The sequence below is a fragment of the Aquarana catesbeiana genome, linkage group LG02 (assembly GCF_042186555.1).
Source record: "Aquarana catesbeiana isolate 2022-GZ linkage group LG02, ASM4218655v1, whole genome shotgun sequence".
In the NCBI taxonomy this organism is placed as follows: domain Eukaryota; kingdom Metazoa; phylum Chordata; class Amphibia; order Anura; family Ranidae; genus Aquarana; species Aquarana catesbeiana.
In genome coordinates this window covers 24,635,650-24,779,828 of record NC_133325.1, presented here as the reverse complement: position 1 = coordinate 24,779,828, position 144,179 = coordinate 24,635,650, and the positions used below count along the sequence as shown (strand labels likewise).

The window sequence follows — 144,179 nt, the reverse complement described above, 5'->3', positions numbered from 1 at the left end:
TAGAACATCCAGAGAATAACTCAGCCACAAGTGAACGCCAAATTAGCATAACAACCCTTGTATACGTTGGCCAGAGAAAAAGAGATAAACATTTGTATCCCCCATTGGTACTTCTTCTATGGCAAAAGTCTATCAATCCCCAGAGGTCATAGGTCATTTATTCCCAGATAACTATTCCCTTATTACTTTCCAATTAGGAAAGTAAAAAAAAAAAAAAAAAAATGCTTTTAAAATCATCACCCACAGGACTAAAACTAACAGCTGCCCTGCTATACATAGGGGTGGATATACATTTCAGCGGCAATGTGAAAAGGACGTCAGCTGGAGGAAACCCCACATTATGTAAAAATAGGTAAGTGATTTTTTAAATTTTTTTTATTGGTTGTATTATGAAATGTTACACAATTTTAATTTTAACGGTTCAACCTGCTTTACATATAAATAAAAACATTTACCTAACAGAATATAAAAATCTCTTAATTTATTACATTAAGTGAAATTTTATTTTCTTGTTTTGGATAGAATAAGGAGGGTTAGCTCCTCTGCCAAATCGCTGTCTGATTCATAGCCTGACTGACCGTTTTTCACATTCACATTTAAATTTATACAGTGCTTTTGCGAATGTCTCCACAGCAGCCCTTGCGGCTCTACTCTGATTATCTTTTCTCTTCTCTTCCCCTCTTTCCTCCTCCTTCCTCCTCCTTCCTCTCCCCCCTTTTTTCTTCCAATTCTCACTTTCCTTTGGGTCGCTTCCCCCCCCTTTTTTTCTCTTAATTTTCTAATTTACTTTTTTTATTTTTTATCCTATTTTCTAAAAATTTTTTGTACACAACTTTTATTATGGACAACGGGGCTCTTCCAGGCGGACATACTCTTTGTCCCAAGTGACACACTGTAGGACGATAGGAGTTAAGCTGTGGGCGATAGCCATTGGGCTGACTCAACATACTTGTTGGCTTGTGATTGTCACTAGATTGTAACTTTAGACATTGTTCCTTGCATTGTTTGTTAAATTGCTAATAAATATATTTTCAACCCTAAATTTATACAGTGCCTTCCAAAAGTATTCACCCCCCTTGGCTTTTTACCTATTTTGTTTAGTTCAATGTTTTTTTTAATCTGAATTATATGTGATGGATCAGAACACAATAGTCTAAGTTGGTGAAGTAAAATTAGAAAAATATATACATAAAACTATTTTTCAGAAATAAAAAACTGATAATTGGCATGTGCGTATGTATTCACCCCCTTTGTTATGAAGCCCATAAAAAGCTCTGGTGCAACCAATTACCTTCAGAAGTCACATAATTAGTGAAATGATGTCCACCTGTGTGCAATCTAAGTGTCACATGATCTGTCATTACATAGACACACCTTTTTGAAAGGCCCCAGAGGCTGCAACACCTAAGCAAGAGGCACCACTAACCAAACACTGCCATGAAGACCAAGGAACTCTCCAAACAAGTAAGGTACAATGTTGTTGAGAAGTACAAGTCAGGGTTAGGTTATAAAAAAATATCCAAATCTTTGATGATCCCTAGGAGCACCATCAAATCTATCATAACCAAATGGAAAGAACATGGCACAACAGCAAACCTGCCAAGAGACGGCCGCACACCAAAACTCACGGACCGGGCAAGGAGGGCATTAATCAGAGAGGAGCACAGAGACCTAAGGTAACCCTGGAGGATCTGCAGAGTTCCACAGCAGAGACTGGAGTATCTGTACATAGGACCACAATAAGCCGTACGCTCCATAGAGTTGGGCTTTATAGCAGACTGGACAGAAGAAAGTCATTACTTTCAGCAAAAAACAAAATGGCACGTTTTGAGTTTGGGAAAAGGCATGTGGGAGACTCCCAAAATGTATGGAGGAAGGTTCTCTGGTCTGATGAGACTAAAAGTGAACTTTTTGGCCATCAAAGAAAACGCTATGTCTGGCGCAAATCCAACACATCACATCACCCAAAGAACACCATCCCCACTGTGAAACATGGTGGTGGCAGCATCATGCTGTGGGGATGTTTTTCAGCAGTCGGGACTGGGAAACTGGTCAGAGTTGAGGAAAAGATGGATGGTGCTAAATACAGGGATATTCTTGAGGAAAACCTGTAGCACTCTGTGTGTGATTTGAGGCTAGGACGGAGGTTCACCTTCCAGCAGGACAATGACCCCAAACACACTGCTAAAGCAACACTTGAGTGGTTTAAGGGGAAACATGTAAATATGTTGGAATGGCCTAGTCAAAGCCCAGACCTCAATCCAATAGAAAATCTGTGGTCAGACTTAAAGATTGCTGTTCATAAGCGCAAACCATCCAACTTGAAGGAGCTGGAGCAGTTTTGCAAGGAGGAATGGGCAAAAATCCCAGTGGTAAGATGTGGCAAGTCATAGAGACTTATCCAAAGCGACTTGGAGCTGTGATAGCTGCAAAAGGTGGCTCTACAAAGTATTGACTTTAGGGGGGTGAATAGTTATGCACATTGACTTTTTCTGTTATTTTGTCCTATTTGTTGTTTGCTTCACAATAAAAAAAAAAAATCTTCAAAGTTGTGGGCATGTTCTGTAAATTAAATGATTCAAATCCTCAAACAATCCATGTTAATTCCGGGTTGTGAGGCAACAAAACACGAAAAATGCCAAGGGGGGTGAATACTTTTGCAAGGCACTGTATATACCTCCTAATCCCCTGATGAAACAGATCTTTTGAATAGGGAAAATTGTTGAGTTATCTTCTCACCAATAAAAGGATCGGCACATTTAATTGGAAATAAATTTTGCTATAATGTAACAATCTCTAAAGTCAACACAATTTTGTGTTGGTCTATCAATAAGGTTAATAGTGGTTTGGCTGAGGCTCTATATGGAGATTTAATCATTTCACATCAGGGGCGATTTTTACATTTTTGGAAAAATCAGCATTTTTTTTTTTTTGCTAGAAAATGATTAGAATCCCCAATCAATTATATATACTTTTTCAAAAGCAGCGGACCTGTAGAATAAAACGGTGGCAATTTTTTTTATTTCACATGATGTTTGTGCAACTGTTTATAAAATTTCTAGGGAAAAATACAGTATGCTAACATGAATTTTACATAGTAGTTAAGGTTAAATAAAGACAACAGTCCATACAGTTCAACCTGTGTAGGTGTGTGTGTGTGTCAGTGTCCATAATCATTTCCCATATCTCTGTATGTTGTGTTCTTTAAGATGCATGTCCAAGAGTCTTTTAAAAAATATCAATACTCCGCGCTGACACCACCATTTGTGGAAGAGAGTTCCACATTCTTACTGCCCTGACAGTGAAAACCCCCCTGCACTGCTTAACCATTTCAGCCCCGGAAGATTTTCCCCCTTAATGACCAGGCCGTTGTTTGCGATTCGGCACTGCGTTGCTTGAACTGACAATTGCGCCGTCGTGCGGCGTTGTACCCAAATAAAATTGACGTCCTTTTTTTCCCACTAATAGAGCTTTCTTTTGGTGGTATTTTATCACTTCTGTGGTTTTTATTTTTTGTGCTATAAACAAAGAGCACCAATTTTGAAAAAAAAAAAAAACAATATTTTTTACTTTTTGCTATAATAAATATTCCCCAACTTTAAAAAAAAAAAACTAATTTCTTCCTCCGTTTAAGGCTTCTTCTACATATTTTTGGTAAAAAAATTGCAATAAGCGTATATTGATAGGTGTGCGCAAAAGTTATAGCGTCTACAAAATAGGGCATAGATTTATGGCATTTTTATTATTTTAATTTCTTTTACTAGTAATGGCGGCGATCTGCGACATTGTGGCGGACAGATCGGACACTTTTAACACTGTTTTGGGGCCACTGACATTTATACTGCGATCAGAGCTAAAAATAGCCACTGATTACTGTATAAATGTCACTGGCAGGGAAGAAGTTAACACTAGGGGGCGATCAAGGGGTTAAATGTCTTTCCTCGTGTGTGTTTTTCTAACTGTGGGGGGGAGGGGACTGACTGGAGGAGATAGATCGCTGTTCCTAATTACTAGGAACAGCACATCTCTCTCCTCTCCTGTCAGAACGGGGATTTGTGTGTTTACACACACAAATCCCCGTTCTGGCTCCCGTGCCTGCGATCGCGGGTGGCCCGGCGGACATTGCGGCCATCTGGGCAACGCGCATCGGGTTCCCCCGCCGTGCAGGGGGCGCGCATGCCTGCTATGGCTCTTGAAGGAGCCGACACACCAGTACAGAAATTTGTTTTGTTGCCCTTCTTTGGACTCTCTCCGGCTCCAGCACATCCCTTCTGAGGACTGGAGACCAGAACTGGACGGAATACTCCAGATGGGACCGGACCAGAGATTTATTAAGTGGCGAGATTATCGTTTTATCTCTGGAGTATATCCCCTTTTTTATGCATGCCGATATTCTGCCAGCTTAGGTAGCTGCAGCTTGGCATTGCATGCTATTGCTCAGTCTACCTTCCACTAGGACCCCCAGATCTTTCTCCATCCTTGATTCCCCCAGTGGCTCTCCCCTCCCCCAGTGAGTAGTTTGCGTTTATGTTCTTAGCCCCTAAGTGCATTATTTTACATTTCTCCACATTAAACCTCATCTGCCATGTAGTTGCCCACTCCATCATTTTGTTCAGGTCTTTCTGTAAAATTTCTATATCCTGATGTGACGTCATTGCCCTGCTTAATTTTGTGTCATCTGCAAAAACTGAGATTGAGCTATTTATCCCGTCCTCTATATCATTTATGAATAAATTAAACAGAATTGGTCCCAAGACAGAACATTGGGGTACCCCACTTACCACTCTAGACCAGTCTGAGTACACATTATTTATCACTACCCTTTGGACGTGCCCCAGTAACCAGTTTTCTATCCAAGATCAGACCTTATAGTCCATGCCTGCAGACCTCAGCTTCTAGATTAAGCGTTTATGGGGAACTGTATCAAATGCTTTTGTAAAATCCAGATACACCACGTCTACGGGCCTTCCTTTATCTAGATGACAACTCACCTCCTCATAGAATGTTAACAGATTGGTCTGGCAAGAACGACCCTTCGTAAACCCGGCTGATTACTACTAATGATACTGTTTTCATCAGCAAATTCTTACCAGGCCCTTTAGGTCTGGTATGGAAATTAAGGGGAACCCTGCGCCAAATTAAAAAAAAAAATGGCATAGGGGTCCCCCCCAAAATCTATACCAGATCCGTCAGGTCTGGTATGGATTTTAAGGGGAACCCTGCGGCAAAATTTTTAAAAAAAATGGCGTGGGGTCCCCCCAAAATCCATACCAGATCCTTGTCTGAGCATGCAACCTGGCAGGCCGCAGGAAAAGAGGGGGGGACGAGAGAGCGCCCCCCCCCCCGATCAGTACCAGGCCACATGCCCTCAACATTGGGAGGGTGCTTTGGAGTAGCCACCCAAAACACCTTGTCCCCATGTTGATGGGGAGAAGGGCCCCATCCCCACAACCCTTGCCCCGGTGGTTGTGGGGGTCTGCGGGCGGGGGGCTTATCGGAATCTGGAAGCCCCCTTTAACAAGGGGACCCCCAGATCCCGGCCTCCCCCTATGTGAATTGGTAATGGGTACATTGTACCCCTACCATTTCACAAAAAAAGTGTCAAAAAATAGTAAAAAAGACAGGACACTTTGGGATCGCTATTTGCCTACAAGCTCTGCACTATGCACGTGTTCGCATTTACATGTATGGGCAAGTGGGATGTTTGTGCTTTTATTTTTCTTTAAAAAATTTTTATTACAATTTAATTATTTACAGTTTCTTGATTTATTTGCAATTTTATTTTTTACAGTTTTTTTTTTTTTTCATTTAACTTTATTACTATCACAAAGGGGGCTTTTCTCACTACTAACTTTTACTGAGCAGCCTATCACCAGCTGAAAGAAAAGAGATACCAAGCTCATGGCTGCAGTTTGTTTTAACCACTTGAAGTCCAGGATGTAAAAAGATGGCCTAAGGATGAAAAGTGGTTGATGTTGATATTATACTATGATCAATATACTAGAATTCTCTTTTTATATGTGATATGATATATGGTTTTAAGAGTCTATAATAAATAAAAAAATATTTTAGGAAATTATTTTGGCACCTTTTGTGCATATGTGTAAAAGCCTAATGTTTGGGATGTGGTATGTTGATGACTTACCAAAACTGCTTTGTTGAGCAATCTATCTAAAAATGTTATGCTATGCACATATTTTACATATTCTTTAGACTGCTATATTGCCGACAGTATAAACTGAGATGTTTAGAATAATTTTTCTTCTCTCCTCTCATCCCAGCCCTCGGCTGTATCACTTTACCTTCCATGGTCACTTCTCTTTGATTGTAAGATCTGATGATTGTATCCATCGATCCTCGTGGATAACAATCAAAGTGATTGTAAAAGGTAAGTTTTTTTTTTTAAATAACAAACATATCATACTTACCTCCTCTGTGTAAGGGTTTTGCACAGAGTGACCCCGATCCTCCTCTTCTGGGGTCCTCCACAGCGGTGCTCCTGGCTCCTCCCCACATCGAGTGCCCCCCCGGAGACCCGCATTCCAAGGGGGCACCCGTGCGGGCGTGCTCCCAAGTCTTGCTGCTGCGTCCATTTGCACAGACAGCAGGACTTGGCCCCGCCCCCTGTCTCCCGTGTCATTGGATTTGATTGACAGAAGCGGGAGCCAATGGCTGCTGCTGCTATCAATCTATCCAATGAGGACCCGAGACAGCGGCTGAAGCTGGAACGATCGGGTTCAGCTAAGTAAAAGGGGGGCTCTGGGGGGCAGCTGCACCACAGAAGGTTTTTCACCTTAATGCATACAATGCAAACCTCAAGGGTTTAAACCCCCTTTAATGATGTGCTATAATAATTTATATAATATTTCCCCTTATCTCCATTTTCTGAAAATGTTCTGGTTCTAATGATCCTGACTAATACCCAGTGGTTTGGGGTCTTTAGAGCTGTGTGGACAGTGGGATACATGCACATCAGGTATACACTATATCATCCGTCATCAAATGGCGGCCCGCGGTCTGAACACTAACCGAGCGATGCTTTTGTTCGGACCGTCGGGCCGCCAGTTTAAAGTGCCTCCCTCCGCTACCATTGGTTGCAGGGACTGCGGGAGCACCTCTGCAGCCAATGACATTGCACGTGCGTCCCGCCCACTGCTGCTGCCTATCTCGCAGCTCCCGGCCGGGCCCCCGAAGTAAGGTGTGACGTCACATGCGTGCCCGCCCCCTGCTGCTCATTTTCTTGCGGCTCCTGGCTCTCACTCCTTGCCAGCCACGGGGTATGATGCACGCCCTGCTCTCTCCAGCAAGTTTCTCGGCGCTTGCTCTCTCCCTCTGCAACTTGCTACCTCTGCTGGCTTCCGCTCCCTTCCTGCCCTCAAAGTATGTGGGGTGTATTGTATACCGGGGCACAATCATGGGCACATTTTCTCATAAGGGGCACTCTGATGGGCACATTTTATGTTGAGGTTCACTCTGATGGGCATAACAAAATGTGCCCATCAGAGTGCCCCTTTACATAAAATGTGTCCATCAGTGTACCCCTTAACATAAAATAAGGGGCATTCTGATGGGCATATTTTATGTTAAGGTTCACACTGTTTGGCACATTTTGTTGTGCGCATCAGAGTGCCCCTTAACATAGACTGTGCCCATCAGAGTGCCCCTTAACATAGACTGTGCCCATCAGAGTGCCCCTTAACATAGACTGTGCCCATCAGAGTGCCCCTTAACATAGACTGTGCCCATCAGAGTGCCCCTTAACATAGACTGTGCCCATCAGAGTGGCCCCTTAACATAGACTGTGCCCATCAGAGTGACCCTTAACATAGACTGTGCCCATCAGAGTGACCCTTAACATAGACTGTGCCCATCAGAGTGGCCCCTTAACATAGACTGTGCCCATCAGAGTGACCCTTAACATAAAATAAGGGGCATGCTAATGGGCACATATTATGCTAGTGAGGGCACCCTGATGGGCACATATTATGTTAAGGGGGCACTCTGATGGGGATACCTGATGTGATGGGGACACCTGATGTAAGGGAGCACTCTGACAAGAATGCCTGATGTAAAGGAGGGCTGTGATGGGGACACCTGATGTAAAGAGGCACTCTGATAGGGATACCTGATGTGATGGGGACACCTGATTTAAGAGAGCACTTTGACAGGAATGTCTGGTGTAAGGTGGCACAATGATGGGGACACCTGATGTAAAGAGGCACTCTCATAGGGATACCTGATGTGATGGGGACACCTGATTTAAGAGAGCACTTTGACAGGAATGCCTGGTGTAAGGTGGCACAATGATGGGGACACCTGATGTAAAGGGGCACACCTGATGTGATGGGGACACCTGATGTAAGGGGGCACCCTGACAAGAATGCCTGATGTAAGGTGGCACAATGATGGGGACACCTGATGTAAAAGGGCACTCTGATGGGCACACCTGATGTAAGGAAGCACTCTGATGGGCACACCTGATTTAAATGAGCACTCTTATGACGGCACCTAATATAAGGGAGCACCCTGATGGTGACAACTGATTTATGGGGGTAGTCTGATGGGGACACCCAATGTAAGTAATAACTCTGGTGGGGGCACATGAGGGAACAGTAAGAAAAGCACAATAGCGTGCGGCTTGCGCCAAAAAAGGAAAGAAGTCACAAACAATCTTACATGGCAAAGACTTGTGGTTCGGACCTCGGCCGGAAATTTTTTTTAATGACCGGAACTCCTTGAAATTTATTTCACTACCCCTGCACTTTATGGTCAAGTGTAGACAATTGATCATCATATGAGCAGTTAGATCTGGCCATTTAAGTTCCTCCACACCAAACCTTTATAGAGCTGGACTTGTACACAGGGGCACAGTCATGCAGGGACAGGAAAGGGCCTTCACCAAACTGTCACCACACACATTACATGTAACAAATGTTAGCATTATACAAGGGAATATATAGGAATTCAGGTAGAGACAGAAAAAATATTTTATAGGCTCTTCTATGCAGCATTATTCAGAAATTTACAACAGCTTTGCTGACACTATAGCTGCTCTGTGTCCCCCCCCCCCCCCCCACTTGTATAGTGAGAGGGGTGGCTTAACACCAAAAGCCCCTATATTGGCCCTCTTATGCCTGCTGCCCAGACCATGCAGCACATTATGGCTTTAAAACATTCTCCTAAGTGAATCTGTGCATAAATTCACCAGGACCATGAATCTGAAACCTGCAGGGCTTGCCTCAAACCCCAGTAGTGCAAACCCAGACAGCTTGCATCCATTTAAATCCCATTACCACCATCCACCTAAATCTAAAGAAAAACTGAGGGCGCCCTTGTGAAAGGGGGTCTCAGTGGTTAGCACTTCTGCCTTGCAGCATTGGGATTCTCCATCCAAATTTTGACCAGGACGCTATCTGTATGGAGTTTGCATGTTCCCCCTATGCTTGTGTGGGCTTTCTCTGGGAACTCTGGTTTCCTCCTACTCTCCAAAGACATTCTGGTAGGTTGATTGGCTCCTGCCTAAAGCCTGGTACACCCAGCGGGCTGAACGAAGAAAAAAAATACTGAAGAGCTCGGGAGGAGCTGCTGTACTAACTATCTGATGTCAGTACAGCATTCTCCCCTGCTGAGCTATTCTGTTCTGACAGGGGATCGGATGCCCATTGGCAGACCTTTCTCGGTCATGGCCCTTCGGCAGAAGCTGGACGTTCGGCCGGCTTCCTTTTTACCAGTTGCCGTACACATGGGCCGAATGTTGGCTGGTTTTAATTGAACCGGCAGATGATGCCTGATATTTGGCTTGTGTGTGTACAGGGCATAAATTGGCTCTAGAATGTGAGAGAGGGCCCAAAGATTGTAATCTTCTTACTGGCAGGGACCGATATGAATGTACAGGATGTAAAGCACTATGTAAATTGTTGACACTAGATAAATATCTGTAATAAATATGTGGAACCCCAAAGCATATTTTATGTTGCATACATTCATATTTATCCTCACTGAACCACATTTATCATTTATCTATGGAATCAACCAGTTAATCCAGGTTAGCTTGATGGATAGACAAAGTCTATTAGGTTTGGAAGTGAAGATACTGTATATGATAAAATTGTTTATTAACTACGCTGTATGGGCAAAAGGATGTGGACCTCCCTTCAAATGACCCCTTTTCTGTTCCAGCATGACTGTGCCCCCCTGTGTACAACGCCAGCTCCAAAAAGACATGGTGTGACCATTTTGGTGTGGAGGAACCGAGAGTGTCCTACAAAGAGCCCTGACCTTAATCCCTACTGACCACCTTTAGCATGAATTGGAACTCTGATCAAGAGCCAGGTCTACATCGCCGATACCGATTACCGATACTTTTTTTTATGTCATGTGACAGTGGCACTAATATGCAGTACTGATGGGAACTGATGAGGTGGGGACTGTGTTAGTAGTTCTTTTTTTTAATTTTTTAAAAATTTTTTACAATTTCATTTTCTACAATTTTTTTTAAAATTACTTTTTACATTTTTTTTTTTGTTATTTTATTTTTACAACTCTCTTTTTTTTGGGGGGGGGGGTGGACGGTGTCAGTGTTTTCTTTATTTTATTAAAAAAAAAATTAACATTTTACTTTTAAATATTTATTTATTACAATGTTTCCTTTTTTAATAACATTTTTTAACCAACCCTGTTGAAGGGGGGGGGGGGCTTTGGTAAGATATCAGGGGTCTAAACAGACCTCTGACATCCCCCCTTTGAGACATGGAAAGGGACTGAGGACACAGATTACCCAGTCCCTTTCTCAGCAGCCTCAGCTGCACTCATGATGAATGGAGAGGAGACAGAGTCTCCTCTCCATTCTTAAAACTGAAGCATTGTAAACATAGTTTACAGTGTTCAGTTATGAATGGACAGAGTCAGTGACTCTGTTCATTCAGAAAAGGAAGGAGCTGGTAAAGACATATTTACCAGCTTTTTCCTCCGCTCTCCATCCTGAAAGATCTGGGAGGACATGGGGGGAATCAGAGGAGCACATGGAGAAGCACAGGGAGGAGCACACAGAGGAGGACACAGAGGGGGATCAGAGGGGAACCAGAGGAGGACACAGAGTACACAGAGGGGGACCAGAGGAGGACAGGGAAGACACAGAGGGGGACCAGAGGAGGACACGGAGGACACAGAGGGGGACCAGAGGAGGACACGGAGTACACAGAGGGGGACCAGAGGAGGACACAGAGGGGAACCAGAGGAGGACACGGAAGACACAGAGGGGGACCAGAGGAGGACACAGAAGACACAGAGGGGGACCAGAGGAGGACATGGAGTACACAGAGGGGGACCAGAGGAGGACACGGAGTACACAGAGGGGAACCAGAAGAGGACACAGAAGACACAGAGGGGGATCAGAGGAGGACACAGAGGGGGACCAGAGGAGGACACGGAGTACACAGAGGGGGACCAGAGGAGGACACGGAAGACACAGAGGGGGACCAGAGGAGGACATGGAGTACACAGAGGGGGACCAGAGGAGGACACGGAGTACACAGAGGGGGACCAGAGGAGGACACGGAGTACACAGAGGGGGACCAGAGGAGGACACGGAGTACACAGAGGGGGACCAGAGGAGGACACGGAGTACACAGAGGGGAACCAGAGTAGGACACGGAGTACACAGAGGAGGACACGGAGTACACAGAGGAGGACACGGAGTACACAGAGGGGGACCAGAGGAGGACAGGGAAGACACAGAGGGGGACCAGAGGAGGACACGGAGGACACAGAGGGGGACCAGAGGAGGACACGGAGTACACAGAGGGGGACCAGAGGAGGACACAGAGGGGAACCAGAGGAGGACACGGAAGACACAGAGGGGGACCAGAGGAGGACACAGAAGACACAGAGGGGGACCAGAGGAGGACATGGAGTACACAGAGGGGGACCAGAGGAGGACACGGAGTACACAGAGGGGAACCAGAAGAGGACACAGAAGACACAGAGGGGGATCAGAGGAGGACACAGAGGGGGACCAGAGGAGGACACGGAGTACACAGAGGGGGACCAGAGGAGGACACGGAAGACACAGAGGGGGACCAGAGGAGGACATGGAGTACACAGAGGGGGACCAGAGGAGGACACGGAGTACACAGAGGGGGACCAGAGGAGGACACGGAGTACACAGAGGGGGACCAGAGGAGGACACGGAGTACACAGAGGGGGACCAGAGGAGGACACGGAGTACACAGAGGGGAACCAGAGTAGGACACGGAGTACACAGAGGAGGACACGGAGTACACAGAGGAGGACACGGAGTACACAGAGGGGGACCAGAGGAGGACACAGAAGACACAGAGGGGGACCAGAGGAGGACATGGAGTACACAGAGGGGACCAGAGGAGGACATGGAGTACACAGAGGGGAACCAGAGTAGGACATGGAGTACACAGAGGGGGACCAGAGGAGGACATGGAGTACACAGAGGGGAACCAGAGGAGGACATGGAGTACACAGAGGGGGACCAGAGGAGGACATGGAGTACACAGAGGGGGACCGGAGGAGGACACGGAAGACACAGAGGGGGACCAGAGGAGGACACGGAGTACACAGAGGGGAACCGGAGGAGGACACAGAGTACACAAAGGGAGACCAGAGGAGGACACGGAGGACACAGAGGGGGACCAGAGGAGGACACGGAGTACACAAAGGGGAACCAGGAGGAGGACACGGAGGACACAGAGGGGAACCAGAGGAGGACACGGAAGACACAGAGGGGGACCAGAGGAGGACACAGAAGACACAGAGGGGGACCAGAGGAGGACATGGAGTACACAGAGGGGGACCAGAGGAGGACATGGAGTACACAGAGGGGGACCAGAGGAGGACATGGAGTACACAGAGGGGGACCAGAGGAGGACACGGAGTACACAGAGGGGAACCAGAAGAGGACACAGAAGACACAGAGGGGGATCAGAGGAGGACACAGAGGGGGACCAGAGGAGGACACGGAGTACACAGAGGGGGACCAGAGGAGGACACGGAAGACACAGAGGGGGACCAGAGGAGGACATGGAGTACACAGAGGGGGACCAGAGGAGGACACGGAGTACACAGAGGGGGACCAGAGGAGGACACGGAGTACACAGAGGGGGACCAGAGGAGGACACGGAGTACACAGAGGGGGACCAGAGGAGGACACGGAGTACACAGAGGGGGACCAGAGGAGGACACGGAGTACACAGAGGGGGACCAGAGGAGGACACGGAGTACACAGAGGGGAACCAGAGTAGGACACGGAGTACACAGAGGAGGACACGGAGTACACAGAGGGGGACCAGAGGAGGACATGGAGTACACAGAGGGGGACCAGAGGAGGACACGGAGTACACAGAGGGGAACCAGAAGAGGACACAGAAGACACAGAGGGGGATCAGAGGAGGACACAGAGGGGGACCAGAGGAGGACACGGAGTACACAGAGGGGGACCAGAGGAGGACACGGAAGACACAGAGGGGGACCAGAGGAGGACATGGAGTACACAGAGGGGGACCAGAGGAGGACACGGAGTACACAGAGGGGGACACGGAGTACACAGAGGGGGACCAGAGGAGGACACGGAGTACACAGAGGGGGACCAGAGGAGGACACGGAGTACACAGAGGGGAACCAGAGTAGGACACGGAGTACACAGAGGAGGACACGGAGTACACAGAGGGGGACCAGAGGAGGACACAGAAGACACAGAGGGGGACCAGAGGAGGACACAGAAGACACAGAGGGGGACCAGAGGAGGACACAGAAGACACAGAGGGGGACCAGAGGAGGACACGGAGTACACAGAGGGGACCAGAGGAGGACATGGAGTACACAGAGGGGAACCAGAGTAGGACACGGAGTACACAGAGGAGGACACGGAGTACACAGAGGGGAACCAGAGGAGGACATGGAGTACACAGAGGGGGACCAGAGGAGGACATGGAGTACACAGAGGGGGACCGGAGGAGGACACGGAAGACACAGAGGGGGACCAGAGGAGGACACGGAGTACACAGAGGGGAACCGGAGGAGGACACAGAGTACACAAAGGGAGACCAGAGGAGGACACGGAGGACACAGAGGGGGACCAGAGGAGGACACGGAGTACACAGAGGGGAACCAGAGGAGGACACGGAGGACACAGAGGGGAACCAGAGGAGGACACGGAAGACACAGAGGGGGACCAGAGGAGGACACGGAGTACACAGAGGGGAACCAGAGGAGGACACGGAGTACACAGAGGGGAACCAGAGGAGGACATGGAGTACACAGAGGGGGACCAGAGGAGGACACAGAGGGGAACCAGAGGAGGACCAGAGGAGGACACGGAGTACACAGAGGGGAACCAGAGGAGGACATGGAGTACACAGAGGGGGACCAGAGGAGGACATGGAGTACACAGAGGGGGACCGGAGGAGGACATGGAGTACACAGAGGGGGACCGGAGGAGGACACGGAAGACACAGAGGGGGACCAGAGGAGGACACGGAGTACACAGAGGGGAACCGGAGGAGGACACAGAGTACACAAAGGGAGACCAGAGGAGGACACGGAGGACACAGAGGGGGACCAGAGGAGGACACGGAGTACACAGAGGGGAACCAGAGGAGGACACGGAGGACACAGAGGGGAACCAGAGGAGGACACGGAAGACACAGAGGGGGACCAGAGGAGGACACGGAGTACACAGAGGGGAACCAGAGGAGGACACGGAGTACACAGAGGGGAACCAGAGGAGGACACGGAGGACACAGAGGTGGACCAGAGGAGGACACGGAGTACACAGAGGGGAACCGGAGGAGGACACAGAGTACACAGAGGGGGACCAGAGGAGGACACGGAGGACACAGAGGGGGACCATAGGAGGATACGGAGTACACAGAGGGGAACCAGAGGAGGACATGGAGGACACAGAGGGGAACCAGAGGAGGACACGGAAGACACAGAGGGGGACCAGAGGAGGACACGGAGTACACAGAGGGGAACCAGAGGAGGACATGGAGTACACAGAGGGGGACCAGAGGAGGACACAGAGTACACAGAGGGGGACCGGAGGAGGACACGGAAGACACAGAGGGGGACCAGAGGAGGACACGGAGTACACAGAGGGGAACCGGAGGAGGACACAGAGTACACAGAGGGGGACCAGAGGAGGACACGGAGGACACAGAGGGGGACCAAAGGAGGACACAGAGTACACAGAGGGGGACCGGAGGAGGACACGGAAGACACAGAGGGGGACCAGAGGAGGACACAGAGTACACAGAGGGGAACCGGAGGAGGACACAGAGTACACAGAGGGGGACCGGAGGAGGACACGGAAGACACAGAGGGGGACCAGAGGAGGACACGGAGTACACAGAGGGGGACCAGAGGAGGACACGGAGTACACAGAGGGGAACCGGAGGAGGACACGGAGTACACAGAGGGGAACCGGAGGAGGACACAGAGTACACAGAGGGGGACCAGAGGAGAACACAGAGTACACAGAGGGGGACCGGAGGAGGACACGAAGTACACAGAGGGGAACCAGAGGAGGACACGAAGTACACAGAGGGGAACCAGAGGAGGACACGGAGTACACAGAGGGGGACCAGAGGAGGACACGGAGTACACAGAGGGGAACCAGAGGAGGACATGGAGGACACAGAGGGGAACCAGAGGAGGACACGGAAGACACAGAGGGGGACCAGAGGAGGACACGGAGTACACAGAGGGGAACCAGAGGAGGACATGGAGTACACAGAGGGGGACCAGAGGAGGACACGGAAGACACAGAGGGGGACCAGAGGAGGACACGGAGTACACAGAGGGGAACCGGAGGAGGACACAGAGTACACAGAGGGGGACCAGAGGAGGACACGGAGGACACAGAGGGGGACCAAAGGAGGACACAGAGTACACAGAGGGGGACCGGAGGAGGACACGGAAGACACAGAGGGGGACCGGAGGAGGACACAGAGTACACAGAGGGGAACCGGAGGAGGACACAGAGTACACAGAGGGGGACCGGAGGAGGACACGGAAGACACAGAGGGGGACCAGAGGAGGACACGGAGTACACAGAGGGGGACCAGAGGAGGACACGGAGTACACAGAGGGGGACCAGAGGAGGACATGGAGTACACAGAGGGGAACCAGAGTAGGACACGGAGTACACAGAGGAGGACACGGAGTACACAGAGGGGAACCAGAGGAGGACATGGAGTACACAGAGGGGGACCAGAGGAGGACATGGAGTACACAGAGGGGGACCGGAGGAGGACACGGAAGACACAGAGGGGGACCAGAGGAGGACACGGAGTACACAGAGGGGGACCAGAGGAGGACACGGAAGACACAGAAGGGGACCAGAGGAGGACACAGAAGACACAGAGGGGGACCAGAGGAGGACACGGAGTACACAGAGGGGGACCAGAGGAGGACACGGAGTACACAGAGGGGGACCAGAGGAGGACACGGAGTACACAGAGGGGGACCAGAGGAGGACACGGAGTACACAGAGGGGAACCAGAGTAGGACACGGAGTACACAGAGGAGGACACGGAGTACACAGAGGGGGACCAGAGCAGGACACGGAAGACACAGAGGGGGACCAGAGGAGGACACAGAAGACACAGAGGGGGACCAGAGGAGGACACGGAGTACACAGAGGGGGACCAGAGGAGGACACGGAGTACACAGAGGGGGACCAGAGGAGGACATGGAGTACACAGAGGGGAACCAGAGTAGGACACGGAGTACACAGAGGAGGACACGGAGTACACAGAGGGGAACCAGAGGAGGACATGGAGTACACAGAGGGGGACCGGAGGAGGACACGGAAGACACAGAGGGGGACCAGAGGAGGACACGGAGTACACAGAGGGGAACCAGAGGAGGACACAGAGTACACAGAGGGGAACCAGAGGAGGACACGGAAGACACAGAGGGGGACCAGAGGAGGACACGGAGTACACAGAGGGGAACCAGAGGAGGACACGGAGTACACAGAGGGGAACCAGTGGAGGACATGGAGTACACAGAGGGGGACCAGAGGAGGACACAAAGTACACAGAGGGGGACCGGAGGAGGACACAGAAGACACAGAGGGGGACCAGAGGAGGACATGGAGGACACAGAGGGGGACCAGAGGAGGACACGGAGTACACAGAGGGGAACCAGAGGAGGACACGGAGTACACAGAGGGGAACCAGAGGAGGACACGGAGTACACAGAGGGGGACCGGAGGAGGACACGGAAGACACAGAGGGGGACCAGAGGAGGACACGGAGGACACAGAGGGGGACCAGAGGAGGACACGGAGTACACAGAGGGGAACCGGAGGAGGACACAGAGTACACAGAGGGGGACCAGAGGAGGACACGGAGGACACAGAGGGGGACCATAGGAGGACACGGAGTACACAGAGGGGAACCAGAGGAGGACATGGAGGACACAGAGGGGAACCAGAGGAGGACACGGAAGACACAGAGGGGGACCAGAGGAGGACACGGAGTACACAGAGGGGAACCAGAGGAGGACACGGAGTACACAGAGGGGAACCAGAGGAGGACACGGAGTACACAGAGGGGAACCAGAGGAGGACATGGAGTACACAGAGGGGGACCAGAGGAGGACACGGAGGACACAGAGGGGGACCAGAGGAGGACACGGAGGACACAGAGGGGAACCAGAGGAGGACACAGAGTACACAGAGGGGAACCAGAGGAGGACATGGAGTACACAGAGGGGGACCAGAGGAGGACATGGAGTACACAGAGGGGGACCGGAGGAGGACATGGAGTACACAGAGGGGGACCAGAGGAGGACACGGAGTACACAGAGGGGGACCGGAGGGGGACACGAAGTACACAGAGGGGAACCAGAGGAGGACACGGAGTACACAGAGGGGGACCAGAGGAGGACACGGAGTACACAGAGGGGAACCAGAGGAGGACACGGAGTACACAGAGGGGGACCAGAGGAGGACACAGAGTACACAGAAGGGGACCGGAGGAGGACACGGAGTACACAGAGGGGGACCGGAGGAGGACACGGAAGACACAGAGGGGGACCAGAGGAGGACACGGAGTACACAGAGGGGGACCAGAGGAGGACACGGAGTACACAGAGGGGGACAAGAGGAGTACACAGAGTACACAGAGGGGGACCGGAGGAGGACATGGAAGACACAGAGGGGGACCAGAGGAGGACACGGAGTACACAGAGGGGGACCAGAGGAGTACACAGAGTACACAGAGGGGGACCAGAGGAGGACACGGAGGACACAGAGGGGGACCAGAGGAGGACACGGAGTACACAGAGGGGAACCAGAGGAGGACACGGAGTTCACAGAGGGGAACCAGAGGAGGACACGGAGTACACAGAGGGGGATGAGAGGAGGACACGGAGTACACAGAGGGGGACCAGAGGAGGACATGGAGTACACAGAGGGGGACCAGAGGAGGACACGGAGGACACAGAGGGGGACCAGAGGAGGACACGGAGGACACAGAGGGGAACCAGAGGAGGACACAGAGTACACAGAGGGGAACCAGAGGAGGACATGGAGTACACAGAGGGGGACCAGAGGAGGACACGGAGTACACAGAGGGGAACCAGAGGAGGACACGGAGTTCACAGAGGGGAACCAGAGGAGGACACGGAGTACACAGAGGGGGATGAGAGGAGGACACGGAGTACACAGAGGGGAACCAGAGGAGGACATGGAGTACACAGAGGGGGACCAGAGGAGGACACGGAGGACACAGAGGGGGACCAGAGGAGGACACGGAGGACACAGAGGGGAACCAGAGGAGGACACAGAGTACACAGAGGGGAACCAGAGGAGGACATGGAGTACACAGAGGGGGACCAGAGGAGGACATGGAGTACACAGAGGGGGACCGGAGGAGGACATGGAGTACACAGAGGGGGACCAGAGGAGGACACGGAGTACACAGAGGGGGACCGGAGGGGGACACGAAGTACACAGAGGGGAACCAGAGGAGGACACGGAGTACACAGAGGGGAACCAGAGGAGGACACGGAGTACACAGAGGGGAACCAGAGGAGGACACGGAGTACACAGAGGGGGACCAGAGGAGGACACAGAGTACACAGAAGGGGACCGGAGGAGGACACGGAGTACACAGAGGGGGACCGGAGGAGGACACGGAAGACACAGAGGGGGACCAGAGGAGGACACGGAGTACACAGAGGGGGACCAGAGGAGGACACGGAGTACACAGAGGGGGACAAGAGGAGTACACAGAGTACACAGAGGGGGACCGGAGGAGGACATGGAAGACACAGAGGGGGACCAGAGGAGGACACGGAGTACACAGAGGGGGACCAGAGGAGTACACAGAGTACACAGAGGGGGACCAGAGGAGGACACGGAGGACACAGAGGGGGACCAGAGGAGGACACGGAGTACACAGAGGGGAACCAGAGGAGGACACGGAGTTCACAGAGGGGAACCAGAGGAGGACACGGAGTACACAGAGGGGGATGAGAGGAGGACACGGAGTACACAGAGGGGGACCAGAGGAGGACACGGAGTACACAGAGGGGGACCAGAGGAGGACACGGAGGACACAGAGGGGGACTAGAGGAGGACACAGAGTACACAGAGGGGGACCAGAGGAGGACACAGAGGGGGACCAGAGGAGGACACGGAGGACACAGAGGGGGACCAGAGGAGGACATGGAGGACACGGAGAACACATACTGAAGCAGAGCATGATCCCCTCCCTTTGGAGACTGGGCCGCAGGGCAGTATTCCAACATGATAACGACCCCAAACACACCTCCAAGACCACCACTGCCTTGCTAATGAAGCTGAGGGTAAAGGTGATGGACTAGCCAAGCATGTCTCCAGACCTAAACCCTATTGAGCATATGTGGGGCATCCTCAAACAAGAGGTAGCGTAGTGCAAGGTCTCCAACATCCACCAGATGTCGTCATGGAGGAGTGGAAGAGGACTCCAGTGACAACCTGTGAAGGTCTGGTGACCTCCATGCCCAAGAGGGTTAAGGCAGTGCTGGAAAATAATGGTGGACACACAAAATATTGACACTTTATGCCCAATTTGGACCTTTTCACTTAGGGGTGTACTCACATATGTTGCCAGCGGTTTAGACATTAATAGCTGTGTGTTGAGTTATTTTGAGGGGACAGCAAATTTACACTGTTATACAAGCTGTACACTCACTACTTTACATTGTAGCAAAGTGTCATTTCTTCAGTGTTGTCACATGAAAAGATAGAAGAAAAGATTTTTTAAAAATGTGAGGGGTGTACTTACTTTTGTGAGATACTGTATATATAAAGCTGTGTATTTTAACTACTTTCACTTTTCACCTGTCAGCTGTGACAATGAACTCATCGGATGTGTATGGCCTAATGCCTTCTGAATTTGTTCTCGTCGGTCTGTCATGGATAGATGGCCAGCAGCAGTTGGCTGCTTTCATTTTCATGTTGATGTATCTAACTACACTACTAGCCAACTGCTCCATAGTTACGCTAGTGAAGATGGACAGAAAGCTGCATGAACCCATGCATATATTCGTATCTTTTCTGGCAGTTATAGACCTCGGCGTGTGCTCCACCGTCATCCCGAAAGCGATGGCAATTTTGTGGTTCAGTTCCAATACTATCAACAGCAACTCTTGCCTGGTTCAGATGTATGTCTTGTATACAATGTTGGGGATTCAGTCTTCACTCTTTGCCCTAATGTCCTTTGATAGGTACGTGGCCATATGTCACCCTCTCCATCACTCCATAATAATGAAAAGCTCTTTTATTGTTAAATCTGTGGTGTTCATCATCTCACGTGCTACTCTCCTGCTGATTCCCATTCCGGCCTTGGCAGCACAAATAACTTATTGCAAGGCCAACGTAATTCCACACTCATACTGCGAATACATTGAGGTTATAAAGCTTTGGTGTGGAGACCTGACCTCCGTAGTTGTATACATGATCATCCTCCTTTGCCTCTTCCCTGGTGGGGACAACATGCTGGTCATTTTCTCCTACGTCAACATCCTGAAGGTCATCCACATGCTTCGATCTCCCCAAGCTCGGTGGAAGTCGTTCAGTACTTGCAGCTCCCACGCCATCTTGCTCTCCTTGTTTTATATCTGTTCGGCCTTCCCACTCTTTCTGTTCCTCTGTTATCCGGATTCTCCATTGTATCTTAAAACCATAACAGAGATTTTGAGTTTTCTTCTCCTGCCAATGATAAACCCAATTGTGTATGGTGTGAAGACCAAGGAAATTCAAGATGGATTCAAAAGACTTTACTGGAGAATATTCAGGGTCAAAGCTCGATAGAGAAAGAAATGTAAAAGGGTCAACCTACTCAAAAGTGACAGAAGAGATCTTGGGCTAGAATTTTTGCTCTTGCTCTAACGCACGCGGCGATACCTCACATGTGTTGGCGCGACTTAAGTATGCGTTTGCTTCTGTGCGCGAGCACGCAGGGATGGGAGCGCTTTAAATATTATTTTTTATTCTTTAATTTACTTTTTTTTTTTTTTTTTTTTTTTTTACACTTTCATTAAAAAAAAAATTGATCACTTTTATTCCTATTACAAGGAATTTAAACATCCCTTGTAATAGGAATAGTGCGTGACAGGTCCTCTTTATGAAGAGATGTGGGGTCAATAAGACCCCACATCTCTCCTCCAGGCTGGAAAGGCTGAGACCAAAAAAAAAACGTCGGCCTTTCCAGCCAAGTCCTTGGCTTTGTTTACTTACGCAGGCCCGGAGGTCACAACGCTGCCTTTGAGGGACATAGAGATGACTGAGAACCATCTGGTCACCAGAAATCCCTATGGTAAACTTCTGGCGGCAATCGATTAGTTCTCCGGCTCACCGATTGCATGGGTGAGCCGGGAGAAGCACTGGAGGGCGACAGGAGGGGGGATTGTCCCCTCCCGCTGCCTGTAAGAATGATCAAGCAGCTGAACTGCCGCTATGATTATTCTGCCGCTATGATCGCCGGCAGAAAAAATTATATCTGGATGATGCCTGTAGCTGCAGATATTATCCAGATATCCCCACTCAAAGTCCATGACGTACCTTGGGCAGGAAGTGGTTAATGATAATTGTAAGATAAGGGTCATAGGTATGTAGCACCCTCTAGTGGTACTAGAATGTATACAGTTAGATTTTTTTTTTGTAGTGTAGGAAAATTTAAGCAGGCTTGGCAGGCAGCCAAGCCTGTGTGTTTGATTCTGGGTTGGCACGAAGCCTGGAAGAGCTGCGTGAATCACAGGCAGTATCATGGAGACCTCCCTTCTCCTTCCAGAACATGCTAGAATTTTCTAGAAGAGAATGAGGAGAGGAGAGGTGGAGCTGTCTGGAGTATTCTGAGGGCCCTGTCCAATCCCCAACTAGGGTTGCCAGGGGGCAGGCCCCCTCAAATACTCAGGGTCAGCCCTGCTGGGGGAGGAGTGGTGATCGGGTGGAAGATGGAGATGGTGTGCTAGGTTTCCGGGCCTTTGAGGGATCTCCCTAGTCATGGGGGGTGACCTTAGGCCTGGGGCTCAGGTGCGGACGGGGCCCTCTTACAACCCACAGAGGTGTCCTGACCAGGAGGCACCGGAGGAGCAAGAGAGGACAGCAGGAGAACACAAGTCTCCAGGAGTTCCACATAGACAACCAGGTGGGCTGGTGAGTGTTTGCACAGTCTAGAGGACTGGGAGGCACACCTGGGAGGACTGGGAGAGTGCAGTCTGGGATGGGTGCAGAGCCAGTTGAGAGGACTGTGGTGGCACGGGCAGTAGAGAGAGGCAGCTACAGCCAGGAGGTCTGGCAAGGCCTGAAGATGTGGTGCTGGGATCAGTAGCCACGTGGACAGCTAGGACTACCAAAAAAATGTTCTACACCAAAGGGGCCCTTTGTTTCCTGCCTGCGAAGGGCATTTGCTAAGGCCTGGCGGAGTCAGTGTCAGGCCTAAACCACAGTGCTAGCTGGTCCGGAATAAGTGAGGAATTAAGTGATGTGGAGGAGCTGGAAGTGAGATGTAAATAGAGTCCCAATTCTTTATCTTTTTCTTCAATCAAGTGGGCATCCCATACTTACCCTTACCCCATCCAAGTTTAATTCCCCTCAATAAAACCTAATAAACAAAGTACAAGGACTGCTTCTTGACTACTGTGTGTCTGAAGATTGTGTGCCTGGCTGTGCAGGGTGAGTGACGGACCACAACAACCAGCAGCCCCTATGATGGTACCGCTACAGGTAAACAGAGTTCTAAATGTAAATTTCTAATTCAATTGGAAGAGCAGCGAAATTGGGTATCATGAAGAAAATATAGAGTAAGAGGAAAGGCATAGAGGTATATAGTGGAGGAAATGAGAAAAGGATAGATCCATGCGGGTATATGTCAGATGTGATATACAATATTTTGATGCCATATTAGAGGGAGAGAAGGGAATGGTCAATGTTTAAATGACCAATATAATTTAGCCATGGACCCCAAGACTTAACATTTATGTCATGGGTATCATTCAAAATGGATGTTAATTTTTCATGTGCCTAGAAGGCGTTGTTTAACTTCTATGTAAGGTGTTATTGGTTGCTTCCAGGCTTTGGCTAGAGTTTGTCTTGCTACTAGAAAGACATGTCCGACGGGTTTTTGTTGAAGTTTATTTAAATGTGAGTTGGATTTGTGTAAAAGGGCTACCCAAGGATCCAATGTGATGTTTGTGTGTAGAATCGAGTGTAGTAAGTTATATATTTTGGTCCAGAAACAAGAGGCTATAGGACAAGACCACCATATGGGTAAGAAGTCACCATTGACAGTACAGCCTCAGAAGCAATGTGATGATATAGAAGGGGTCATTTTAGATGGTCGGTCTGGGGTTATGTACCATCGGGCCATCAGTTTATAAGCATTTTCTTGAGCTAAGGTGTTTATTGATCATTTGGAAATATTGGACCAAATGGATTTCCAAGTATGTCAGGTGAGGAGCCCAAGTCCCTTTCCCATTTCTCCATATAAGTGAGTTTGGTAGAGCTAGAGGTGTTAAGTAGGGAGGAATAAAGATCAGATTTTATACCTTTTGATAAAGGGTTAATTTTACAGTAGGTTTCAAAATAAGTTAATTTTCTTGGAGTAGAGGGGCAAAGATTGAGTAAATTAGAGAGGTGAACCGAATTTGTGAATAATTGGACGTTTCTCAGGGAGTTTCCAGTTTTTGCGTAAATATGTAAGATATATATTCCATCAAATGAAAAAAAACCAAAACATATATATATATATATATATATATATATATATATATATATATATATATATATATATATATATATATATATCATAATACCCGCCACCAATGAAAGGTGAGAGGGTTATCATAAGCTTCAGCTAGTGGGGGAAGTGCCGAGAATACCTGACAATGGGAGGTGTGGAGAAATTAGGTTACATGAAGGTTTTATTGAACACAATTGTTTAGGGAGATAACGTAAAGACGGATCAGAAATTTTGGGTCAGAGGAATGGAAGAGTCCAAAGTGAATTATACAATATCTCAAAAAAGTCAGTACACCCCTCACATTTTAGTAAATATTTTCTTCTATCTTTTCATGTGACAACACTGAAGAAATGACACTTGTCTACAATGTAAAGTAGTGAGTGTACAGCTTGTATAACAGTGTAAATTTGCTGTCCCCTCAAAATAACTCAACACACAGCCATTAATGTCTAAACCGCTGGAAACAAAAGTCAGTACACCCCTAAGTGAAAATGTCCAAATTGGGCCCAAAGTGTCAATATTTTGTGTGGCCACCATTATTTTCCAGCACTGCCTTAACCCTCTTGGGCATGGAGGTCACCAGAGCTTCACAGGTTGTCACTGGAGTCCTCTTCCCCTCCTCCATGACGACATCACAGAGCTGGTGGATGTTAGAGACCTTGCGCTCCTCCACCTTCCGTTTGAGGATGTCCCACAGATGATCAATAGGGTTTAGGTCTGGAGACATGCTTGGCCAGTCCATCACCTTTACCCTCAGCTTCTTTAGCAAGGCAGTGGTCGTCTTGGAGGTGTGTTTGGGGTGGTTATCATGTTGGAATACTGCCCTGCGGCCCAGTCTCTGAAGGGAGGGGATCATGCTCTGCTTCAGTATGTCACAGTACATGTTGGCATTCATGGTTCCCTCAATGATCTGTAGCTCCCCAGTGCCGGCAGCACTCATGCAGCCCCAGACCATGACACTCCCACCACCATGCTTGACTGTAGACAAGACACACTTGTCTTTGTACTCCTCACCTGGTTGCCCCCACACACGCTTGTCACCATCTGAACCAAATAAGTTTATCTTGGTCTCATCAGACCACAGGACATGGTTCCAGTAATCCATGTCCTTAGTCTGCTTGTCTTCAGCAAACTGTTTGTGGACTTTCTTGTGGATCATCTTTAGAAGAGGCTTCCTTCTGGGATGACAGCCATGCAGACCAATTTGATGCAGTGTGCGGCGTATGGTCTGAGCCCTGACAGGCCGACCCCACCCCTACAACCTCTGCAGCAATGCTGGCAGCACTCATATGTCTATTTCCCAAAGACAACCTCTGGATATGATGCTGAGTATGTGACCTCAACTTCTTTGGTGGACCATGGTGAGGCCTGTTCTGAGGGGAACCTGTCCTGTTATACCGCTGTATGGTCTTGGCCACCGTGCTTCAGCTCAGTTTCAGGGTCTTGGCAATCTTCTTATAGCCTAGGCCAACTTTATGTAGAGCAACAATTCTTTTTTTCAGATCTTCAGAGAGTTCTTTGCCATGAGGTGCCATGTTGAACTTCCAGTGACCAGTATGAGAGAGTGAGAGCGATAACACCAAATTTAACACACCGGCTCCCCATTCACACCTGAGACCTTGTAACACTAACGAGTCACATGACACCGGGGAGGGAAAATGGCTAATTGGGCCCAATTTGGAGATTTTCACTTAGGGGTGTACTGACTTTTGTTGCCAGCGGTTTAGACATTAATGGCTGTGTGTTGAGTTATTTTGAGGGGACAGCAAATTTACACTGTTATACAAGCTGTACACTCACTACTTTACATTGTAGCAAAGTGTCATTTCTTCAGTGTTGTCACATGAAAAGATAGAAGAAAAGATTTACAAAAAGATTTACAAAAAGGCCAGATATAGTATAGATTATCCCAAAATTGGCACTTGAAGACATATAATTCGGGTACTCTATAATATAAAAAAAACAACAAACAGGGCTGAGCTGAAAATCCCTGCTTGCCAACATCCGTTGGCAGAGAGTACATACTCAAATAGCAGAGCCAGGTTCCGGTCCAATATCGCTCAGAGGGCTGGAAACGAAAGGTACACCGGCGGTGTTGGAACTCCTTCAGCAACCATGCTGAAGGGAAGAATGGCGCCAAATACCTTCCTCGGCATCCTTTTCTGTGTTGTTAGAGCGTCATCCTGACACGCCTCATCATGCGCACCCCATAATCCATGATGCTGGAAAATAATGGTGGCCACACAAAATATTGACACTTTGGGGTCCAATTTGGACATTTTCACTTAGGGGTGTACTCACTTTTGTTGCCAGCGGTTTAGACAGTAATGGCTGTGTGTTTGAGTTATTTTGAGGGGACACCAAATTTACACTTTTAAATAAGCTGTACACTTAATTTACATCTGAGGCGTCCTGCTCATTCACAAACTGAAGCATAGTAAACACCGTTTACTATGCTTCAGTGACGAATGGACACAGGAGTGACTGGTATCGATCCCATGTTGTGTTCGTTCATTCTCCTCTTCTTCCTCCCTCCGGCTGCACTGCAGGGGGACTGGTTCTAGCACATACGTCGCTTCCATCTGCTGTCCGGTCCCCCCTGTGTGCCCCTTCCCCCAGTCTCCATCCTGAAACATCCCCCTGTGTGCCCGCAGCACCTTCCGGCAGGAGAGGAGGGAAGCCGGCAGTGCTTCGAGGGGGGGGGGGGGAGGGGCACACAGGGGGGCCCGGACAGCAGACGGAAGGGATATATGTACTAGAACCAATCCCCCTGCAGTGCAGCTGGAGGGAGAAAGAAGAGGAGAAGCTGGCAGCACTGCAGGGGGAGGCAGAAGAGGATTGGTGTCTGCAATAAGACAGTACAGCTGGATGCCCAACCCGGGCCCCCACTTTTGAACTGATGGGGTCCGGGCCCGGTACAGGAGGGCTGGTTGTACTGCCTTATCAGCAGCCCTGCTGGTATGTAATATCTATATGTTTTTGCCCCCCATTATACGTGATCATGCCAACTTACCGCCATAAATAGACATGTGCACTTCGTTTCCTTCCAAATTCATTTTTTAACCACTTTAACCCCCGTAAGATTTGGCTGCTCAATGACCAGGCCATTTTTTTGCTATACGGCACTGCGTCGCTTTAACTAACAATTGCGCGGTCGTGCGACCTTGCACCCAAACAAAATTGACATCCTTTTTTTTCCCCCACAAATAGAGCTTTCTTTTGGTGGTATTTGATCACCTCTGCGGTTTTTATGTTTTGCGCTATAAACGAGCGACCATTTGGAAAAAAACACAAGTACTTTTTGCTATAATAAATATCCCCAATTTTTTTTTAAAAAAAGCTAATTATTTTTCTGAGTTTAGGCCGATACGTATTCTTCTACATATTTTTGGTAATAAAAATCGCAATAAGCGTATATTGATTGGTTTGCGCAAAAGTTATAATGTCTATAAAATAGGCGGAAAGATTTATGGCATTTTTATTATTATTATTCTTTTTACTAGTAATGGCGGCGATCTGCGATTTTTATCGGGACTGAGACATTATTATGGACACATCGGACACTTTTGACACATTTTTGGGATGACTGACATTTATACAGCGATCAGTGCTATAAAAATGCACTGATTACTGTATAAATGTCACTGGCAATGAAGGGGTTAACACTAGGGGGCGGTCAAAGGGTTTAAATGTGTTCCCTGACTGTGTGTTCTAACTGTGGGGGGGAGGGGACTGACTAGAGGAGAAGACAGATCCTGGTTCCTAGCTATTAGGAACTCACGATCTGTCTCTCCTCTCCTCACAGAACAGGGATTTGTGTATTTACACACATGTCCCTGTTCTGCCTCTCGTGCCTGCGATCGCTCGTGGCCGCCGGTTGCGAGCATCGGCACCCCCGCAGTGCAGCGCACAAGTGCGCCTGCTATCCCGCTTAACAGCTTGGACGTTTCGCGGGATCGTGTCGACCTGCTGCTGTATAATGACGGCGGCTGGTCGGCAAGTGGTTAACGAGTTTCGACAAATCTGTTAATTCGGAAATATCGGAATTAACGAAAAACCTGTTTAATGAATTTTTCAGAAACTCAAATATTTTGGAAATTCGTAAATCCGGAAATCTAAAATAATAACAAACTAATAATAACTAACTATTAAATTATAGGTATTGGGATTTCCTTTCAAATTTGGCTGTTAGTGAACGGAACGAATACGAATTTATCCGAAGTTACGAATTATCCGAAATAACAAACGAATGGAACATAATGAATTAATAATAAAAGACAATAATAATAATAAAAAACTTTTTATTATTATTATTATTATTTATTAATAATTAGTTCTGTTCCATTTGTTTAGATGCGGCATTCGTTATTTCGGATAATTCGTAACTTCGGATAAATTCGTATTCGTTCCGTTCACTAACAGCCAAATTTGAAAGGAAATTCCAATACCTATAATTTAATAGTTAAGTTATTATTAGTTAGTTAGTTATTCTTTAGAATTTTTCAGATTTGCTTTCTTATTTTTGAATTTACGAATTGCGATGATAACGAATGACCCGAAAAACGGAAAAAAAAACAAAAAACGAATCTAACAACTAACAAATTTTTCGCCAGTGCACATGTCTAGATATGAACTATTTTTACCCTGTAAGGCTTATAATGCTGTTTTTTGAATTCTGAATAAACTTTTTATCTTTGGATCATTTGGATACGTGTTTTGATTTGTGAGATCCTGTTACAAAGTACTGAAACATTGCAGCGCCATCTTGTGGTCACTTTCCATATAGCGCTCTGGTTAGGGTGTTCTACACCTTATTGTATCATAAAATTAATAAAATTAAAAAATTAAAATACTAGATTAATAAATTCAACTACAGACAACTACTACTTAGAAATCCTTCAGACTATCCTTCAGTATGAAGGGGACATGTCACCAGAGCGATCCCATCACCGGTGAGAACTCATCAGCATCATGATAGCCAAAAAACAAAAATTGCAAAGAAAATACTCGACTGCTTCCATAGGTCACTCCCTGACTTATAACCCCAAAATTTTATATATATATTTCTTTTAGCAGAGACCCTAGAGAATAAAATGGCCACCGTTGTAATATTTTATGTCACACTGTATTTGTGCAACAGCCTTTCAAACTCAATTTTTTTCAGAAATAATACACTATAATGATAAAAAACGAAACAAAAAAAAAAACCACAATATTTATCCCAATTTTTTGTATAATGTGAAAGATGATGCTACAATAAGTAAATAGATACCTAACATATAATGCTTTAACCACTTAAGGACCAGGCCTATTTTTCAAACCTGATGTTTACAAGTCAAAACCTGTTTTTTTTTTTGCTAGAAAATTACTTAGAACCCCCAAACATTATATATATATATATATATCCCTAGAGAAAAATATGGCTTTATGTCACACTGTATTTGCACAGTAATCTTACAAACAATTTTTTTTTTTTAAAAATACACCTTTTTAAATAAAAAAAAAAAAAATAAGAAAACAGTAAAGTTAGCCCAATTTTTTTTTTTTTTTTTTGAAAAATAATCTTACGCCGAGTAAATTGATACCCAACATGTCACGCTTCTAAATTGCGCCCGCTCGTGGAATAGCGACAAACTTTGACCCTAAAAAATCTCCATGGGCGACGTTTAAAAATTTCTACAGGTTACGAATTTTGAGTTACAGAGAAGGTATTTTGCTTGAATTATCACTCTAATGATCGCGGCAATACCTCACATGTGTGGTTTGAACACCGTTTTCAGATGTGGGGGGGGGCGACTTAGCACGGTGCGCTTTAAATTTTAATTTTTTTTTCTTATTTATTTCGCGTTTTATTTTTATCTTTTACACGGGCTTCTGTGCGCGAGCATGCGGGGACGGGAGCGCTTTCAATTATTATTATTTTTTATTATAATTTTTTTTTTTATTCTTTAATTTACTTTTACACTTGCTTTAAAAAAAATAAAAAAATTTGATCACTTTTATTCCTATTACAAGGAAAGTAAACATCCCTTGTAATAGAAATAAGGATGACAGGTCCTCTTTATTGAGAGATCCGGGGGGGTGTCAAAAAGACCTCAGATCTCTTATTTACATTTAAAAGCAAAAAAAAATGTTTTACTACGACCCGGGAACCGGAAGTGATGTCCGCTCCGGTCCTCCAAGGGCATAGAGACGAGGCCATCTTAGCCTCACTTGTCTCCATGCCCAGCTAAAGTCCACATCGGATCCTTCTCGTACTTTACAAGTGGGTCAGGTAAGCCCGGGAATGATCGGCAAGCGGCGGGAGTAGGGGGAGGGGAGGGGGGGCACCTCATAGTAAAAAAAATAAAATAAAAATACCGGGGTTATGGCAGCTAGCTACTACCATAAACCTGGTATTTAATGTCAAAGTAATTTTTTATTTTTTTACTATGTGACGGTCGGCAAGTAACTGTGGTGACCTTGTATATCAAAAAATAGTTAAAATCACAAATCTCTTTCTTATACAAATATGATAAAACCGTACAAACACGGACATTGCAATATACAACATACTGTACAATACAATATAGCAATGTTGCGCCATTTTAAAGCGTGACATGTTTGGTATCTATTTACTTGGTGTAGCATCATCTTTCACATTTTATCAAAAAAACGGGTGTTATATCGTGTTTGTAGTCATTAAAATTAATCAAAGTGTATTTTTTCCCCTAAAAATGTGCATTTGGAAAACCGCTGCGTAAATACTGTGTGACATAAAAAAATTTAATCAACCATCATTTTATTCTCCGGGGCCTCTGCATAGACCTGCATTTGATGCGTATAGCGCAGGCAACAAAAGCGACAAGCTCTTTAATTTTTAAGGTACAGCAGCATTATGGGTGTGGTATGTGTACAGCCATGTCACGGTTCAGGTGGGCAGTTGGGTGAAGGCAGAAAAACTGCGGCTCAACCGCCTAGTTTTACTGCCCCCCCTCTAGTCGCAGGTGTGAACGAGCCCTAAATGTCTTTTTTCATTAGGTGCAAAAACTATTTGCACTTAGATATGTTATTTCAAATGATTTTCACTGATAATCAATAAAGAATTCTTCATGCAGTGTCTCGGAGAAAATCAACAATTCTTTGAAACGAATACAACAGGGAAGAAATAATTACTAGAAATGAAGGTAATAATAATAATAATAATACATTTATTAACAAAACTAATAATAAAAATGATCTATAATATAGAAATATTAATATATTTATATATTTCTCTATTAATAATAACATTTATTTTATTATTTATTTCAGGTACTTATATAGCGGCATCAATTTACGCAGCGCTTTACATATACATTGTACATTCAGTCCCTACCCTCCGGGAACTTATAGTCTAAGGACCCTAACTCACATTCATACATACACATACTGGGGTCAATTTAGACAGGATCTAATTAACGTACCAACATGTCTTTATTAGTTACGTTATATATTATTAATACAAAATATATCATAATAATAATAATAATAATACCTATAATAATAAAAATATATTATAGTAATATTAATAAAAACTGAAAATCAATAACATATTTTATTAATAATAACAATAATAATATTATAATGAATATCATTATCATTAATATCATTATCATTATTATATATTGTTGTTATATTATTATTAAAGATAACAACATATATTAGGAATAACATTATGATAATATATATAATAATAAAAAAAAATAATACTAATAATAATAAAAACTGAAAATCAATAACATTTTATTAATAATAACAATAATAATATAATTATTATTATACATGTTATATTATTATTATATTATTATAATTGATGATAACGTATATTAGGAATAAAATTATGAAACAATAATAACTATAATATTAAAAATATAATAAAAACTGAAAATCAATAATGTATTTTAACCACTTGCCGCCCGCCATATAGCAGAATGACGTCAGCAAAGTGGTTTCAATACCCTGACTGGACGTCATATGACGTCCTCAGGATATTGAGCCACTGCGCGCCCCCGGGGGGCGCGCATCGCGGCGATCGTTGTTGCGGGGTGTCAGTCTGACACCCCGCAACACCGATCTAGGTAAAGAGTCTCTGACGGAGACTCTTTACCACGTGATTAGCCGTGTCCAATCACGGCTGATCACAATGTAAATAGGAAGAGCCGGTGATCGGTAGAGGAGTAGAGGAGAGCCGATCGGCTGCTCTCCTGACAGGGGGGGTCTGTGCTGATTGTTTATCAGCACAGCCCCCCCTCGGATCCTACCCAGGACCACCAGGGAAGCCGCCCAGGACCACCAGGGAAACCAGCCACACTGGACCACCAGGTATGCCCCCTAGACCCCCAGGGAAATACTGATCTGTGCAAAGGCAGCTGCCAATCAGTGCCCACTCCCATGCCTACCACTGCCAGTGCCACCAGGGATGCCCATCAGTGCCGCGTATCAGTGCCCATCAGTGCCACCCATAAGAACCCATCTGTGCAGCCTTTCAGTGCCCATAAGTGTTGCCTAACAGTGCCCACCAGTGCCACCCATAGGTGCCCATCAGTGCCGCCTATCAATGCCCATCAGTGCTGCATATCAATGCCACCCATCAGTGCCGCCTACCAGTGCCCATCAGTGCCGCATATCAGTGCCCATCATCAGTGCCCGCTCATTGGTGCCACCTCATCGCTGCCGCCTTATCAGTGCCCGTCAGTGCCGCCTTATCAGTGCCCATCAGTGAAGGAGAAAACTTACTTATTTACAAAATTTTTAAACAAAAACAAAAGCAAAACTTTTATTTTTTTTCAGAATTTTTCGGTCTTTTTTTATTTGTTTCGCAAAAAATAAAAAACCGCAGAGGTGATCAAATACCACCAAAAGAAAGCTCTATTTGTGGGAACAAAATGATAAAGATTTAGTTTGTGTACAGTGTTGTATGACCGCGCAATTGTCATTCAAACTGCGACAGCGCTGAAAGCTGAAAATTGGTCTGGGCAGGAAGGTGTCTAAGTGCCTGGTATTGAAGTGGTTAATAACAATAATAATATAATTATTATCAATATATGATTTTGTTATATTATTATTATTGATGATAACAACATATATTAGGCATAAAAATATGATGATAATAATAAATAAAATAATGTTACATAATAAAGTTATTTTATTGTTTATAAATATATAAGAATAATAAATTAATTGATTAAAATATATATTGTAATATTAAATATTTTTTATTGTTATTTATATTATTATTATTAACATATATTATAAATAAAAAAAATTATAATAACAGAATTTCACCAAATAGGATTTTTTTCGCCATACTCACCTGTAAAATCCTTTTCTTTGAGTACATCATGGGACACAGAGTTAGGCTAATATTCTTATACGGCAGCTTGCAGTACACTCAGGGATCCCAAAGAGAACCAGGGGGCTCAGTAACCTCTGCAAGAGGCAACTTAACCACTTCCGGACCGCCGCACGCCGATGTACGTCCAACGTTTGGTGGCGCATACTGTATACTGGTATCCCCGTTTTCGTGCGGCGGCCGGCTTTCTGATAAAAGTGGTCCCTGCGGCAGATTCGCCGCGAGATCACTTTTATCGGTGGCGCGAGAGGGCCCCCCCCTCCCACCCTGATCCGGAGCCCTCCGCCGCTTACCGGAGCCGTCGGTAGCGGCGGAGGCGATCGCATCCGTCTCCGTCCTGTGCCTGGAGATGAGTGAGGCTAAGATGGCGCCCACTCGTCTCCATGACACTGCTGGGCGGAAGCGACGTCAAAACTTCACTTCCTCCCACACCTCTTAAAGACATTATTTTTTAAATGTCATTTTTTTTAAATGACTTTTTTTTTTTATTGCATTTTAGTGTAAATATGAGTTGCGAGGTGTTTTTGACCCCAGATCTCATATTTAGGAGGTCCTGTCATGCTTTTTTCTATTACAAGGGATGTTTACATTCCTTGTAATAGGAATAAAAGTGACACAATTTTTTTTTTTAAACAGTGTAAAAAAAATAAATAAATAATGTAAAATAAATAATAAAAAAAAAAAAAAAAAAAAAATTTTTTTAAACCCCCCGTCCCGACGAGCTTGCACGCAGAAGCGAACGCATATGCGAGTAGCGCCCACATATGAAAACGGTGGTCAAACCAAACATGTGAGGTATCGCAGCGACCGGTAGAGCGAGAGCAATAATTCTAGCCCTAGAACTCCTCTGTCTCCGCAAAGCATGCAACCTGAAGAATTTTTTAAACGTTGCCTATGGAGATTTTTGAGGGTAAAAGTTTGACGCCATTCCACGAGCGGGCGAAATTTTGAAGCGTGACATGTTGGGTATCAATTTACTTGGCGTAACATTATATTTTACAATATAAAAAAAAATTGGGCTAACTTTACTGTTGTCTTATTTTTTTTATTCAAAAAAGTGAATTTTAAAAAAAAAAAAAGTGCGCTTATAAGACTGCTGCGCAAATACGGTGCAAAAAAAAAAAAATATTGCAACGACCTCCATTTTATTCTCTAGGGTGTTAGAAAAAAAAAACATATATAATGTTTGGGGATTCTAAGTAATTTTCTAGCAAAAAACCTGTTTTAAACATGTAAACACCTAAAATCATAAATGAGGCTGGTCCTTAAGTGGTTAAAGGCAGAACGAACCAATTTGGTAAGAGTCAGAATTAGACATGTGCACAGCCAAAAGATTCGTTCATTTTCGTTTTCGTTTCATTCGTTTATTTTTTTTTTCGTTTTTCGGGTCATTCGTTATGATCGCAATTCGTAAATTCGTTCATTCATAAATTCGAACATTTTTACATTTGTTCATTTGTAAATTCGTACATTCGTAAAATCGTACATTTGTAAATTAGAAAATTCGAAAATTTGTAAATTTGAAATTTGAAAATCCAAAAACCCGAAAATTCAAAAATCTGAAATAGTAACTAACTATTAAATTACAGGTATTGTAATTTCCTTTCAAATTTGACTGTCAGTGAACGTAACAAATACGAATTTATCCGAAGTTACGAATTATCCAAAATGAATGCTGCATCTAAACAAATGGAACGGAACAAATTAATAATAAATAATAATAATAATAATAAAACGTTGTTATTATTATTATTGTTATTTATTATTATTAATTCATTACGTTCCATTCCATTTTTTCGGATTATTCATAACTTCGGATAAATTTGTATGTGTTACGTTCACTAACAGCCAAATTTTAAAGGAAATTACAATACCTATAATTTAAAAGTTACTAGTAATTACTAATAGTTAAGTTATTATTAGTTAACTATTATTTCAGATTTCGGAATTTTCGAATTTACAAATTTACGAATTCACTAATTTACTAATGTACGAATTTACGAATGTCCAATTTTATCGAATTTACGAATATTCGGAAAAAATTCGTTAAACAAGTTTTCGTTAATTCGGATATTCCCGAATTAACGAATTTGTCGAAATTCGTTAAAAAACTAATTCGGAACGAAACGAATTGCACATGCCTAGTCAGAATCAAAATCCTCTGTGATTGAGAGGCAGACACCAACTGGATATCTTCCTGTTCAGATTGCTCAGAAGCAGACTCATCCACCAGGCCAGCCACAGAATCCTGAGCTTTAAGCTCTTCCCCATCCTCAACCCATTCCTGCTCCAGACTAGGAGGCTCCGGGAAGGGGGATGCGTCACTCTTCTTACCACCCTGCGGGATGGAGGCAGTCATGCCAGCAATCTTGTGCTCTAACCCAGCTAGGGCTGAGGACAGTTCATCCTTAGTGATAAAGGGTGAAGCAGCAGTGTTGACTGTAGGCACAACCCCAGATAGGCGCAGCGGCTCAGATTGCCCGGAAGCCTCTGGTCTTTCAGGGGATACAACACTAGGGATACGACTAGGTTTATCAGAAACTACTGATGACATAGGTGTGCCCATCCCTGTAGTGTTAGTCCTGCTCCTCTTTTTTAAAGACATTTACCAGCCACAAAAAGAGAGTATCTGGGTGTAGTATTAAAGCGGGAGTCCGGCGACCAATCTTTTTTTCTTTTTTTTTTTAGGTCATTAAGACACTTTGCTAATCCCAAAATAATACTCACAGTTTGGGTGTAATATTTCCGCCCCGTCTGTTTTTGTACTGAATAATAACTTTAAAAATGTGATGCTGGCTGTTTCCATCTTGGTTGTGGGCATGTGAAGCCCACAAACATTGATTTCCTGGATGCGGTGAATGCTGTTCATTCACAGCTTGTTCACAAGCATGATCATTGTTCCCGCATTGAATCTTGGGAATCCTGACACTAAGCTCCCAGGAGACAGTGCGGCGCCGGGGAAAGGCAATAAACAGGCCTACTCCCATGGGAGGAAAGACAGGAAGTGCCACAATAAAGTACAATATAAAGGTAATTACAGCAATAAAAAAAATTTTCGTGCAGCATTTGAACATATATGCAATTAACTGAAGGGGGTAAGATTAAGTTAAAAATTTGAGTGGAACCCTGCTTTAACACACCTAAGAAGGGAGACCCTTTAATAGGGCTCACCAAGCCCCTATGCAACAATCCTGCTAATCACCTTTAGCCTGCCAAGCAACACCCGGTGCCTCACGTGACCCGGGTAAGGAGAAATGAACCGCTGCAAATGCCTGGTTCAGAGCCTGCTCTGTGTACCACAGCTGCCTTCTGGAAGCACGGCATGCTTGGCATACACAGCTTAAATAAGCTGGCTGTGCGTCGGAACATTCTGTGCGTGGTTCTGGCGAACGGGCGTGGCTGTATTTGCATCTGACGTAAATCTTCGTGCGCCCAGATAAAGGCTACGGTGCCTGTGCGGCCATGGTGCCTGTGCGGCTTCGCCGCATGCGCCATAGCCGCCAAACTGATGAGCCCAGCGTCGCTCTTGCGAACGCACGTGCACCATGACGAACCAAGGTGAAATGGCGCACCGTCGTGCGCCATCATACAGGTAAAAAATAGCCAGACACAAGCAAAAAAGGTACACTTTGCAAACACCCATAGCTAGCCCAAAACTCCCCCGTATGGTCACCACACACAGGTGTCCAGCCTCTAGCTAGCTTGACTGATTGTTACAATCACTGGGACACCCCGCAATAATAATAAAGGGGTTTCACTTACCCGTCCAGGCGCAGGGCAGCTTAGAAACTAGGAGCCTAATCTTCACCCTTCATGGCAGGTTCCTGTCACTTGAGGACCTTCAAGGACTGGGTACCCTTTTTATGTTTAGGGTCCACTCCCTTGGACCTGTACAGCACCCTGTAGGAATGCCTTAGCTCTGTGGTATCCAGGATTCCACTTCGCAGGGTCCAGCACCTGGAGGCCGCATTACAGGCAAAAACCTGGCAGGATCTTGAGTCTTTTTTGCGAGGCTCGGGTACCATTTATCTAAGCATATAAAGCCTGTGTCAAATGGATCCGATCGGTCAATCCCTTGATTCATTTAAGAACCATTTGTGGGACTCGAGACCTGGAACTAAGAGAGCTCAAACCTGCCATCCACCTTGCAGACACTGGTAAAAAAACTGAAGTACTTCCTGTATGGGAGGGGCTATATAGGGGATCACTTCCTGTCTAAAGACCTTTGGTCTACCAGTGTCCATTCACCTGGACATGAAGTATAACCCAGCAGGTAATAAATATTTGCCTAACTCTGTGTCCCATGATGTATGAAAAAGAAAAAAAGTTTTTTCTTTTTTTTTTTTAGAATGATTTATGATTTTTTCTAGGACAACTGCTAAAATTCTACCGATAAAAAAACGCACAGAAAAGAGATCATGAATTACAATTTTATTCCTTTTATTCAAAGCCAGCCATTAATATTGATGATAATAAAGTGTTTTCTGGATAAATGTGGAGGAATAATCACCTCTCCCGGGGAGTGGCGCAGGCACCAGAGGACAGCAGATGGTCAGAGGAATCCTAATTATCTCATGGTATAGAAAATATAAGAAGTCCTCCCTAGGAGGGTCTCCGATGACACCTCTGCTTTGTTTTCGGGCCGGTTCCCAGTGGGCAGAGGTCAATTATTTACAGATAAATATTCCCTTTAAACGTTTGAGTTAGAACAATCGTTCATAATTACTGTAAAATCTTTTCTTCTATACATAAAGATAAATCGTCCCCAAGGCTGTATGATATAATCAAGGAAATTGCTGCCCATCACACACACTGGATGGTCTTCTTCCTATTCAGTGTTACATCCTCAGTGAGCGTGCTCCAACTCCCTCCCCGCTCTCCTCCTCATGGCAATCACAGCAGATGATATGCAATCAGGGCACATATACGGGCAGAGCGCACGTAAATGGTAAAGATCAGGGGTGTCCAAACTTTTCACCTTCCTGGGCCACATTGGAAGAAGAGGACACTTCTTGGTTCATACATAAAATACACTGGTAAGGAGAGCTGATGAGCAAAAAGAGTCAGGCAGATCCCAAGGTAATGATCTCCGATATACAGTGCCTTGAAAAAGTATTCATACCCCTCAAAATTTTCCACATTTTGTCATGTGTCCTCCAAAAACGTAAATGTATTTTATTTGAATTTTATGTGATAGACCAACACAAAGTGGCACATAATTGTGAAGTGAAAGGTATAATGATAAATGGTTTTCAACATTTTTTACAAATAAAATATGTGAAAAGTGTGGGGGGCATTTGTACTCAGCCCCCCCGGAGTCAATACTTTGTAGAACCTCCTTTCCCTGCAATTACAGCTGCAAGTCTTTTTGGGTCTATCTCTACCAGCTTTGCACATCTAGAGAGGACCTTTAAGCCAACCCGGCGATACTGTAAACACATTTTAGATTCTAGGGCAAGATCCAGCTTCAGTGTCAGAACATTTAACCCGACCCAGCAATGCTGCAAGCACGTTTTAGATGTAGGTGCATCCTACAAACGAGTCACCAGGGCCCTCCTGAGAGACCAGCCTTCACCCTGGCTCTCTCCAGCAGGAGTCCTCCCCTGGATCTTCTCAATTTGGCTTGGGTTCTTCCACACCAGGCAAGACAGCCTAAGGACCACCTCAGGATTAGTAGGCCCCAGACAGGCTTCTGGGCCTACTTGCAGAGCTCACTCCAGGAGCACATACCCAGACCAGGAGGGCCTGAGGCAAGAGAGCGAGCACATGGCCCCACCCAAATATTTATCCTCTCCCAGAATGCACCAGTAGCCAAGAACCTTCTACTGGGCTGACTGGAAGAAAAATAAATATTCATAACTCAACCTAGTTGTAGATGTCATACTGGCCTGTGGTCACAGTGACAGCTACTGGCGACAGTGAGAAATGCACAACCTAATCGAGATTAGGGAAAGACCAGAAATATACTGTTCAATCAGTCTGATCTATCTATATCCCAGCCAAAAACTAAATTTACATAATAGCCCCAGTTTAGGACCAGGGGGCTCTACCGGTTTACACTGTGATTGGACACAGCTGATCACATGGAAAAGGGCTGCTGTGATTGGCCCTCCACCCCAATCTGTGATCAGCTGAGTCCGAAGGACACAGCGATCACAGAACGATCCTGATGCATGCTGCGGGGAAGTGCTAAGGGGCAGGGTTCTGGGAGGATGTTAATAGATGCCCTCTCAGAACTAGCTGAGCACGCTGTAACCGTCATTTGGTTATAGCATGGTCAGCAAGTGGTTAAAGTTAAAGTCCAGCTTTTCCTGATAAGGAGGGGAGGAAGGGATCAGGGAAGGAAAAGATTCAACTTCAGCAATAAAGAAGAACTCCAGGCAAAATGTTTATTTTCCCATGAAGTGGGGCTGTGCCCTTAATTGCACGGGTTAACTTCATCTTTGTCTAGGGGTTTTGCAGAGCAGATTATATACTTCCCTAATCCACCAATTCTCCAAGCACTAGAGTGGTCCCCGTCGCTCCTGCCCCCACCCCCCCTGCACACAAGCAATCTAGTGTATGGAATGTTCCTGACGTTATCACACCCAAAGACCGGCTCTGAATGTGAGGACGGCAGGAACAGCCCACCGCTGGACGTAGGGGAGCACAGTTTTCCAGAGGATCAGGCAAGTATAGCCTTTTGGTGTGCCCCTAGACAAAACAAGCAGTTACTCCACAGCCCCACTGCATGGGAGAAAAAAAATGAATGGAGGTCTTCTTTAAGGATTACCATTGCTCCTTACAGTGACCATGTGTAGTGGTGATCATTGATTCCAAAGCTATCCAATGTGCCCACATAGGCTTGTCACCTACCTTCTTGGGCAATGACTGGGTGCTGCTAAAAAGTGGGCTTTCCATTGGATGCCGCCATATGTGATGACATTCTGTGAAATAACGCAAAGTGCAGGAGTCAAGGATATTACATTCTAGGGAAAGGTGACCTGTGTAGGGTGTTGAAGTGAAGGTGACCTTTAGCTATTGTGTGAGTGTTTGAGTTACTTATTTGTCACAGGTGCATAGATGTCATCTTTTTTCCACATAAGCATGTAGCTAATAAATGACGGTGTATACTAAAGTACAGCTAAAGGCTCTTGTACACTGAAAGTCTAAAAAAAAAAATTCCCAAATCCATCTACAGTATGGTACATAAGCCTCAAAAGACTACCTTTACCTCCCTTGATTGAGACAATCCTCCTTCATTTGTGTCTCACACGTTCTCCCCACCCAGGTACTGCAGCTCACGTGGGAGGGTTTCAGCAACAAGAAGCAGTGGTGTTAATCCAGAAAACAGTGGGCGGGACTAGGTGTGGTTAGTTGCTGTTTGACAAGTTGCAGGCTTGTAAATTTACAGTGACAACGCTGATAGCCACAACCCCTGCAACATTTTAGTGCCATCAGGCACAACCTACATGAGAGTAGCATGAATTCAGGAGCAGCGCAGCATTGTTGCCACCCCATCACAGGAAGCTGCAAAAGGTTGACTTCATTGGCAGGATTAACAGGTCAACTGGAGGAAGTCAAAAGGCGGTGGTGCGAAAGGCTGAGGCGCCCATAATCGTGCATTCAGCAATTCCCAGTTTTGCTACTTCTCCCAGGTGGATCTACGAGAGCTCGAAGAAGCAGCAAAATGGGGTAACACTGAGCGAGCGGTTACAGGCACTTCTGCTGTTTGGACCACTGACGGGCCTTCTGACCTCCTCCAACCGACTCAATACAGCACACGCCTAAGAGCCCTTCAGAGAATCCAGGATTGGGACCAAGGCATTAGGAGTGACCTACTTAATCCTGCGTGGAGACAGAATTTTTGCCACCTGTGCCCAAAAAGGGTGTGTGTGTTTACCCTGCTGGGTTACCGCAAACTCAGCAGATGTAAGTCATTTATTTTCCTATCCCAATGATTAACCTTTTTTGAGGGTAGAACTACATTAGAGTCACATATTACACTATAAGGGCTCCCCTCCTTCCCTCTTTTTGGGTGGACACCCGGAGCCTTCCCATGAGTCTCTAATCTGCCATTGAGGCTGGATCCCTCCTTTAAGATATGTGGACCACCACATCTTAAAAGGAGTTGTAAAGGCAGAAGGTGCATTCTATGCATTAAGATAAAAAAAACCCTTCTGTGTGTAACAGCCCCCCTAATTACCTACCTGAGCTCCTTCTCTCTCCAGCGATGTCCACAATCCCCCTCAGCCATTCCTTAAACTCCTCCTGATTGGCTGAGACAGTACAGTGGCGCTATTGGCTCCCATGGCTGTCAAAGTCAGTCAGCCAATCAGGGGAGAGGGGGGCGGGGCCAGGTCAGGGCACCATGTCTGAATGGATACACGGAGCTCTGACTTGGCTTGGGTGACCCCTGTAGCAAGCTGCTGGCTGAGGGGCACTCAAAGAAGGGAGGGGCTAGGAGCAGCAAAAAGGGACCCAAGAAAAGGAGGATCGGGGCTGCTCTGTGCAAAACCAACTGCACAGAGGAGGTGAGTATAACATGTTTGTTCTTTAAAAAAAAAAAACGAGCCTTTACAATCACTTTAAATCCCAGGATGAACAGGTATTTGTCAGACTTTGCATGGGAACTAAGCGAAAAGCCCAGTCAAGTTCCTCCTCAAACTTGCTCATCCATGTCTTTATGGACCTTGCTTTGTGCACTGGTGTGCAGTCAATTTGGAACAGGAAGGGACCATCCCCAAAATGTTCCCACAAAGTTGGGAACATGAAATTGACCAAAGTGCCTTGGTATGCTGATGCCTTAAGAGTTCCCTTCACTGGAACCTCACACCATAATTCCCCCTCAGAGCACAAAGAAAGGTCCAGAAAGACATGTATGAGTGAGTTTGGGGTGGAGGAACTTGACTGACCTCAACCCAATAGAACACCTTTGGGATAAATTAGAGCGGAGACTGCGAACCAGATCTTCTTCTCCAACATCAGTGCCTGACCTCACAAATGCTCTTCTGGAAGAATGGTCAAACATTCCCATAGACACCTTCCTAATCCTTGTGGACGGCCTTCCCAGAAGAGTTGAAGCTGTTATAGCTGCAAAGGGTGGACCAACGCAATATTGAACCCTACAGACTAAGACTGGGATACCATTAGGCCCCATTCACACTAGCGCGTTTTTTGATGCATTTTGCATTTTGCAGAAATGCACGGGAATTTTTTAACATGGGTTCCTATGGAACATGTTCACATCAATGCTTTTTTGTATCTCTGCGTTTTTGGAAAGGGTCGGGGACTTTTTTTCATGCAAAAAGCAGCGTTTTGCATGTAATGGTTTTCAATGGACAAGCATCAAAAACGCAAGTGCACCGTTTTTGATGCGTTTTTGCCGTTTTTTTTTTTTTTTTATTTTTTTTTTTTTTTGTAATTTTTTTTTAAGACTGTAAAAAAAAATGAAAAAAAAAAAAAATGCAAAACGCGGCAAAAACGCGGCAAAACGCGGCTCAAAAACGTGCCAAGCATGAAAAAAAAACCTCCAAAAATGCTCAAAAGCAACATGCATAGGTGTGAATCGAGCCTTAAAGTTCACGTGTAAAGGCAAGTGTACTTTTGACAATATAGTGTAGATTGAAAAAAGACAAGTCTCTTATATTATGTGTCCCCATCAGATTTCCCCTTTACTTCAGGTGTGCCCATCAAAGCGCCCCTTTACATGAAGTGTCCCCTTACATCAGATGTTCCCATCAGATTGCCACTTTACATCAAGTGTGCCCAAAGTGCCCCTTTACATTAGGTGTTGCCATATGCAACTGTGTGTCCCCATCAGAGTGCCCCTTTACACCAGGTGCCCCATTAAATTAGATGTCACCAGAGTGCCTTTACATAAGGTGAACCCATCAAGCTGCCCCTTTACATCAGGTGTCCCCAGCAGAGCGCCCCTTTAGTTCAGGTGTGCTCATCAGAATATCCTTATAGATCAGTTGTGACCCATCAGAGTGTACCTATAGATACCTAGAGCCCATCTTCTCCTACGTCAACATTCAGCAAGTCATTCATATGCTTCACCCATCCCAAGCTTGGTGGACGTATCTCAGTTCTTGCATCTTCCAGAAAATCCTACTCCTTTTTTTTCCAAATTTTGTAATTGTGGTACATTGATAATATAGTGGTTTTTGCATCTACTGGAAAGTTCCCACAGAGAAGCCATTTATTGTTTGTATATGAGGAAGAGTGAGTGCTAAAGGGTTAAGAGCCGCTAAGCACAAAAAGCCGACCGATCTCATAACAAATACAATCATTTAAAAGTTACAGTGCAGGGGGCGCATGCGCGAGGCTCAACATGGAGGACGTTACCTCTTAGAGCTCCGCACTTCCCGCCGCAGAATCGGGATCGTATAACGTCCTCAGACCGCCTAACCGCACCTAAACACCGGCGATCACCCCCAGCGTTACCCGAGCCACAACCGGGATGGTTCTGACGGGTCACAAAGGTAAACATAAGACCAAACCGATCAAGGAGGCCCTAGCCCGCGCCTCATCCAAGATGGCGGCGAAAGCCCTCTCCAAACAACAAGCTGCATCTCCAGCCAGAACGGAGCAGGCAGACAGCGAGGAGGATGATGCTGCAGACTCTATATTCAGCGGTTCTCCCATCCCTGTACAACAAGGTATGTCACAGCCTGACTTTCTGAAACATATGGAGAAGATGTTAAACAAGGCCCTGAAAGCCACATCTGACCAAATAACAAACAGACTGTCACGGGAGATACGAGAACTAGGTCAGCGCACAGCAGACCTGGAAACCAGAGTAGACGATATAGAGCTTACCATTCAAGAACATGCTCAGGAACAGGCAGCCCTCCGTGAGGAAAATGCTACATTGCTCTCACGCTTAGAGGACGCCGAGAACAGATCTCGCAGATCAAATTTACGCCTCCGGGGTATCCCTGAAGTGGTTGAGGATATGCAATCTTTTACTACAGCCCTATTCCAGGAACTTTGTCCTTCCATACCCATCGAACGCCTGGAATTCGACAGAATCCACAGGGCGCTTACCCGCCGCCAACAAGATGGCCCCCCACGGGACATAATAATTAAGCTGCACTTTTTCCGCACAAAAGAACAACTACTCGCAGCAGCCCGGAATAAAGACGCTCTCCAGTTCCAAGACCACAACTACCAACTTTTTTCTGACCTGGCACCCCTTACCATTGCTAAACGGCGAGCCATGAAGCCACAACTACAAATCCTGATACAACATCAGATAAAATATACCTGGCGTTTCCCCTTTTCTCTTCAGTTCACGTACCAGGGGCAGCAACACTCCTCCACATCCCCAGAAGCACTGCAGCGTCTTCTTGAATCACTGCATCTGTCTCCCCCTGCTCATCAATCAGAAACAGCGTTACCACGTACTCCAGCCCGCTCTGCAGCCCACCCTTACACCGCCACTCCTAAACGGAACCAAGCTGGCCCTTCCTCGATCCGAAAAGGAACACCGTCCCGTCAAGCAAGCCTTTTTGATCCTAAAGCACACACGTCTCGCTGAAGAACCTAACATTTAATACTCTTATTTAACACCTCAGGAGAACTCCTGGTTTCACGGTTGATATCTCAATGAACTGAGATAGTTGTGAATTTTTCCCCTTTTTTTTTTTTTTTTTTTTTTTTTTTCTTCTCCCTTTTTTACTCTTTTTACTATATTACACCATCGAGACTCAGACGTTTGTATCCTGGTAAGATTTCCCACTGTTACGGGACCCAGCATATGTGATCCCCCTAATCCCACTATGGGGTGCATATGTTCTGAATACCCTTTTTTCCTTTTTATTTTCTTTTTGCTTTGTTTGGTTTAATCTTGCTTGTTTAACCTACGGTTTCAAAAATACTAATTATACAACATATACAGGCATAGTTAAATTGATACCAATTATCTTTAGATCTCCTTATCCCCCCTGGTGATTCTGGGCTCAGATGTACCACTTGTTTGGCACTGAAACCTTTCTCACCAAAGCGGGATTATTGCCGATATCTTATAATTGAATACAATAACACGGTCTTAGTATGTATTGTTTGTACTTTTTGAGCACCACAGTTCTTTAACTTTTCCCGACCTGCGGCGGGGAATTGTCACTGCACCCCCCTATAGGATGCACATGCTCCCTCGCCAGCTGGCTGGTCTGGAAGTATGGACATCCACTTGTTGGGCTAACATGTCCAACGTACCAAGTGTTATTACACTTCCTTGTTCTCTCTACAAAAAACATGCTCTATCCTCTCTCCCCTTCTTTTTCTTTTCCTCACACCTTTTCTTTCCATTTCCTTCCCCATTCTTCACTAGGTCGGGTGGGCCGCATGATCCTCGGACATCTACCCTTGGTATTTCTCCCTACCCATATCAATGGCACCTCTGAACATACTCTCCCTTAATGTCAAGGGACTCAACTCCCCAAATAAAAGGGTTAAGGCCTTTCGTACCTTCGCACACCTGAAAGCCAGTGTGGTGGCCCTACAGGAAACACACTTTTCAATCCAAGCTACCCCTAAATACTTTAGTTCCAAATATCCCCAAGTGTTCTCCGCCTCGGCTGCCACTAAACAACGTGGCGTCCTCATTGCATTTCACCGTACCCTTCCATTCACTCTCACAAAAGAAATTAAAGACCCCGAAGGTCGCTATATTATTTTAGTTGGTCATCTACAAGACGTGATGACCACTATAGTCTCTTATTACGCCCCCAATAACAATCCTAACCCATTCTTCAAACATCTCCTACAAGTAATACGAACACACAGCAAGGGTACCCTGTTTATATGCGGTGACTCCAATCAAGTGCTTCATCCGCACCTTGATAAATCTCCCTATACCCCTGAACAATACTCCCCCTCTATATTATTCCGCAAACTATTCCAGCAAGCCTCACTATTAGACACATGGAGAGAATGTAACCCAACCAAGAAAAACTTTACGTTTTATTCATATCCACACAAATCCTTTTCAAGGATCGATCATATTTTTATACCTGTTGCATCCTCACCTACCCTACTCCACTCAAACATTGTTCCAATTACCTGGTCAGACCACTGTGCAGTGATCACAACTGTCTCTGCCCTGATCCCCCAGTCTAGAGACTGTACATGGTGTATAAATGAGGCATATTTAACTAACCAATCATACTGTATCGATATAGAACTGGCTCTTAAAGAATACATTAAACATAATTCCACTCCTGACATTTCACCAGTCCTATTATGGGAGGCGCACAAACCCGTAATTAGAGGGACCTGCATATCTGTATCTACTCACCTCAAAAGAGATAAAAAACTTAGAATCCAGCAATTGGAAGCAGATTTTCACCGCCTTTTCCTCCAATTCCAATCCACTCCAACTGAACCTCATAGAATTTTGTTAGAAAAGACGAAAACAGAGTTGGACCTGCTCTTGGCAGAATCAGCAGACAAAGCCATTCGCAGGTCCAACCACACACTTTATAATAAAGCCAATAAGCCAGACACCTTCCTCGCATTGAGACTACGTCAACCGGAAAGAATGCACAATCCCATTAGACTCAAATTGGCCAAAGATAATTTCACGAGTAACCCAGTGAAGGTGCTTTCTGAATTCCGCAGAAAGCTAGCTGAACTATATACCCCAACACGTACCTTCTCGGCGACACAAGCTGAGGTATTGTTTCAAAACATTACTCTCCCGAGATTGTCAGAGGCCAATAAAGAGTCTATGGAATCTCCCATCACGTCCGAAGAAGTCCTTATTGCTATAAAGTCTCTTAAACCACACAAAAGACCGGGCCCTGACGGTCTTTCTGCTTCATACTTTAAAAAATTTGCTCCCATCCTAGCCCCCCTTCTCACTAACACTTTTAACGCCCTCCTTAAACAACATTCCTTTGGTCGGGACACATTGACAGCCATTATCTCTATGATACCTAAGCCTAACTCAGACAATACTCTATGGTCAAATTACAGGCCTATTTCCCTACTCAATCTGGATATAAAGATTCTAGCCAAAATTATGGCGTTACGCCTTAACCCAATTATAGGTGGCCTCATACACAAAGACCAAGTAGGCTTCATTCCAAAACGCCAGGCCAGTGATAATATCCGTCGGGTCATCCTGCTCCAACACCTAGCTCGAACACGCCAAATCCCTATGCATCTCCTCTCTCTTGACATCCGTAAGGCATTTGACACTGTCTCTTGGCCTTACCTCCGCTATATACTACAAAGATGGGGATTTGGCCCCAACTTTCTGCAATGGGTAGACTCCCTTTACAACCAACCAAGAGCATATGTTAAATATTCAGGATACCGATCGGACTATTTTCAAATACAACGAGGCACAAGACAAGGGTGCCCCCTCTCCCCTCTAGTGTTCGCATTGGCGATCGAACCACTAGCAGCTCTCCTTAGAGCAAACCCAAATATTAAAGGCTTAGAGGTAGCCTCTACATCACATAAATTATGCCTATTTGCCGACGATGCACTACTATTTGTCACATCCCCACGAACCACACTCCCGAATCTAATTCACCTCCTAGATCAATTTGCGCTAATATCTGGATTGGAAGTCAACCAATCCAAGTCTAAGGCCCTCAATGTGTCCCTTCCACACTCAGAACTAGAACATTTACGAGAATTCTTCTCTTTCACCTGGTCTACAACCACAATTCCCTACCTAGGTATCAAGCTAACCAGCGACCCAAGCCACCTGTTTCGAGCCAACTACCTCCCTATGTTAAAACACATAACTAGTTTATTAGAATCTTGGCGCCCACTATGTATCTCATGGTTAGGCCGGATTGCGGCCGTAAAAATGTCCATGCTACCTAAACTACTTTATTTATATAGAGTCCTTCCGATCCCTATTCCTTTATACTACCACCGCATTATTCAGACAAAAGTGTCCAAATATATATGGGGCTCTACTAGACCTAGAGTAGCTAAAGCTATATTACTTCGTAGTAAACTCAAGGGAGGGCTGGGTCTGCCTAACTTCTTGGGATACTATCACGCAGCTCAGCTAGCCCAGATAACTCTATATCATGCAAAAAATGAAACTCCACTCTGGGTTAGTTTGGAAGCCATTGACCTTCACCCCCTCAAAGTGTTTAACATACTATGGCTGCCCCCCTCAACGCGAGGCCCAGTCAGTAACCCCGTCACAGCACACTCTCTTAAATTGTGGGACAAACTCCGAGGTCCATTTAAATTACAATCGGCCCATTCCCCGTTACTCTCATTCCTAGCCCACCCAAAATTTTATCCGGCCCAAACCAATCCGGGATCATTTCAAATCTGGCTTAGGGCGGGACTATATCGTGTGCGCGATTTTACCACTGGATCTACCATTAAGACATTTACTTCGCTACAAAACAATGATGACATTCCCCCTACAGAACTATTTAGGTATTTACAGATAACCCACTTTATTCGTACAACTATAGGCACACATACCTCACTAGATGATCTAACTATTTTCGAAGGAATCTGCAACTCGGGCCCTCATGCTCCGGGACTGATTTCCCTCCTATATACCCATCTGACCTCTCCCCCAACCAACCTTCCCTCTTACGCTGTAAAGTGGTCCACAGACCTCTCATTAAATCTTGATGCAGAGGACTGGTCTGATATCTGGTCCAATACGAAAATATCATCCCACAATATAATGGCTCAAGAAGCGAACTACAAAGTACTCATGAGATGGTACCTAGTCCCGGCCAGGATCTCCAAATTCCTCCCAAGCTATCCCGATACCTGTTTTCGTGGCTGTAACGAAAGGGGTACCCATGTACATATTTGGTGGACGTGCCCAATAGTACAGGAATTTTGGGCTGCAATATTCCGTATGGCTTCCACCTTATTTCAACACCCCCTTGATCCAGATCCGGCTGTTGCATTGCTGAATCTAATCCCCTCGGACTTCACCAGATCCCAGACCCGCCTTCTCCTTCAGCTCACGACAGCAGCCAAACAGACGATTGCTAGGGCCTGGAAAACCCCAAAACTCACCCTAGCCGAAGTTACCAATAGGGTCACACAAGCTATGATCCATAGTAAAATAGAAGCAACAATCCTGGATAAAATTCCCCAACATCTTAAAATATGGAACTCCTGGGCCGAACACTTCTTACCCCAGGACTTCGACAAACAACTCCTCGAACCATAAATTGGTCGCAACAACATTAGACAGACTTAATGGTGCTTCTTTGGTTTGTGCGGCCCTCCCGACCACTCCTCCCCTTTCCACTCCTTATTCCTAGTCTCTCTCTAACTATCCTATTCCTGTCACTATCCTCACTCTACATTTTCTTCCTTATGTCTCTCCTCCTGATACATCAATGGTAATGTTTTCTACAAAATACGAAACAACTCCCAGATTTTGACTATGCATATACTCGCAGACGCTCAGTCCGAGCAAACAAGTAAAACATTACGTTTTTGTTATTATTTCAATACCCTTCTAGCTGTTATTCGAAACAGATATGTTACGTCCACAGATATCTCTGCGAGGAATATCCTCTGGACATTATTTTTCTGATATATACTTGTTACCCACTGAAATGCACATGTCGCAGAACAAAAACCTGTATACCTCTTACTACTACATGTCATACAAACATTGCCTGTTGTAATTTATGTATGCTTTTCAATAAAAAACTTTGAATACGAAAAGTTACAGTGCAAAAATACATAAAAATCAACAATTCATAAGTGATACAATAGTGCTCAAAACATCTCATATAGTGATTAGATTGTAAGCTCTTCTGAGCAGGGCCCTCTTAATCCTCTTGTATTTTATTGTATTATAACTGTATTGTCTCCCTTTTATATTGTAAAGCGCTGCGTAAACTGTTGGCGCTATATAAATCCTGAATAATAATAATATCCACATTTGGGTGTGTTCTAGTGCAAGGAAAAACAATTTAAAGTGCTTCCACAAAGTGCTTAGTTCTGCCACCACTAAAGGAGGAGCTCTACACGCTGACGTCACGCCGCCGTACCTGGGTTCCGGTTCAGCGGCCATCTTGGTTGCGTATTACATTGTCTCCACGTGGATTTTTTTTTACGCTGTATGTCTTATCAACTTTAAAATAAATACTACACTATTATGCCACTCTTGAGCTCCTTGTGGTGAGCTCCTTCTCACCTAGAACGAGTCGCCCAGCCATATCTGACTGGCACAGGAGAGCCCACAGTGGGGATCAAGGCAAAAGCTTTCGTGCAATGGCTATGCCATAATGGGCTGATTTTACTGATTGTTCTGGTGAGTGCATAGTGGTGGTGGAACGAAGCACGTTGTGGAAGCACCTTAAGTTGCTTTTCCTTGCACTAGAACGCACTTTATTGTGTGGAAATGGACATTGCGTTGATCCATCGGTGGATATTGCATCAACTTTCAAACATCCTAATATATAAAATGATTGCACTGTTTAATGTTGCACTTTTTTTTCTTTTATACTTTTATTGTTTGGTTTGAAGGTACATAAAACTGACCTTTGGGAATCTTGAAAAATCCCTAACCTGCCCGTTAAGGTCCAGGTGGCGTAGAAAAGTAAAATTACTTACCTGATCTGTGCAACTAGACCTACAGCCTTTTCATCCCCATGCTCCGGCGGTCTAAGGTCTTGACATCATCAAGACTGATGCACAGGCCTTAGACCTGCATTGGAGGTGAAGACACAAAGGGACAGGCCATGATTGTAGTGGAGGGTAGCGATGTTTTCCAGGGGTATAGAGGATCAAAAAAGTAGGTGATTTTTGAAGCCCTCTAGACTAAACGAGCAGTTAACCATTATTTCAAGTATCCTGGAGTTGAGCTTGAAGATAGCCATACACCAGTAATCTGAATATAAGATATGTAATTTGAACAGAAAACAAGAAGCAGGTAGCTGAATGGGGTTTTGTGCCTTACCTGGATTGGGTAGTGTGGTTGTGATAAAACCAGGTCCCTATCATTTGCCTTCTTGAGGAACATGAACATTTGTTTAAAGCCAATCTTACCATATGGGTGGGACCCTTATATACTGAGGTAGCTCTTTTGCATTTCAATAGCGCTTTCCACGTTTTAATATTTCCTCATGCTTACCCACCATTTCTGTTCCTCTAATATTCCAATTATCTTCTGGATCTAAATACACTATCAGAGATTGAGTTGTCCTCTTTTGCCAATGATATACCCAATGGTTGTACGTTGTGAGGAACAAGGCAATTCAAGAAGGATGAAAAAGAAAAAAACTTTACTGACACTGGATTGAAAGAGAAACGTTATCACTCCACCGAAAAGATCACATCAGTTTTTGGAAGATGTTGGTGAATTAAAGCCACCTAAACGCTTCTTCATTCCCTCAGACTCTGGTGACCTCAATATCTCTGAATTAAAGTATTAATGAGAAAGTAGAAGTTCTAGGGTGGGAAGGGACTAAAGGAGCCTTATTCAACTTTTTTACCCAAAAGGGACCCTTGAAATAAATTTCAGGTTTTCACTAAAATGAAAGATCAGGACAGACACAGCTCAAGGAACCCCTAAGCAACCTACTGAAGAACCTGGGAGTCCCATGGAACCCTGGTTAAGAATCCAAAGAAAATGCTGGTTCCTTGGTTACTTCAGAGAAACCCTTGAAAAAATGTCAGGTTTTGGGGAACCTATGCTAAAGCCAATTCATGGGAGGGTGAGGGACTTGGGTCAGTGGGAAACCCGCCCTGCACATTGGTGGCCAATGGAAAGAATGCCCCCTTACATTGGCCATCAGAATGCCAGACAGCTAAAAAAATTATTGGTGACATGTAGCTGGCTCTGCCAATGGTATCGGCCCTGGATCTTTGCAGGCACCATTAAATGGAAGACCAGTCAGCCACAGCTCAAGAAACCCCTAAGCAACCTGCTGAGGAATCTTGGGTTTCATGGAACCCTGGTTCAGAATGGCCTGCTTGAATACACTGAAAATGCTGGTTTCTTAGTTACTCCAGTGGAATCCTTGAAACAAATTTCAGGTTTTGTGGAACCCCTGCTAAAGCCAACTCATTGGAGGGGGTCAGCTGGATAAATGCTCCCTTACATTGGCCATCAGAATGCAACCCTTACAGACACCTAAAAAGATTATTGGTGATATGTAGCTGGCTCTTCCAATGGCATTGGCCCTGGATCTTTGCAGGCACCATCAAATGGAAGACCAGTCAGCCACAGCTGAAGGAACTCCCTAGCAACCTCTGGAGGAACCCTGGTTGAGAATGGCTGGACTAAAGGGAAAAAAAAAAACCTTTCCTCGAAGATATTCCAGTCTTTCTCAAACATGTATTCCAAATGATTCCTCATTTCTGGATGGCAGTTGTAGCCGATAATTCCTTTTACGCCTCAATGGCCAACTGTACATGCATAACTGGTGGTGTATAGTACAGCCTAGTGAGCCATTTAAAGTAGAATTCCAGGTTTAATGTGACTTTAAATAGTTCAGTTGGGCCAACCTGGCTTAAAAGGAACTATTTTCATTTCATAATTATGTGTCCGTTCTGTTTCTTGTAATGGACGGTAGTAGCACTGGCGCTGTGTTCCGGTAGTCATTCGGGTGATTTCCTGTCTGCTGCCAGAACTAGATTCCGGATGAATGCTTCTCCACTATTCAGAAGCAGCCTTGTATTTTTATCAATACAAGGCTTGTTCTGATTGGCTACAGTGGAAATCGTGATATCATCCTCCCACCACTCCACCTCGGTCAAATCAGAGGAAGCCTTATATTCACTGATATAAAATGCAAGGATTCTCATGAGAAACATTCAGCCTGACTCTAGTTCGGGCAGCAGAGAGGAGGTCGCCAGGTGCTGCTGCTGGAACTCAACGCTTACTTTAGGTAACTAATGCTACTACAGTCCATTTCAGCACAAACACAGGGGCCACATCATTTAGGAATTTAAGAAGTTTGGTTGGGCAATCTTTTTTTTAATTTTTTTTTTTTTAGAGTGGCAGTAAAAGAGTTAAACTGGTGGGAAAACCAGAGCAGGGATTTTGGTAGAGCTGTGAAACATAGAACCAAGTATCGGAAGAAACAGAAGGCCACACACAGAAGGATTCCCCAATGTTTTTTTTATTGGTTGTCACCATCAGAGATCTCACACTGATTTGGCAGAGAGGCAGTGTGACCTATTTACACATGACTCAAGACTGAACACGCTGCCTCCATTCTAAAATAATCTCATCACAGAACATGCTTCTCTGTATAAGACTTGGCCTGACAGTGGCTCAAGGTCCCGCCCACGAGGAACAAGCTCAGCCTTTTTTTCTGGGCAGTATAGAGACAGTGTAGAAGTCAAAGGTGCCACTTTATTGGTAATCAGGCTCAGTCTGCCTCTGAAAAGTCTATTGATACAAGAAACACACAGACAGACAGAAGAGTCAATTCCCTTTTTTTTTTTTTTTAAAGAATTACAGTAAAAATAATTAAAACCTAAACAGGCGTGCAAAACAAAAAAGCAGAGATCCAAAAGACGGCTGAAATCGCAGCAGCCGCCACACACAAACAAGAGGTTCCGACCGGCTGTGACATCATCAAACGAAGATGCGTCTGCCCAGTGTCAGGCCACAACCACCAATCGATTTTGGCAACACAAGAGGATACAAAATGATAAAATCTAGTACAAAACAGATGTGCAAAACAGTCAGACGAGAGGGTCCCCCCCTCCGCCGCGGTATGATCATATACACAATCTAACATACAAACATTCTGAGCAAACTAAAATCACCGATTTCATGAAAAACGTCATCAGCTGGAGAGGGCGGCTGAGACGCAAAGTGTTCCCCGTACAGACATATTTAAAAGGAAGGGGGTTTAGTGCAGTGCTGAACATCGCCACCCTGTGGTTGGGAGGCCCAGGCATGGACAGCGATGGACTGTAAACAGACCGGTCTTTATATTTTACGTACAGATTTTCCTCGTTCCAGGAAAAAAAAAAAAAAAAATATATATATATATTAAAACATCGAATTTCGTGTGTCCACCTCATTTGTTTACAGGTGGAAAGCTTGCAGAATATCTGCAGACCGTATGGCTTTTATGACACAAAAAAAGGCTAAAATTAACTTAACAATATAAAAAGATAAAATTATGGTTGATAATAGTAGTGGGAATAGAAGTTATTACTGATAGCTCTGAGGGAGGATCTGAGCCTAAGGCAAGCTGTATAAATGGAGAATCCGAGAACGGACACTAAGAGTTCTTAAGAGTTCTAAACCTTGAATTGGAGATTGATGGGTTGGATGGTTATTCCCAATCACAGCTCCATGAATATGCACACTTCATGGGAGGCACCCTAGAAAAACTTCAGAGAAGGAGAAGCAATTCTGACGAAAATAGCTCTAGCTGTGCTGGTGTATAGGGGACCAACTTGGACCCAGGCTATTTAAGACACTCCAGGCCGGGGCTACCTGGGTCCGCCCAGGCCGGGGCTACCTGGGTCCGCTTAGACTGCACAAAAAACAAAGGGCGCAAAGGCCTGGTGCATTATCATTAGTACTTCATTTAAAATAAATGTACATATTCACAAAAGCAATGAATGTGCTTGAACTCCAGAACCAGAAGGTCTTTAAGACAACGAAATCCAATATCGCACATCGTAAACCAGCTCGCCCATTTGGAGGGCTATGTCCCCTTCTTCAGAGCAAAACTCTAAAAAAATAGGAGGTATAGTCCCCGAAAAACACATCAGCTAGTTTATTGGATTTCGTTGCGCTGAAGACGTTCTGGAGTTCATATACAACGCTGTTACATTATATTGCTTTTGTGAGTATGTACTCTTATTTTAAATAAAGTGCTAATGATAATGCACTAGTCCTTTGGGACCTTTGTCTTATTTCTTGTGCAGTTGCAAGATTCCCCGATCTCAGGAGGGTAGCATCGGCTCTATGCGCTGGTCCCGTTTGGGAATTGATGGTTACCACCTGTGGTTAGCAGCCGGTCTGGTCTTTATGGAATCCCCTGGTGCTGTGGTGTCAAGTTATTGTCTTGTTGGGTCCCCTTGGGCCCAGGCTGCTTGGGACCCCTTGGGCCCAGGCTGCTTGGGACCCCTTGGGCCCAGGCTGCTTGGGACCCCTTGGGCCCAGGCTGCTTGGGACCCCTTGGGCCCAGGCTCCTTGGGACCCCTTGGGCCCAGGCTCCTTGGGACCCCTTGGGCCCAGGCTCCTTGGGACCCCTTAGGCCCAGGCTGCTTGGGACACCTTAGCACCAATGTTTCTTCCTAAAAGATGGGCAGAAGGCGTTCCCTGCCTTATTGGAATCTTTAGCATTTAAGGTGTAGAGAGGCTGAACAGCCACCAAAGGTGGCAGATAAGGGTTTTTTCTCTTCACACAGATCGTAAGTTCGATGAAAACAAAAAAGGAAACGGGTATTTTTGTGGGTGTCAACACTACAGCTATGCACTGGTCTTGTGGGAGGAAAAAGATGGGCTACTACTGCCACATGTATACTGCCATTCTGGTGCCAGGAAATAAAGCTCAGGCGATTAGGCTCAATAAAAACAGCTACAGACCTACGACAAGAAAAGGCCAAAGTTTTAACTCTATAGAGATGGAACTGCCAGTCCATTTTCTCTTTTAGCATCAACTGTGGACATTAGGAACCTAAAATCATTATTTTGATACATTTTGTTATTGTTGAATGTTAATACCTACTTTGCTACCAGGGCAATTATTTTGTAAAATCAACTAGAAAATTACCTAAAACAACTATATGCTTGATGAAAGCAGAGGCCCCCGTAGGAATATATATATATTTTTTTGGTTGCAACTATTTATCATCATTAATCATTAAAATATCAAATTTTTTTGGTAACATATAAAAGATGAGGTTGCGTCAATTAAATAGATACCAAACATGTTAAGACTTAAAGTAGAATTAAAGGCAAAACATTTTGGAAAGCGTAAAGCTGGGCATACACTAGTAGAATTTCACCAGTTTTAAGAACATTCATTGGATTTTGTAATGGTCAGTGGGGGTTAAACCACCGTTTACATATGACCAAATCTGAAGGAGCCGGATGGAACATTTTTCTTGAACGTGCAAATTTCTAACAGGCCATGTGATTTTCGTTTTAGTAAATTTCATTCACTCCAAAATTGAACGCATTATCTTTTGAATGGCAAATGTACTGAGAATTTGCGTACGAATGTTCATTTGAAAATCCACTCATATATGGCCAGCTCATAGGTAGATTATAACCCCACTCGTGTTTTTTTTTTTTTTATCATTGGGGAGGTTTTCTGTTCTATAGTAAGGACAGGAAGTGAGAGGAAATCCCTCCAAAGTTGTCTGACCTCCTCACTGCCAGCTTTAACCCCCTAAACCCTGCAACCAAGTGCATTGCAGGCAGTTACAGGGTGCTTGCAGAGCGCCCCCCCCCCCCCCCCCCATTTACTTGCTAGGCCTGCCGAAAGTGTCCTGCAGTGTCCTATAAGCAAAGCATTGTGACCATGGCATGTGTACAACCCAAGCCACAGCTAGCTGCAGATGGGGGGGCAGTTGAAGGGGGGGGGGGGGTCCATACAAGTGCAGCACAATGACGCGGTTTTACCGCCCATCAAGTGTTAACAAGCCACAAGACCTAAAATACAAACAATGTAACGTGTGCTCTTACTACTCAGAGAACGCTCAGGAGGTGCTCCACCTTAAGATCTGGAAAATACTTGATGACTATGAAGGCGCTGAATGCCTTCGTTTTTACCCAAACCCTCCATTTATACAGCTCTGCCAAACTCGGGAGGAGGATTCATTAAGACACAAGTTATAAATTCCCTTTTCTTGTCCAGTAAGTTGGATCCTCCCTATCGGGGGGCCCAATGGGTGTTCCCGTGATCTGTGGCACCTCGGATCTTCACCTACTGATCATATTAGAATCTCTGGAGGGGGTGCAAGTCCAAGGCAGGAAAGGTGCACCTAATCATGAGCAGAATGCAGCTCTATGAAAGGTGACAGCGGATTGGTCGCTAGAGATTCCCGCACTTCTGACATTATCCTCCGCCATGTTAACCACTTCATGTCCGTCAGCTCGCCCCTCCAGCTGTTTTAGGGATGGGGGGGGGGAAATGTGGCAGTTAGTATGGCAGTCGTAGACTCTAAATATTGTGGAGAGAAGACTCTCTTCTGCTATTATACATTCATAGGTAGTTGGTTTTCCACCATTTTTATGCTATATAAGAAAAATTATGGAGAGAAATATTTACAAAATGCACCACAGATAAGTCAGTCAGTCTCCCTGGTGTGCTGCGGAAACCGCAAAGGGTTTTTTTTTTTTTTTTTTACAGCTGACCTACCTGGAGGGTATTGGGCTAGAAGCAGAGTCACCTTTTATATAATGAGTATTTTTACTGTGAGCCACTCTGATTGGCCCCGATGCTGATCACATGACACACACTGTTAGGATTGCAGACTGTATAGGTGTCATGTTCATCTAGTGACACCATGATGGCAAACTTCAGGTGTACAATGGGGAGGATATACCCAAAAAAGACACAAAAAAAAAAAAAACAGAAAAGCAACAATGGGTAAGTCCAAAAAAAATATAAAAAAAATGGGGGCCACCCCCTGAGATGTTTAAATCAAAACAGCTGCTGTGCTCACCTCCTCTCCAGCACCGTAATTGCTTTCCACCACTAGAGGTCCTCAGTAGGACATCCCGTGAGTGCAGGGTGTCATGGACCCACCCCCGAGGTGCCATGTACTAACAGTGTAATGATGCAGACAGCTCTCTGCACGGAGGACCACCCGATGCTGGAGAAGAGGCGAAATGAAAGAGAGCTCACGTGAATCACCTAAAACCTCAGGGCTTTAAAGTGTTATTTTACCTTAACAGAACAGATAAAAAAAAAAAAAAAAAAGGTGAACACCGCACAACAGGAGTGGGCAACTGCAGCCCTCCGGCTGTTGAGGAACCACATGTCCCATGAGGCACGGCAAGACTGACAGTTAGAAGCATGACTCCCAGGGGCAGAGGCATGATAGGGCTTGTAGTTTTCGCAACAACTGGAGGGCCTCATTTTCCCCTCCCCTGTGCATACACCCTCCACTCCTTCCCGCCATTCCTCTCCCACCCTCAGGTTCTGAGACAGACTGGAATGACTGACTGTGCAGGCGCTGACCAATCAGAATCACACAGGTCCATCCCTAAAGTCCTGCACAGAGAAGAGGGAGAAGAATGAGAGAGTTTCAAATCCCCAGACCACTGGGCTGGCTGCATGGGCACTGATAGCTCAGCATTCCAAGAGGTAAGTACAGCGGGGACTGGACAGTGGGGAGGTTGTACAGTGTTGGGTCACCTTTTCATATCTTTCCCCTGTAATGGTGAGCTAACACTTTATCCACTTGCCATTCACAGGCCTCGAACTCAAGTGGTTAAGCCCCGGTCCACACTAGAATGGCGTGCGGGTGCGTTTAAAATGCACCGCCCCTTGCGATCTGCAGTGGGTGTCAGTGCAAGGTCAACAACACCAAAAGCAGGTCGCAAAGGCAGTGCGTTTGTCTGCACTGGATCGCACGGTACATTTGGCTGCAGTGCGTTTTTCCAAAAGTATCGCATGCACTACTTCGGTGCAATGCAGTGTGATTTGAGCCCATTCAAAAAGAATAGGCTGAAAAATGCATCGCACTGAATCACATGTGAATTGCACAGGAATGTGGTGCACATTCCTGTGCGATTCATAGGCAATTCATAGCGTGAACCAGGGGCTAAAAAGTTCATGGATGCAGCAGCAGCAGCAGCCATGAGCTTGGTACCATTTTCTTCAGCCAAGTCCATGTTACCACGTAAAAGGGGTCTCAGTAACTCTACAGCTCTTACGGTACTGTGAAGGTGCTGCCCCTCGGTAAATGATGTCAGGGTGGTAAGCAGGAGCAGACTGGGAAAGATCCCTCTATCTAGGAGCTATCAATGGCACAAGTATTTTCTTCAAAGAGGATCAACGTTAGGCAGCCATGAAGTGGTTAAAAAATAAATAAAAGCTGAAACAGAGAAAACCAATGATGGTCAGGAAAGTCTACCAGGAGCAGAGACCTTTGGGGGGTGCACAGGGGTCAGTCTAATGGACAAACACAGGGATTACTTCGAGGGTAACGAGATAACTGATTAAACAATCACCCAATCTACGATCACTTTTTTTTGGGGGTGATGCTAAAGGACAGGCGAGTAGACACCCGGAAACTGGTGTGATAAGACACATATGTCAATGACACTAAAAGAGTTAGCTATACCGGGGTGCCAACTCGGTAAGCTAAGGGCACCCCGGTGTGAACCGTTAAAACTGGATCTCCTAGAATTCCAGTGGGCTGAATTTCTCGAGCTATGTACACAATGCCCTAAATGAAATGTAGGGTGCAGTATACGCATGGCGGTGTACGTATAAATATATGTATATATACATATAGACACATGTACATACAGATATATACATACACAAGGACACACTTGCCCTTCAGAACACACTGCCACTTAAATAAGTTAAAAAAAAACAAAAAAAAAACAAAAAACAACTTCCTGTTATAAAATGGATGACGGCGGGTTCAGTTCCAGCTGGGAATTCAGAGACATCCACAGGAAGAGGCCTACTGGAGTCTACGTCTCCTTTGGCGCATTTGGCCAATATTCTCAGTTGGGTCAGGTTGTGTAATCTACAGGCCAGCTGAATCTTGGGAAACAATGGACGGCCACTTCGGGCTTTGGCCGCTCTGTAAATCCAGAAGAGAGGTCATCCATTGGCACTACGCAGGAGACGTCACCCTAAAATGTTCTGCACCCAACGACTCAAGGCTCCACACACGCTGGATGTCACCAGCACACCAAACCTTCCCATCCAATTTACTAACCAGGTCCGACCCTGCCTAGCTTCCGAAATCAGAAGAAACTTGGGTGCATTCGGAGTGGTGTGGCCGTAGACCCAAAGTGAGCTTTTCTCCCATCCAATTACTAACCAGGTCTGACCCTGCCTAGCTTTCGAAAATTAGAAGAGAGATTGGGCGCACTTGGGGTGGTGTGGCCAACGGGAGCTTTGGCCCATAAAGGATGGCGACATTTTGGAGCTGCAAGGGGATTCCTTCATCAGGCAACACAACAGTCATATGAATACCAATCCAGAGTGAACCCCTCCCCAAAAAAAGGTAGTCCCACCAAACAAACAACTGGCTTCACTATACAGCGATCACCAACGCCCATGTACAAGTAAAAGAACCCTATGACTAAGCCCTTATCAGGTGAAAGTGGTGGGATTTCGTCTGGCGATGGGGGAAATGCCTGATGGAACTTGGCTAATGATAAATAAAGCTTATGATGAACCCCTCCCCCAAAGAAAAGGCAGTCTACAAGACAACAGACGATCAGCTTAGCTATACAGCAACCACCAACGCCCACATACAAAAAAAAAGAACCTAATGACTAAGCCCTTATCAGGTGAAAGTGGTGGAATCTTGTATGGTGGGGGAGAAGACGCTTGATGGATTTTGTCTGATGCCAATAAAGTTTATTGCGAACCTGTCCCCAAAAAAAAAAAAAAAAAGGCAGTCCCACTCAAGACAACAAACAATTGGCTTAGCTATGAAGCAACCACTAAAACCATATACAAATAAAAGAACCCAATGACTTAGGTGAAGGGGCATAATCTTGTCTGGTGGTGAACAAGACGCCTCAATACAGGTAAACTCTATGGCAAAGAGCTTATCAGGGCCGAATCGTGTCTGGTGGGGCAGAAAAACCCTAATGGAGTTTGTCTGATGCCAATAAAGTTTATTGCCATCTAGCAATGAACATGTATGCCTACAAATAAAAGAATATGTTGATGGTGTGGGCACAAGGGTGATGAAGTAGCTCCAAATATTTAGAAATAATCGCCATGGAGCAGCAGTTATGGAGCATTGCTGAAGCAACCAACTCAAAAGGCACCTTCACCAGCGGAAGTGACGATTGAGGTCAAAGGGAGCCAATGTTTGTTGTCTTTGGGTGATAGGTGGGGCTACCTTTGGACAGCTCGGGATTGGTCTTTGCATGCTATTTTGGGACTGGTGCCTGACGAAGGTGCTGTCCTACAGCTCTGAAACATTGCCATCCTTTATGTAACAAAAGCCCACGTTGAGTGGTTTCGCTGAGCTGATGCCACACAATTCTTCTTACAATGGCGCCATCCGTTGTTTCCTGACCCCAGCACCCGCCAACTGCAGGTCAAAGCACTGCCTGGAGTGCGCCTGACTTTCTGTTTCATCGGAAGGCCCATTCACTCCTCTGTGTCCGCTGGAAGGTAAGGCGAGGTGACGGCGTGCTCCTGCGTTATGGCCGCCAGCTCCTTCATGAACTCGGTGAATATTACGGCGCAGTACACGGCGTTCTTGACTCGCAGAGCCTCGTTCTGCTTTTCCGCCGACGACTTGAAGATGGATGTCCCGGACAGCGCGTGTAGGACCTGCCCGTCCCGGACATGCTGGAAGGCCATTTGCGCAGCTTGCCTCGCTCGAGTTGGGCTGTTAGTGTGACGCAAGATCAGCTCCCCGATGGACGGCTTGCGGCTTTTTACTGCAGGAGAAAGAAGAAGATGATATATACGTTAGACTCTGGGCTATGAGCAAACTTCTGGTGTAAACTATAACCGCAGGACAGCGCCCCCCTCAGTGTAAGTTACGTATTGCCTTGATTAATCCACACAGGATACAGACAATCCTAAACCACCACCCTGGTTCCCTTCCCTCTGGTCCACTTTTTTATTGAAAACAAAAGTAACATTTTCATTTTACAACAAACTTATCTCATCTCTTAGATTGTAAGCTCTAAGGAGCAGGGCCCTCTGATTCCTACTGTATCAAAGTGTATTGTATTTGTACTTTCTACCCTCAAGTTGTAAAGCGCTACGTAAACTGTTGGCGCTATATAAATCCTGTATAATAATAATAATAATAATAACTGAGAGGACACAGATTTATCCATTCTAGTGGCCAGCCGGCTACATAATGTATGTGTTTACAATGTATAAAAAAAGAAGAAAAAAGAAAAAGTATATCTGAGTCCGTAGTCCTTAAAGTGATTGGAAGGGTTCGTTTTTTTTGTCTTTTTAAAAAAACAAACATATCATACTTCCCTCCACTGTGCAGCTGGTTTTGCACAGAGTGGCCCCGAACCTCCATTTCTGGGGTCCCTCGGCGGCTCCTCCCTGCATCAGATAACCCCCTAGGAGAAGTGCTCTCCCAAGGGGGGGGGGGTTTACTTTGCGGGCGCGCTCCCGAGTCCAGCATTCGGCGTCCATAGCTGCCGAATGTATGACTCAAGCCCCGCCCCCCGAGTCATTGGATTTGACTGACAGCAGCGGGAGCCAAAGGCTGCGCTGCTATCAATCTATCCAATCAAGAGCCGAGAACCCCCGGGGCAGAGAGACAGCGCGCCCCTGCCGGGTCAAGTTCCAGGACTCAGGTAAGTAAAGCGGGTGATCTTTCAATTCAGACAGACAGATCCCCGTTCTGTCAGAGAAGTAAAGAGTGATCAGGAACAGCGGTCTCTCTCTCCTCCCCCAGTCAGTCCCCCCCCCCCCCACAATTAGAAACACCTCCCAAGGGAACACATTTAACCCCTTGATCGCCCCCTAGTGTTAACCCCTTCCCTGCCAGTGACATTTATACAGTAATCAGTGGCTATTTTTAGCTCTGATCGCTGTATAATGGTCCCAAAAAAAATGTCAATAGTGTCCGATCTGTCCGCCGCAATGTCACAGTCCCGCTAAAAATCGCAGATCTTCACCATTAGTAGTACAAAAAGAAAAATAAAAAGCCATAAATCTATCCCCTATTTTGTAGATGCTAGCATTTTTGTGCAAACCAATCAATATACAATTAATGCGATTTTTACCAAAAACATGTAGAAGAATACATATCGGCCTAAACTGATGAAGACTTTTTTTTTTTGGGGGGGGGGGATATTTATTATAGCAAAAAGTAAAAAAAAATTGTGTTTTTTCAAAATTGTCGGTCTTTTTTTGTTTATAGCACAAAAAAAAAATCAAAACTGCAAAAGTGATCAAATACCACCAAAAGAAAGCTCTATTTGTGCGGAAAAAAAAGGGACATCAATTTTATTTGGGTACCACTGTGAAGGAATGTGATGTAGATAATAATAATAGTAATCTGAAAATGTCTATTTTCTTATGTGCATACATATTTTTCTCCTTACTCATTATATAAGTATACAGATTTGCTCTGTTCCTATATTTTCTCAAGATGGCGATTACCCCCTACCTCCCACACACAGAAGAACGCGGAACTGGAGATAAGAACAAAGAGAACCAAACCTCGTTATGAAAATTATCCATCTTCTTTTCTATCTTGACCAATGAGATGTACCTATTAGACTGACATAGCAATGACGTATTTGTGTGTATAAAACATTAACACCGCCTTGAATAAATTAGAAGTGTAACAGTAACGAAACTGAGCGTGTCTCAGTGTGTTTACTTTTATATGCATGCATATCAACACTTTTCAAATTAGAGACAGCAGCAGATAACCTTGAGCTCGATTGGAGCTCTTAATCATTTCCATAACAGATGGTGCCGAAACCCGGGATCTCAGGCTACGGTCGAAGTTATACCGCGACAAGCATTCGGGCGTTAACTGATTAATGAGAGTGGGGTTTGCGCAGCCCTAACAGTACCGGTGAGTTGATTGATATTCTTACCACTGTACGACTCTCTTATCTTTCGGTTGACGGCTGGATTCTGTCGGTATGCTGAGACTGTTTTAGAGGCAGGTATTTCCTCGCCTGAGGTTGTTTTAACGAACCTGCCAATGGGTTTCTGCTGACTGTATTCTTTGTTCACTGTCTGCCATTCTTTGGGCTACGAAACTCAGCAGTCTAAGGGTGCTACATGTGTGAATGGGTAGTCTCATCGCCAGATGAGCTTTTGGCCTCTGGCATGAGATTGTTTCCCGTGTAGCAAACGTTGTAGACTTGTTACTCTAGGTTCGACGAACCTTTGAGGGGAATTTCAGCTGCTGGCTTTGCAGCCTGAAGTGCTACATGTGTGAATGGGTAGTCTCATCTCCAGATGAGCTTTTGGCCTCTGAGATGAGATTGTTTCCCTTGTGGCAAACGTCTATAAACGTGTTTATTTTGCAGGGTGGTCTGCCCTTGTGGTTATTTTAGCCTGCTGAAATTTTGCAGTTCGAAGAGTGGCAGGTGTAATGTCCTGTCGTGATTGTATTTGTGGTTTATTGTTTGATATACACGAGAGGGGGAGGGGGGCTGCCCGGGGGATCTGTTGGGTCGCGGGCCGTTGCTCCTCACTACCCCTGATGTGTTTGTTTTTGTTCTGAGATTAACTGTACATTAGTCTTATGTGCCCACACCGAAGGAATTTGCTGATAAGAACGCTGAGAAAAATATTAACCCCTTGGTTGTACGAGAGAAAAAAGAAAGTGATTTTTCTCTTTTAAAAAAAGGAAAAGAAAGTGATATTGCAAAGAAGATGTTGAAATAGTTAACAAAGTTGAAAGAAATGGTGAAAGTTATGTTGCTGAAGAGACAGGGAGAAAAATCCTGTGTGATAAAGAAAATTGGATAAAGGAAGTTAAGAAAGATGGCGATTGTATTATGTATGTTTATCACAAAACTGATAATATGTTGGAACCTGAAACAAAGGAGGGGAGGGACAGCACTGCCCTCCGTCTAACAACCACTCCTTTCTCACTACCCAAGCACAACCCACTGTGACAACTCAGCCCGGCGGCCATCTTAGTGCACCCATGCCTTCACTTTCTACCCAGTCCAGTGCACTTCCTGCCGGCGGCCATCTTGGTACACCCAGTAAGCTTAAACAGCCTGTACCCAGCCCTCGCTGTTTTAAACCAAGATGGTTCATACCACACACCTGTCTTCCCCAATACGGGAGCATCACATTCCCAGGCCGGATATGTTAATGATGAAGAAGCATCTGAGTGGGAAGCCCGACAGCAGGCAGCAAGGCCACCCACTGATTTAACCCCCAATCCGGCTCCAGACTCTCAGTTCCGAGAGGATCTCAAACACATGCTGGCAACCGTAAAGAACAGTGCCTCTTGTCAGCCCCCGCCCCAACAACAGTCTCGGTTACCAGAAGGGGCACCAGTGATGTATGTAGCTTTTACTCTATCACAAGCAGCGGCCTTAGTGACAAGTCTGCCTGACCCAGAGAAGCAGCCAATTCCCTTCTACCACAGGATAGTGCAAATACAAGAAACTTACTCAGCTGCCTGGAGAGACTTGATCAGCCTATGCCAAATCAAAGCAGGATATGTCTTTTGGCCAGTCATGCAGATGGCCTTCAATGATGCCTGCCTGACAAGTGCCACTTCCTACACCTCAGGCGTGGAGTTCTGTGCACAACTCCACGACTGGGCAAAGGAGAAGTTGACGGATCAGAAGACCACAATCCAAGATATTACCCAAGATAAAGGGGAGTCTGTGAAGAAGTATCATGCTAGACTCATAAAGGCACACACACACACATGTTATCAACTGCTTTTGTTTCAGGGCTCAGAGAGGATATCAGAAAAGGCCTGATGGTGGCCCGCCCTGAATACTATTCAATGAAAATGTCTGATTTATTGTTGGTGGCCAGAGGTATAGAAAATCAAAAAGGTAAAAAACCAACGCCCCTCATGGTAACCCATGATGGAGATCCCGCCTACACTCGTCCACCACCACTGCCCAATACCAGGGTAAGGATCACCTGTTACAACTGTGGGAAACGGGGTCACATAAGGAAAGAATGCAGAGCCCCAAGATGTCCCAGACGAAAAACCTACCACTTTCCTCATTGACAGGGGTGCAGCCAAAAGTGTGTTGAGAGCGGTGAACCTGCCTAATAATTCTTTCCTTTCCACTTCCTGATTTGCTTGCCAGATTTGTGGTGTCCTCTACATGTCCCTTGAATCTACTAGGAGCTGATGTGTTGTCCAGACTACAGGCCTCAATCAGGACACGCCTGAAGGGGGGTGAAGTTACATACTCCCCTATCTTTAGAAGACTCATCTGCTTTGTGTTCTCTGCCTCTCCTGATGACACTTAATGAAGAAAAAAAAACTTCAAGTTCAATACTGCAGGAAGTACTTGACAGAATCCCTGCGTGCCTATGGTCCACAGGACCGGGAGACAACGGTAACTTAAAGGTGCCACCAGTTTCAGTCAAGCTAAAAGAGGGCGCTTCATTGCCCCGGAAACCACAATAACCCCAAGAAGAGAATCCTAAAAAGAGAACCAGGTACCTACTGTGGATGCCTTTGACTGCAAAATACCTCACAGAGGTGGACCTTACAAACGTTTTCTTCAGTGTCCACCCTCACCCCTTCTGCTGGTACCTTTTCGCATTCATCCACGGAAAGAAACGGCAACATACCTAAACAGTTGTGCCACAAGGGGCACAGAACTTTCCAAGCCAGTTTGCAAAAGCTATGGCTATCATCCTTAACACATGACAAAAGGAACACCCGGAAGTGATTCTCTTCCAACATGTTGATGACCTTCTCTTTTGTGCAGCTGACTTACCCCCTGTTGAAGTCACCTCAGAAAGCCTGTTGTGCTATCTTGCCAACCAGGGCTGCAGAGCCTCAAAGCCCAAATTGCAGTGGTGCTCAACACCTGTCATTTTCCTTGGACTAATTTCCTAGTGCAGAGCATGGATTCCAGAAGCCTTCCTACTGATGCTCTGCAATCAGACCCTTCCAGATGTCTCCTGAAGAAATATCTAAAGTTTGAAACCCTTGAGTGCGCCACCCCCGGCGCTAGGGCTCCCAGCCTACGACAAAACGCTCAAGCTCTTTGTATCCGAACGTCTGGGACATGCTGCAGGTGTACTCACCCAATCACACGGCATCAGCCTACGCCCCATAGGATATTATTCCTGTCGGCTGGATGCGGTAGCAAGAGGAGGCCTATTGTGTCTGCGAGCTGGATTTGCTACACAAGACTTGCTTGACAAAACTTTGAACTTGGTCCTCGGACACTGCCTCGTTCTGCTTGTTCCCCATGACGTTGTTGCCATATTCAACCAAGATCCAGCCGAAACACTTGTCCACTACCAGACACTTGAGACTCCTGTGTTCCCTCCTACTGGACAGCATTACTCTATTAAGTTGTCAAACACTGAACCCTACCACCCTTCTTCCACTTCTCGAGGGGGGAAAGGAGGAGGAGGAGTAGAGTCTTGACTTGTTACCCCCGTGACCGCACAGGACACGCGGTCACCACTGAAAACACTGTTCTACAAGCTGAAGCCTTAACACCGGTGATGTCTACACAGGAGGCAGAGCTATAAGCACTTACTACAGCACGTAAATGGGCAGAGGGAAAAAGAGCCAACATTCATGGACTCAAGATATGCTTTCAGCATTGCCCATGATTATGGTGTTATCTAGGACAGAGGATTCCTGATGGCTGCAGGAACACCTGTGAAAAATTGATTGATGCCTTGCTTCTCCCAACCCAAGTGACTATTCTGAGTAAAAGCACACGACAAAATGAACTCAAAAGAAGCTTAAGACAATCATCGAGCCAATACAGCTGCTAAACAGACAGCTGGTGGTCCGCGGGAAGTGGACAGCAGGGTGGTAGAAGAAAACCACCCCGTGCTTACCTTACAGACTTTCCCAGTGGACAGAGTTTATCTAAAAGAACTACAGGAAACAACAAGTCCGGATAAGAAGGAAAGCTGGAAACGGAGAGGAACAACTCTCAGAAATGGACTATTCGAGTGCAACAAGAAGCCTTGTCTACCCAGGAGTATGTACCCAGCCGTGGTGCAATGGGCACATGGAGCTGCCCACTTGACAAAGACTTTTATGAACTCTCTTATCAACAAGTGTTGCACCAAGAGTTACTCCACTGACCGACAGCTTCTGCAGATCATGCATTATCTGCACCAAATGTAACCCAGAATGCACAGAAGAAGCACCTGGCAAAAGCCCTATACCCCATTCCAGAGGATGCAAATTGATCATTCTCAAGTGCCAAGAAGTGGCAGATTCGAATACGCCCTAGTGGAAGTGGTCATGACTGCCAGGACCACAGCTAAGAAATTACTGAGTGAGATAGTATGTAGATTTGGGGTCCCAGAGGTGATATTGAGAGATCAGGGACCAGCCCTAACAACAACCCTTACTAAAGAGATTTGGGCAGCACTGGGGGTTCAGTTGGCACTACACATCCCATACCACCCTCAAAGTAGCGGGAAGGTAGAAAGGATGAATGGGACACTAAAAACAGGATGTTAAAGATGGCCCAAGAGACTAACATGAGTTGGCCAGACAGTTAGCCCATTGCCCTGTTCAGTGTCAGACACACCCCCAGGGGAAACATGCCCTATCCCCTTATGAAATTTTGTTCGGTTCAGCTCCCAGACTTGGTTGTTACTTTCCACAACAGTTACAGTTACAGTCTGATGTGTTGACTAATTATGTAACCACATTATCACGAGAATTAACCTGAATGCATGTCCAGGTGTTTTCTTCCATTCCAGATCCTGAATTAGATACAGGAACACACCAACTACTGTCTGGAGATCCTTGAGCCAAGTTATGATGGTCCATTCCAAGTTTTGCTGACCACAGCCACCTCAGTCAAGTTGGCCAGGAAGAACACCTGAATGCACGCTTATCACTGCAGGAGAGCGTGTTTTCGGGTGCTGCATATCCTTTTTCTGTTTGATCTAGGGGGGAGGGGCCCAGGAGGTGGCCATCACAAAAATGATAACATAATTACGTTTTGGTGTAACTCTTCAGGTACACATGTGACCACCTTTACCTTAGATTACGGTGACATAGTACCTTGTCCGTTTGACCCTTCATGGTGATGCCATTGGTACAGTGATATCCCTGACGGTAAGGACATATATGTATGCCATACATACAGTTACTGGGGACAGAGTTGTGGTTTCTGTGGGGGCCAGTGGGTTGGAACACAGGGCCAGACTGGGCGACCACAGAGTGCATTAGACAAAAAAGATGAAAATAGAAAGCCCCCATATCCTAACCAAAGATACCCCTGATACATACACTGACCCAGCACACAGTCAGAGGAGGAAGCGAGCAGCTCTCTCCGGAAGCTTTGATCCTCATGTATACATACATGTCATAGGGGTTACAAGGGGGGTCCCTGATGAGTTTAAAGGCAGGGATCAGGTAAAAGCTGGTTTTGAGTCTTTGATCCCCATAACAACTGTCAGCAAGAATGTAGATTGAATTAACTACATGTCATGGTTATGCAATAGAGTTTGTCGATCAGCTTACCTGTCTCCATGTGTTCATCTCTAGAGACCAGCTGACCCTCACCTGACTGCTTTTGTAACCTCCCCTCTAAGCATGGCCCCACCCCAGGCCCTATCAGGGAACCCTATATTAACCTGTGCACTGCAAGCCAGCAGTGCTGATCAACCACTGTGTGTTAGCCTCTGTGTGTACTTGCTGTGTTTCCTACATCTGATTTCTGTTACCGACTTTGGCCTGTTCCCGGCCATCCCTGTTTGCCTGTGACCCTGATGTTCCAGCCAGCTCCCTCCTTCCTCTGCTCCTGTAGTCTACCGTGAGCGTGAGCTGTGAGACCCTGGGGGCCGCGACCTGGAGCCAGACTGCAGCGCAGTCCATCCTCACCACTAGAGGCTCTGGTGAACACCTGCTGGCTCTTAGACTCCGCGCCCTGGGGAATCTATGTTCTAGCTCCCAGTGGGATCTGTGTCAGTGATCCAGTAAACCTGCTTCCTGAACCTCCCAGGGTACAATCCGCAGCAGTCAGTGCTAGGGTCCACTACCTTGCGGTGCATTCCTGATCCCAACGGTGTGCATCTGTCATCCAGCCTCTAGGTGACCTGACACTACACATATTATAACCAACAGAGATTCGTAAATTACACTAAAGACGCCCTCCAGGGAATTGCTGACCAGATAGCCCCCACTTCCTACATGACATTCCAGGACCTGATGGCCTTAGACATGGTGTTAGCCGAGAAGGGGGGTGTCTGTAAAATGATAGAAAAAAAAAAACAGGAACTTGCTGCACATACATTCCTGATAATACTGGCCCAAATGGTAAGGTTACTTTAGCTATAAAGAAATTAGAAGAACTGTCACTGGAGTTGAAGAAGAACTCAGGTATCACAGACCCATGGGATCAATATTTTAGCTGGATGAGTGGGTGGCAGAAGGTGCTCGCCCAGATACGGGTAACGGTATTAATAATCCTGGTTCTTTTAGCCCTGATTATATGCTGTATTCTACCTTTTGTAAAAAAGTTAATGAGCAAGGCTGTAGACAATAGCACACCTACATTTCTCCACCAAGAAGAAGAGGACCCCCTTATGATGGAAGATGACAAACCCTTCACTCCTCTACAATCACTCCCTGTCCATAATCTCACAATCCTATAGGGTTATAGGGATAGATAGCGCCTGACTGCACCTCTCCAGCTGTATCGAGGAGGGAAGTGAACAGTTGCTGCCCAATTCTATATACAGCCTAAAAGAGTTGCTGAGGAGAAGGGCCAGGCTAAAAAGTAGGACCTTTAGTATTAGGGACAGAAAAGAGAAAATAGTCATTTTAGGGGGGATTGTGAAGGAATGTGATGTAGATAATAATAATAGTAATCTGAAAATGTCTATTTTCTTATGTGCATACATATTTTTCTCCTTACTCATTATATAAGTATACAGATTTGCTCTGTTCCTATATTTTCTCAAGATGGCGATTACCCCCTACCTCCCACACACAGAAGAACGCGGAACTGGAGATAAGAACAAAGAGAACCAAACCTCGTTATGAAAATTATCCATCTTCTTTTCTATCTTGACCAATGAGATGTACCTATTAGACTGACATAGCAATGACGTATTTGTGTGTATAAAACATTAACACCGCCTTGAATAAATTAGAAGTGTAACAGTAACGAAACTGAGCGTGTCTCAGTGTGTTTACTTTTATATGCATGCATATCAACACTTTTCAAATTAGAGACAGCAGCAGATAACCTTGAGCTCGATTGGAGCTCTTAATCATTTCCATAACACCACATCGCACGAAAGCGCAATTGTCAGTTAAATTGACGCAGTGCCGTATCGCAAAAAATGGCCTGGCCAGGAAGGGGGTAAAATCCTTCCGGGGCTGAAGTAGTTAAAGTTTACCAGAGGGAAGGGAACCAGTGGACAGCGCCCCCCTCAGTGCAAGCTACGTATTGCCTTCATTAACTCACACAGGATACAGACAATCCTAACCCACCACTCTGTATTTAAAGTGGACATAAACCCCAAAACAACAATATACTGCAGCTCACTAGTCGTTAGATGTGGTGCCTCGATTAGTTCTCTCTTTTTTAAAGCTGAATTCCAGGAAATGTGAAGACAACCTATGAATTAAGTCCAAGGAGGTGCATGACATCTCCTGAGCGTCTCTCTCTATTTATATCTAACAGGTTTATGACCTTCGGGGGGCTGTGAGAGAGAAGAGAGGCGCACACAGAGCAGCTACGCCTGCCCCTCCCCTCTGCTGTCCATTCACAGAAGCCTTTGTATTTCCTGAAAGAGTTCACATAATACAAAGGCTTCTGTGATTGGGCAGAAGAGGAGGGGCAGGCATAGCAGCTGCACTGACTCTAATGTTAAAGAAGCTTAGATCTGAAGCATCAGCACTGGGGCTTCTGAAAAAAGCAGTCAGATGTTAATTATAGAGATAAGCCCAGGAGAGGTCATGCACCTCCTTGGACTCATAGTGTGCCTTCACTTTTTACAAGGGAACTGAAATTCAGCTTTAACCCCTTCCCAGCAGCCCCTTAAGAGAGTTTGAAAGGCTGGAACCATGATATGGGCTTCCCGATCAGGTGATAACTGTGATTGGCTCAGAGGCATAAAAATTAGGGACGCGCTCTAATAACATCAACCATATACTCTATTCTGTTACACCAGATTCTGCACAGTCCCTGCCCACTGACGCGTTTTACCCGGATTGACGTGACCTACATGATTAAGCCTGATCCAGGTGAAACGCATCAGTGGGTGCGGTCCAGCGTAACAGAACAAACTATATGGGTTGATGCCTTCAGAGTGCGGCCCTAACTGTCATGTCAGTACAAGAGGGACAAGCACTCTTCTGGAACCTGCCCCAAATATTCAACCAGAGGATTGTACATAGGAAGATTACAGCAGTGCTGGTTGGTTTCTTTAGTAATACTGTCATTGGTTGTAACAGTGATCATGTCACTGGCCGTCCTATGAGATTCAATCATTGGAATGTTACCAGGAGAGGTGGGTGACCGTGCCATGACAGTGCCAGGAGCATTGGATATACCTTCCAGAAAACAAGCAGCGATACTGATCATAAGCATATGTGTGGCAGCACAGCATAAGGCCCCATCTCCACTAGATTACCAAAAGTATTGGGACGCCTGCATTTACATGAACTTTAATGGTATCCCAGTCTTAGTCCGTAGGGTTCAATATTGAGTTGGCTCCGCCCTTTACAGCTATAACAGCTTCAACTCTTCTGGGAAGGCCGTCCACAAGGTTTAGGAGGGTGTCTATGGGAATGTTTGACCATTCTTCCAGAAGAGCATTTGTGAGGTCAGGCACGGATGTTGGACGAGAAGGCCTGGCTCGCAGTCTCTGCTCTAATTCATCCCAAAGGGTTGAGCTCAGGACTCTGTGCAGGCCAGTCAAGTTCCTCCACCCCAAACTCACTCATCCATGTCTTTATGGACCTTGCTTTGTGCACTGGTGCGCAGTCATGTTGGAACAGGAAGGGGCCGTCCCCAAACTGTTCCCACAAAGTTGGGAGCATGAAATTGTCCAAAATGTCTTGGTATTCTGACGCCTCAAGAGTTCCCTTCACTGGAACTAAGGGGCCAAGCCCAACCCCTGAAAAACAACCCCCCCACACCATAATCCCCCCCTCCATCCCACACCATAATCCCCCCTCCATCCCACACCATAATCCCCCCTCCACCAAATGATTTGGACCAGTGCACAAAGCAAGGTCCATAAAGACATGGGTGAGCGAGTTTGGGGTGAAGGAACTTGACTGGCCTGCACAGAGTCCTGGTGTCACTGGCGGGGGGGGGTCACTTACCCATAGTGTCAGAGCGGCGTAGGGCAGGGACAGAGTTGGGCCCCTCGCTCCAGTCCAGTTTTCCTCGGGCAATCAGGAACTTCTTTGCTTTGAAGAGTAGTGTGGGGAAATCCTCCTGAGAGGCTGCAAAGGCTTCGATCTTATTCTTCACAGAGCCGAGGACCTGCAGGAGAGGCACGTGATCAGCAATGCCCAACAAGGTGACGGCCCCGCCCCCCCCCCCCCCCCACCGCCATGCTGGAAACCATTTATAAGGTTGTAGTATGTATTACAGAGGGTTGGGCTGCAGCGCAGTGTACCTGAGACTTCCCATAGACTTTCTATTATGTCCCGTGTTTTTGGCGTGTTTTCTGAAAGAGCCCCACAGATGCAGCATGCAGGCAGTGTGAGAGCGGTCTTAGTGCTTGTTAAAGAGTTATGTCAACCCAACACTTCATATTCCTAATATGTAGCGGCTGTACCATGTACTTGTATGAGAAAGTCTCCTGTTCTCTTTATGTGAAATCCCCGGCGCTCCCGCCAGTCCCTCTGCTTTCCTATTAAAAACTGACCACACTAAGAAGGAGAACACACCATGGTCAGTTCTCTAGCTGTGCTGGGAAGTCAGCCTGCTCTCCTCCAAACGATCAGACTTGTCCTGACACCCCCCCCTAACTCCACAGCCTTTCACTGGGAAGATCAGTGTCCTGTTGTTTCTCCTCCCCCATCTCTTATCACAGCTGAGGAACATTCATACACCCGGGTTTCTGGCCCCCCGGCCATTTTAAAGCCAGCGTAGGCGTAGCGTAGACTGAAGGAACTCACCTGCACCAGAGACTTGACGCTGGGCTGGAACACCATGTTGGTATTAAGCAGGAAGGAGCGGAGGAGGGGCTGCGGGTGACAGGCCAGCTGAGTTATGATTCCGGTCAGCAGGAAATTCACGTACAGAGAGTTGGTGAGCATGTTCTCCAGCTTGGCAAAGAGGACTGACATGAAGGGTCCTGAGGAGGAGACAACACACCTTCATAGTATGGGAAACGTCTTCTAGAACAAGCACTGTACATGGAAGGATGCAGCAATGGCATACCGACAGGTCATTCTTTTATTAGGAAGGATTAGGACCTCTGGCAGGCATTTATGACCACTAGAGATTCTGATGTCACGGCGGTCACATGATTGGGAGCCCCTCCCATCGACTTCTGATCAGTAGAGGAGATTAGGAGCCGCCTTTCACAGCTCGGTCTCTGTGCCGGGAGAGTACAGCGAGCGATCAGCACTAAGACATTGGCCACCCAGCATATATGCAATAAAACCACCCCCCTCCCCCCCCCTTTTGCCACAGGCGGTCATAAAGGGGCTACAACCCAACTCCAACCAAAAACAACAAGCTAAAAAGATTAGCCCATTTAAATATATCAGATTTTGTTGCAACATTCACTTCAATCTGGAGCTCTCTCCCGCTGTACTACTTTTCCACCACAAGATGTCCTCAGTCTAATGGCCAGCATCCTTCAACCCCAGCCTGTGACTGGACAGTGACAGGAGAAGTAGCACAGTGGGGAGCTCACCTCTCTCTCCTCCTATCAGCATGTTTAAAGGAGAAGTACGGGGAAAACTCGTTTGGCTGTGGATCACAGGAGTGCAGTTCATCCCGTGACCCCTTTTCAGGGGGCTGAATTCCGCTGTCTGCTGAGGTCACACAGCCAGTCCAGACTAGAGCAAGATCGCAACACTGGGGTCAGGATACGCCCACATGCCTGGACTGGAATCCGGCTCAGCCTATCAGTGAGCTGCTGAGCCGGCCACTCCCGCCCCCTCCACAGCCCAGCTCTCCAGTGAGCGAGGATGAGGCAGAGCAGAGAGCCTGAGAATTCCTGAGAACTGAGCGATCGGCGGTGTTCAATCGCTCGCTTCTCAGTGTTAGAGGCGGCGGGGGGACAGATGCTGCATCCACCTAGATAAGTATAAAATCGGCAAAAACCCCCAAACCCCATAATTCTCTTTCAGATAAAATCTTTCCACTCTCTTTACATACTTTATTTTGCACCCAGTGACCTTACTGGGTCTCTGTGCTTAGCAATACAGGCAGATCATGGCTGGGGGGGGGAGGAAGGCAGGGTGAAGCATTTAGCTTCCTTAACCATTTCAATACCGGACACTCCCCTCCCCCCCATTCCCGCCCAGAACAATTTTCAGCTTTCAGCGCTGTCACACTTTGAATGACAATTGCGCGGTCATCCAACACTGTACACATAGGACATTTTCATCATTTTTTTACATAACTAGAGCTTTCTTTGGTGGTATTTAATCGCCACTGGGGTTTTTTTTTTTTTTTTTTGCTACACAAGCAGAAAAAAGACCTAACATTATGAAAAATAAAACTTAAGTTTGTTATAAAAATTTGCAAATATGTAATTTCTCCTCTTCACTGATGGGTGCTACCCGGTTTCCCTGAAAATAAGACCTAGCGTGATTGTCGGTGATGGCTGCAATATGAGCCCTACCCCCCAAATAAGCCCTAGTTAAAGTCTTTGTAGGTCTTATTTTCAGGGTAGGGCTTGTTTTCGGGGAAACAGGGTAATAAGCCTGCACTGATGGGCGCTAATGAGATTGCACTGATGGGCGCTAATGAGATTGCACTGATTGGCGCTAATGAGCCTGCACTGATGGGCCTGCACTGATGGGCGCTAATGAGCCTGCACTGATGGGCGCTAACGAGCCTGCACTGATGGGCGCTAATGAGCCTGCACTGATGGGCGCTAATGAGATTGCACTGATGGGCGCTAATGAGCCTGCACTGATGGGCGCTAATGAGATTGCACTGATGAGCGCTAATGAGCCTGCACTGATGGGCGCTAATGAGCCTGCACTGATGGGCGCTAATGAGCCTGAACTGACGAGCCCGCACTGATGGGCGCTAATGAGCCCGCACTGATGGGCGCTAATGAGCCCGCACTGATGGGCGCTAATGAGCCCGCACTGATGGGCGCTAATGAGCCCGCACTGATGAAGCTGCTCTGATGAGCGCTGGTGAGGCTGCACTGACGAGGCTGCACTGATGGGCAATGACAAGGCTGCTCTGATGAAGCTGTACTGATAGGCCTTGACGAGACTGCTCTGATGAAGCTGTACTGATGGGCGCTGACAAGGCTGCTCTGATGGGTGCTGATGAGGCTGTACTGAAGGGCAATGACGAGGCTGCACTGATGGGCGCTGACAAGGCTGTACTGAAGGGCTATGACGAGGCTGTACTGAAGGGCAATGACGAGGCTGTACTGAAGGGCAATGACGAGGCTGTACTGAAGGGCAATGACGAGGCTGCACTGAAGGGCAATGACGAGGCTGCTCTGAAGGGCAATGATGAGGCTGCACTGATGGGCGCTGACAAGGCTGCACTGAAGGGCTATGACGAGGCTGTACTGAAGGGCAATGACGAGGCTGTACTGAAGGGCAATGACGAGGCTGTACTGAAGGGCAATGACGAGGCTGTACTGAAGGGCAATGACGAGGCTGTACTGAAGGGCAATGACGAGGCTGTACTGAAGGGCAATGACGAGGCTGTACTGAAGGGCAATGACGAGGCTGTACTGAAGGGCAATGACGAGGCTGTACTGAAGGGCAATGACGAGGCTGTACTGAAGGGCAATGACGAGGCTGTACTGAAGGGCAATGACGAGGCTGTACTGAAGGGCAATGACGAGGCTGCACTGAAGGGCAATGACGAGGCTGCACTGAAGGGCAATGACGAGGCTGCACTGAAGGGCAATGACGAGGCTGCACTGATGGGCGCTGACAAGGCTGTACTGAAGGGCTATGACGAGGCTGTACTGAAGGGCAATGACGAGGCTGTACTGAAGGGCAATGACGAGGCTGTACTGAAGGGCAATGACGAGGCTGTACTGAAGGGCAATGACGAGGCTGTACTGAAGGGCAATGACGAGGCTGTACTGAAGGGCAATGACGAGGCTGTACTGAAGGGCAATGACGAGGCTGCACTGAAGGGCAATGACGAGGCTGCACTGAAGGGCAATGACGAGGCTGCACTGAAGGGCAATGACGAGGCTGCACTGAAGGGCAATGACGAGGCTGCACTGATGGGCGCTGACAAGGCTGTACTGAAGGGCTATGACGAGGCTGTACTGAAGGGCAATGACGAGGCTGTACTGAAGGGCAATGACGAGGCTGTACTGAAGGGCAATGACGAGGCTGTACTGAAGGGCAATGACGAGGCTGTACTGAAGGGCAATGACGAGGCTGTACTGAAGGGCAATGACGAGGCTGTACTGAAGGGCAATGACGAGGCTGTACTGAAGGGCAATGACGAGGCTGTACTGAAGGGCAATGACGAGGCTGTACTGAAGGGCAATGACGAGGCTGCACTGAAGGGCAATGACGAGGCTGCACTGAAGGGCAATGACGAGGCTGCACTGAAGGGCAATGACGAGGCTGCACTGATGGGCGCTGACAAGGCTGTACTGAAGGGCTATGACGAGGCTGTACTGAAGGGCAATGACGAGGCTGTACTGAAGGGCAATGACGAGGCTGTACTGAAGGGCAATGACGAGGCTGTACTGAAGGGCAATGACGAGGCTGTACTGAAGGGCAATGACGAGGCTGTACTGAAGGGCAATGACGAGGCTGTACTGAAGGGCAATGACGAGGCTGCACTGAAGGGCAATGACGAGGCTGCACTGAAGGGCAATGACGAGGCTGCACTGAAGGGCAATGACGAGGCTGCACTGAAGGGCAATGACGAGGCTGCACTGATGGGCGCTGACAAGGCTGTACTGAAGGGCTATGACGAGGCTGTACTGAAGGGCAATGACGAGGCTGTACTGAAGGGCAATGACGAGGCTGTACTGAAGGGCAATGACGAGGCTGTACTGAAGGGCAATGACGAGGCTGTACTGAAGGGCAATGACGAGGCTGTACTGAAGGGCAATGACGAGGCTGTACTGAAGGGCAATGATGAGGCTGCACTGAAGGGCAATGACGAGGCTGCTCTGAAGGGCAATGATGAGGCTGCACTGATGGGCACTGACAAGGCTGCTCTGATGAAGCTTTACTGATAGGCAATGACGAGGCTGCTCTGATAAAGCTGTACTGATGGGCATTGATGAGGCTGCACTGATGATCAGTGTAACAATGCACTCACTGTACCCTGTCAGGCTTCCAGTTATTGGCTCACCTTTCCTCACACAGACACAATGTGTGAGGAAACGAATGTCAATAGCCGGCAAGTCTGTTTACATGTCATCAGCTGTGACTGGACACAGCTGATCACATGGTAAAGGACCGCTGTGATTGACCTTTTACCACGATCTGTGATTGTCCAAAGGACACAGTAGTCACAGAGCGCACCCCGATGGACGCCACAGGGGTTTGCACGTGGGAGGATGTCCATGGATGCCTTTCCCAGAACTGGAGAGCCGTGCTGTAGCCGTCTTTCGGCTATAGAACGGGCAGAAACAGGTTAAAACATCCCAGCACCTTTGCCTCAAGTACTTCTCTCGAGCCCTTAGTCTTCATGGCTCTAGGGAACAAATATGAAAAGGCCTTGATGTGTGGATGTCAGTCTGGAGGAGCGGTTGTTCCTGGGCAGGCTGTATTTGCCTAAGTAACGTTCACACCTGATGCTGAGTGTCCACAATTAAAGAACTGAAATTCATCTAAAGAAAGGGGCGGTTCTGGGACAGGAAAGCTGGGGAGGAAAGGGCTAGATGATGCAGAATGTCTATCTGACTTCTGCAGCTTCTAATGCACATTGGGAGGAGCTCACAGTGTGCAGTGAAATTAGAGTAAGCCATTTTAGTCCAGGAGAGAAGCCTCAACAATCATGCAAGACTGAAGGGAAGGCTGGACTTCCACTATAAATTCCAGGAGGGACCACCAGGGGGCAATCACAGTCAGGACTCACCGGTATAAGGCTGAATGCTGGTCTGTGCTCTCAGAGGACTGCTCAGGAGGAGGGTCAGGGAATCCGATCTGCTCTTAGTGTTTTCGATCTCTCTGCTGATGATATCTCCATCCTCTTCCTCCTCAGAAGGGATCCTCATATGTCTCTCCGTCGGCTCTTCTTGCACAGCCACCCCCCTCATGCTGTCCTCCATCTCCTTCAGCTCCTCCCCGAGCTTTTCAATGCTCAGATGAGCCCCGTTGGCCTCGGCCGGTGCGCGGTCTAGGAGTTCGTCTATCAGGCTGTCTACAGACTCTGCCGTCTCCCACTTAGAGGAGGCCCAGTGCTGCGGATCTCTATGAGGGCCACCACCTCTCTCCTCTGGTCCGTTCTCCGTACCCATTACCAGTTCCTCTCCCTCTGTCCTGGAGCGGCTGCTCTCCTCCACCGGTTCACGTTTCACTTTCTTCACTTCCACGTCTTCAGTGCGCCCGGGATGTGCGGCCACCCGCTGTGCACCCCCCACATACCCCTGTTCCTCTGCTATGGAGCCATTCATGAGAACGGGTCCTGCATTACCATCATGAGATGTTTCTGTGACTCCTCCATCTACCATCCCTCCCTGACCTCCCGCTCCCTGCCCTTCCTCCTCCTGCAAGCTTCTTTTCTTAGTCCTCGGGGTGACGTTGTGCCTCCGCCCCTCCCGCTCTTTGCTCTCTTGGGTTCTGGAGGAAGGGGCAGGTGGGGAGAAGTAGTCTGGTGACACCGTGACTTCTTCTGGTGTAGACGGGGAGAGGCTGCGGGGGCTGGGTTCCTCCCCATCATAGGGAGCTGACCAGACCCGACAGGCCCGAGTACATCGGTCTATACCAGCCCGGGCTTCTTGGAGATACTCTAAATAGTTAGAATCCAACTCGGCCACTTCGTCCCAAGATAAAGAGCCATGGCGAGGACTTCCGAAGGTGGACTCCGCCGGGGAGGAGAAGCTGGAGGACCTCTGGGAGGGGCTCTCGGGGGTCTGGCGCATGAAGAAACCCATCCGTGAGGGGGTGGAGGGTTTTGGCACAGTGTTGACAGACGACGTATCAATGCTCGGGCTCCCATGAGCTGCAAAGAGAGACGCAGTGACAATTTTTACTTCAGGTATGTACTGCTTTCCCAAAGCAACCCCAATACATACTGTTCTTCACTATAGGGACCCGCCCACCTCATCACATGACACACAAGTCTCCACCCACCTCATCGCATGACGCACAAGTCTCCACCCACCTCATCGCATGAGGCACAACTCTCCACCCACCTCATCGCATGGCCCACAACTCTCCACCCACCTCATCGCATGACGCACAACTCTCCACCCACCTCATCGCATGACGCACAACTCTCCACCCACCTCATCGCATGACGCACAACTCTCCACCCACCTCATCGCATGACGCACAACTCTCCACCCACCTCATCGCATGACGCACAACTCTCCACCCACCTCATCGCATGACGCACAACTCTCCACCCACCTCATCGCATGACGCACAAGTCTCCACCCACCTCATCGCATGACCCACAACTCTCCACCCACCTCATCGCATGACCCACAACTCTCCACCCACCTCATCACATGACCCACAACTCTCCACCCACCTCATCACATGACCCACAACTCTCCACCCACCTCATCACGACCCACAACTCTCCACCCACCTCATCACATGACCCACAACTCTCCACCCACCTCATCACATGACCCACAACTCTCCACCCACCTCATCACATGACCCACAACTCTCCACCCACCTCATCACATGACCCACAACTCTCCACCCACCTCATCACGACCCACAACTCTCCACCCACCTCATCACATGACCCACAACTCTCCACCCACCTCATCACATGACAACTCTCCACCCACCTCATCACATGACAACTCTCCACCCACCTCATCACATGACAACTCTCCACCCACCTCATCACATGACAACTCTCCACCCACCTCATCACATGACAACTCTCCACCCCCCTCATCACGACCCACAACTCTCCACCCACCTCATCACAACCCACAACTCTCCACCCACCTCATCACGACCCACAACTCTCCACCCACCTCATCACGACCCACAACTCTCCACCCACCTCATCACGACCCACAACTCTCCACCCACCTCATCACATGACAACTCTCCACCCACCTCATCACATGACGCACAGCTCTCCGCTATAGGCGCGGTCTTCACCCATCTCATCATACGACATTCAGCACAACACCGGTCTCTTGCACTCTCTCACCTTTGGACCAGGTGGCATGCTCCTCCTCTTTCTCTGCGCAGACCAGGCGTTCTTTGCGGCAACATAGCGGGACGAGGGAGAGGAATTTATCGGCAGTCTTGGAATAAAGATCCAAGTCCTTCACGGCTCTTCTCTGACTCAGCATGACATGATTGCATGGGATCAGATACCTGTACATTGTAGAGGACATTGTATTACTATAGACCTGTGTATTCCTCACTACAAATGTGACATTATATGATATATTTTTATAGAAAGAGCAAAATCTCTGCAAATGATCGTATACCAGGAATATCAGACGACCGACAGCAGCAGAGAAATGCAGTGCAGTTACAACTAGTTGCCACCAGAGGATAATTCTATTCAGATTTCTTATCAAAGGCTGATCACAAACATGTATATGATTTACCTTTTTGATCGAATACTACTATAAGGTGCGTGAAGGTCATACACACCCCTGGAAAATCAGGTAATGCTGGAACTCAGGGGATCAGTACATAGTAACGAGATCCCGAAAACCCTACATCACACACAGTATCTACCCCCCCCCCCCCCCCTCAAAGACTATCCATGGAAGCCACACCATTGTGCACAGCATCGCCCTTTCAGAACTCCTCCATTGCACAAATCACAAAGTCCATCCAAGTTTACATAGTACTGTGTGATCCTCCTCACTGTACTATGACTGGCCATACACTGATAGTCCGTTCCTTCGTAGATGGACACATTTCTTTGCAGGGCATTTGTATTCTGACATCCGATTGGATGCAGCTGCTGTTTGACCAGCAAATTTTCACTCAGCTCTTTCGTTTGAAAAAATATTAGGTGGTGGTGGGGGGCCGACAAGGCTTACCACTCCATCAAACAGCAGCCAAAATCCACACAGTGTATGGCTGTTCCAGCTTATGTATTATGCCTGCGAGTCCCTCTACTAAACATATTATCCTCCTCATTCCGGAGCTCAGGCATCGTACACACTGGACTGCATCACCCCCTCAGAGACCCTCCATTGCTCACAATATCATTTCCCTGGAGCCCCTTTATTGCACACAGTGTCGTCCTCCCGCAGCCCCCCTGCACAACCTTATTTCAGCTCCCCATGCACCTCCTATGTGTAAGTTACCCTATTAGGGGCACAGGGTGACCGAGAACCCCAGTCTGATCTGTACTAATCGGACTCACTGTACAAACACACTGGAATGTTTTATATATATATATTTATTATACATACATACATACACACACACACCATTGTATATGGTCTTATACTATGATTTATCAAATTGGTATTGGAGCTGGGAGACTAATAAATGCACCACCTCCTTTAAATATGACAAAACAATATACCCAAAGAGCACAGAATTGGAGTTTTAAGGTGCAGAAAAATCAATCAAAAGCAATATTTGCAAAAAATATATATTACATTTGATTACATAGATATTATAAAACAATTTGTAAAATTCAGGCCATATCAACCCAATGGTCAAGGTACAAAAGTGTGATTGCCTCTCCATCTCTCACCACAAACGTGGCTTCTTCTGGAGCTTTTGTAGAACCTTGTTATTTAATATTTACCATCTTTCAAAATGATCTTGGTTCCAAAAGATCTCCCTAGACCCATCAAAAGGTTTTATGGGGAACGTCTGTGCCAAAAAAGAGGAAAGAGGGGGCATTGCCCTGTAGTAGCACCTAATATTTCAAGGATTTTTAATGAATTGATCGATCAAAAATTCAATTTTTTTTCCGTATGTATACTTCCTCTGATGCCAAAAAAATGTCAAGGTAATTATGCCATTTGAGCACTTCCCTTTTTCCAGTTTACCGCTGTTCCGTGGCTCAGTGTCAGCACAACACCTCTAACCAGAGAAGAGTGAAAAATGTGTTTCAATCACAAGGGATTGACCTGTTTAAACAGATTAAGAGCCTCACTGGTAACAGGGTTCATGGCCACAGTGTTAAACTGGATCCCCATAAAACCTTTTGATGGGTCTAGGGGGATCATTTGGAACCAAGATCATTTTGAAAGGTGGTAAATATTAAATAACAAGGTTCTACAAAAGCTCCAGAAGAAGCCACGTTTGTGGTGAGACATGTAGAGGCAATCACACTTTTGTACCTTGACCATTGGGTTGATATGGCCTGAATTTTACAAATTGTTTTATAATATCTATGTAATAAAATTTTCTATATCTTTTTTGCAAATATTGCTTTTGATTGATTTTTCTGCACCTTAAAACTCCAATTCTGTGCTTTTTGGGTATATTGTTTTGTCTTGTACTATGGTGTGCTCTCTGCTGGATCGTTTGGGGTGTGGCTGTATTCCATTGTTCTATTGTTTGTGTCTGCTTTGGGAGCAACCTATTATGGGATGTATATGTGATGTGGATTAGCTGTGAGAGGGGATGGGGGGGGAATTCCTCCAACAGCTCCCCCTGCTGATTGGACACTCTACTGATGAGAACTTTGAATATCTCTGTGTGCCTGTGTTAAAATAAACAGTTCATGTTTAGCAGCCAAACAGAGTGCGGTCCAGTTCTTGGTTGTCAGCGGTTGGAATATCTGATAATTATAGTCAGACTGGAGGAAGCTGTATATGACGAAAGCACTCAATCGGAGTGTGGGACGTTTTGTTACACTATGACCCTAAGAACACCATCCCTACAGTCACACACGGAGGTGGAAACATGATGCTTAGGGGCTGTTTCTCTGCTAAAAGGTACAGGCCGACTTTGCCACATTGAGGGGCCAATGGACGGGGCCATGTATTGTAAGATCTTGGATGAGAACCTTCTTCCCTCAGCCAGAACACTGAAGATAAGTCGTGGATGGGTCTGCCAGCATGACAATGACCCAAAACATACCACCAAGTCAACAAAGGAGTGGCTCAAGAAGAAGCACATTAATGTCATGGAGGGTCCTAGCCAGTCTCCAGACCTTAATCCTATAGAAAATGTATGGAGGGAGCTGAAACTTCGAGTTGCCAAGAGACAGCCAAGAAGCCTTAAGGATTTAGAGAAGATCTGTAAAGAAGACAAAATCCCTCCTGAGATGTGTGCAAACGTGGTCACCAACTACAAGAAACCTCTTACCTCTGTGATTGCCAACAAGGGTTTCTCCACCAACTACTAAGTCGTGTCTTGCTTGGGGATCAAATACTTATTTTACTCACTGAACTCAATTTATAACATTTGTATCGTGTTTTTTTCTGGATTTTTGGTTGATATTTTGTCTCTATCATATAAAATACACCTATGATAAAAATTATAGACCCTTCATTTCTTTGTAAGTGGGCCAACTTACACAATCTGCAGGGGATCAAATAAATATTTCCCCTACTGTAATTCATCTGTAACTCCTCCATTGTACAAAGTATCACCTCCTTGGAGCACTCTGTAGGACACAGTATTGTTTCTGCGGAGATCCTACATTGTACATAATATAGTCCACCCTGCCTCCATTGAACACAGAACTGTTTGCCCCCTAATGAATTCTCTCACCTGAGCACCAGTTGCAGTAAGACGTCCTCACAGGTCAGATTGAGCAGCGTCTGGAACAGGGTCAGCGACACCATACACAGCTGCAGGACAGACACAAGAGGACATATTAGAGGGGACACAGGACTACAGAACCAGAACACATTGTAGAGCAACTGTTTGATGATGTTAAAAATAGTAAGCCTAGCCCTAGAGTGTATGCTCTTATGAGGAGGAGGAAGAGAAAAGGAAGAGGAAAGTCATCTTATGCTGAAGAAGAGTAGAAGGAATGGGAGAGTCATCTTATGCTGAAGAAGAGTAGAAGAAATAGGAAAGTCATCTAATGCTGAAGAAGAGTAGAAGGAATAGGATAGTCATCTTATGTTGAAGAAGAGTAGAAGGAATAGGATAGTCATCTTATGTTGAAGAAGAGTAGAAGGAATAGGATAGTCAACTCATTTTGAAGAAGAACAGTAGAAGGAATAGGAGTGTCAACTTAAGTTGAAGGGGAAGGGTAGAAGGAATAGGATAGTCATCTTATGTTGAAGAAGAAGAGTAGAGGGGATGGGATAGTCATCTTATGTTGAAGAAGAAGAGTAGAAGGAATGGGATAGTCATCTCATGTTGAAGAAGAAGAGTAGAAGGAATGGGAGAGTCATCTTATGTTGAAGAAGGGTAGAAGGAATAGGATAGTCATTTTATGTTGAAGAAGAGTAGAAGGAATAGGATAGTCATCTTATGTTGAAGGAGAGTAGAAGGAATAGGATAGTCATCTCATGTTGAAGAAGAAGAGTAGAAGGAATAGGATAGTCAACTCATTTTGAAGAACAGTAGAAGGAATAGGAGTGTCAACTTAAGTTGAAGGGGAAGAGTAGAAGGAATAGGAGTGTCATCTTATGTTGAAGAAGAAGAGTATAAGGGATGGGATAGTCATCTTATGTTGAAGAAGAAGAGTAGAAGAGATGGGATAGTCATCTCATGTTGAAGAAGAGTAGAAGGTATGGGATAGTCATCTTATGTTGAAGGGGAAGGGTAGAAGGAATAGGATAGTCATCTTATGTTGAAGAAGAAGAGTAGAAGGAATGGGATAGTCATCTTATGTTGAAGAAGAAGAGTAGAAGGGATGGGATAGTCATCTTATGTTGAAGAAGAGTAGAAGGTATGGGATAGTCATCTTATGTTGAAGAAGAAGAGTAGAAGGGATGGGATAGTCATCTCATGTTGAAGAAGAAGAGTATAAGGGATGGGATAGTCATCTTATGTTGAAGAAGAAGAGTAGAAGGGATGGGATAGTCATCTTATGTTGAAGAAGAGTAGAAGGTATGGGATAGTCATCTTATGTTGAAGAAGAAGAGTAGAAGGGATGGGATAGTCATCTCATGTTGAAGAAGAGTAGAAGGTATGGGATAGTCATCTTATGTTGAAGGGGAAGGGTAGAAGGAATAGGATAGTCATCTCATATTGAAGAAGAGTAGAAGGGATGGGATAGTCATCTTATGTTGAAGGAAAAGAGTAGACAAAATAGGAAAGGGTAGTAGTGAGAATAAGATTATCATTTCATGGGGGTTTAATGAGCAGTAGTACAAGGTAGTTCACGTAATTACACACAGCCTTACACCTGGAAACAAGTCCTATAGAAATGCTGAGCTGATCTAATATTCATAGGGTCACCACACCTAAAACTGATATTTCAGTCTGGTGCACTGCGCCACCCATTGTCTTATTGTCTGAGTACAACAGGTATACAGACCCGGGAACTCAGCACAATGATGGTGGGAACCCCTCATAATGGGCACAGCAGGTTTACAGACCCAGAAACCCCTCATAATGGGCACAGCAGGTGTACAGACCTGAGAACTCAGCACAGGGATGGTGGGAACCTCTCATAATGGGCACAGCAGGTGTACAGACCCGGGAACTCAGCACAAGGATGGTGGGAACCTCTCATAATGGGCACAGCGGGTGTACAGACCTGGGAACTCCGCACAGATATAGGGGAAACCCATTATAATGGACACATTAGGTGTGCAGACCCAGAAACTCTGTACAGGGATGGTGGGAACCCCTCATAATGGGCACATCAGGTGTACAGACCCGGGAACTCAGCACAGGGATGGTGAGAACCTCTCATAATGGGCACAGCAGGTGTACAGACCCGGGAACTCAGCACAGGGATGGTGGGAACCTCTCATAATGGGCACAGCGGGTGTACAGACCCGGGAACTCAGCACAGGGATGGTGGGAACCTCTCATAATGGGCACAGTGGGTGTACAGACCCGGGAACTCAGCACAGGGATGGTGGGAACCTCTCATAATGGGCACAGCGGGTGTACAGACCTGGGAACTCCGCACAGATATAGGGGAAACCCATTATAATGGACACATTAGGTGTGCAGACCCAGAAACTCTGTACAGGGATGGTGGGAACCCCTCATAATGGGCACAGCAGGTGTACAGACCCGGGAACTCAGCACAGATAGAGGGGAAACGCATTATAATGGACACATTAGGTTTGCAGACCCGGGAACATATTGGAAACACAGGTAAAAGCCTGAAATGGACCCCTGGAGTTCAAGTATGATGAGGGATTCGGGTCTTACCCGGGAATTGCTGGCAATGCGGCTGATGAGCGTGTTCAGGATGGTGGTGTTGTCGTGCCGATGGAGAAGGATAAATCGCAGGAACGTTTTCAGCAGTGCGGTCTCGCTGATGCTGCGCAGGAATAGCTCCAGGTATGCAGTACTGGCAATCATCTCCTCGATAGAGGTCTAGGATGGAGGAGGGGAGACGGTAAATACAGGTACAGAGAGAACAGGTACCAGACAGATCACATAACATCTTCCTGACTGAGGGTAAAACGTGAAGTTTAATCTGCTTATATTTTGCTTTCCCTGGTCCCCCCCCCCCCATCAATATGTGGATGACATTTTTTAAATAAAAAGGTTCTGTGCTCATTACACACCGAACGTTACACCCAGTGACATCATCACTAGAACTTGGACCACAGAAGACAATCAGGTCCGGGAAGGAAATGCTAGATGAAGCTGGCTGGAGTTTCATCTTCAATATATCAGTAGTTTCTAAAAGTCTCTTGTATCTCAGCAGAAGTCTCTAACTTTGTCATGTAGCAGGCCTTCCAATCTCTAGTAACAGGCGGATTTACTGAGTGTAGCAGAGTAATGCATTATGGGTCCAGAAGAAAGATATTGTCATTGTTTCAGTGACCTCCAATAGGAGCTGTTCTTGCATACTCTGCCCCTTACAGTGTGTACCTGGGGGTCTCTTACCTTGTGCAACGCTGGGCCCATGACCGGAACCAGGAACCCATTATGTATGTATTCCACAAGCTGGTTCTGAACGAACGGATGAGCCACCTGTGCTGACAGAAAGGCAATTCATCATAAGGGTCTCCAGCCCAGGCTCCGCCCACTGCGCTCGCCTCCAGCCCAGGCTCCGCCCACCGCGCTCGCCTCCAGCCCAGGCTCCGCCCACCGCGCTTGCCTCCAGCCCAGGCTCCACCTACCGCTCTCGCCTCCAGCCCAGGCTCCACCTACTGCTCTCACCTCCAGCCCAGGCTCCGCCCACTGCCGCTCACCCCCAGCCCAGGCTCCGCCCACTGCTCACCCCCAGCCCAGGCTCCGCCCACTGCTCACCCCCAGCCCAGGCTCCGCCCACTGCTCACCCCCAGCCCAGGCTCCGCCCACTGCTCACCCCCAGCCCAGGCTCCGCCCACTGCTCACCCCCAGCCCAGGCTCCGCCCACTGCTCACCCCCAGCCCAGGCTCCGCCCACTGCTCACCCCCAGCCCAGGCTCCGCCCACTGCTCACCCCCAGCCCAGGCTCCGCCCACTGCTCACCCCCAGCCCAGGCTCCGCCCACTGCTCACCCCCAGCCCAGGCTTCGCCCACTGCTCACCCCCAGCCCAGGCTCCGCCCACTGCTCACCTCCAGCCCAGGCTCCGCCCACTGCTCACCTCCAGCCCAGACTCCGCCCACTGCTCACCTCTAAACAAAAAATTTACTAGCACACCAGCTAGCCTGCAAAAACAAACACATTTTCCCTGTCTAACATGTTAAAAGACAGAGGGTTTCTTTGCACAACTTTTGCAAAAATATGTGAAAGCAGCAAGGCTCCTCTGCTAACTGTGGCCTCAACTCTATAGTTTTGAGAGTCTTCAAGTTGAAGCACGTATAGCAGTGTTAGCCTGGAGGGAGCCTTTGTCACCTCCATCCAGGGCTCCGCCCACTGCTGACCTCCAGCCCTTGCACCACTGTTGACCTCCAGCCACAGGATCCACCCACTTCTGACCTCCAGCCCAGGTTTTAACCAATGCACCGCACTAGCCCAGGCCCAAACCACTGAATACCTCCAGCCCAGGCTTTGCTCACTGCTCACCTCCAGTCTAGGCTTTACTTAATACTGACCTCCAGCCAAGGCTTCACTCATTGCTAACCTCCAGCTCAGGTTCCATCGATTGCTGACCAGCCCTTGCACCACTGTTGACCACCAGCCCCATGATCCACCCACTGCTGACCTCCAGCCCTTGCACCACTGTTGACCTCCAGCCCCAGGCTCCGCCCACTGCTAACCTCTGGCTCAGACTCCCTCCATTGATAACCGCTGCAGCTACTAACCTGAGTGACGGCATTACAGAACTCCAGAGAATTCATGAAAAGGACCAAAGAGGACACCCCAATCCAGTCTTCTCTCCGCAGGAAGTGCCAGTCATCGCCGCGCACCTCAATCTTACGTGGAAGAGATGAGTAGAGAGCGCTCAGCCCTGTTGCCAGGATCTGCCAACAGGAAAGTAATATCAGTTATTTGTTCCACTGTTCCAACATGTAGCCAGGTAAACAGCAGGCGTCAGATCTGGGAATGAACACCAGGGGGCAGCATAAGACAGGATCATAGGTGTCAGACCCAGGAGTGAACACCAGAGGGCAGCATAAGTCAGGATCATAGGTGTCAGACCCAGGAGTGAACACCAGAAGGCAGCATAAGTCAGGATCATAGGTGTCAGACCCAGGAGTGAACACCAGAGGGCAGCATAAGTCAGGATCATAGGTGTCAGACCCAGGAGTGAACACCAGGGGGCAGCATAAGACAGGATCATAGGTGTCAGACCCAGGAGTGAACACCAGAGGGCAGCATAAGTCAGGATCATAGGTGTCAGACCCAGGAGTGAACACCAGAGGGCAGCATAAGTCAGGATCATAGGTGTCAGACCCAGGAGTGAACACCAGAGGGCAGCATAAGTCAGGATCATAGGTGTCAGACCCAGGAGTAAACACCAGAGGGCAGCATAAGTCAGGATCATGTAGGAGTAATCTCCGTGTCATAGTAGAACGCTGCGGGGGCTTGTATAGTTGAAGCTTTATGGATTTTTTTTGGCCTCATTATAACCCGACTGGTTAACTTATCCCATCACTTTATTTCAGAGGATCATTTAAACGCTCAACCTGAACAATAAATGCAGAGTTATGCTTTAAATCATGGGAGGCCAAGTTGGATTTGTTACTTTGAAGGACCTCATTTAATAGAAGTTTCTTAAATCTTCATAAATACAGACACCGAGGTCACCTTCACTGGGAAATACACATGGAAGACACACGTGGTGACAAATGTAGGCCTATGCTCATTCTATGGGAGTACCAACGCTGGGGCATGTGCACAAATGGCTATAAGAATGTCTCCAGGAAGATACCACCACTCCCCTAGAGGGGGAGCAGTCCTCTGCTATGTTATACACAGCCTCCTATCATATAGCAATGGTTTGCAGGATGTTTCACCCACCCCATCACTCCTCAGGGGTACCCCCCCCCCCCCCCCCCCCCCATATGGAAAGAGAAACCTTATAAAAAAAAAAAAAAAAGGTGGCTGTAGTTTTTTTATACTCTAACAGTACAATATGGTGGCGGAGCAGGATAAGGCAGTGTACAGGATGGATACCAGGGACTGTACAAAGAATGATGACAGAATGGGAGCCCAAGGACCAGGACTGGTCAGGAAAGGACTGTGCAGACTTGGTGAGGAGGGAGAGAGATATACCTTATAATAGAACAAGATGGTGGCAGAGCAGGGCAGTGTACAGGATGGATACCAGTGCAGGGACTGTACAGAGAGGGATCACAGACTGGGAAGAGGATGGGTGCCCAAGGGACAGGACTGGTCAGGAAAAGAGTGTGGAGGAAGAAAGACAAACCTTATACCAGTACAGGTGTGGGCAGAGCACAGGGTGGGTGGCCCAGGGCACAGACCGGGCAGGCAGGACTCCGCACAGAGGGCACAGACCGGGCAGGCAGGACTCCGCACAGAGGGCACAGACCGGGCAGGCAGGACTCCGCACAGAGGGCACAGACCGGGCAGGCAGGACTCCGCACAGAGGGCACAGACCGGGCAGGCAGGACTCCGCACAGAGGGCACAGACCGGGCAGGCAGGACTCCGCTCAGAGGGCACAGACCGGGCAGGCAGGACTCCGCTCAGAGGGCACAGACCGGGCAGGCAGGACTCCGCACAGAGGGCACAGACCGGGCAGGCAGGACTCCGCACAGAGGGCACAGACCGGGCAGGCAGGACTCCGCACAGAGGGCACAGACCGGGCAGGCAGGACTCCGCACAGAGGGCACAGACCGGGCAGGCAGGACTCCGCACAGAGGGCACAGACCGGGCAGGCAGGACTCCGCACAGAGGGCACAGACCGGGCAGGCAGGACTCCGCACAGAGGGCACAGACCGGGCAGGCAGGACTCCGCACAGAGGGCACAGACCGGGCAGGCAGGACTCCGCACAGAGGGCACAGACCGGGCAGGCAGGACTCCGCACAGAGGGCACAGACCGGGCAGGCAGGACTCCGCACAGAGGGCACAGACCGGGCAGGCAGGACTCCGCACAGAGGGCACAGACCGGGCAGGCAGGACTCCGCACAGAGGGCACAGACCGGGCAGGCAGGACTCCGCACAGAGGGCACAGACCGGGCAGGCAGGACTCCGCACAGAGGGCACAGACCGGGCAGGCAGGACTCCGCACAGAGGGCACAGACCGGGCAGGCAGGACTCCGCACAGAGGGCACAGACCGGGCAGGCAGGACTCCGCACAGAGGGCACAGACCGGGCAGGCAGGACTCCGCACAGAGGGCACAGGCCTGGCAGGCAGGACTCCGCACAGAGGGCACAGACCTGGCAGGCAGGACTCCGCACAGAGGGCACAGACCTGGCAGGCAGGACTCCGCACAGAGGGCACAGACTGGGCAGGCCGGACGCCGCACAGAGGGCATAGACTGGGCAGGCAGGACTCTGCACAGAGGGCACAGACTGGGTAGGCAGGAGACACGTATTCTATAACAGTACAGGATGGTGGCAGCACAGGTAGAAGCAGAGCACAGGACGGGTGAGCGGCAGGCAGGACTCTGCACAGAGGGCACAGACTGGGCAGGCAGGAGACATGTATTCTATAACAGTACAGGATGGTGGCAGCACAGGTAGAAGCAGAGGACAGGACAGGGGACAGTATTGGTCATGCAGGCACAGAGGGCACAGACCGGGCAGGCAGGACTCTGCACAGAGGGCACAGACCAGGCAGGCAGGGGACATGCACTCTGTAACAGTACAGGATGGTGGCAGTTCAGGTAGAAGCAGAGCACAGGACAGGGGACAGTATTGGTCATGCAGGCACAGAGGGCACAGACTGTGCAGGCAGGAGACATATATTCTATAGCAGTACAGGATAGTGGGAGCACAGAAAGAAGCAGAGCACAGGACAGGGCACAGTATTGGTCATGCAGGCACGGAGGGCACAGACCGGGCAGGCAGCACTCTGTACAAAGGGCACAGACTGGGCAGGCAGGAGACACGTATTCTATAACAGTACAGGATGGTGGCAGCACAGGTAGAAGCAGAGCACAGGACGGGGGACAGTATTGGTCATGCAGGCAGGACTCTGTACAGAGGGCACAGACTGGGCAGGCAGGACTCTGCACAGAGGGCACAGACCGGGCAGGCAGGACTCTGCACAGAGGGCACAGACCGGGCAGGCAGGACTCTGTACAGAGGGCACAGACCGGGCAGGCAGGACTCTGCACAGAGGGCACAGACCGGGCAGGCAGGAGACATGTATTCTATAGCAGTACAGGATGGTGGCAGCACAGGTAGAAGCAGAGCACAGGACAGGGCACAGTATTGGTCATGCAGGCACGGAGGGCACAGACTGGGCAGGCAGGACTCTGTACAGAGGGCACAGACTAGGCAGGCAGGAGACACGTATTCTATAACAGTACAGGATGGTGGCAGCACAGGTAGAAGCAGAGCACAGGACGGGGGACAGTATTGGTCATGCAGGCAGGACTCTGTACAGAGGGCACAGACCGGGCAGGCAGGACTCTGCACAGAGGGCACAGACCGGGCAGGCAGGACTCTGTACAGAGGGCACAGACCGGGCAGGCAGGAGACATGTATTCTATAGCAGTACAGGATGGTGGCAGCACAGGTAGAAGCAGAGCACAGGACAGGGCACAGTATTGGTCATGCAGGCACGGAGGGCACAGACTGGGCAGGCAGGACTCTGTACAGAGGGCACAGACTGGGCAGGCAGGAGACACGTATTCTATAACAGTACAGGATGGTGGCAGCACAGGTAGAAGCAGAGCACAGGACGGGGGACAGTATTGGTCATGCAGGCAGGACTCTGTACAGAGGGCACAGACCAGGCAGGCAGGACTCTGTACAGAGGGCACAGACCGGGCAGGCAGGACTCTGTACAGAGGGCACAGACCGGGCAGGCAGGACTCTGTACAGAGGGCACAGACTGGGCAGGCAGGACTCTGTACAGAGGGCACAGACCGGGCAGGCAGGAGACACGTATTCTATAACAGTACAGGATGGTGGCAGCACAGGTAGAAGCAGAGCACAGGACGGGTGAGCGGCAGGCAGGACTCTGTACAGAGGGCACAGACCGGGCAGGCAGGAGACACGTATTCTATAACAGTACAGGATGGTGGCAGCACAGGTAGAAGCAGAGCACAGGACGGGTGAGCGGCAGGCAGGACTATGAGAAGAGGAAGGATCTGGGAAGATCTGGGCTCAGGTCCAGCAGACGGCGGCTCAGGCAGGGAGGAGTCGCATTCCATAGTGGCAGCTCAGGGAGTGTCCGGGAACCGCACACAGGACGATGCCAGGATGCATTAACTCCACAGGGCAATCACAGAGCCCCATCTATATGGAGGAAATGGAAGATTTACTGTTACTAGGGAGAGATCTCAATCATCTCACTGCACACTAGTGTCTCTAAGTGCTGAGTAGCCTGCGCAGGCTCTCTCACTATCTGCTGAGTATAGTGGGAAATGTTTTCAGGCTTGAGGACAGGAAGATCTATATCTCTGCTCTTCCTACTCCATCTACACAACACTGAAAACGGTTCCTTAAGGTGGAGGCTGATGTGGCAGCTTGTGGGTAAAATGACAGAGCGGAGGAATCAGGATGAGAGGGGTACTATGAGGTCCCCCCACCCTGCTGCCTGCCAACATCACAGAAATGGGACAACAATGCATGCCACACCAGCATCACCCGTCCATTAATAGGACAGTATTGTGCGGGAGGAGTAGGGAGGAGTAGGGAGGAGTAGGGATCACCAGGCTCAGTGTGTACCGCAATGCGTGCCAACTCTGTGGTGTTCAGTTACAGCAGCGTTGGTGTAATGAATACAGAACACAAGTATTTATATAGGAGGTGAAGAATGGGGGGGGGGGGGGGGCATCAGACCAGAGAGTGGGTTGAGGGATGTGGTTGTCATTCCAGGATAAGCGCAGTGTTCCCATAAATACATAACACAGGGTTCAAGTGGAACACCAGGCAAATATATGAATGTTCTAGAAGTAGATATTATTACTGATCTGTGCTGGGAATTGGATACAAAATGTGCGTTTGGGGGGAGAGGAGAGATCAATGTGTGATCCAAGAGCACAATTCATGGGAGAGACCAATGTGTGTGCTGGGAGAGGGATACAGGGAGAGACCAATGTGTGTGCTGGGAGAGGGATACAGGGAGAGACCAATGTGTGTGCTGGGAGAGGGATACAGGGAGAGACCAATGTGTGTGCTGGGAGAGGGATACAGGGAGAGATCAATGTGTGTGCTGGGAGAGGGATACAGGGAGAGACCAATGTGTGTGCTGGGAGAGGGATACAGGGAGAGACCAATGTGTGTGCTGGGAGGGGGATACAGGGAGAGACCAATGTGTATGCTGGGAGGGGGATACAGGGAGAGACCAATGTGTGTGCTGGGAGAGGGATACAGGGAGAGACCAATGTGTGTGCTGGGAGAGGGATACAGGGAGAGACCAATGTGTGTGCTGGGAGAGGGATACAGGGAGAGACCAATGTGTGTGCTGGGAGAGGGATACAGGGAGAGACCAATGTGTGTGCTGGGAGAGGGATACAGGGAGAGACCAATGTGTGTGCTGGGAGAGGGATACAGGGAGAGACCAATGTGTGTGCTGGGAGAGGGATACAGGGAGAGACCAATGTGTGTGCTGGGAGGGGGATACAGGGAGAGACCAATGTGTGTGCTGGGAGAGGGATACAGGGAGAGACCAATGTGTGTGCTGGGAGAGGGATACAGGGAGAGACCAATGTGTGTGCTGGGAGAGGGATACAGGGAGAGACCAATGTGTGTGTGCTGGGAGAGGGATACAGGGAGAGACCAATGTGTGTGCTGGGAGAGGGATACAGGGAGAGACCAATGTGTATGCTGGGAGAGGGATACAGGGAGAGACCAATGTGTGTGCTCTGAGAGAGGGATACAGGGAGAGACCAATGTGTGTGCTGGGAGAGGGATACAGGGAGAGACCAATGTGCATGCTGGGAGGGGGATACAGGGAGAGACCAATGTGTGTGCTCTGAGAGAGGGATACAGGGAGAGACCAATGTGTGTGCTGGGAGAGGGATACAGGGAGAGACCAATGTGTATGCTGGGAGGGGGATACAGGGAGAGACCAATGTGTGTGCTGGGAGGGGGATACAGGGAGAGACCAATGTGTGTGCTGGGAGGGGGATACAGGGAGAGACCAATGTGTGTGCTGGGAGAGGGATACAGGGAGAGACCAATGTGTGTGCTGGGAGGGGGATACAGGGAGAGACCAATGTGTGTGCTGGGAGGGGGATACAGGGAGAGACCAATGTGTGTGCTAGGAGAGGGATACAGGGAGAGACCAATGTGTGTGCTGGGAGAGGGATACAGGGAGAGACCAATGTGTGTGCTGGGAGAGGGATACAGGGAGAGACCAATGTGTGTGCTGGGAGGGGGATACAGGGAGAGACCAATGTGTGTTCTGGGAGGGGGATACAGGGAGAGGCCAATGTGTGTACTGGGAGAGGGATACAGGGAGAGACCAATGTGTGTGCTGGGAGAGGGATAGACAGGAGAGACCAATGTGTGTGCTGGGAGGGGGATACAGGGAGAGACCAATGTGTGTGCTGGGAGAGGGATACAGGGAGAGACCAATGTGTGTGCTGGGAGAGGGATACAGGGAGAGATCAATGTGTGTGCTGGGAGAGGGATACAGGGAGAGACCAATGTGTGTGCTGGGAGAGGGATACAGGGAGAGACCAATGTGTGTGCTGGGAGAGGGATACAGGGAGAGACCAATGTGTGTGCTGGGAGGGGGATACAGGGAGAGACCAATGTGTGTGCTGGGAGAGGGATACAGGGAGAGACCAATGTGTGTGCTGGGAGAGGGATACAGGGAGAGACCAATGTGTGTACTTGGAGAGGGATACAGGGAGAGACCAATGTGTGTGCTGGGAGAGGGATACAGGGAGAGACCAATGTGTGTACTGGGAGAGGGATACAGGGAGAGACCAATGTGTGTGCTGGGAGAGGGATACAGGGAGAGACCAATGTGTGTGCTGGGAGAGGGATACAGGGAGAGACCAATGTGTGTGCTGGGAGAGGGATACAGGGAGAGACCAATGTGTGTACTTGGAGAGGGATACAGGGAGAGACCAATGTGTGTGCTGGGAGAGGGATACAGGGAGAGACCAATGTGTGTACTGGGAGAGGGATACAGGGAGAGACCAATGTGTGTGCTGGGAGAGGGATACAGGGAGAGACCAATGTGTGTGCTGGGAGAGGGATACAGGGAGAGACCAATGTGTGTGCTGGGAGAGGGATACAGGGAGAGACCAATGTGTGTGCTGGGAGGGGGATACAGGGAGAGACCAATGTGTGTGCTGGGAGGGGGATACAGGGAGAGACCAATGTGTGTATTGGGAGAGGGATACAGGGAGAGACCAATGTGTGTGCTGGGAGAGGGATAGACAGGAGAGACCAATGTGTGTGCTGGGAGAGGGATACAGGGAGAGACCAATGTGTGTGCTGGGAGAGGGATACAGGGAGAGACCAATGTGTGTGCTGGGAGAGGGATACAGGGAGAGACCAATGTGTGTGCTGGGAGAGGGATACAGGGAGAGACCAATGTGTGTGCTGGGAGAGGGATACAGGGAGAGACCAATGTGTGTGCTGGGAGAGGGATACAGGGAGAGATCAATGTGTGTGCTGGGAGAGGGATACAGGGAGAGACCAATGTGTGTGCTGGGAGAGGGATACAGGGAGAGACCAATGTGTGTGCTGGGAGGGGGATACAGGGAGAGACCAATGTGTATGCTGGGAGGGGGATACAGGGAGAGACCAATGTGTGTGCTGGGAGAGGGATACAGGGAGAGACCAATGTGTGTGCTGGGAGAGGGATACAGGGAGAGACCAATGTGTGTGCTGGGAGAGGGATACAGGGAGAGACCAATGTGTGTGCTGGGAGAGGGATACAGGGAGAGACCAATGTGTGTGCTGGGAGAGGGATACAGGGAGAGACCAATGTGTGTGCTGGGAGAGGGATACAGGGAGAGACCAATGTGTGTGCTGGGAGAGGGATGCTGGGAGAGGGATACAGGGAGAGACCAATGTGTGTGCTGGGAGGGGGATACAGGGAGAGACCAATGTGTGTGCTGGGAGGGGGATACAGGGAGAGACCAATGTGTGTGCTGGGAGAGGGATACAGGGAGAGACCAATGTGTGTGCTGGGAGAGGGATACAGGGAGAGACCAATGTGTGTGCTGGGAGAGGGATACAGGGAGAGACCAATGTGTGTGTGCTGGGAGAGGGATACAGGGAGAGACCAATGTGTGTGCTGGGAGAGGGATACAGGGAGAGACCAATGTGTGTGCTGGGAGAGGGATACAGGGAGAGACCAATGTGTGTGCTGGGAGAGGGATACAGGGAGAGACCAATGTGTGTGCTGGGAGAGGGATACAGGGAGAGACCAATGTGTCTGCTGGGAGAGGGATACAGGGAGAGACCAATGTGTGTGCTCTGAGAGAGGGATACAGGGAGAGACCAATGTGTGTGCTGGGAGAGGGATACAGGGAGAGACCAATGTGTATGCTGGGAGGGGGATACAGGGAGAGACCAATGTGTGTGCTCTGAGAGAGGGATACAGGGAGAGACCAATGTGTGTGCTGGGAGAGGGATACAGGGAGAGACCAATGTGTATGCTGGGAGGGGGATACAGGGAGAGACCAATGTGTGTGCTGGGAGGGGGATACAGGGAGAGACCAATGTGTGTGCTGGGAGAGGGATACAGGGAGAGACCAATGTGTGTGCTGGGAGGGGGATACAGGGAGAGACCAATGTGTGTGCTGGGAGGGGGATACAGGGAGAGACCAATGTGTGTGCTAGGAGAGGGATACAGGGAGAGACCAATGTGTGTGCTGGGAGAGGGATACAGGGAGAGACCAATGTGTGTGCTGGGAGAGGGATACAGGGAGAGACCAATGTGTGTGCTGGGAGGGGGATACAGGGAGAGACCAATGTGTGTTCTGGGAGGGGGATACAGGCAGAGGCCAATGTGTGTACTGGGAGAGGGATACAGGGAGAGACCAATGTGTGTGCTGGGAGAGGGATACAGGGAGAGATCAATGTGTGTGCTGGGAGAGGGATACAGGGAGAGACCAATGTGTGTGCTGGGAGAGGGATACAGGGAGAGATCAATGTGTGTGCTGGGAGAGGGATACAGGGAGAGACCAATGTGTGTGCTGGGAGAGGGATACAGGGAGAGACCAATGTGTGTGCTGGGAGAGGGATACAGGGAGAGACCAATGTGTGTGCTGGGAGAGGGATACAGGGAGAGACCAATGTGTGTACTTGGAGAGGGATACAGGGAGAGACCAATGTGTGTGCTGGGAGAGGGATACAGGGAGAGACCAATGTGTGTACTTGGAGAGGGATACAGGGAGAGACCAATGTGTGTGCTGGGAGAGGGATACAGGGAGAGACCAATGTGTGTGCTGGGAGAGGGATACAGGGAGAGACCAATGTGTGTGCTGGGAGAGGGATACAGGGAGAGACCAATGTGTGTGCTGGGAGGGGGATACAGGGAGAGACCAATGTGTGTGCTGGGAGGGGGATACAGGGAGAGACCAATGTGTGTACTGGGAGAGGGATACAGGGAGAGACCAATGTGTGTGCTGGGAGAGGGATACAGGGAGAGACCAATGTGTGTGCTGGGAGAGGGATACAGGGAGAGACCAATGTGTGTGCTGGGAGAGGGATACAGGGAGAGATCAATGTGTGTGCTGGGAGAGGGATAGACAGGAGAGACCAATGTGTGTGCTGGGAGAGGGATACAGGGAGAGACCAATGTGTGTGCTGGGAGAGGGATACAGGGAGAGACCAATGTGTGTGCTGGGAGAGGGATACAGGGAGAGACCAATGTGTGTGCTGGGAGAGGGATACAGGGAGAGACCAATGTGTGTGCTGGGAGAGGGATACAGGGAGAGACCAATGTGTGTGCTGGGAGAGGGATACAGGGAGAGACCAATGTGTGTGCTGGGAGAGGGATACAGGGAGAGACCAATGTGTGTGCTGGGAGAGGGATACAGGGAGAGACCAATGTGTATGCTGGGAGAGGGATACAGGGAGAGACCAATGTGTGTGCTCTGAGAGAGGGATACAGGGAGAGACCAATGTGTGTGCTGGGAGAGGGATACAGGGAGAGACCAATGTGCATGCTGGGAGGGGGATACAGGGAGAGACCAATGTGTGTGCTCTGAGAGAGGGATACAGGGAGAGACCAATGTGTGTGCTGGGAGAGGGATACAGGGAGAGACCAATGTGTATGCTGGGAGGGGGATACAGGGAGAGACCAATGTGTGTGCTGGGAGGGGGATACAGGGAGAGACCAATGTGTGTGCTGGGAGGGGGATACAGGGAGAGACCAATGTGTGTGCTGGGAGAGGGATACAGGGAGAGACCAATGTGTGTGCTGGGAGGGGGATACAGGGAGAGACCAATGTGTGTGCTGGGAGGGGGATACAGGGAGAGACCAATGTGTGTGCTAGGAGAGGGATACAGGGAGAGACCAATGTGTGTGCTGGGAGAGGGATACAGGGAGAGACCAATGTGTGTGCTGGGAGAGGGATACAGGGAGAGACCAATGTGTGTGCTGGGAGGGGGATACAGGGAGAGACCAATGTGTGTTCTGGGAGGGGGATACAGGGAGAGGCCAATGTGTGTACTGGGAGAGGGATACAGGGAGAGACCAATGTGTGTGCTGGGAGAGGGATAGACAGGAGAGACCAATGTGTGTGCTGGGAGGGGGATACAGGGAGAGACCAATGTGTGTGCTGGGAGAGGGATACAGGGAGAGACCAATGTGTGTGCTGGGAGAGGGATACAGGGAGAGATCAATGTGTGTGCTGGGAGAGGGATACAGGGAGAGACCAATGTGTGTGCTGGGAGAGGGATACAGGGAGAGACCAATGTGTGTGCTGGGAGAGGGATACAGGGAGAGACCAATGTGTGTGCTGGGAGGGGGATACAGGGAGAGACCAATGTGTGTGCTGGGAGAGGGATACAGGGAGAGACCAATGTGTGTGCTGGGAGAGGGATACAGGGAGAGACCAATGTGTGTACTTGGAGAGGGATACAGGGAGAGACCAATGTGTGTGCTGGGAGAGGGATACAGGGAGAGACCAATGTGTGTACTGGGAGAGGGATACAGGGAGAGACCAATGTGTGTACTGGGAGAGGGATACAGGGAGAGACCAATGTGTGTGCTGGGAGAGGGATACAGGGAGAGACCAATGTGTGTGCTGGGAGAGGGATACAGGGAGAGACCAATGTGTGTACTTGGAGAGGGATGCAGGGAGAGACCAATGTGTGTGCTGGGAGAGGGATACAGGGAGAGACCAATGTGTGTACTGGGAGAGGGATACAGGGAGAGACCAATGTGTGTGCTGGGAGAGGGATACAGGGAGAGACCAATGTGTGTGCTGGGAGAGGGATACAGGGAGAGACCAATGTGTGTGCTGGGAGAGGGATACAGGGAGAGACCAATGTGTGTGCTGGGAGAGGGATACAGGGAGAGACCAATGTGTGTGCTGGGAGAGGGATACAGGGAGAGACCAATGTGTGTGCTGGGAGAGGGATACAGGGAGAGACCAATGTGTGTGCTGGGAGGGGGATACAGGGAGAGACCAATGTGTGTGCTGGGAGAGGGATACAGGGAGAGACCAATGTGTGTGCTGGGAGAGGGATACAGGGAGAGACCAATGTGTGTGCTGGGAGAGGGATACAGGGAGAGACCAATGTGTGTGTGCTGGGAGAGGGATACAGGGAGAGACCAATGTGTGTGCTGGGAGAGGGATACAGGGAGAGACCAATGTGTGTGCTGGGAGAGGGATACAGGGAGAGACCAATGTGTGTGCTGGGAGAGGGATACAGGGAGAGACCAATGTGTGTGCTGGGAGAGGGATACAGGGAGAGACCAATGTGTCTGCTGGGAGAGGGATACAGGGAGAGACCAATGTGTGTGCTCTGAGAGAGGGATACAGGGAGAGACCAATGTGTGTGCTGGGAGAGGGATACAGGGAGAGACCAATGTGTATGCTGGGAGGGGGATACAGGGAGAGACCAATGTGTGTTCTCTGAGAGAGGGATACAGGGAGAGACCAATGTGTGTGCTGGGAGAGGGATACAGGGAGAGACCAATGTGTATGCTGGGAGGGGGATACAGGGAGAGACCAATGTGTGTGCTGGGAGGGGGATACAGGGAGAGACCAATGTGTGTGCTGGGAGAGGGATACAGGGAGAGACCAATGTGTGTGCTGGGAGGGGGATACAGGGAGAGACCAATGTGTGTGCTGGGAGGGGGATACAGGGAGAGACCAATGTGTGTGCTAGGAGAGGGATACAGGGAGAGACCAATGTGTGTGCTGGGAGAGGGATACAGGGAGAGACCAATGTGTGTGCTGGGAGAGGGATACAGGGAGAGACCAATGTGTGTGCTGGGAGGGGGATACAGGGAGAGACCAATGTGTGTTCTGGGAGGGGGATACAGGCAGAGGCCAATGTGTGTACTGGGAGAGGGATACAGGGAGAGACCAATGTGTGTGCTGGGAGAGGGATACAGGGAGAGATCAATGTGTGTGCTGGGAGAGGGATACAGGGAGAGACCAATGTGTGTGCTGGGAGAGGGATACAGGGAGAGACCAATGTGTGTGCTGGGAGAGGGATACAGGGAGAGACCAATGTGTGTGCTGGGAGAGGGATACAGGGAGAGACCAATGTGTGTACTTGGAGAGGGATACAGGGAGAGACCAATGTGTGTGCTGGGAGAGGGATACAGGGAGAGACCAATGTGTGTACTTGGAGAGGGATACAGGGAGAGACCAATGTGTGTGCTGGGAGAGGGATACAGGGAGAGACCAATGTGTGTGCTGGGAGAGGGATACAGGGAGAGACCAATGTGTGTGCTGGGAGAGGGATACAGGGAGAGACCAATGTGTGTGCTGGGAGGGGGATACAGGGAGAGACCAATGTGTGTGCTGGGAGGGGGATACAGGGAGAGACCAATGTGTGTACTGGGAGAGGGATACAGGGAGAGACCAATGTGTGTGCTGGGAGAGGGATACAGGGAGAGACCAATGTGTGTGCTGGGAGAGGGATACAGGGAGAGACCAATGTGTGTGCTGGGAGAGGGATACAGGGAGAGATCAATGTGTGTGCTGGGAGAGGGATAGACAGGAGAGACCAATGTGTGTGCTGGGAGAGGGATACAGGGAGAGACCAATGTGTGTGCTGGGAGAGGGATACAGGGAGAGACCAATGTGTGTGCTGGGAGAGGGATACAGGGAGAGACCAATGTGTGTGCTGGGAGAGGGATACAGGGAGAGACCAATGTGTGTGCTGGGAGAGGGATACAGGGAGAGACCAATGTGTGTGCTGGGAGAGGGATACAGGGAGAGACCAATGTGTGTGCTGGGAGAGGGATACAGGGAGAGACCAATGTGTATGCTGGGAGAGGGATACAGGGAGAGACCAATGTGTGTGCTCTGAGAGAGGGATACAGGGAGAGACCAATGTGTGTGCTGGGAGAGGGATACAGGGAGAGACCAATGTGCATGCTGGGAGGGGGATACAGGGAGAGACCAATGTGTGTGCTCTGAGAGAGGGATACAGGGAGAGACCAATGTGTGTGCTGGGAGAGGGATACAGGGAGAGACCAATGTGTATGCTGGGAGGGGGATACAGGGAGAGACCAATGTGTGTGCTGGGAGGGGGATACAGGGAGAGACCAATGTGTGTGCTGGGAGGGGGATACAGGGAGAGACCAATGTGTGTGCTGGGAGAGGGATACAGGGAGAGACCAATGTGTGTGCTGGGAGGGGGATACAGGGAGAGACCAATGTGTGTGCTGGGAGGGGGATACAGGGAGAGACCAATGTGTGTGCTAGGAGAGGGATACAGGGAGAGACCAATGTGTGTGCTGGGAGAGGGATACAGGGAGAGACCAATGTGTGTGCTGGGAGAGGGATACAGGGAGAGACCAATGTGTGTGCTGGGAGGGGGATACAGGGAGAGACCAATGTGTGTTCTGGGAGGGGGATACAGGGAGAGACCAATGTGTGTGCTGGGAGAGGGATACAGGGAGAGACCAATGTGTGTGCTGGGAGAGGGATACAGGGAGAGACCAATGTGTGTGCTGGGAGGGGGATACAGGGAGAGACCAATGTGTGTGCTGGGAGAGGGATACAGGGAGAGACCAATGTGTGTGCTGGGAGAGGGATACAGGGAGAGACCAATGTGTGTACTTGGAGAGGGATACAGGGAGAGACCAATGTGTGTGCTGGGAGAGGGATACAGGGAGAGACCAATGTGTGTACTGGGAGAGGGATACAGGGAGAGACCAATGTGTGTACTGGGAGAGGGATACAGGGAGAGACCAATGTGTGTGCTGGGAGAGGGATACAGGGAGAGACCAATGTGTGTGCTGGGAGAGGGATACAGGGAGAGACCAATGTGTGTACTTGGAGAGGGATGCAGGGAGAGACCAATGTGTGTGCTGGGAGAGGGATACAGGGAGAGACCAATGTGTGTACTGGGAGAGGGATACAGGGAGAGACCAATGTGTGTGCTGGGAGAGGGATACAGGGAGAGACCAATGTGTGTGCTGGGAGAGGGATACAGGGAGAGACCAATGTGTGTGCTGGGAGAGGGATACAGGGAGAGACCAATGTGTGTGCTGGGAGGGGGATACAGGGAGAGACCAATGTGTGTGCTGGGAGGGGGATACAGGGAGAGACCAATGTGTGTATTGGGAGAGGGATACAGGGAGAGACCAATGTGTGTGCTGGGAGAGGGATAGACAGGAGAGACCAATGTGTGTGCTGGGAGAGGGATACAGGGAGAGACCAATGTGTGTGCTGGGAGAGGGATACAGGGAGAGACCAATGTGTGTGCTGGGAGAGGGATACAGGGAGAGATCAATGTGTGTGCTGGGAGAGGGATACAGGGAGAGACCAATGTGTGTGCTGGGAGAGGGATACAGGGAGAGACCAATGTGTGTGCTGGGAGAGGGATACAGGGAGAGACCAATGTGTGTGCTGGGAGAGGGATACAGGGAGAGACCAATGTGTGTGCTGGGAGAGGGATACAGGGAGAGACCAATGTGTGTACTTGGAGAGGGATACAGGGAGAGACCAATGTGTGTGCTGGGAGAGGGATACAGGGAGAGACCAATGTGTGTACTGGGAGAGGGATACAGGGAGAGACCAATGTGTGTGCTGGGAGAGGGATACAGGGAGAGACCAATGTGTGTGCTGGGAGAGGGATACAGGGAGAGACCAATGTGTGTGCTGGGAGAGGGATACAGGGAGAGACCAATGTGTGTGCTGGGAGGGGGATACAGGGAGAGACCAATGTGTGTGCTGGGAGGGGGATACAGGGAGAGACCAATGTGTGTGCTGGGAGAGGGATACAGGGAGAGATCAATGTGTGTGCTGGGAGAGGGATACAGGGAGAGACCAATGTGTGTGCTGGGAGAGGGATACAGGGAGAGACCAATGTGTGTGCTGGGAGAGGGATACAGGGAGAGACCAATGTGTGTGCTGGGAGAGGGATACAGGGAGAGACCAATGTGTGTGCTGGGAGAGGGATACAGGGAGAGACCAATGTGTGTACTTGGAGAGGGATACAGGGAGAGACCAATGTGTGTGCTGGGAGAGGGATACAGGGAGAGACCAATGTGTGTACTGGGAGAGGGATACAGGGAGAGACCAATGTGTGTGCTGGGAGAGGGATACAGGGAGAGACCAATGTGTGTGCTGGGAGAGGGATACAGGGAGAGACCAATGTGTGTGCTGGGAGAGGGATACAGGGAGAGACCAATGTGTGTGCTGGGAGGGGGATACAGGGAGAGACCAATGTGTGTGCTGGGAGGGGGATACAGGGAGAGACCAATGTGTGTACTGGGAGAGGGATACAGGGAGAGACCAATGTGTGTGCTGGGAGAGGGATAGACAGGAGAGACCAATGTGTGTGCTGGGAGGGGGGTACAGGGAGAGACCAATGTGTGTGCTGGGAGGGGGATACAGGGAGAGACCAATGTGTGTACTGGGAGAGGGATACAGGGAGAGACCAATGTGTGTGTTGGGAGAGGGATAGACAGGAGAGACCAATGTGTGTGCTGGGAGAGGGATACAGGGAGAGACCAATGTGTATGCTGGGAGAGGGATACAGGGAGAGACCAATGTGTGTGCTGGGAGAGGGATAGACAGGAGAGACCAATGTGTGTGCTGGGAGAGGGATAGACAGGAGAGACCAATGTGTGTGCTGGGAGAGGGATAGACAGGAGAGACCAATGTGTGTGCTGGGAGAGGGATACAGGGAGAGACCAATGTGTATGCTGGGAGAGGGATACAGGGAGAGACCAATGTGTGTGCTGGGAGAGGGATAGACAGGAGAGACCAATGTGTGTGCTGGGAGAGGGATACAGGGAGAGACCAATGTGTGTGCTGGGGGAGGGATTCCTAGACTGTGAACTCTTCTTTTGGCCCCACATCCAATCCCTTTCCAAAGCTTGCCGCCTCAACCTTCGCAACATCTCCAAACTACGTCCCTTTCTAACCAATGATACCCCAAAGCTCCTGATTCACTTCCTGGTGATCTCTCGTGTCAACTACTGGAACTCCCTCCTCATTGGCTTACCTTCACATAGACTCCTCCCCCCTTCAGTCCATCATGAATGCTGCGGCCAGGCTCATCCACCTTACAAACCGCTCAGTGTCTGCTACCCCCCTCTGCCAATCCCTCCATTGGCTACCACTCGCCCAACGAATTAAATTCAAAGTACTAACAATAAGTTACAAAGCCATCCACAACTCTGCCCCCAGCTACATCACTAGCCTAGTCTGAAGATACCAACCTAATCACAATCTCCATTCCCCCCAAGACCCCCTGCTCTCTATCTCCCTCGTCTATTCGCCTCCAGGACTTCCCCCGAGCCTCTCCCTTCCTCTGGAATACCCTACCCCCATCTGTCAGACTCTCTCCAAATCTATCTACTTTTAGGTGATTCCTGAAAACTTTTCTCTTCGGAGAAGCCAATCCTCTCTCCCTCCAAGAACTGCACTTCTATTTTCCTCATTAGCTCATCCCCCACAGTTATTACCCTTTCCTATCACTTGACCCTCCCTCCTAGATTGTAAGCTCTAAGGAGCAGGGCCCTCTGATTCCTCCTGTATTGAATTGTATTGTAACTGTACTGTCTGCCCTCCTGTTGTAAAGCAATACGAAAACTGTTGGTGCCATATAAATCCTGTATAATAATAATAATAATAATAATAAAAGTATACTGGAGGACATCTGACACACCTGAAGATAATCACAGCCTGATGAAGAGACCGTGCCTAGTCTATACAGATACCAGTCAGGAACAGTTTCAGCACCCTGATAACTACAAGATCCATTCCAATATAGTATTCTATAGGAGTATGCTGATCAACATTTAGGGCTCAGACACACGGCAGATAGAAGAATCTGTGTTTAGAATGTGAAGAGGATGATGATGATGATGATGATGATGATGATGATGATGATGATGATGATGACGACGAGGAGGATATATTGCTGCTGGAACGTGATGGACTCACCATGACTCTACAACTCCATATTATATTCTCAGATGTTCCCCTCCTAACACTTGACCGAGGATTAACCACTCCACCGGATCAGGTTTCCCATCACACACACGGCAGACAGCTGGCCAAGTGTCCGTCCCGCACGCCGCACACCACGAATATGTATATTTATATAGAATCACATGTTTTGTCTCTGGGGATTTCCATGCTATATATATATATATAAAAATAGATCTTATAGACCCCAGATCTCTACATAAAGAGGACCTGTCATTCATTATTTCTATTACAAGAGATGTTTACATTTCTTGTAATAGGAATAAAAACAATAAAGAATTTCAAGCACCCCCATCCCTTTATGCTCGCGCACAAAAGCAAAACGCAAATGTAAGTCACGCCCACATTTGTAAACAGTGTTCGCACCACACATGTGAGGTATTGGCGCAAACGTTAGAGTGAGAGCAATAATTCTAGTGCTAGACGTCCTCTGTAACTCTAAACATGTAACCTGTAAAACATTTTTAAAGCGTCGCCTATGGAGATTTTTTTTTTAAAGTACCGTAGTTTGTCTCCATTCCACGAGTGTGCACATTTTTAAAGCATGACATGTTTGGTATCTATTTAGTCGGCGTAACATCGTCTTTTATATTTTACCAAAAATTGGGTTAGAGCAAAAAGAGAACACCAAATCTCAGCACAGGATGGATCTGTGGAAATTTACTAGGTAGGGCAGTGCCACGTCCTAAATCTACAAATTGACAAAAAAAGGGGAAAATGGAAAAAATGGACTTGGTGACTGGTGCCTATATAGTCCATTTTTTCCATTTTCCCCTTTTTTTGTCAAAAATTGGGATATATATATATATAGATATATATAGATATATATATCTATATATATCTATATATATATAGATATATATATATATATATATATATATATTTTTTTTTTTTGCATTAAAATCAATGTGCATTTTTTCCACAAAAAGGAAAAGTTTGAGGATTCAGAAGTAATTTTCTAGCAAAAAAAATTCTGATTATTACTTGTAAACAAAAGGTGCCCGAAAAGGCCTGGTCAGCAAGTGGATAATCCTTTGTAGTGGGGCCGTGTCCACACTGCAGGGGGTAAGAGCTTGTTTTTTCCAGGGGAGAGGAGAAACCGTTTTACATTCCTGATCCTCTGTTCACCCGGCAGACGGTGCTAACCGATGCTTTGGCGGTGGATTGTCTCTCCGTGTCCTCATCTCCTGAGCAGGGCTATGGTCTTGATGGCGTCAGGACCCTAGACCGCGGGGGGGGGGGGATGGTGCAGAAGCTGCGGAGAAGGCTCTAGCTGAGGGAAGGAGTGGAGGATCAGGTAAGTAAATCTTCTTTTAGGCTGCTTCCAGAGCCTGAAGCGGTGCATTCTGACTGCACCCCCCCCCCCCCCCCCGGAGAAGCACAGTGTACCTGTGGGTTGGGTGCGGGTTAGCTGCCCCTTCCAAAAGAGTTCTATTAGCTCTTGAGGTTTTGGGGCCTTTCTGAAAGTGCATAAAAAAACCCCAGCATGCTGCATCCTTGGTGAGCTTTCGGAAAGCGCTACCCAAACTGCAAGACCTAATAGAACTCTATGACAAAAAGTGTGCAGCTAACCCACACCAAACCCGCCGGTACACGGCGCTGCTAACGTGGTGTGGTCAAACCACATCATATCAGTCTGAAGGAAGCCTTATTGTTCCCCCAGACATAAACAAGCAATTAACCCTTGCAGTGTGGGCAGAGCTCATTTTTTTTTATTTGCCCAGAGTTAGGCTTTAAGTGAAATAACTGCTTGCTCTTGTGTAGTAACCTCTGAACTAGCATACTGAATATGACCTCAATGTTTCAGAAGAACCAGGTTACAGGTACTCACGGGACAGAAGAAGGAGTTCTCGGTGATGTATCGGGCCATGGTGGGGTTATCAGAAGACATGGCCATGATGAGAAGCAGAGCATCCCGCGCCTGCTGACCAATGACCCCCTCGTGGTGGATGAAGGGGACCAGAAGGGAGAAGATCAGGAGGTTGGCTGGACCGTCTTGCCCGGTGGAATCTTGGAAGAAAAGCTCCAGGGTAGAGGGCTCCCGGGCCAGGGAAACGCAGAGTTGGTTCAGCAGCAACACCAAGTTGTTTTCCAGTACAGGCGAGGCGGGCCCGGGAGAGAAAGTGCCAAGGAGGGTGACGAGAGGCCGCAGGACAGGCTGGTAGCGGAGGAGCGGTTGGTGGGATTGGCTGATCAGCATCTCAAACAGCTTCAACTGTTCCACCTAGGATTAGGGAAAAGACAGGAGGACCATTAGAATACAGGGATGTGTGTAAAAATCCCCCAAGAAAAACAACACGTAGAATAAGGCAGTGGAAGTAAAAGGGTTAAAAGGGGGGTAATATTTTTACAGTTTTTTTTTTTTTCTTTTATATATAATTTTGATCATATTACAGAGTTCTGTTTTCACATTGACAAACTATTATAAAAAAACTGCGAGCAGGCAGCGCCAACAAACGCTCACCTACCTGCTCGCAGCCTTCTACTGAATGCACAGCTCATCGTGCACGCTTGCTGCACTCCAACTGTGCCGGAATGGCAGACACTCGTGACGTCATTCCCTGACCAGCCAATCAAGAGGATGAAAACCCAGAAGGACCGCAGCCGTCTAGAACCTTCAACCAGCACTCGGTTCAACCTGGAGCTGCTGGCTTCAAGTTCCAGAGGACGCCCAGACCTGGAGCATTGCATGAGATCAGTCACCTTTTTCTCCTCAGTGAAGTCCCTGCGTAAGTGCCAGTGGAGGAGCTTCTCCAGAATGCCCTCAGATGCCACGTAGGTCAGGATGGGCCCTGGTCCCTCCCCGTCTCGCGGTCGCTCCTCCGCTAAAAGGCTCAGCATCTGGTAGGTGTTGTTCCTCACACAGCTCATATCATCTGTCGTCACATCCGCTGAGGACGCCCGGCGCTCCAGAATCCTCAGAACCTGGAAGACGAGAAACAAAGCGTGATACCCTTGAGGATCTAAGACAGGGGTCTCCAAATTATCTAAACAAAGGGCCAGTTTACTGTCTTTCAGACTTTAGGGGGGCCAGACTGTGATTAGTGGGAGAAGAAAAATGTCCAAAAATGTTCCAGTGTCAGTGGGAGTCCTCGACAGGTAATCGTTAGTGGATTGACTTGCCCGGCTAGTTGCTTGGCAGCCAGCAACGCCAACCTGATTCCTCCAATCGGGTGCATCTGCTCAATGCCTGGTCAATACACAAAGTACATGTATAACCGTTTAGAGGGCCAAAAGGAACCCCCAGCAGAGGGCCAAATGGACCCCAGCACTGCCACATTGCCATGCTTCCCCAGCCATAGCTGACAAATGCAGCCTGAACACATGTGATATATGTTTTGGCAGGATTGATGACATCATATGCTGTTATGGGATGGGAGGGGCCATTTGTTCTGTGGTTCTGATTGGTGGATTTTCACTCAAATACTTCTGCACAACTGCACGCACCTATCACATGCCCAACGGAGAGGTCTTGTGTGACTGCGAAACGTTGCACTACACCATTTTGTGATCTTTCTTGGATTAAAAAACATTTTGGACAAAACTGAAGATCCTTGGAATAGCGCCCCATCATTGGTGTCAAACAAAGGCCAGCAGGAAGGGTCCCCTTTTGCCGCAGTTTGGAGATCACAATCTAAGATATCTCCCCGAAAGAATCTTGGTCCAGGGATGCAGTATGGATTATAGAGTGGGTAAGGTATCCAGGATTTGGGAAAGGTAGTTGTGCTGTATGTCTGGAATAATGCCCAATTTCAGGAGGTGGTGCTCAGCTGTTTTGGAGGGGGATGAAGGGCCAGCGGTTTTACCAGAGAGCCCCCCCACCAGCTGCATCTGTAATGGGGGGGGACCTTTACCATTGACAACAGGAGAAGTTCTGGTATGTGGTATTCATTAGACATAGAATTGAATAGAGGGAAGGTGAACTTCAATGCTCTCAATGTTATTATGTTATGAACAATGAAGGAGCCAGTTGTGGGACCACATAGTCTGTGAGGGGTGGCTTTGGGGGACTAGTTGTCACTACTGGAATGGGTGAGGAGTAAGCCTACGGGACCATTAAGTGAGGTAATACTCCCTAATACAGCCCCCCTAGACAAATGAGCATTATATCTTCCATATGTGGTGGGTGGTCACATTTTGTTGGACTATCACCGACTTCTAATCTCTTTCCACACACAAGCAAAAAAAGACAAATCTGACGCCTGCAGGCCCTCACCTGAGACCAGTGATTCTTGAAGACCATCAGGCAGGTCTCTGGGTCGGCGGTCACCAGGGGTTGGAGGCTGGCACTACGGCCGGGCTTGGCGCCAGCGCCTCGAGGGTTGAGTTTACTAAGCCAGCTCATTCTTGCTTGTCTTGGATCACAAGGTGCAGGTGGGGAGGAGAGTGAGTAGAGGGGAGAACAAAGGGGGCAATTAGGACAGGGAGGGAGACATGACCCCAACTCATCCTGTCTGTAGACAGGGCCTCTTCATGATGCCTTCAGACTCTGTGGAGACATAAAAAAAAAAGAGAAACAATTACCAAAAGAAACAACAATTGGCCTTCATATCCAAATAAAACCATCAGAGATTGGAATAGACAGACAATAGACAGGATATTCTGGGGGGGAGGGGGATATACTGCCTGGGTTTAAAAATACATCAGAAGATAAACTAATTCAGACTCTCTGCATCATATAGTCCCCCCTTCACATCAGAGTCCCCCCCTATGATATAGTCCCCTCTCCGTCACATCAGAACCCCCCCCCCCCAATCACACAGTCCCCTACCCTTTACCTCAGAGCCCCTCCAATCACGCAGTCCCCTCCCCTTCACATCAGAGCCCCCTAATCATATGGTCCCCTTCCATTAACATCAGAGCAGCCCCAATCACACAGTCCCCTCCCCTTCACATCAGAGCCTCCCAATCACACACAGTCCCCCCCTTCACATCAGAGCCCCCCCAATCACACAGTCCCCTCCGCTTCACATCAGAGCCCCCCCCCAATCACACAGTCCCCTCCCCTTCACATCAGAGCCCCCAATCACATGGTCCCCTCCCCTTGACATCAGAGCCCCCCCATCACACAGTCCCCTCCCCTTGACATCAGAACCCTCCCAATCACACAGTCCCCTCCCCTTCACATAAGAGCCCCCCAATAACACAGTCCCCTCCCCTTCACATAAGAGCCCCCCAATAACACAGTCCCCTCCCCTTCACATAAGAGCCCCCCAATAACAGCCCCTTCCTCTTCACATCAGAACCCCCCCAATCACACAGTCCCGCCCCCCATTCACATCAGAGCCCCCCAATCATACGGTCCCCTTCCCTTTTCATCAGAGCCCCCCCCCAATCACACAGTCCTGCCGCTTTCACATCAGAGCCCCCCAATCATACAGTCCCATCCCCTTGACATCAGAGCCCCGAAATCCCATGGTCCCCTCCCCTTGACATCAGAGCCCCCCCAATCACACAGTCCCGCCCCCTTCACATCAGAGCCCCCCAATCATACGATCCCTTCCCCTTCACATCAGAGCCCCCCCAATCACACAGTCCCGCCCCCCTTCACATCAGAGCCCCCCAATCATACGATCCCTTCCCCTTCACATCAGAGCCCCCCCCAATCACACAGTCCCCCCCTTCACATCAGAGCCCCCCAATCACACAGTCTCCTTCCCTTCACATCATTCCAATTAATTGCAAAGTCCCTCTTTTCCATGAAAGTAAAACTTGATCCCATAAAAAAAACATTTCCACTGCATTTGTGAAGGAGGCTTCAGGGTGCCCAAGAAAGTCCAGCAAGCTCCAGGACCGTCTCCTACAGTTAGTTCAGCTGTGGGATCGGGGCACCACCAGTGCAGGAATGGTAGAAGACAGGTGTGAGGACATCGGCACGCACAGTGAGGAGAAGACCTGTGGAGGACGGCCTGGTGTCAAGAAGGGCAGCAAAGAAGCCACTTCTCTCCAGGAAAAACATTAGGGACAGACTAATATTCTGCAAACGGTACAGGGATTGGACTGCTGAGGACTGGGGTAAAGTCCTTTTTCTGATGGATCCCCTTTCCCATTCATCCGGAAAAAAAACTTTGTTCAGAGAAGAAAAAGTGAGCTCTACCATCAGTCCTGTGTCATGTATCCTGAGACCATCCATGTGTGGGGTTGCTTCTCAGGCAAGGGAGTGAGGGGCTCACTCACAATTTTGCCTAAGAACACAGCCATGAATAAAGAATGGTACAAAAACATCCTCCGAAAGCCACTTCTCCCAACCATCCAAGAACAGTTTGGTGAGGAACAATGCCTTTTCCAGCATGATGGAGCGCCTTCCCATAAGGCAAAAGTGATAACTAAGTGGCTTGGGGAAGAAAACATCGAAATTTTGGGTCCAAGGCCAGGAAACTCCCCAGACCTTAATCCCATTGAGAACTTGTGGTCAATCCTCAAGAGGCGGGTGAACAAAAAAAAAAACCCCACAAATTCTGAAAAACTCCAAGCATTGATTATGGAAGAATGGGTGGCGGCCATCAGTCAGGATGTGGTCCAGAAGTTGAGTGACAACATGCCGGGGAGTATTGCAGAGGTCTTGAAAAAGAAGAGTCACCACCGCAAATATTGACTCTTTGCATAAACTTCATGTCATTGTCAATAAAAGCCTTTGACACTTATGAAATGCTTGTAATTATACTTCAGTATCCCATAGTAACATCTGACAAAAAAAGGATCTAAAAACACTGAAGCAGAAGACTTTGTGAAAATTAATATTTGTGTCATTTGGTCACGACTGTACATGGTTGTTTGGAGATACGATACTGCTGTATAGTATTTATAAAGGGTCGGGATATTTACATAGATGAGTTTTAAACTTTGCCTAGGTGATCCAAAACTAGGTACCCACTTACCCACCAAAATTTTAAAGTGCCAAATGTTGAAGGGGTACCCCCCCCCCCAAAAAAAAAAAAATGCCTACAAGTGTTAGAGTAGGAGGACATAAATCAGAACTTTCCCTTTAGGGTAGAGTTCCACCTTTAAAGTCACACCACGGGGCCGATATTCCAGGAATGTAAAAAAATAACAATGGGGGGGGGGGGGGGACTCCGCACTGGGTGGAAAAAAATACAATATATCAATCACAGAACAACCAGGGGGTGGGTTAGTCTGCCAAAAAAATAAAAAAAATCCAATAAAACATCAAAACAGAACACGCATGTGGGAAAGAACACGTTTTTTAGTGAATTTACTCATTTTGGAGGTAAATGCTGCATGATTTACTTTAAAGCTGAATTCCAGATATGGATATTTTTACAGCTTGAACCAATAGATTCTAAGCTCAAAGGAGCAGCCATAACATGAGGACCACCACCCACCATAACCCGTACAGGCACGGATGGATGCCCCTTGACCCCTGAAGGTATGCTATGGTATCTAGCACCAAGCTGTCAGTAGCAGATTCTTTAAGTCCTGTAAGTCATGAGGCGTGGCCTCCGTGGATCGGACTTGTTTTTCCAGCACATCCCACAGATGCTCTATTGGATTGAGAATTATGAGGCCAAGTCAACACCTTGAACTTGAACCTCAAACCATTCTTGAATTCATCAGACCAGACCACCTTCTTCCATTGCTCCGTGGTCCAGTTCTGATGCTCACATGTCCATTGTAGGTGCTCAGGGCTGTGGACACGGATCAGCATGGGCACGCTGACCAGTCTGAGGCTACACAGCCCCATACACAACAAACTGTGATGCTCTGTGTGTTCTGACACCTTTCTATCAGAACCAGCATGAACCAGCATGAGCTTTTTCAGCAAGCTACAGCAACTCTTCTATTGGATCAGACTACACAGGCCAGCCTTCCCTCCCCACCAACTCCATCAAGGAGGCTTCCCTCCCCACCAACTCCATCAAGGAGGCTTCCCTCCCCACCAACTCCATCAAGGAGGCTTCCCTCCCCACCAACTCCATCAAGGAGCCTTCCCTCCCCACCAACTCCTTCAATGAGCTTTCCCTCCCCACCAACTCCTTCAACGAACCTTCCCTCCCCACCAACTCCTTCAACGAACCTTCCCTCCCCACCAACTCCATCAACGAGCCTGCCCTCCCCACCACCTCCATCAACGAGCCTGCCCTCCCCACCACCTCCATCAATGAGCCTGCCCTCCCCACCACCTCCATCAATGAGCCTGCCCTCCCCACCACCTCCATCAATGAGCCTGCCCTCCCCACCACCTCCATCAATGAGCCTGCCCTCCCCACCACCTCCATCAATGAGCCTGCCCTCCCCACCACCTCCATCAATGAGCCTGCCCTCCCCACCACCTCCATCAATGAGCCTTCCCTCCCCACCACCTCCATCAATGAGCCTTCCCTCCCCACCACCTCCATCAATGAGCCTTCCCTCCCCACCACCTCCATCAATGAGCCTTCCCTCCCCACCACCTCCATCAATGAGCCTTCCCTCCCCACCACCTCCATCAATGAGCCTTCCCTCCCCACCACCTCCATCAATGAGCCTTCCCTCCCCACCACCTCCATCAATGAGCCTTCCCTCCCCACCACCTCCATCAATGAGCCTTCCCTCCCCACCACCTCCATCAATGAGCCTTCCCTCCCCACCACCTCCATCAATGAGCCTTCCCTCCCCACCTCCATCAATGAGCCTTCCCTCCACACCAACTCCATGAATGAGCCTTCCCTTCCCACCTCCAACAATGAGCCTTCCCTCCCCACCTCCTTTAATGAGCCTTCGCCCCTAACCCCCCCCCCCCCTCCCCAAATAAATGAGCTTTCCCTCCCCACCTCCATCAATGATGTTGCACTGTGCCAGTCATCCAGACACTACAATTTGGTCCTTGTCAAAGTCCCTCAAATCCTTACACTTGTCCATCCTTTCTGATTTCAACACATCAACTTCAGGGACAACATATTCACTTGCCTAATAATATTCCTCCCATATTCAGATGCCATTGTACCCAGATAATCAATGTTATTCACTTTACCTGTCAGTGGTCATAATGTTATGGCCGATCGATGTATATACCATACCTGGCTGATGCCCCTAGAACCAGGAAATCACTGTATAGACACCACGACTACACCGCTACAAGGTCACATCAAGTCACACTACATATGTTGCACCAGAAATTGCATCGTGTTCATGTGAACCGAGCCACCACACGGATGAGAACAGATTGGCCCTAAGAGTTCTTCTCTTGTCTTCCTCTGGACCAGCTGTGGGTAGAGGGTACATGGAGGTCTTCAGTTTTTTTTATTTGCACTGGTTGAACTAGACAGGTTTGTGTCTTTTTTTCAACCTAACTATATGTCCATATTCAATGGTTCCCGTTCACACCAGACCCTACTGTTGTTTCAAGCTTGTCACTCAAAAAGTACACAACCCTTTTGTTGATACAGACAAAAAAAATGCATTTTCTTGTCTAGTAACTAGCTTTTTATTGGCTAAAAACAAATCTAAAATATATACTCAAGCCTGAGAAAAAAAAAAAAAAACAAAACACGCAAAGATCCCTCCACAAATACAAAAAAAATATGAAAAATGACCAAAGAACCTCAGCTCAAGTGGGGCCCACAAACTTCTTTTGGGCAGGATCGTGCATTTGTGGCCTATTGGACTTTAATAGGAAAAACATTCAAGCGCTCCTTTGTAAAGATCTTCGGGACCAAAAAACACAATTCTTCTCCTGTAGAAAAAGAAAAACGCCTCCAAATCTCCCCATCAGAGTTCACAAATACATCAGGCTCCCCATCAGAGTTCCACCATACCATCAGGTTCCCCATTAGAGTCCCCCAATACATCAGGTTCCCCATCAGAGTTCCACCATACCATCAGGTTCCTCATCAGAGTCCCCCAATACATCAGGTTCCCCATCAGAGTTCCACCATACCATCAGGTTCCTCATCAGAGTCCCCCAATACATCAGATTCTCCATCAGAGAGCCCTCTTACATCAGGTTCCCCAATACATCAGGTTTCTCATCAGCTTGCCAGATTACAAGATTCCCCATCAGAATTCCACCATACCATCAGGTGATCCATCAGAGTTCCCTCCATACATCAGGTTCCTCATCAGCTTGCCCCCCCCCCCCCAAAAAAAAATCAGGTCCCCGATTGCATCAGATTCACCATACCATCAGGTTTCCCATCAGGGTTCCACCATACCATCTGGTTCCCCATCAGAGTCTCCGAATACATCAGGTTCCCCATCAGAGTGCCCTCTTACATCAGGTTCCCCAGAGTGCCCTCTTACATCAGGTTCCCCAGAGTGCCCTCTTACATCAGGTTCCCCATCAGAGTGCCAGCATATCATCAGATTAATTTATAGTTGCCTTTCATATCAAGTTCCATCAGAGTCCCCTAATACATCAGGTTCCCCATCAGCTTGCCCCTTACATCGAGTTCCCTACCAGAATCCTCCAATACAACAGGTTCCCATTAGAGAACCACCATCCATCAAGTTCCACATTAGAGCGCCCCCATACATCAGGATCAGCATCCTTCCTTACATCATGTTTCTCATCAGAGCACCCCATACATTAGATTCCCCATCAGTGTCCCTTTATATCAGGTGTCCCCCCCCCCCCCTCCCCACATCAGGTTTCTCATCAGAATATTCCCATACATCAGGATGCCAATCAGCGTCCCCCTTAAATCAGGTTTCTCATGAAAGTACCCCAACATCAATTTCTCATTAGAGCCCCCTCTTACTTCAGGTTCCCCATCCATGTGCCCCTTAGATCAGGTTTCTCATCAGAGTTCTCCATCAGCATACGGTATGCTGATGGAGAACTCTGATGAGAAACCTGACTACCCCCTTACAAAAATGTCCCATTAGAATTCCCCCTAAGAACAGGTGTCCCTCTCCTTATAATGAGGTTTTGCATCAGAGTTCTCCCATACAAAAGATTTCCCATCAGAGTCCTCCCTTACATCAGGTGTCCCCCCTTTACATCGGAAGCGGAGAGCACAGGCAGCCTCTGCTGACCTTCATCCTCAATCAGTGCAGGTTGAGGAAGGACACACCACCTAACAGGGGGATAACATCTTGTTAGCAGGCCGGATGTGGTCCACAGGCTGTAGTTTGGAGACCCCAACCCTAAGGCAATCAGATTTTCCCTGAATCAGCAATCTCTGTTATTTCTTATAAATGTTCACTGCCAGGTCATGTGATCCTCTATTCACTGCATTGTACACTGCACTCCGAAAAACCATCTACAGGACACACATTCCATATGGAAACTTTCTCCTACACAGCCTGACGACATCAGCTGGAGTTGTGGGAACATCTCCACCGACTGTCACCTTGTGCCTCTGCCTGCTACTTTGTCGCTAAATTCAGAGTTGTAAAATAAGACGACTTTAACCTAGAGACAAACCCTCATACAATGAACAATGGAGGATCTCACATACGGCTGAGAGGTCACTCTGTTGAAGAGTCCGTCCCAGTCTGAATGTCACTTGAGGGGATGTAGGAACTGTGGCTGACCTCCACCAAGAGGAGAGGACACAGCGTGCGGTCTGAAGGTTGGTCCGGCTCTGTCTGGTCTGCTGAACGCTTCACATAAAATGACACGTGCGGCTCTAATCCTCTCACTTCCTCAAGACAGCAGTGAAAGTTCTGACAAGTATCTGCATAACACCAACAGGTGTGCCGGGGAATTCCGGGACATGTCAGGGGATGAAGAATGATGATTCATAGGACTTCTAAACCCACTGCAACTCACTCAGCATCGCAGAACTGCATCCTAGGACCTCCAAACCTACTGCAACTCACTCAGCATCGCAGAACTGCATCATAGGACCTCCAAATCCACCGCAACCCAATCAGCATCGCAGAATTGCATCCTAGGACCTCCAAACCTACCGCAACTCAATCAGTATCTCAAAACTGCATCCTAGGACTTCCAAACCCACTGCAACTCACTCAGCATCGCAGAACTGCATCCTAGGACCTCCAAACCCACCACAACTCAATCAGTATCTCAAAACTGCATCCTAGGACTTCCAAACCCACTGCAACTCACTCAGCATCGCAGAACTGCATCCTAGGACCTCCAAACCCACCGCAACTCACTCAGCATCGCAGAACTGCATCCTAGGACTTCCAAACCCACTGCAACTCACTCAGCATCGCAGAACTGCATCCTAGGACCTCCAAACCCACTGCAACTCACTCAGCATCGCAGAACTGCATCCTAGGACCTCCAAACCCACTGCAACTCACTCAGCATCGCAGAACTGCATCCTAGGACCTCCAAACCCACCGCAACCCAATCAGCATAGCAGAATTGCATCCTAGGACCTCCAAACCTACCGCAACTCACTCAGCATCGCAGAACTGCATCCTAGGACCTCCAAACCCACCACAACTCAATCAGTATCTCAGAACTGCATCCTAGGACCTCCAAACCCACCGCAACCCAATCAGCATCGCAGAATTGCATCCTAGGACTTCCAAACCTACCGCAACTCAATCAGCATCGCAGAATTGCATCCTAGGACTTCCAAACCCACCACAACTCAATCAGCATCATAGAACTGCATCCTATGACTTCCAAACTCACCACAAATCAATCAACATCCCTACAGCTTCTGGAAGGTGTTATATCAATTAAATCAAGGCTGAAGAAATATTCAATTAGAGTTATGGTGCCCATACACTAGACAATTTTTTTCTGAAAATCTGTCATTTGGACAGTTTGTTTGTTTTTTCATCCAGTTAATGGGCACAAATCGAAAATCTGTTGTGATGTTTTTATGCTTTTTATAGGCAAAAATTAAAAGTATGGAAAACTTCTGCCAACCAGCTGATAAATTGAAAAGGTCAATGTGTTTCTCACCCGTTAAAAATTGAACTGTTAGTGCTGCGCATATGTGACCCACAAGCAAAAAAAACAAAGGAGAAACTGATTAATTTATGTCCATTGAACGATTTATGGTCCCAAATACGGTCCTTACATGGTGGCAATATCGTTTGCTCTCACGACCGTATGTTAGTTTTTCAAAAAACACAGTCAAACAATTAGCATTAGTGGTTAATAATTACTTAATTTATTTACTTTTTGGGGGGAGTTTGGGGGTCATTTATTATTTATTCATTAAATTACTGCATTTGAGCAGTAAAAGGCTCAAAAGTGTGCAACAAAATGCGCAAAAACGATTCTCAAAAAAAATTTGTGAATCCCGCATTTCAAAGTTTTTCGCAGGATCAACAGGTGTTTGTATACAATTATATAATAGATAGTATAAAACACACCCAGCTTTTTCCGCTTCGTCCAGAGGCGTTTTATAAATATGGACGCTGAGAAGCGCAGTCTACGCGTTTTATAAACATTCAGGCTGAGGACTCCAGTCTGTGTGTTTATATATTGTATGAGGCTGGAAGAAGCCCGAAGAAGTGAGTGGCCAGGTGAAACGCGTAGACTATGGTCCTCAGTGGGAACATTTTGAAGCCTATTGGCAGTTTTACAAGATTATTATAATAAAATTGTGAGAATGAGAAGAAACTACTGATATATTATTATGTGTCACTATTAGAGGCATCATTAAAGTCTCCGATAATCCTTGGATTCACTACTGTTTAAAATACCCCAATGGCGGATGCACCTGATTGGATGCAGCTGCTGCTTGGCTGCCAAATTCCCTTTAGATTTTCCAGTGGAGGGATAACTGGGCAGCAGGCGTCCGACAGTTCCAAACTTGAACCGGTTCATCAGGAACGACCAGCATTTGGGTAAACAATGGCGGCCTGTTTATGCTTGGCGCAGGTCCACTTATTTTGCAACACCAATAAAACGTACGAGCAAACAACACGTCTTCTACTAAATACAGAACTCACTCCGACTACCTGAACTACGCTGGGAAACGGCCTGCATGACAACCGAAAAACCGCATCGTTAAATCACGCAATGACGCACATTATGCACCCAACGTCGCCCTGCAGGAGATCACCACCAGCTTCAGTACTACAGAGATGTGTGATGAAAATTCACTCTTACAGTTTTGTAAAGCTTCCCAAAAAAATGTCATTCCAATTCCAGGGAGTCCGTGCCAAAATCAACTCCGCGGATTCCTTCCCCACCACCGGCACGGAGCGCAGGACGTAGGCGGCGCGAGCCTCATTCCGCGTTCACAGCCTCCCGGCGGACTCTGACCTTCTCTCTCTGCAGGAAGACAGTCAATGTAAATAGAGCGCGGGGTGTGTCACCCGACTTCCTGACCTCTGTACTACAATCATAGCAACTGATCAATATCACATGGAAGAGGAGAGCGACAGCATTCCTGACACCTCCTCACAATGCAGACCACGGCTCATCTCACAGAGAACGCACAAGACCGATCGCTGGGAACTATCTGCATTACACACAAAGTTTACTATAGGAAACACCAACCGTGACAAGTCATTGATGGACGAGAACGATCAAAAGGCTACGTCAGTCCAATCACTACAACCTCAGACAACAAATCAAAATCTTAGAGAGGACCATTTTCAGTGTTGCTGCCCTGCATTTCCACCAACCTACCTACCTGATTAATCCTACCCCCTCCACCCCCCTAAATTGGAGAACGTTCCCCCACTGCTTTGAAGGTTTCATTCTTCCACCAACCTTACCCCACCTTTCTGACTACACTGACCACCACCCCTCCAAATTGGAGGAGAACATTCCTCCACTTCTAAGAAGGTTTTGTACTTCCTACAACCTCACCCACCTACTCCTATCCCTCTCCACCCCAAATTGGGGAACGTTCCCTCACATCAATGAAGGTTTCTTTACTTCCACCAACCTCACCCCACCTATCTGACTACACTTACACCCCCCCCCACCCCAAATTGGGGAATGTTCCCTCACATCAATGAAGGTTTCGTACTTCCACCAACCTCACCCCACCTACCTGACTACTTTTACAACCCCTCTAATTGGAGGTCATTCCCTCACTCCAATAAAGGTTTCATACTTTCACCAACCTTACCCCACCTATCTGACTGCACTTACCCCTCCCCCCTTCCAAACTGGAGAACATTCCTCCGCTTCTAAGAAGGTTTCGTACTTCCTACAACCTCACCCTCCTACTCCTATCCCTCCCCACCCCAAATTGGGGAACGTTCCCTCACATCAATGAAGGTTTCATTACTTCCACCAACCTCACCCCACCAACCTGACTACACTTACACCCCCCCCCCCCCCACACCCAAATTGGAGAACGTTTCCCCACTTCTATGAAGGTTTCGTACTTCCACCAACCTCATCCCACCTACCTAACTACTTTTACAACCCCTCTAATTGGAGGTCATTCCCTTACTCTAATAAAGGTTTCATACATCCACCAACCTCACCCTACCTACCCGACTCCTCTTACCCCCCCTCGATTTGGGGAGCTTTCCCCCACTTCTATGAAGGTTTCATATATTTATCAACCTCACCCACCTACCTGGCAACTCCTACCCCCCCCCCCCCCCTGCAAATTGAAGAATCTTCCCCCACTTCTATGAAGGCTTTGTACATCCAGCAACCTCACTCACCTACCCGACTACTCTTCCCTCCCATCCCAAATTGGAGAATGTTCCCCCACTTCTACAAGTTTTGTACTCCTTTCAACCGCACACAACTACCTGACTCCTTCACCCCCCCACCTATATTGGAGAATTTTCCCCCACTTCTACTAAGGTTTCGTACTTGCACCATCACTCCACCTACCTGATTTATATTACACCCCCCAAATTGGAGAATATTCACCAACCTCACCCCACCTTCCTAACTCCTCCTACACCCCCAAAATTGAAGATCGTACCCCCACTCCTACAAAAATTTTGTAGTTCCACCATTCTCACCCCACTTACCAGACTCCTCCCACCCCCCCAACTGGAGAATGTTCACCCACTTCTATGAAGGTTTTCATACATCCACTAATCTCCCCTCACCTACCTGACTAGAATTATCCCCCCGCAAATGGAGAACATTCCCCTAATTTCTTCAAAGATTTTGTACTTCCACCAACCAACCCCCCCACCTACATCGGAAATTGGTCCCCCACTTCTTCGAAGGTTTCGTACTTCCACCAACCTCACTTCTAAGAAATGTTTGAACCTCCAACCTCACCCACCTACCTGACTCCTAACCTTCCCCCACCCCCATATTGAAAAACATTCCCCCACTTCTAAGAAGGTTTCGTACATCTAACAATCTCACCTTACCTACCTGACTACTTCCCCTACGATAACTCGAACCCTATCTCTAACCCTAGCCCTTAACCCTAACTCTAACCCTTAGCCCTTAACCCTAACTAACCCTTAGCCCTTAACCCTAACTCTAGCCCTTAACCTTTAACCGTAACACCAACTCTAACCCTAACTCTAACCCCAGCCCTTAAACCTAACGCTAACCCTAGCCCTTAACGCTAACTGTGACCCTAGCCCTTAACCCCAACGCTAACCCTTGCCCTAAACCCTAACTCCAATCCTAGCCCTTAACCATAATCCTAGCCTTTAACCCTAATCTTTAACTTTAACCCTAGTCCTTAACCCTAATGCTAACCCTTAACCCTAACCGTCACCCTAGCCCTTGACCCCGACTCTCACCTTTAACCCTAGCCCTTAACTCTAACCCTAACATTTAACCCTATCCCTTAACCCTAGCCCTAATGCTAACCCTAGCCCTATAACCTAATCCTAGCCCTTACCCCTAACCCTAGCCCTCAACCCTAACTGTAACCCTAACTTCAATCCTAGCCCTGAACACTAATACTAGCCCTTAACCCTAACCTTTAACCCTAGCCCTTGACCCTAATGCCGATACTAGCCCTTAACCCTATGCTAACCCTAGCCCTTAAACCTAATGGTCACCCTAGCCCTTAACCCTAGTTCTCACCTTTAACTCTAAGCGCCGGTTCACATTAGAAGCGGCACGACTTGCAGGTCGCCTCACCGAGGCGACCTGCACACGACTGCCGCGGCGACTTGCAAGACGACTTCTGTATAGAAGTCTATGCAAGCCGCCCCCAAAGTAGTACAGGAACCTTTCTTCTAAGTCGGAGCGACTTGCGTCACTCCGATTAGAACGGTTCCATTGTACAGAACGGGAGGCGACTTGTCAGGCAGCTAGGTCGCCTGACAAGTCGCCCCCGTGTGAACCGAGCCTAACCCTAACATTTAACCCTAACCTTAGCCCTAACTCTAGCCCTTAGCCGTAACCGTTATCCCTAAACCTAGCCCTTAACCCCAACTCTGACCCTAGCCATTAACCCCAACTCTGACCATAGCCCTTAACCCCAACATTCAACTTTGACATACAAAAGGTTCCTGCACTACTTTGATGCTACTTGAGTAGTAGTTGGCTTTGACTGTTGTACAATTGTCATATTGAGAACATTAAGATGTGACTTTTGAGAGGGTTTACATTTGCAGTCTATGGCACTTGAGTCGTGTGAAAGTCACATCAACGTAGTGCAGGAACCTTTGAGGGCCGCTTCCCACTGTAGCGATATCCGACATCGGATGTGATTCGTACCGCACTGCTGTGCAAAATACATGCGTTTGTGCGATGCGATTTCAGCCATACAGATAGTATGGCTGAATTTGCATTGCATTTGGACCAAGCTCGCACAGGAGCCTTTTCTTTGCTCCGCAGCAGAATCGGATCGCACGGGTGTTCAGATTCCTGTCCGAACTTGAACTTTGCGCTGCGATATGTAAACTGATTTGGGGGTGTTATTGACTTTCAATTGACTCTCCCAGCAGTTGGCATAGGGCAGTGTGACCTGCCTCCGGGAGACATGCGATGTGGGAACCCGCAGTGGATTCGCAGGGCTGCCGCATCGCTGCAGTGTGAACCGAGCCCAAGGCCCCTTTCACACAGCCGTGACTACAAAGACGTGCGATTGTGTGCCCGAGATTTCAGGGAAAGTGGGACCAAAGAGGACTTGAGGTCGCACAGATATGAATGGTTATCATTGGAAATCATAGGGGTACGACTTGACATGCGACTCTGATGTCTAAAGTCGCAGGAAAAGTCGCACAAGTGTGAAAGGGGCCTAAGTCACACAAATATGAACGGCTTCCATTCCAATACATGGGCTGCGATTTGTGTGACTTAGTGTGTCTAAAAATCACATGACCCGTGGCACAAGTGATCGTATTCCCTGCCAGTCTGAGCGCGGATCGATCGTGTGAGCTCCTGAACGTCCTCCAGGCCCCCCGGCTCTGTGCACCTCGGTGTGTTTGTGTATTTGGGTGCCGGGAGACTCAGCGCTGGGATTACACAATCATTACAGCGTCTCATGTGACTCTGCACACCCTTCTCCGTGCCGCAACATGCCAGGGCCGAGGAAGGTGCCAACACCGATCACTGCGTGGTATGGTGGAGGCGGAGGGAGTGACCCTGACAATAATACCCATGTGGTCACATGACATTGGTTCCAGACTGTCACCATAGAGGATTATTGATTATTATGCTGATAACTCCTCCTGGGAACGATCAATACTGACATCTTATAAAGCTGCCGGGAGTTATTCCTCCTCTTCTCATTCCCCTCACTTTATGTCCGCAGTAAAAAGAATCTACCCTGTGTCCGGGGCAGTCACCCAGAAAAGGGCTCCCTTTACGCTGCACTTTTTTTACTTTATCCATCTAATATTGTCCTGTTTGTCCGGCTGACCCTGTGACCGAACATACAAAAGGGTGCCGGCACCTGAGGGGTTAATCTATTCAATGAAAGGGGCGGGCCAGCATGGGGAGGAAAGGGCTGGATGATGTTGGATGTCGGGAAATGAGGCGGGGCTCTACATGACTTGCTGCAGGTTCTAATGCACATTGTGAGAAGATCACAGTGTGCAAAGAAGGGGAGGAGCCAGTGCCCCTGCGCAAGACTGAAGGGGGGGAGCCGGGGGGGGACCCATACAAGACTGAAGGGGAGGAGCCGGGGGGGCACCCATACAAGACTGAAGGGGAGGAGCCGGGGGGCACCCGTACAAGACTGAAGGGGGGGAGCCGGGGGAGCACCCATACAAGACTGAAGGGGAGGAGCCGGGGGAGCACCCATACAAGACTGAAGGGGGGGAGCCGGGGGAGCACCCATACAAGACTGAAGGGGGGGAGCCGGGGGAGCACCCATACAAGACTGAAGGGGGGGAGCCGGGGGAGCACCCATACAAGACTGAAGGGGGGGAGCCGGGGGAGCACCCATACAAGACTGAAGGGGAGGAGCCGGGGGGGCACCCGTACAAGACTGAAGGGGAGGAGCCCCCATACAAGACTGAAGGGGGGGAGCACCCATACAAGACTGAAGGGGGGGAGCCGGGGGGGGAACCCATACAAGACTGAAGGGGAGGAGCCGGGGGGGCACCCGTACAAGACTGAAGGGGAGGAGCCGAGGCACCTGTACAAGACTGAAGGGGAGGAGCCGGGGGAACCTGTACAAGACTGAAGGGGAGGAGCCGGGGGAACCTGTACAAGACTGAAGGGGGGGGCCGGGGGGGGGCACCCATACAAGACTGAAGGGGGGGAGCCCCCATACAAGACTGAAGGGGGGAGCCCCCATACAAGACTGAAGGGGGGGAGCTGGGGGAGCACCCATACAAGACTGAAGGGGGGGAGCCGGGGGGGGGGCACCCATACAAGACTGAAGGGGGGGAGCCGGGGGGGCATCCGTACAAGACTGAAGGGGGGAGCCCCCATACAAGACTGAAGGGGGGGAGCACCCATACAAGACTGAAGGGGGGGAGCCGGGGGGGGAACCCATACAAGACTGAAGGGGGGGAGCCGGGGGGGCACCCGTACAAGACTGAAGGGGGGAGCCGGGGGGGCACCCGTACAAGACTGAAGGGGAGGAGCCGGGGGGGCACCCGTACAAGACTGAAGGGGAGGAGCCGAGGCACCTGTACAAGACTGAAGGGGAGGAGCCGGGGGAACCTGTACAAGACTGAAGGGGGGGGGCACCCATACAAGACTGAAGGGGGGGGAGCCCCCATACAAGACTGAAGGGGGGAGCCCCCATACAAGACTGAAGGGGGGGAGCTGGGGGAGCACCCATACAAGACTGAAGGGGGGGGAGCCGGGGGGGGGGCACCCATACAAGACTGAAGGGGGGGAGCCGGGGGAGCACCCATACAAGACTGAAGGGGGGGAGCCGGGGGAGCACCCGTACAAGACTGAAGGGGGGGAGCCGGGGGAGCCCCCATACAAGACTGAAGGGGGGGGAGCCCCCATACAAGACTGAAGGGGGGGGAGCCCCCATACAAGACTGAAGGGGGGGGAGCCCCCATACAAGACTGAAGGGGGGGAGCTGGGGGAGCACCCATACAAGACTGAAGGGGAGGAGCCGGGGCACCCGTACAAGACTGAAGGGGAGGAGCCGGGGGGGCAGCTGTACAAGACTGAAGGGGAGGTGGGAGGGAGGATTTAATTTTTGACACGAAATCAAATAATTATATTCTATGAGAAAACAGAAACAATGTAGAGATATAAAAAGCACAGACAATGAGAGAGGAACACCAATGTTAAGGGAGAACAATGTGTGACTTTCCTGCTATCCTGGTGTGAAGGACACATGAGGGGGGATGGGGGGGGGACGGGGGGGGGGGGGTGCGCACTTATGTGACACGAAGAGGACAAGAGGCAGATTTATGGAAGGAGAACTGACAGACAAGCAGACAACATGCTGTATACACTTCACCTCACAGACTGTCAGCTCCTGAGCCAAGCTAAGCCTCATAAACCTGTTGTGATATATACAATCACCGGCCACTTTATTAGGTACACCTGTACATTTGCTTGGTAACACAAATTGCTAATCAGCCAATCACATGGCAGCAACTCAATGCATTGAGGCACCTAGATGTGGTGAAGACAACTTGCTGAAGTTTAAACCGAGCATCAGAATGGGGGGGAAGAAATGGGATCTCGATGACTTTGAACGTGGCATGGTTGTTGGTGGTAGACGGACCAGTCTGAGTATTTCTGGGATTTTCACACACAATCATCTCTCGGGATTACAGAGAATGGTGGGAAAAAGAGAAAATATCCAGTGAGCGGCAGTTGTGTGGAGGAAAAACAGAGGACCTTTGAGATGTGGTGGAATGGGAGACTGGCATCATGGATGGGCAGCCGACAAATCTGCAGCAACTGTGTTCTCTGAGGAACGTTTCCGACACCTTGTTGTATCTGTGCCACCAAGAATGAAGGACAAAGAGAGTCCAACCCACTACTAGGAGCCCATCCTCCATCCCTCATATCCCGGAGCCCATCCTCCATCCCTCATATCCCAGAGCCCATCCTCCATCCCTCATATCCCAGAGCCCATCCTCCATCCCTCATATCCCAGAGCCCATCCTCCATCCCTCATATCCCGGAGCCCATCCTCCATCCCTCATATCCCGGAGCCCATCCTCCATCCCTCATATCCCAGAGCCCATCCTCCATCCCTCATATCCCGGAGCCCATCCTCCATCCCTCATATCCCGGAGCCCATCCTCCATCCCTCATATCCCAGAGCCCATCCTCCATCCCTCATATCCCGGAGCCCATCCTCCATCCCTCATATCCCGGAGCCCATCCTCCATCCCTCATATCCCGGAGCCCATCCTCCATCCCTCATATCCCGGAGCCCATCCTCCATCCCTCATATCCCGGAGCCCATCCTCCATCCCTCATATCCCGGAGCCCATCCTCCATCCCTCATATCCCGGAGCCCATCCTCCATCCCTCATATCCCAGAGCCCATCCTCCATCCCTCATATCCCGGAGCCCATCCTCCATCCCTCATATCCCGGAGCCCATCCTCCATCCCTCATATCCCGGAGCCCATCCTCCATCCCTCATATCCCGGAGCCCATCCTCCATCCCTCATATCCCGGAGCCCATCCTCCATCCCTCACATCCCGGAGCCCATCCTCCATCCCTCACATCCCGGAGCCCATCCTCCATCCCTCACATCCCGGAGCCCATCCTCCATCCCTCATATCCCGGAGCCCATCCTCCATCCCTCACATCCCGGAGCCCATCCTCCATCCCTCACATCCCGGAGCCCATCCTCCATCACTCATATCCCGGAGCCCATCCTCCATCACTCATATCCCGGACTCTATGGCGAGGACTAGAGATCCGCCTTCACTACAAGCTCAATCACTTCCCAGATAATTACATTGTACAATTAATTCCACCAGATCAATAGGGCTCTGTCACCGTTTGCGTTTTTCTGTTGATGGCGTGAGAGGTAATCAATCTTCTTTTTATTCGATCGTTATCAGAACAAAAAAAAAAAAAAAAAGTGCACAGATGGCAACGGCTAACTGAACACAACAATAATAATAATTGTAAAAAAAAAAAAAAAAAAAAAATGACCAGCGATCGGAATGTCAACGACCGACACTACCGGTAGTGACACCCAACTTCCTCTTTTTTTTTCTTAATACATAAAAAGGTGCCATTTTTTTTTTAACCATTCCACTTTAGATAGAAAGAAAACTACTTACAGTATCTCACAAAAGTAAGTACACCCCTCAGTCTTTTCATGTGACAACACTGAAGTAATGACACTTGTCTACAATGTAAAGTAGTGAGTGTACAGCTTGTATAACAGTGTAAATTTGCTGTCCAATCAAAATTACTCAGCCATTAACCACTTCAGCCCCGAGCCTCTTTCTTGTTGTTAAAAACAGTTTTTTTTTTTTTTTTTGCTAGAAAATTACTTAGAACCCCCAAACATTATACATTTTTTTTCTAACACCCTAGAGAATAAAATGGCGGTTGTTCCAATACTTTATGTCACACCATATTTGCGCAGCGGTCTTACAAGCGCACCTTTTTTGGCAAAAATAAATTTTTTTAATGAAAAAAAAATAAGACAACAGTAAAGTTAGCCCAACTTTTTTTTACATTGTGAAAGATAATGCTACGCAGAGTTAATTGATACCCAACATGTCACGCTTCAATATTGCGCCCGTTCGTGGAATGGCGACAAACTTTTACTCTTAAAAATCTCCATAGGTGATGTTTAAAAAAAAAAAAAAAATCTACAGGTTGCATGTTTTGAGTTACAGAGAAGGTCTAGGGTTAGAATTATTGCTCTCGCTCTGACGATCGCGGCGATACCTCACATGTGGTTTGAACGCTGTTTTCATATTCGGGCGCTACTCACGTATGCATTCGCTTCTGCACGCGAGATCGGCAGGACGGGGTGCGTTTCAAAAAAATTTTTTTTTCTTATTTTACCTTTTATTTTTATATTAAAAAAAAAAAAATGGTGTCACTTTTATTCCTATTACAAGGAATGTAAACATCCCTTGTAATAGAAAAAAAAAGCATGACAGGACCTCTTAAATATGAGATCTGGGGGGTCAAAAAGACTTCACATCTCATATTTACACTAAAATGCAATTAAAAAAAAATAGATTAAAAAAAGTAAATAAAAAAAAAAAAAAATGGCCCTTTAGGAGCTATGGGCGGAAGTGTTGTTTTGATGTCGCTTTCGCCATGCAATGTTATGGAGATGGGTGGGGGTCATCTTCCCCTCACTCGTCTCCATACCCACCAAGGGTGAAGATCCGATCGCCTCCGCTGCTGCCGATGGCTCCGGTAAGCGGCGGAGGGTACCGGAGCGCAGCGGGAGGGGACGGCACCCCTCTCATTCGGCCGATAAAAGTGATCTTGCGGCAAATCCGCCGCAGAGACCACTCTTATCGGAAAGTGGACCGCCGGCTGAAGACGAGGATACCAGGGTTTTATGGCAGCTAGCTGCTGCCATAACAACGATATTCCTCTTCAAACTTAGGACGTATATCGGCGTGCGGCGGTCTGGAAGTGATTAATGTCTAAACCGCTGGCAACAAAAGTGAGTACACCTCTAACTGAAAATGTCCAAATTGGGCCCAATTAGCCATTTTCCCTCCCCGGTGTCATGTGACTCGTTAGTGTTACAAGGTCTCAGGTGTGAATGGGGAGCAGGTGTGTTAAATTTGGTGTTTTCGCTCTCACTCTCTCATACTGGTCACTGGAAGTTCAACATGGCACCTCATGGCAAATAAATCTCTGAGGATCTGAAAAAAAGAATGGTTGCTCTACATAAAGATGGCCTAGGCTATAAGAAGATTGCCAAGACCCTGAAACTGAGCTGCAGCACGGTGGCCAAGACCATACAGCGGTATAACAGGACAGGTTCCACTCAGAACAGACCTCGCCATGGTCCACCAAAGAAGTTGAGGTCACGTGCTCAGCGTCATATCCAGAGGTTGTCTTTGGGAAATAGACGTATGAGTGCTGCCAGCATTGCTGCAGAGGTTGTAGGGGTGGGGGGTCAGCCTGTCAGTGCTCAGACCATGAGGTACCATGTTGAACTTCCAGTGACCAGTATGAGAGAGTGAGAGCGATAACATCAAATTTAACACACCTGCTCCCCATTCACACCTGAGACCTTGTAACACTAGCGAGTCACATGACACCGGGGAGGGAAAATGGCTAATTGGGCCCAATGTGGACATTTTCACTTAGGGGTGTACTGACTTTTGTTGCCAGCGGTTTAGACATTAATGGCTGTGTTGAGTAATTTTGATTGGACAGCAAATTTACACTGTTATACAAGCTGTACACTCACTACTTTACATTGTCATTTCTTCAGTGTGTGGGTGTCCTTACTTTTGTCAGATACTGTAGAACCACTAATTATATATATATATATATACATACACACACACACTTTTTTTTTTTTACCTCCTCTCTCATCCCCCTCCTTCTGATGAGGCTCCACACTCGCCCTCAGCTTATTTCCACTCTCCAAATAAGAGCAGGCGAGTGGAAATTTTAAGGACTGCTTTACAGGTTACCACTTTATATGTACAGAGGGGGTCTGGTGCTGGAATTACTACCCGTGATCTGATGGTCACGGTGATATCTCACATGTGTGGGACGATCGATGTTTGCGCGGGATTGGTGAGCATGTTCACCTTTGCGCCCTACTACAGGGGGACGGCTCACTTTCATTTTTCCACTGTTGCTTTAAAAAAAAAAGATATTTTTTTCAACACTTTTATTGCTGTCACAAGGAATAAAATACAAAAATTGATGTAGATCCCCGCTAGGGCAAAAGTTCAACTACATGTGTTATTTGAGCGTTGTCACTGCGGACAAGGAGGCCAGTCACCGGGGACAAGGAGGCCAGTCACCGGGGACAAGGAGGCCAGTCACCGGGGACAAGGAGGCCGTCACCGGGGACAAGGAGGCCGTCACCGGGGACAAGGAGGCCGTCACCGGGGACAAGGAGGCCGTCACCGGGGACAAGGGGCCAGTCACCGGGGACAAGGGGCCAGTCACCGGGGACAAGGGGCCAGTCACCGGGGACAAGGGGCCAGTCACCGGGGACAAGGAGGCCAGTCACCGGGGACAAGGAGGCCGTCACCGGGGACAAGGAGGCCAGTCACCGGGGACAAGGAGGCCGTCACCGGGGACAAGGGGCCAGTCACCGGGGACAAGGAGGCCGTCACCGGGGACAAGGGGCCAGTCACCGGGGACAAGGAGGCCAGTCACCGGGGACAAGGGGCCAGTCACAGGGGACAAGGGGCCAGTCACCGGGGACAAGGAGGCTGATACCAGGGACAAGGAGCCAGTCAACAGGGACAAGGGGCCAGTCACCAGGGACAAGGGGCCAGTCACCAGGGACCAGTCACCAGGGACAAGGGGCCAGTCACCAGGGACAAGGAGGCCGTCACCGGGGACAAGGAGCCAGTCACCGGGGACAAGGGGCCAGTCACCGGGGACAAGGGGCCAGTCACCGGGGACAAGGGGCCAGTCACCGGGGACAAGGAGCCAGTCAACAGGGACAAGGGGCCAGTCAACAGGGACAAGGGGCCAGTCACCAGGGACCAGTCACCAGGGACAAGGGGCCAGTCACCAGGGACAAGGAGGCCGTCACCGGGGACAAGGAGGCCGTCACCGGGGACAAGGAGGCCGTCACCGGGGACAAGGAGGCCGTCACCGGGGACAAGGAGGCCGTCACCGGGGACAAGGAGGCCAGTCACCAGGGACAAGGAGGCCAGTCACCAGGGACAAGGAGGCCAGTCACCAGGGACAAGGAGGCCAGTCACCAGGGACAAGGAGGCCAGTCACCAGGGACAAGGAGGCCAGTCACCAGGGACAAGGAGGCCAGTCACCAGGGACAAGGAGGCCAGTCACCAGGGACAAGGAGGCCAGTCACCAGGGACAAGGAGGCCCTCACCAGGGACAAGGAGGCCTTCACCAGGGACAAGGAGGCCCTCACCAGGGACAAGGAGGCCCTCACCAGGGACAAGGAGGCTGATACCAGGGACAAGTGGGCACCCTGAATGGACCCTGCCGATAGACAGCTTATAGGAAGTGTCCACATCAGGCAGGCAGTCACGTGGACCCCCGACTTAGGACCCCCAGAAGGAACCAAGAGGAAGAGTGCAAAATCTATTGCTTCCCACTTTACACAGTCTGTCTGATGCCTTGTGGTTGGACTACATGTCCCAGGGTCCCTCCTGTGCAATGAGGCAGAAGAGGCCGTCAATCCCAGCTGGTCAAAAGGTCCAAGTCAGATCCAGCCTCTCTGTGCTGCCTGTACATGTTGGGGCACCAGGGAGCTGATATATCAGTGCAATCCTTGTAGAGGGAGAACGCACGCAGCCATGGCTCCACTGGGTGTGCGATCTATGGGTTTTTGGAAAGTAGTGCATGAACAATCCAGTGCGATTTCACCTTATTCAAAAGAATGGGCTAAAAGTCGCACCATGTCTAGGAATCACATGGGAACGCGGATGAAAGGTACGAACCGGCACTGAATGAAAAAACATTAGATACATCTAGTACATCGGTCAGACGGCAGACTGTCCTCACCTCCCGCTACAGACGGGGGAAAACTAGCAGACAGAAGGTCACAGCAGATCTATTTATCTTCTGCTCATCAATGGGCCCTTTAGAGAAGAATTCCGCACCATCTAAGCGTGTAATGGCCGCATAGCAGCACCGTGTTATGGTGGGGGTGGGGTCACGCGTCCTCCATCAGCACTCATCAGTGGACCAGGACTGAGCAAATAAGGGAGAGCTGGCACATGGACAAACAGTTTGTGGGGGTGTCCGCTCCTAAAAAAGGTAAGTTCAGCTTTTTTTCACGCTGAATGAACCTCAAATATTCTGGCTGCCCCTGCAGACCACAATACTCAGCCCCCCAGAGCGAGCATCCCATAGAATGCCTACAATGGCATGCACACATTGGTCAGCACAACCACCTGACCAATGAGAAGAAGAGCTTCTTTCTGGGACAGGACTATCAAAAGCAGCCACCTCAGATACGCTTCTCATTGGTCAGTACGGTCACGTAGGCTGCACTGACCAATGCCATTGTAACATTATAATGGATACTCAGTCTGGGGCTGTGTATTGCAGTGTATGGAGCACTACAGCAGGGGGCGTCGTGGCTGCCCCAGGGGGGTGGTCGGGATATTTGGCGTCAGTTCATGTTTTGTAAAAAGATGAACTTTCCCTTCAAAAAAGGAACCTACCTACCCCCCCCCCCCCACCTGTTAAGTTTAAAAAATATCCTCACATGCCCAGCAAATCCTGCGTCGGTCTGCAGTCATCATGCTATATCCTGTGTTGCACGCCAGATGTCATCAGGGGCTGGCTGTCTTCCTAGTTCAGGCAGTGGCCCACCCTCCCCCCCCCCGATACGTGCTCCTCCAGCTACCGTAGCCCTCTGCGATAGGTGAGGCGAATATCCCAGGAGTCTGCCGACGTCTCACCTAGACAAGAGAGAAAGCAGGGGGCGGACTGGAGCTGAAAAAAAAAAAAAAAAAAGTGGGAGGGGCTTCCATTAAAATAAAAACCACGGCTCAATTGCTTGCTTTTACCGCCCCCCAAACTGCCATTGTGAATGAGCCCTTACGCTGTGATGGAAACAAAAAAAGGCTTGTGTGCCTTTGATGCATGGACGCGTGTCTGGATGAATACACGCAAAAATGCGCAAACGCAGCCAAACGTGCGTCCCTAAACTCTGAGGTGTAAAAACTTTTATATTCCTGCAATTTTGGGTATGGACGTTTGTCTTCCATTTCACAGGCAATTTTAAGGCTTGACGTGTTTGGTATCTATTTACTCAGCACATCCTTTTATATTCTACCCCAAAAATGGCTAAAATTATGGCTAGCGCATTGTTTGAATAAAACTCCATTACACTGACCACAGGGGGCGATCTAGAGTCAAAATACAAGGACAGTCTATTCTGCAAAGATTTAGCCAATAAGGGGCGAGTAGAGCGTTATGGGGGGGGGGGGGGGGCATTCTGCGAATTGGCCACTAAGGGGTCAGTGCAGTCAGCAGGCTCTTGGGGTACACAGAGGTCAGCTACAGCCAACAGGCTCTTGGGGTACACAGAGGTCAGCTACAGCCAACAGGCTCTTGGGGTACACAGAGGTCAGCTACAGCCAACAGGCTCTTGGGGTACACAGAGGTCAGCTACAGCCAACAGGCTCTTGGGGTACACAGAGGTCAGCTACAGCCAACAGGCTCTTGGGGTACACAGAGGTCAGCTACAGCCAACAGGCTCTTGGGGTACACAGAGGTCAGCTACAGCCAACAGGCTCTTGGGGTACACAGAGGTCAGCTACAGCCAACAGGCTCTTGGGGTACACAGAGGTCAGCTACAGCCAACAGGCTCTTGGGGTACACAGAGGTCAGCTACAGCCAACAGGCTCTTGGGGTACACAGAGGTCAGCTACAGCCAACAGGCTCTTGGGGTACACAGAGGTCAGCTACAGCCAACAGGCTCTTGGGGTACACAGAGGTCAGCTACAGCCAACAGGCTCTTGGGGTACACAGAGGTCAGCTACAGCCAACAGGCTCTTGGGGTACACAGAGGTCAGCTATAGCCAACAGGCTCTTGGGGTACACAGAGGTCAGCTACAGCCAACAGGCTCTTGGGGTACACAGAGGTCAGCTACAGCCAACAGGCTCTTGGGGTACACAGAGGTCAGCTACAGCCAACAGGCTCTTGGGGTACACAGAGGTCAGCTACAGCCAACAGGCTCTTGGGGTACACAGAGGTCAGCTACAGCCAACAGGCTCTTGGGGTACACAGAGGTCAGCTACAGCCAACAGGCTCTTGGGGTACACAGAGGTCAGCTACAGCCAACAGGCTCTTGGGGTACACAGAGGTCAGCTACAGCCAACAGGCTCTTGGGGTACACAGAGGTCAGCTACAGCCAACAGGCTCTTGGGGTACACAGAGGTCAGCTACAGCCAACAGGCTCTTGGGGTACACAGAGGTCAGCTACAGCCAACAGGCTCTTGGGGTACACAGAGGTCAGCTACAGCCAACAGGCTCTTGGGGTACACAGAGGTCAGCTACAGCCAACAGGCTCTTGGGGTACACAGAGGTCAGCTACAGCCAACAGGCTCTTGGGGTACACAGAGGTCAGCTACAGCCAACAGGCTCTCGGGGTACACAGAGGTCAGCTATAGCCAACAGGCTCTCGGGGTACACAGAGGTCAGCTACAGCCAACAGGCTCTCGGGGTACACAGAGGTCAGCTATAGCCAGCAGGCTCTCGGAGTACACAGAAGTCAGCTTTAGCCAACAGGCTCTTGGGGTACACAGAGGTCAGCTATAGCCAACAGGCTCTTGGGGTACACAGAGGTCAGCTATAGACAGCGGCTCTTAGGGTACACAGGGGTCAGTTATAGTCAGCAGGCTCTCGGAGTACACAGAGGTCAGAGGTCAGCTATAGTCAGCAGGCTCATGGGGTACACAGGAGGTCAGAGCCAGGATAGGCACATTACAGAGTGAAATAAATGCTAAATAAGATTTGGTATGTCTGTCCATCCAGTTATTAGATGTACACAGCTCTGTCACACAGCAAATTCCATCTGGCAAGGAAGGAGACCTGACTATTTTCTGCTGCAGTTAAGTGACACTTAAGGTCTTGCCACTCCCCCAGGCTGTGATTGGACAGAGAAAGGAGAAGCAGTAGAGTAATTAGCTCATCTCTCCGATTTCTACCCCCTATCAGTGTGCTCTGGTTAGCTATGCAGTATAAAGGGATCCACATACTGTGCTGATGTCCGGTCACAATAAGGAACTTCCAATGTGTATATATTATATAAATACAAAATAATAATAGAATACAAAGTATCCAACCAAAGGAAGGCGACAATGTACAGATCTCTGCACTGCCAAATTATATCCATCACACCCTCCAATCACGCCCTCCCCCCCCCCAATCACACCCTCCCATCACAGCCCGCCCTCCAATCACACCCTCCCATCACAGCCCCACCCTCCCAATCACAGCCCCACCCTCCCAATCACAGCCCCACCCTCCACCCTCCCATCACAGCCCACCCTCCACCCTCCCAATCACAGCCCACCCTCCCAATCGCCCATCCTCCCATCACAGCTCACCCTCCACCCTCCAATCACGCCCTCCCCCCCAATCACAGCCCGCCCTCCCCCCCCCCCAATCACACCCTCCCATCACAGCCCGCCCTCCAATCACACCCTCCCATCACAGCCCGCCCTCCAATCACACCCTCCCATCACAGCCCGCCCTCCAATCACACCCTCCCATCACAGCCCGCCCTCCAATCACACCCTCCCATCACAGCCCGCCCTCCAATCACACCCTCCCATCACAGCCCGCCCTCCAATCACACCCTCCCATCACAGCCCGCCCTCCAATCACACCCTCCCATCACAGCCCGCCCTCCAATCACACCCTCCCATCACAGCCCGCCCTCCAATCACACCCTCCCATCACAGCCCCACCCTCCCATCACACCCTCCCATCACAGCCCCACCCTCCCATCACACCCTCCCATCACAGCCCCACCCTCCCATCACAGCCCCACCCTCCCATCACAGCCCCACCCTCCCATCACAGCCCCACCCTCCCATCACACCCTCCCATCACAGCCCCACCCTCCCATCACAGCCCCACCCTCCCATCACAGCCCCACCCTCCCATCACAGCCCGCCCTCCAATCACACCCTCCCATCACAGCCCGCCCTCCAATCACACCCTCCCATCACAGCCCCACCCTCCCATCACACCCTCCCATCACAGCCCCACCCTCCCATCACAGCCCCACCCTCCCAATCACAGCTCACCCTTCCAATCACAGCCCCACCCTCCCAATCACAGCCCCACCCTCCCAATCACAGCCCCACCCTCCCAATCACAGCCCCACCCTCCCAATCACAGCCCCACCCTCCCAATCACAGCCCACCCTCCCAATCGCCCATCCTCCCATCACAGCTCACCCTCCACCCTCCAATCACAGCCCACCCTCCAATCACAGCCCACCCTCCAATCACAGCTCACCCTCCACCCTCTAGCCTCCCAATCACAGCCCAGCCTCCCAATCACAGCCCAGCCTCCCAATCACACCCTCCCCCCCCAATCACACCCTACCCTCCCCTTACAGCTCACCCTCCACCCTCCCAATCACAGCCCACCCTCCACCCTCCAATCACAGCCCAGCCTCCAATCACAGCCCACCCTCCCAATCACACCCCACCCTCCCAATCACAGCCCACCCTCCCAATCACAGCCCACCCTCCCAATCACAGCCCACCCTCCCAATCACAGCCCACCCTCCCAATCACAGCCCACCCTCCAATCACAGCCCACCCTCCAATCACAGCCCACCCTCCAATCACAGCTCACCCTCCACCCTCTAGCCTCCCAATCACAGCCCAGCCTCCCAATCACACCCTCCCCCCCCAATCACACCCTACCCTCCCCTTACAGCTCACCCTCCACCCTCCCAATCACAGCCCACCCTCCCAATCACAGCCCACCCTCCAATCACAGCCTCCAATCACAGCCCACCCTCCCAATCACACCCCACCCTCCCAATCACAGCCCACCCTCCCAATCACAGCCCACCCTCCCAATCACAGCCCACCCTCCCCTTACAGCTCACAGCCCACCCTCCCAATCACAGCCTCCAATCACAGCCCACCCTCCCAATCACAGCCTCCAATCACCGCCCACCCTCCCAATCACAGCCTCCAATCACCGCCCACCCTCCCAATCACAGCCTCCAATCACAGCCCACCCTCCCAATCACAGCCCACCCTCCCAATCACAGCCTCCAATCACAGCCCACCCTCCCAATCACAGCCCACCCTCCCAATCACAGCTCACCCTCCCAATCACAGCTCACCCTCCCAATCACAGCCTCCAATCACCGCCCACCCTCCCAATCACAGCCTCCAATCACAGCCCACCCTCCCAATCACAGCCTCCAATCACAGCCCACCCTCCCAATCACAGCCCACCCTCCAATCACAGCCTCCAATTTAAACACATCATGTGACTGACAACAAATTCACCACAATAACACCATCAAAATTCCTCCACCCATCTCAGTATAGAAGGGGGCGGGGCTTCATTTCAGGGAGAACGCGGGGGAAGGGAACATAGATCCAGCACTGAATATATGTGTATGTCATCAGAGGGTGCTGGGAGATCCATTGTCACTAGAGGGAGAGGTAGAGCTGTACACAGAGGGGAGGGGGAGGAGTAGAGCTGTACACAGAGGGGAGGGGGAGGAGTAGAGCTGTACACAGAGGGGAGGGGGAGGAGTAGAGCTGTACACAGAGGGGAGGGGGAGGAGTAGAGCTGTACACAGAGGGGAGGGGGAGGAGTAGAGCTGTACACAGAGGGGAGGGGGAGGGGTAGAGAAGTACACAGAGGGGAGGGGGAGGAGTAGAGCTGTACACAGAGGGGAGGGGGAGGAGTAGAGCTGTACACAGAGGGGAGGGGGAGGAGTAGAGCTGTACACAGAGGGGAGGGGGAGGAGTAGAGCTGTACACAGAGGGGAGGGGGAGGGGTAGAGAAGTACACAGAGGGGAGGAGTAGAGCTGTACACAGAGGGGAGGGGGAGGAGTAGAGCTGTACACAGAGGGGAGGGGGAGGAGTAGAGCTGTACACAGAGGGGAGGGGGAGGGGTAGAGAAGTACACAGAGGGGAGGGGGAGGAGTAGAGCTGTACACAGAGGGGAGGGGGAGGAGTAGAGCTGTACACAGAGGGGAGGGGGAGGAGTAGAGCTGTACACAGAGGGGAGGGGGAGGAGTAGAGCTGTACACGGAGGGGAGGGGGAGGAGTAGAGCTGTACACGGAGGGGAGGGGGAGGAGTAGAGAAGTACACGGAGGGGAGGGGGAGGAGTAGAGAAGTACACAGAGGGGAGGGGGAGGAGTAGAGATGTATACAGAGGGGGGAGGGGAGATGTATACAGGGGGGGGGGGGGAGATGTATACAGGGGGGGGGGGGGAGATGTATACAGGGGGGGGGGAGGAGTAGAGAAGTACACAGAGGGGAGGGGGAGGAGTAGAGATGTATACAGAGGGGAGGGGGAGGAGTAGAGATGTATACAGAGGGGGGAGGGGAGATGTATACAGGGGGGGGGGGGAGATGTATACAGGGGGGGGGGGGAGATGTATACAGAGGGGGGGAGGGGAGATGTATACAGAGGGGGGGAGGGGAGATGTACACAGAGGGGGGGAGGGGAGATGTACACAGAGGGGGGGAGGGGAGATGTACACAGAGGGGGGAGGGGAGATGTACAGAGGGGGGGAGGGGAGATGTATACAGAGGGGGGGAGGGGAGATGTATACAGAGGGGGGGGAGGGGAGATGTATACAGAGGGGGGGGAGGGGAGATGTATACAGAGGGGGGGGAGGGGAGATGTATACAGAGGGGGGGGAGGGGAGATGTATACAGAGGGGGGGGAGGGGAGATGTATACAGAGGGGGGGGAGGGGAGATGTATACAGAGGGGGGGGAGGGGAGATGTATACAGAGGGGGGGGAGGGGAGATGTATACAGAGGGGGGGGAGGGGAGATGTATACAGAGGGGGGGGAGGGGAGATGTATACAGAGGGGGGGGAGGGGAGATGTATACAGAGGGGGGGGAGGGGAGATGTATACAGAGGGGGGGGAGGGGAGATGTATACAGAGGGGGGGAGGGGAGATGTATACAGAGGGGGGAGGGGAGATGTATACAGAGGGGGGAGGGGAGATGTATACAGAGGGGGGAGGGGAGATGTATACAGAGGGGGGAGGGGAGATGTATACAGAGGGGGGAGGGGGAGATGTATACAGAGGGGGGAGGGGGAGATGTATACAGAGGGGGGAGGGGGAGATGTATACAGAGGGGGGGAGGGGGAGATGTATACAGAGGGGGGGAGGGGAGATGTATACAGAGGGGGGGAGGGGAGATGTATACAGGGGGGGGGAGGGGAGATGTATACAGAGGGGGGAGGGGAGATGTATACAGAGGGGGGAGGGGAGTATACAGGTAGATTTCTCTTTACATATAATAATTATTGGGGTGATCTCGGTGATAATCTCTATAATATAGATATATTCGGGGTGATGGGGGGGGAAGGGATCTCTATATACAGGTGTGATAATGACATGACCCGTGTATGTCGGTAGCAGTGGAGGTGGCGGTGTACAATAAGCTGTATACAGAGGGGGGTATATAGGATAATATCGGGGTACACTCTGGGCTCTCCCCTCCCCCCGGTCTCTCACCTGTCTCCTCGGCTCCCAGCCGCCATCTTTCTCCTCCGTGTTGCTGCACCTCTCAGGCCCCGCCCCTTTTCTCTAGGAATGCCGGGAGATGTAGTCTGTGTACACAACGTGGAGACGGACGGTCCTTGGGCGACACCTATCGGCAGGAAAGAGGAACTGCAACCAGCCGGAGCGCTCAGACAGCTGTTCACAATGTCCCTCATATTGTCCCTGGAAATGTCCCCAATAATGTCTTTAAAAAACATGTTCCTTATTTTGTCCCTGGAAATATAAATAATAATGTATCTGCAGTGTTCAGGTATTAATGTTCTATATTTGGGATTGGATACAATGTCTCCAGGTGTACAGTGTTCAGGTATTAATGTTCTATATTTCGGATTGGATACAATGTCTCCAGGTGTACAGTGTTCAGGTATTAATGTTCTATATTTCGGATTGGATACAATGTCTCCAGGTGTACAGTGTTCAGGTATTAATGTTCTATATTTCAGATTGGATACAATGTCTCCAGGTGTACAGTGTTCAGGTGTTCATATTCTATATTTCAGATTGGATACAATGTCTCCAGGTGTACAGTGTTCAGGTATTAATGTTCTATATTTCAGATTGGATACAATGTCTCCAGGTGTACAGTGTTCAGGTATTAATGTTCTATATTTTGGATTGGATACAATGTCTCCAGGTGTACAGTGTTCAGGTATTAATGTTCTATATTTCGGATTGGATACAATGTCTCCAGGTGTACAGTGTTCAGGTATTAATGTTCTATATTTTGGATTGGATACAATGTCTCCAGGTGTACAGTGTTCAGGTGTTCATATTCTATATTTCAGATTGGATACAATGTCTCCAGGTGTACAGTGTTCAGGTATTAATGTTCTATATTTCGGATTGGATACAATGTCTCCAGGTGTACAGTGTTCAGGTATTAATGTTCTATATTTCAGATTGGATACAATGTCTCCAGGTGTACAGTGTTCAGGTATTAATGTTCTATATTTCGGATTGGATACAATGTCTCCAGGTGTACAGTGTTCAGGTATTAATGTTCTATATTTTGGATTGGATACAATGTCTCCAGGTGTACAGTGTTCAGGTGTTCATATTCTATATTTCGGATTGGATACAATGTCTCCAGGTGTGCAGTGTTCAGGTATTAATGTTCTATATTTCGGATTGGATACAATGTCTCCAGGTGTACAGTGTTCAGGTATTAATGTTCTATATTTCAGATTGGATACAATGTCTCCAGGTGTACAGTGTTCAGGTGTTCATGTTCTATATTTCGGATTGGATACAATGTCTCCAGGTGTACAGTGTTCAGGTATTAATGTTCTATATTTCGGATTGGATACAATGTCTCCAGGTGTACAGTGTTCAGGTATTAATGTTCTATATTTTGGATTGGATACAATGTCTCCAGGTGTACAGTGTTCAGGTGTTCATATTCTATATTTCGGATTGGATACAATGTCTCCAGGTGTGCAGTGTTCAGGTATTAATGTTCTATATTTCGGATTGGATACAATGTCTCCAGGTGTACAGTGATCAGGTATTAATGTTCTATATTTTGGATTGGATACAATGTCTCCAGGTGTACAGTGTTCAGGTATTAATGTTCTATATTTCAGATTGGATACAATGTCTCCAGGTGTACAGTGTTCAGGTGTTCATATTCTATATTTCAGATTGGATACAATGTCTCCAGGTGTACAGTGTTCAGGTATTAATGTTCTATATTTCAGATTGGATACAATGTCTCCAGGTGTACA

The 144,179-nt window shown here is 48.5% G+C and overlaps 2 protein-coding genes across 3 annotated transcripts; one reads left to right on the top strand and one right to left on the bottom strand.

The window, feature by feature from the left end:
* Positions 1-20,380: 20,380 nt before the first annotated feature.
* LOC141126444 (olfactory receptor 51E1-like) lies at positions 20,381-21,337 on the top strand. Its single transcript, XM_073612384.1, has one exon. The coding sequence runs from the start codon at positions 20,381-20,383 to the stop codon at positions 21,335-21,337; it is 957 nt and encodes a 318-aa protein (XP_073468485.1).
* Positions 21,338-56,589: 35,252 nt separating this feature from the next.
* On the bottom strand, positions 56,590-142,478 carry FHIP1B (FHF complex subunit HOOK interacting protein 1B). Of its 2 annotated transcripts, none has more exons than XM_073612671.1 (13): positions 142,408-142,478; positions 112,095-112,367; positions 110,582-110,803; positions 109,710-110,102; positions 89,994-90,152; positions 88,648-88,734; positions 87,961-88,128; positions 85,384-85,463; positions 81,887-82,056; positions 79,619-80,704; positions 74,524-74,702; positions 73,720-73,882; positions 56,590-62,170 (listed from the first exon to the last, which is right to left on the bottom strand). In XM_073612671.1, exons 2-13 carry the CDS (start codon positions 112,221-112,223, stop codon positions 61,875-61,877), a joined length of 3,132 nt encoding a protein of 1,043 aa, XP_073468772.1. In that variant the 5' UTR covers positions 112,224-112,367; positions 142,408-142,478; the 3' UTR covers positions 56,590-61,874. The 2 variants fall into 2 exon arrangements, with proteins under 2 accessions (XP_073468772.1, XP_073468773.1); XM_073612672.1 differs by lacking the exon at positions 142,408-142,478 and adding an exon at positions 121,866-122,065.
* Positions 142,479-144,179: the final 1,701 nt, after the last annotated feature.

Excerpts from the sequence above, each read along its gene's own strand:
- LOC141126444 (XM_073612384.1), top strand. The coding sequence starts at position 20,381 with ATGAACTCATCGGATGTGTATGGCCTAATGCCTTCTGAATTTGTTCTC.
- FHIP1B (XM_073612671.1), bottom strand. The coding sequence starts at position 112,223 with ATGAGCTGGCTTAGTAAACTCAACCCTCGAGGCGCTGGCGCCAAGCCC. Across the intron at positions 88,129-88,647 it reads TGGGCCCAGCGTTGCACAAG|ACCTCTATCGAGGAGATGAT; the intron begins GTAAGAGACCCC and ends CCTCCATCCTAG. Across the intron at positions 73,883-74,523 it reads GCGTCAAGTCTCTGGTGCAG|GTCCTCGGCTCTGTGAAGAA; the intron begins GTGAGTTCCTTC and ends CCTCTCCTGCAG.